The 144,179-nt window shown below is 44.1% G+C and overlaps 1 protein-coding gene and 2 long non-coding RNA genes across 6 annotated transcripts; 2 read left to right on the plus strand and 1 right to left on the minus strand.

The window, feature by feature from the left end:
* Positions 1-30,934: 30,934 nt before the first annotated feature.
* Positions 30,935-98,897, minus strand: SEMA3B (semaphorin 3B). Of its 3 annotated transcripts, none has more exons than XM_072989843.2 (18): positions 98,688-98,897; positions 80,180-80,326; positions 69,014-69,171; positions 61,935-61,997; positions 52,479-52,598; positions 52,224-52,317; positions 50,682-50,801; positions 49,329-49,474; positions 48,719-48,833; positions 47,861-47,930; positions 47,254-47,398; positions 46,505-46,724; positions 45,147-45,238; positions 44,540-44,581; positions 43,314-43,471; positions 42,528-42,583; positions 36,128-36,267; positions 30,935-35,755 (listed from the first exon to the last, which is right to left on the minus strand). In XM_072989843.2, exons 2-18 carry the CDS (start codon positions 80,265-80,267, stop codon positions 35,294-35,296), a joined length of 2,289 nt encoding a protein of 762 aa, XP_072845944.2. In that variant the 5' UTR covers positions 80,268-80,326; positions 98,688-98,897; the 3' UTR covers positions 30,935-35,293. The 3 variants fall into 3 exon arrangements, with proteins under 3 accessions (XP_072845944.2, XP_072845943.2, XP_072845945.2); XM_072989842.2 differs by lacking the exon at positions 98,688-98,897 and adding an exon at positions 97,090-97,427; XM_072989844.2 differs by lacking the exon at positions 98,688-98,897 and adding an exon at positions 97,090-97,201 and having other exon boundaries at positions 80,180-80,323.
* Positions 70,256-74,830, plus strand: LOC144586760 (uncharacterized). The gene is made up of 3 exons (XR_013541780.1): positions 70,256-70,393; positions 72,816-72,905; positions 74,718-74,830. It is a non-coding gene; the product is annotated as an uncharacterized LOC144586760 (long non-coding RNA).
* An 11,350-nt stretch (positions 98,898-110,247) lies between the features above and the next one.
* LOC140704423 (uncharacterized) lies at positions 110,248-119,262 on the plus strand. 2 transcript variants are annotated; one of them, XR_012083607.2, is made up of 2 exons: positions 110,248-115,018; positions 116,364-119,262. It is a non-coding gene; the product is annotated as an uncharacterized LOC140704423 (long non-coding RNA). The 2 variants fall into 2 exon arrangements; XR_012083608.2 differs by lacking the exon at positions 110,248-115,018 and adding an exon at positions 115,048-115,617.
* Positions 119,263-144,179: the final 24,917 nt, after the last annotated feature.

The raw sequence follows: 144,179 nt of genomic DNA on the forward strand, positions 1-144,179 counted from the left end.
AAGGGGAGATACTAGAAATTCTCTAAGCTGAAGAAATTGCTGTCAGCAACAAATGAATTCCTGCAGTTGAAGTTAATAAATATTCCAATTAAAAGGCTAGCAGCTCACTGGCTATACAGGAAAACATTAGCAATTGGCTTCTGTAATGGCAGTCAGCATATGTAGATGGCAAAAGATTCACAGTGCACTTCGTATGCCAGTTTTTCTGTCACGTTTGGGATCTCGGCTGTATAGCTGTTTCCTAAAGAGAAAATGTGCAAATATCTCTGACATGGCTCTTTCTCTGTGAAAACTAGTGGCATTTGCTATCCTCTTTCAATGAAGCAACATCACTAAAATACGTATATCCCACATTTCTTTTCTTGTTAATAGAGGTTTTGCCATCACAAAAGTATTCTACAAGCATTTAAAATAGAAAAAAAAGATATATTTTCTTATAGTAACCATTTGTGGTTACAGGCAGTAGAATAAATGGGGGGGGGATGGAGTCTCCACTATGTGGGAGAGCCTTCCATGCTTGTTGCTTGGTCAGAAGTCAGAGGAAGAGGAAGATAATCAGCATCAAAGACAATAGAAGCAAGCAAGCAAACAGGAAGATGGGGCAGAATCTTGTTTCAAAGGCCAGAGGCAGGAAAATTACCAATCAATTTAGCAGCAATCACAGTAGGCTGTAAAAGCTACCTCCCACTCATAACCAGCATTAGTGCATGCAAAATTTATCTTATCCCAACATTAAGAACACAGCAAGTTACAAATCAGACCACCAGTCCAGTGAGACCAAGACTATTTGGCCACAACTCTCCAGCAATGCAGATCAGTATCTTACCTAGATTCTGTTGGTATAACTTTATTCAGTAATGAACCATTCACAAAAAACTAGAATATCAACAGGCTATTATGAAAGTGGTATTGGAAACAGTGTGGCAATATGAATTTCAAGAGCACTATAATAAAATCCTTGATTGGTGCCTCCAACTATGTAAATTGTTTAACTGTATGTACAGCACTATTTGGTCATTAAATATCCATGTGCACTAGATGTGCAAGGAAAAAAATGAGCCTGCGCTCTCCCCTCCATCATTGCTTTGCTCATATAAAGTGACAGATTGGAAGAGGGAAGACTCATCAAGCCATAAATGCTCTGCAAGCGTACACACACCCACACACACACACAAAAGGAGAGAATCACAGGTCTGATTCGCAAGGGGAGCCTTCAGCGGTTGCAGTCTCCACTCTTCTGGCTGTACCCCTCTGCAGCGACAAAACAACAACAGAGGGAACAGGACTGATTCATTCTTCCTCATGCATTTATCTCACTGAATGGCTAAATAAGGCTATAGATACATAGTTATGTGTATGCATAAAGATTTTTTTAAAAGCAAACAGTGGAGGAATGGTTGTTGTGGATTTTTCGGGCTGTTTGGCTGTGTTTTGGAGGTTTTTCTTCCTAACATTTCTCCAGTCTAAGGCCGGCATCTTCAGAGGACAGGAGTTAAAACGCTGTCTGTGTTCTGGTGTGTGGGGGGATAGTTGAGTATTTGTAGTTGTGGGATCAACTCAGCCTTCGAGAACACAGTGGAGGAATGCTTTGGTCTCCCAGGAAAATTGACCTCTGACTTCAAAGCAGCCAATCCACTCTTCAAGGAAAGAACTTTCAAGACAGATTCAGAAGTGAAACAGCTGAACAAGAATTCTTCAAGAGGTTCGGCTCTATCTCCTGTGGCTTGAATAGAGATGAAAGCTTTTTATACCACTAGATGTTTTAATATGGTTATCCGTACAGAGATGTCTACATTACCACCCAGCTACCGCTCATTAATGGCTACTTTACTAAATCAGAGTACAGTATTTTAAAAATCCGAAGTCACTTTTGCACTCCAGCAGTGAATTCTGCTTGGGCACTGTATCTGCAGGAACTGCTCAAGCATGCCAAGAGCTGACACCCATCCTAGCTGGAATTGCTGGTCCCAGTCAAACTAGAAAGTATCAGGCTTAATGGACCAAAACTCTCATAATCATAATCACTTTATTTGTCCATTGCTTTTCTATATACTATAGGGTCAGAGAATTTCCAGTGGTCCCAGCATAAAACAGCTCCATATGATGAGCTGTAAACTAACTCTTGCTTGGCAATAAACTCGGTAAATTAGCAAACCATTTCACCCTCATTTCAGATATTGTTCCCTTGGATGTTCTCCAAGCATGTTAGACTATAACAGTGGTTCCCAACCTTGGGTGACCCAGGTGTTCTTGGACTGCAACTCCCAAAAGCCTTCACCACTAGATTGTGCTGGCCAGGGTTTCTGGGAGTTGCAGTGCAAGAACACCTGGGTTACACAAGGTTAGGAGCCACTAGATTATAACTTCTATCATTTCAAGCCAGCATGACCATTGGTATGCATCTGATGGTGACTGTTAATACACTGATAGATTTGTGATGCAATGTGTATACTTCTGATCTTTTGAAAAACAGAAATAATGCCCAGAAAAAGGTACATCAGAAATCTACCAACAATTCAATTAAAGTGTGAAACTTTAGAGTTAAGGCTGATGTACAACAACTTCAGTTGCAAGTGTGGGAGTAGAATAATCACTCTCCTAACAAAAGGAATGAAGCAGTTTAATTTGGACCACTTGTTCTTTAAGCTCCATTCATAATATTGCTTGTTTCAACTCCTCCTTCTGTCAAAAAACCCTTGTGACTGGCATCGATGTAATCATCCACATTTAACACTTAACATTGTTTTATCCTATTAAATCGTTGACGCACATTTGCTGGTCATTGCTTTGTTCCAGTCTAACAATTGACTGTTTCTACACAACCATGTGCCATGATAAAATTGCTCACTTACAAGGTGTCACAAGACACTCCTAGCTCTCTCCGCACAATGGGAATTATGTCAGCAAACGGCAGCAGATTGTCTCTGATTAAAAGGCTTCCTTTTGCAATTTCCACACAGTTTGTACATCATGCAGTGAAGTCATGTGTGCCCTGAAATTACAAAAAGAAGACTTCAACCATTGGCAATAATTCCTATTGCACAGGTGGATCCAACCCAACAGGAGTTTGGCCTCTGCATTATTCTCATGAGAAAATCCTGGTTCAAAGGGGGGGGGGGAAGGGGGGGGAAAAGGACAAGAAGGAAACAGGGAAAAAGCCAAGGTAGTTGGTTTGTAACAGAATTTGGAAGGAACTATTTAGAAACTATTTAGTAACAGCGTTCCGTGTCTAAGTTGCACTGGCCATGTGACCATGGAAGATTGTCTTCGGACAAAAACGCTGGCTCTATGGCTTGGAAACGGGGATGAGCACCGCCCCCTAGAGTCGAACTCGACTGGACAAGAAAATGTCAAGGGGAACCTTTACCTTTACCTATTTAGAAACAGTGATTCATTGGTAATCAGTTCCTTTTTCTAATACCTAAGTATAGCTACATTACTTTATTACCTTTCCCAGATATGAAGGTTACTGGTATAAGACAGTTCTTCTGAAACACCATAGGGTTGAGAGATAATGACTGACCAAGATCAAGCAGTAAGCTTTTTAGCTGAAAAAGGATTTAAATTCAGGCCTTCTTGAAGGAAACACCTATTTTGGTATTTAGGATCTAGCTAAATGCAACACAAAAGGAGAATTAATACCTTGTTCTGTTCCCCCCCCCCCATGTGGGTTTGTCCTCATCATCTGCAACCCAGGGTACTAGATCAGCTAGAGAGCCTCCGTGGTAATTGAAGCTCTCTTCTTCAGACCAACATGGGACGTGGTGACACTGTGAGTTAAACCGCAGAAGCCTCTGTGCTGCGAGGTCAGAAGACCAGCAGTCGTAAGATCGAATCCACACGATGGAGTGAGCTCCCGTCGTTTGTCCCAGCTGCTGCCAACCTAGCAGTTTTAAAGCATGTAAATGCGAGTAGATAAATAGGTACCACCACGGTGGGAAGGTAACGGCGTTCTGTGTCTAGTAACGCTGGCCACGTAACCACGGAAACAAATGCAGGCTCTATGGCTTGGAAACAGGGATGAGCACTGCACCCTAGAGTTGGACACAACTGGACTAAATGTCAAGGGGAACCTTTACCTCTTCAGACCAAACAAGGAAAAGCTATGTTTTGCTCATGGTCTCTGGAGTATTCCCTTCTCTGCTTCAGACTCTACACATGTGGAGAATGGTGACACAGGAATGTAAGGCTACACATTATGAAGGCCAAATAAGGTTCCCATCCAACATAGTATTCACTGAAATCCATTAGTAAGTGGCAACTGAAGTATCCACATTGAACCAGTGGAATGTGTGAAGTCATTGACTCACAAGATCCTCACCAAATCCTCCTCCAGTTGCACTTACTATAGAATTTCAGTCAATGTGACACATTGGTGACCCCAAGCAGAAGAGGATTTCCATGCAGTTTTTTTTCTCAGAGAAAGAGACATCCCCCAGGTCCAGATTATGCACCAAATTAGATTAGATCATTTTGGCACAGTTCCTAGTAGGGCTCAAAATGTACACAAGTCTTGTTTTTACAGTACCATCGCCACTAATCCACCTCCTGAAATATCTCATTCCCTCCTGTGACCAGATTTCCCCTCTCTGTTGCTTCATAGACTGATGAGTAAAGCAGATACTGCACATGTTTATAAAAAGGGCGGGGGGAATACTTCTTAAATTTTCAGTGAACTAATAAGTCTTCCATCACACGTTTTCATTCAAATGATTAAACTATGCAATTTTAAATGTTCAGTCTGCCTTGTGGCGTGGCGCCTGAGTGTAAGATTAATGTTAGTGTTCTTTTGCAAGTGGGAAGAAGGAAATGATTAGCAGCACTTGTCCATTTGGATTTGTTCATGACGAAAGTTAATTTTTCCTAATGATAAAAGCAAAGACCCCATCCATACTTTTAAAGCTTTTTGTGTGTGTGCTCAGGGAAAGCAAAGCAAGGCAGATTCTGATGCATTAATAGAAAGGACATTTATTTTAGCAGAGGCGTATCTCAAAACAAGATAGTGAATGTCTGTCTAGAGAATCTGAGTCACTGCTGTTTTCACAGAGTAAAAATAAATACTGCTGTTTCATATAAATTCTGCCTGACAACATCTAACTCCGCCCCACCCCCGCCACATATGCCATAAGTAAAACACTGAGCAAGAGGCCAACCTTTGAACCACAAACTGCTTTTGAGGTTATTTATGTGCTTTGCACATGTATGCATACACATATTTTGTTTGCGCTCTTAGATCTATATACTGCCCCATTAGTGCAATGCACTATTCTGGGTGGTTTATAACAATAATAAATAAAATAAAATGCATACTATTTGGCTAATAATTCATTCTAAGAATTGAAAACATTTGACAAATAAAAGAGGTGGCACAAAAGGCAGATTCTCAATGAAACAGCAGGCCTAGAGGTGTAAAATCAAGTAGGGTCATACCTCAAAAGCAGCGTTTTAAGTTGCCTTCTAAATATTAACATAGGCTTGCACAGAAGTTGGATGGTGGTGGTAAAGAGAGCAACAGGGAGAGAAAGCAAAAGAGAAAGAATGAGAGGCAGAGAGAGCCTCATGCTGGCATCCTGAAAAGTAAAAATTGCTAGGAAATGTGCAATGAGTTCCTCAATACCCCTCACCCGAAACCTGGACAATGTTTTCTGAGACCTTTGGTCTGTCTCTGAAACTTTGGTCTCCACCCCAAATCCTACTGCAGTAATTGCCAATTTTAGCAAGCATTAACAATAATAAGTAAGCTGCAAATAACAAGCAAGCATTAATATTTAGATACAGATGTGTGCAAGAGAGAGAGAGAGAGAGATCTTCCCTGCCTCTATGTCCCACTTTAAAGAGGACAGCCCTTTATTATCTACTGTACCTCTTGGAGTGCTTTCCCCCAAGAACACTGACCTGCACCACCAGATCCTCACAGACCATGCATGGATTGCCACACTGAGGGAAGCCCAAAAGACTTCCATCAGAAACCTGGCTTTCTCAGTTGTGGCATCATCTCTTTGGAACAGGCTTCCAGTCAAGCTGTGCCTGGCTCCTCTCCCTCTCCAGAGGCTTCTGAAGATGATGCTCTTTACCAAAGCTTTACAGGCCGTCTCTTCATGATGACTACCTAATTGTGTTCACCTGCTGTTGCCATTCAGAATAATTAAGAACTGATATAACTTTATCACTGCAGGCAAGAAATCTTGATAAATTTAAACCGTCAACCCCTTTGTGTGCAAACAAAGCTCTCTCACAGCCACCAAACACAAGCAAGCTAATTTGCCATTTCCAAAGCTGTGAAAGCCATTAGAGCAGAGGTGGGCAATCTCCAGAGGCCTAAGGATTGTGTATGCCCACCACGGGAACTGGAAGGCCACCTCCAGTCCCAGGTCACACCCACCACATATTATCTTTGTGAAAAGCCCTGTTTTTTATAGAAGAAAAACTCCCTCACACTCTCTATTGGCAAAACAAATACAAAAATAAAACAAAAACAAAATAACAATGGGGGAGGAAGAGTACTGTGGGGCCCAAAACATAGAAGAATGTGCCCCACATTTGAGCATATATATATATATAAATATTAATCTTTTAAAAACACATATTTCTTCCTAAAAATGCAACCTCTGGTCCCAAACCCACTTCAGCTTTCATCCATGTGTCCAGCAAAGAGGACATGGAAACAAAACAAATGACTGGAGCACGAACACAAACATGAGGAGGTACGCCCTGTGTGGCTTAAGAAGGGGGCGTGTGTAATGAGGACAGAGAGACTGTCTGGCTCGAGACAAGGAGTCCCCAAGCTGTAATTAAAGAACAAACCTGTTGTTTCTCTGCCATGTGAGTTCAATTGCCTCATTAACATCTCCACGGCACAGCAAGAAATCTAGCCTTTGATCAAGCACCTTATTATTTATTTATGATTTTTAAAGAATAATTACCATAATGTAAAAGAAGATACCAGGAGAGGAGAATGAAAGGTCCCTGAGCATCCGTGTTCTCTTTCAGAAATTAATGGGCATCCCTACATGGAGCAAAGTCTCAGCTCTTTGGGCTGGAAAAGCCCCACCGATGTGGAAACTTGATTGTCCTCACAACATATTTTAGGACTGAGGCAAGGGCATGAATTTGAAATACTGATGCCAATGCCTGTTTCTAGTGGAAACGTACTGAAAGCCAATTGGTTCCTCTTTTCTTATATGCTGTAAATGGGCATTAGCAATTTTGTCCGTGCCTACTCAGAAGTAAGCACCATAGACATCTTTGCTATTTATTTGTAGGTAAAAATGTATAGGATTGCATACTCGGTGTATAATTAGAAAGTGATTATATTCCCCCCCCCTTTCAAAATGTAAGTATGTAAAAGAAGAGCCCTCCAGGTTCATTCATAGCAATGGAGGCCACAATCAGATGATCCTGGACAACCCACAGACAGGATGTGAAGGCCATAGCACTACGTCTCCTAGGCTCCCCCCCCCACCTCCCGGCAACTGATACTGAGAGATATCACTGTCTCCAAGAATGGAGATAACAGGTAGCCCTAATGACTGGCAGCCTTATTCTTCATGAATAGTCCAATCTCTTTTTCAAGCCTCCTATATTGGTGAATGGCTACCAACTGTTAAATCTTGTAGAAGCAAACTCCATTGTGTAAATATATGTGTTTTGTGAAGAAATACTTTGTTTTATTTGTACTGAATCCCCCTTTGTTGAGTCATTCAGCATTCATATTCAATTCTTTTAAAAAAAACACACACCAGTTTATGAATGTGGGATATCGTGGTTCTGTACCCACAATTAAAAAAAAAACAGGAAATGTCCCAATATTGCTGCAAAATATCTTGCCAGTGCTGCCAGCTGGAAAAAGGATGCCAAGCTTTACATAGCAAAGAGCAGCCTGAACACTGACAACACTAATGGCAGGAGTCAAGATGGCCTATAGGACACCATCTTCTGCTCACTACCATTCACACTTGTTGAAAAACAGCCCGGACAATTGCTTTGTGTTTGGGTGAGAAGTAGTTAACCAATGAAAACATGGAGTCAGCTTCTGGGATATTTCCTTATGTGGTGTCGCTTTGTGAATGGGAGTGGCGCTGGGGGATTCCTGTTCAACACCTTGACTATTCGCCTGTGGAGTGTCCTGTGATTCCCCATACTATTTCACGTACACATGAAAAACCCGAAAGAGGCTGTCCAGAATTTTGTGGTCTAGTACCACCCATGTGTTGATGACACCCAACTTCATCTGCTTTTTAAGATCTTTTAGGAGGCTCTTCCTTCAGTCTCTCAGGTTTGAGGGTGATCCTGTGTAAAAATCAGACGTTATACAAAAAGGAGCAATTTCAGAAGTTTTAGGGGTTAAAAAGCAGCATTTAAAGGGTGGCCCGATTTCTGTGAATGAAAAAGAGAGAGAGGTTAAAACAGAGGTTTCCCATCCTCCAGCAACGTACTCTCTAATTTTTCAGCCCCACTGTCTGGGGCTCCGCCTCTTATCTCTCTCCCATCTCCATCCCTACGTGCATGCGCGACTCCGCCCTCCTCCTACACTGAGTTTCATCGTGACCAGAACCTAACGTGATCGCTGAGTGGAGAAGGAAGGGAACTGCACATGCACACGTGCGCCCAGCTTAGCAGGAACCTTGCCCCCCCCCCGTATGGAACTTTTGTCCTCTCTACATTTTTCAACTCTTTCCAATTAGCTATAGCTAAAAGTTGCTTGCTTGTGCACAGTGTAAAACTGTTACTTTTTAAAAAATCACAACTAAAAAAAACCTCTTTGCCCAAATGTCCCAAAATTTGGCACAGAGCAGATGCTGATCTGAGGTCTAGTTTTAGTTATAGTTTTTTTTCTTGTTTGGGGCCACCCTATCTTTTGATTTTGCTTCTAGAATCTTTTTTGCTATGCTTCTGCAAAATATATGGCACCACTAGCATTGTGACATAACCCTACATTTCTGCATCTCTTCTGGCTCTATAATTACAATCCTCTAGACACAGAAGTTGAACACAGGTTCTCAGGCTGTACACATAGTGACAGATGTGCTTTGCATTACCTGAGCTTGCAAGAGAGTACCCTCTAGTGGCCAACAAAATTCAAATCTTTTTCCCCCCTTTAGAGCGTAGGGAACCTCTAGAGTTCTGGGGCCCTCTCAAAACATGATAATATTTCCTCCGTGCCTAGATGGCACAAAGGGACTTTTTTGAACCTATTTATTTATTTATTTATTTATTTATTTATTTATTTATTTATTTGGAAGGGGTCAAAATATGATAGAGGGTAGCACCTGCTTCAGCTCATAGACTGCATTGCCTAGGCCTGGTGTATTTGACTGCAGCATCCTAAAATGTGCTCTTCTTTGCTCCAAGATAAAGCTAGCTTTCTGGATAAGAATTAGGCTAGATTTTCTGTTTGGAATAATAAAATTGTAATTGAGGATACCAGTGTATAACACAAACTGGGATCCAGAGAAATGTAGTGAGTGCTGGATGGGGACTTGGGAAATCCTGATTCTAGATTTGGGAAATGTACGTTCTAGTCCCCAAGGAACTGTTAAAATCAGTGGGTGGCCTTGAGCTAATGGGAAAAAAACCGCTTTATGATGATTGGCTCCCTGCTTTGGGAACCGATTTTTCACTTTACGACGATCAAAACAGCTGATCGTCGGGTTTCCAAAATGACCGCCTGTTGTGCAAAATGGCTCCCCGCTGTTTTTAGGATGGATTTTTCACTATACAGGGAGCAGAAAATGGCCACCCTATGGAGGATCTTTGCTGGACGAGTAGGTATTTTGCCCATTGGAACGCATTGAACGGTTTTCAATGGGCTTTTTTATTTCGGTTGATGACGATTTCGCTCTACAGCGATTTCGCTGGAACGGATTAATGTTGTCAAGCGAGGCACCGCTGTATGCCTCCCACTGCCCACCAATAAATGGTGCCAGCCTGATCCAAGTGGCTGTAAGAGGCCTCAAGGTCTGTGCTCAGAATCTTAGTTAGTTGGTCAAGTTAGTTATAATTCTAATTCCCTAGTTGCTTAATTCATTATCTGCAGTCAATAACTTTGAAGAAAAGAAAGTAAACTTGACTTTATGCTCATGTTTATGTCCAGCACTAGGCAACATCTTAGAAGAGCCGTCCTTCCTATGAGACAGTGAAGAGTAAATGCCTTCATCTGTCATTTTCGTTTTGGGCTTAGTCCTGATGTTGAAAAGAATTTTCTATTTCAAAGTGAGCTGGTGTATCAAAGAAGTGTTTTAGTTGATTTAAAGGATTTGCAGTAAATTAATCTAATAAAGCCCAACTACTTACCTTGAGCACAGGACTACAAATTACCTTTGGTGCCTCCAACTGGATTACAAAGAGAATAAACAGGCAAGATGAAAGATTGAAAGTTATTGCAGTAATAAACGGGTGTGTTTCTCCCTCCAACAGAAGCTGTTTTGCATTGCTGGGGCATATTCCTGACTTGATCTTTGGCAAGTCCCTAGTGTATATTGTCATTTGGCCTTGGCATCTCCAGTCCATAATACTCACTGAGCTGCTTGGTGGATTGTTGCTACTGTTGTGTGATCCTCTCTCTTTTTTTGGTGAACCGCTTATTAGAAAGCACAGAGAAGTTGGCGGATGTCTCATCAATTGCCTGCCACAGAGAATCTCTGTGTGAGCATTTACATTTAGGTGCCTATCAGTGGTTTAGCAGGCTGACAGGGAAAATCAGAAAGCAATGAGTTCACTTAAGGCCAGACCTGACAGCTTATTACGGATGCAGGTGGTCTCTTTGAGGATTGGGCATGAAAGGGCTAGCATAACCAATGCTCAGGGATTGTTGTAGCCAAAAATACATTGAGGACTTCAGTTCACTTACCTCATGTAGAATTCCCTGATATTTGTCCCTACTGATGCTGTATTTGAATATTTGCCTTAGAACAAAATATTACAAACATTACAAGAAGTTGTTATTGTTGTTAGTTCTTCTCAGCATAGCTGGTACGTGGGGTGGACCACTGGGTCAACCTAAACATTAAGAAGCTGTTGCTATTGTTGATACTGTTGTTAAAAATAAAATTTGAAAATACTGTGATGAGCTAGGGGCTTTAAGCAATAAAGCCTGTTCTGCTCAAAGTTTGAAAACATGCTTTCAGTATCACTCAGAGTCCTACATCCTCTTTTACAGAGGGCGGTTCTCTGTCTCAAGGGCTGTCCAGCCCATGTCTGGTTTAAAAACAAAGAACAGTAAGGAGGCAGGATCAGAGGCCATGAGGTTGGCCATCCATAGTTAGCAGCAGATGGGCAGCAGACTCAGCAGACATAAGTGGTTACTTAGTCACTGTCTTCTCCACTCAAATGAGATGTGCCTACAGAGTAGCATAAATAATTGTGTGGGAATTGGTGTCTTTTAAATTTACAGTTTGAAAAAAAAGGGGGGGGGTTTATACACAGGCCTTTGAAGATAGACACTATGTATGAAATACAGGCTATCTTTGATCGTAGCTTGCTGATTCCTGCCCAACCCATCTCCTTTACTCATCCTCCTTGGTAACCCAAAAAGTATGGCTAGAATTATGACCACTCCTGCACCCTATGCTTACAACTGTAGAGGACAAATAGGACACAAAACATGTAACAGACAAGGACAGGGAAGCAGGAGTGAAATAAATTGGGGGAGGGGACATGAAAGGTGACATATAACCTATGGTTAGCTTACTTACCAGTGAGAGGGAAGACTGGAAACAGGCACAGAGAGTGGCCAGGGGCAGCCTTAGTGGCTAAGTTCACTATGCTACAGAACTGGATGTTCCCTCCTACACCCTGTATTGAACAGTGGACAGAAGACCTCATGAGGTCTGGCCATGAAAGGAAAATTAACTTACAACTGGAACCAGGTGGGCAAAAGTATCAAACTGTATGAGTCACATTTCTAGTCATCCTGTGATTGACCTAGATAGATATAAAATTGCAAAAATTGCAAGACTTGAAATCCGTGCCCTCTTTTTCATTGTCATTATAATCTTTTTCCCATTCTTCTTATTTGGTGACAATAAAGAGGACACCAGCAGCACCAGGGAGGACATGATTGAATACTGGGGACTGTGAGATCATCTACCCTCCTCCTGCCACTTCCCTGGTCCCCTTGAGCTGCAGTCCTTACAGTACCTGGGAGAGAAGTGGATTTGCCCAGGAACAGTATATTGCTGCCAACTCTGCCTTTTATAACCACTGATATAGAGCAATCCAGCTGTCTGTCTCTTACAAGCTTTTCCTGGGGGAAGGGCTGGCTACGTGGACTGTCATTATGAGCATCTGCACTTCCAAATGTGCCACTGTTGATGACACATGTGCCCTTTTCAAACAGTGCAGTCGTGATCACTCTAACATCCCTGCATCACAATACCAGAATCAACCTTGCCTACTGAAGATCGGCTGCCATGGTGCAGTTCAAGGGTAGGAGCCCAGAACACATAGCAAGCCCCAGAAGTGACTGTCATGGGTAGTATGTATAGTATGCCTGGCTAATGACCTTCTGGAATTTCATGCTGTGCTGTAGAATGAGATGCCAAGTAGCTTCTCTGTGAAGAAACCTTGTCACAGAATGCCAAGCGCCTGCTTGTATAATTTCATCCAGATGTTGCATGTAAATGTTGACATCCATTATGTAAAAATATCCTGCAATAAAGACAGTTTAAAGGGCTGTCAGAAGCATCTCGTTGACAGCCTAGACCCTTATAGAAAGATTTTTTTTATTGAAAGAATATGCATTTAAGGATGCTTTGTCGGGCCCCACAAAAACTGATTACAAAATCAATGAATGTGATTGAATGGAAACTTGTATTTATTCAGGAATTCATTGAACCAAAAATGAAGTATAGAGGTCTCCTTCAAACACAACCATCCACCACTCATTCTTGCTTGCATGCATGAATGAGCTATCATCGGTCACTTACCATGCATAGAACACTTCTGTTATCCAGCATCTAACCAAACTCAGTGGGTACAACCCTGTCAAATATAAGCACTTCTCTGTCATGTTGCTCAAAACTGAAGATGTTTAGGCACATGCTGTGAAACCTTCCACTTGGAGTTATGAAGTGCAGGGACAGCAAGTGACCTATTACATTTTCATACTCCTATTCAGAGAAACTAGAGTGTGGAAAAATCACTACTTATACTGCAAGTCCCAGTAACCCACCAGCCAGCAGGGCCATACTGGTTAGGAAAACCTGGGACCTGTAGTACAGAAAAGCAACGTCTTCAAGCTCAGAGAAAGTAAATAGAGGAGCATAAAACCAGGATTTAAAATGTGTTATACGGTACATAACACAACACAAGAGGCAACTCTACACATGGAAATCACCAGATGGGCAATATCGTAATCAGATTGACTATATTCTCTGCAGCCAAAGATGGATTAGCTCTATACAGTCAGCAAAAACAAGACCTGGAGCTGATTGTGGCTCTGATCATCAGCTTCTCATAGCAAAATTCAAGCTTAAACTGAAGAAAGTAGGAAAAACCACTGGGCTAGTCAGGTATAATCTAAACCAAATCCCATATGAATACACAGTGGAAGTGAACAACAGATTTAAGGAACTAGATTTGGTGGACAGAGTGCCTGAAGAACTTTGGATAGAGGCTCGTAACATTGTACAGGAGGCAGCAACAAAAACCATCCCAAAGAAAAGGAAATGCAAGAAAGCAAAGTGGCTGTCCAACGAGGCCTTACAAATAGCAGAAAAGAGAAGGGAAACAAAATGCAGGGGAGATAGGGAAAGTTACAGAAAATTGAATGCAGACTTCCAAAGAATAGCAAGGAGAGACAAGAGTGCCTTCTTAAATGAACAATGTGAAGAAATAGAGGAAAAAAATAGAAAAGGAAAAACCAGAGGTCTGTTCAGGAAAATTGGAGATATTAAAGGGACATTTTGTGCAAAGATGAACATGATAAAGGACAAAAATGGTAGGGACCTCACAGAAGCAGAAGACGTCAAGAAGAGGTGGCAAGAATACACAGAGGAATTAAACCAGAAAGATTTGGATATTCTGGACAACCCAGAGTGTGGTTGCTGACCTAGAGCCAGATATCTTGGAGAGTGAAGTCAAGGGAGCCTTAGAAAGCTTGGCTAACAACAAGGCCAGTGGAGGTGATGACATCCCAGTGGAATTATTTAAAATCTTAAAAGATGATGCTGTTAAAGTGCTACATTCAATATGCCAGCAAGTCTGGAAAACTACAGTGGCCAGAGGGCTGGAAAAGATCAGTCTACATTTCAATCCCAAAGAAGGGCAGTGCCAAAGAATGTTCCAACTACTGTACAATTGCACTCATTTCACACGCTAACAAGGTTATGCTCAAAATCCTCCATGGTAGGCTTCAGCAGTATGTGGACTGAGAACTCCCAGAAGTACAAGCGGGATTTCGAAGAGGCAGAGGAACTAGGGACCAAATTGCTAATATGCGCTGGATTATGGAGAAAGCCAAAGAGTTCCAGAAAAACATCTACTTCTGCTTCATTGACTACACAAAAGCCTTTTACTGTGCGGACCACAGCAAACTATGGCAAGTCCTTAAATAAATGGGAGTGCTTGGTCACCTTATCTACCTCCTGAGAAACCTATATGTGGGACAGGAAGCAACAATTAGAACTGGATATGGAAACACTGATTGGTTCAAAATTGGGAAAGGAGTACCACAAGGCTGTATATTGTCCCCCTGCTTATTTAACTTATATGCAGAATACATCATGCGAAAGGCCGGACTGGAGGAATCCCAAAACGGAATTAAGATTGCTGGAAGAAATATCAACAACCTCCGATATGCAGATAATACCACTATGATGGCAGAAAGTGAAGAGGAATTAAGGAACCTTGTAATGAGGGTGAAAGAGGAGAGTACAAAAAACAGTCTGAAGCTCAACATCAAAAAAACTAATATCATGGCCACTGGTCCCATCACCTCCTGGGAAATAGAAGGGGAAGATATAGAGGCAGTGACAGATTTCACTTTCTTGAGCTCCATGATCACTGCAGATGGTGACAGCAGCCATGAAATTAAAATACACCTGCTTTTGGGGAGGAAAGCAATAACAAATCTCGATAGCATCTTAAGAAACAGAGACATCACCTTGCCAACAAAAGTCCGAATAGTCAAAGCTATGGTTTTCCCTGTAGTGATGTATGGAGGTGAGAGATGGACCATAAAGAAAGCTGACCGCCGAAGAATTGATGGTTTTGAATTGTGGTGTTGGAGGAGGCTCTTGAGAGTCCCCTGGACTGCAAAGAGAACAAACCTATCCATTTTGAAGGAAATCTACCCTGAATGCTCACTGGAAGGACAGATCCTGAAGCTGAAGCCCCAATACTTTGGCCATCTTATGAGAAGAGAAGATTCCCTGGAAAAGACGCTGATGTTGGGAAAGTGTGAAGGCAGGAGGAGAAGGGGATGACAGAGGATGAGATGGATGGACAGTGTCATTGAAGCGACCAACATGAATTTAACCCAACTCTGGGATGCAGTGGAAGACAGGAGGGGCTGGTGTGCTCTGGTCCATGGGGTCACGAAGAGTCGGACACGACTAGACGACTAAACAACAACAACAATACGGTACATATCTATGTGGTACTATTTTGGAGGAATCCCTCATTCACCTTTGTTTTTGGATTTGGCCTATATTAAGAATATTTGCGTAGGTTCCAGAATATTGCTGCATTTTCCCTTGTTTTGAAAAAATTACAACTAATTCAGACAGCCACAGATAACTCATACAGGGAATGATACAAAAGTCAATTCAAGTGCTCAGCTTTGCTGTAAATGAAGAGCTCTGCAAAGCTGCTGTTCATTATAATACAATGATGGAAAACAGGTGGTCATCAAGATGATGGAGAACTGCAACTTCCATCATCCTTTGCCAATGGCTATACTGGCTAAGGCTGATGAGAGCTGCAGTCCATGACCATCTGGTGCACCACAGGTTTCTCACCCATGCTTTCACAAATCTTGTTGCCTCCAACGCTTCCATTTTGAACTTAGAGGGAGAAATCTTTGCTTTGTGAAGGTGGACCACTGCCAGTGAAGCAGACTTTAAAATGGCATCATCTGCCCCTCCCTCCACCACAGGAAGCCAAGTTTAACAGGTCGGCAGACATTATCAAGGACCCTGCAAAAGGGGAATGCAAACTTAAAGATCACTGACAAGCAGAAAAGTACCACAATCTTGACAAAGTCAAGCATCACAAAATCCCAAAAAACTTACAATGGGAAAGAGTTTAGTGGATATAACAGGGACCGGCAATGGTGGCTATCTAGATATTTTTAGCTAAACTCCCAGCAATCCTAGTTGGCAAAGATGACAGGGAAAGATTGGGGGAGTCCAACCTGGATGGCCAGAGCTCTTTCTGCCCCTATGACGTAACTGTCCCTCTGAAAGCACTAGAGCTCACAACTGGAGCCGAACATTTCCTCAGAATTACAGGTGCCATTCAGAATCAAGGGTGGTATCTCAGATAGAGTGATGGACTCAGGTGACCTGGGCTCAAACCTATGCTCATCCATGGAAACTCTGTAGGGTGGCGATAGGAAAACCACTCCATAAATATCTCACATACCTTGATAAAGCTATCAGAATTGATGTAAGGAATTGCCTGGAATTGCAGCCTTAAAGGTGTTTAAAACTTGAATGCTTCATGCGCGCTGAACAAATTTTATGATATTTGATGGGTTTTTCAATCTTAACTGAGAAAATTACATGCATTAACCCGAACAAGATAAAGTAAATTGCTAAACCGATAAGAAGATCTCACATTTCTGAAAAGTCCCTTCTATTAAATGTTGAAATAACTTTCCTGGATCAGACAGCAATCATCCCATTTAACACATAGCATGGAACACCATATCTGTACTTTATTTTTCTGTAATAAAACTTTCAGCTTATTACCATGTGGTGTGCTTTACAATTCTGTAGAAAAATAATTTCCAGTTCAACGATCGTCCAAACGTGTTCTGCTAAGTGCTGTAATTTAAACGTAAGCACTCCTAATTAGCCATCTGCATTGCAAATTTTTCAGCGTGGGGAACTTGCTTATCTCCAACTTGCACTAATTATATCTAGAAAATCTCTTCATTTCTGCCCATGAAATGGCAAAGCCAATGAAAATGTACATGCAAGGGCTTCACAAAAACTGGTCCCTTCTTATTGCTATTTTCTATTTCTCCCTGTTCTTCACAGGATTCAGAGTAAAGCCACCACACTCCTATAAATGACTATAAATGGCAGCTAACAGCATGTCATAACAGAACTTGGAAAAGTTCCTTGTTTGAATGCCAGCTCCCAGAGTAACCCAGCTAGCACACCCAGTGGCCATGCAGCTTGCGGATTCCGCACAACGTAACCCCAAATAGTAACATTTCCGAGCACTATTCACATATCTGCACATATCCACAACTCAAAAGCCCTTCATCCTCTGGGCAGAATGTGCTTCCCTTTAGTTCTGTGTTCTAAGGGCAATTTGCAATCTTGCATGTTCTCATCGTGATCAGCATCTTAGAGCTGCAGAGCTGCAAGGGACCCCATGGATCATTAAGTCCAGCCCTGTCAAGGAGGCCCAGTGGGGAACTGAACTCCCAACTTCTGGCTCCACAGCCAGATGCCTAAACCACTGAGCTATCCAGCAGTTGTCTCTGACAAGCTGTCCTTTCTCTTCCCAAGGAATGGAGCCAGGTTTGTCTTCTCCTTGCCTGGATGTTCTTCAGGTGATATGAGCAACCAACGAATCACCCTTTGTCTCTCGGCCATTGGATGTGGGCTATTCTTCAGTTTTATAGTCCCTAGGCCAGTGGTCTCCAACCTTGGGCCTCCAGATGTTCTTGAACTACAACTCCCAGAAGCCTTCACCATCACTTCTGCTGGCCAGGATTTCTGGGGATTGAAGTCCAAGAACATCTGGAGGCCCAAGGTTGGGGACCACTGCCCTAGGCAACAGGCAGGTGGAAGCAAATGTCTTTCCTGGCAGGGACAGAGAAAGCAAGCTCCTTGCAGCTGTGTCTTCTTTTGACCATTGGATGGGTCCAGTCTGGCCTTTCATTCGTACCATCGATGGTAATTTGGAGAAACAGACAGCACAGCAGCCTCCCAGTGGCCCTTGGTTTTCTGGGCAATGGTGGAGGCCAGAATGTTTTTCCGTTTCATAAACTGTAGACTAGTGTGCCCATGAAGCACTAAATGGCAAATCGTTTTATATAGAATGTATCCAGTTTTTTAGCCTATTAATTGGGTGTGTCTCTTTATTGCTCAGTGGTATTAAAAGATGCCACACTTGCTGCTTTCTCTTGCAACTGACCCCAATTAAGAATGAAAGGAAAGTTGGTAGGGAGACCAGGAAAGAAGGCAAGGTGGAGAAAGAAATGTCTTAATGATCCTCCATCTGCAGAGGCAGTGTATCTCTAAATATAGGAAAGTGGAGATGCACACTAGGGAGAGTTATCCACTTCATGCTCTGCCTGTAAAGCCCATTGGAATGGTCCCTCTTTTGAACAGAATTACTGCACAAAGGGTAGGTTTTGATCTTCTTCAGTAAAACAATCCCTATACCCCTTTCCCTTTTCACAGCTGCAGCACCTTCCACTGCTATAAAACTGTTCAGAAGACACACTTATTTTCATCATTGCAACCTAGCAACCCAGTGCTCAGGAAGGAAATGGGGGAACATTTAATATATGTCTAGTATTTCAAATATTTGATATTTAATATACTATATTCTATCAAGACAAATGAATATTATAATTGAGTTTGCACAGAACAATTTTTCTGTAAAAGTTTCCTTTACTTCTGTAAATGTTTCATTTACAATTAAAACAGGGTTTCAAACATTCTTTTTTCTCTGACAAGGGGAAATTTAACCCTTCCCCAAAAGGGCCAAAAAAAAAAGTTTATGGTTACTTGTTGGAGTATTTTCTTATCTCATTAGAATTAGAATGTATTGTTTGGGTTAAATATACATGTCAGTTGAAACATGTAGCAAGCAACCCAGCATGTAACGTATGAAAACATAACTTGTTTGTTTATTTATTCTTAAGCAAACAATCAACAGCTCTCTTTCCTTCCCACCACTGGGGAGCTGAATTTTTTTCTTTCTGAGGCTGTTTGCTTCTCAGTTAGTACCAGTTTAACAGACATGTTAGTACCAGTTTAACAGGGATGTGGTGGCGCTGTGGGCTAAACCGCAGAAGCCTTTGTGTGCTGCAGGGTTAGAAGACCAGCAGTCGTAAGATCGAATCCACGCGACGGAGTGAGCGCCCATCACTTGTCCCAGCTCCCGCCAACCTAGCGCTTCGAAAGCATGCAAATGCAATTAGATAAATAGCGACCACCTCGGTGGGAAGCTAACAACGTTCCGTGTCTAGGTCGCACTGGCCATGTTGACCACGGAAGATAGTCTTTGGACAAAACGCTGGCTCTATGGCTTGGAAACGGGGATGAGCACCGCCCCCTAGAGTCAAACATGACTGGACAAAAATTTTTCCTAACAGACATTATGCAGAGCTCTCTCTTCAGTCATAGTTTTAATAAAAGAAATGATACTTCTTTTTAATACTAAAAATCCTCTGTCTTCGTGTCAAGTTTTTGAGCACATATTTTTGTAAGTAAATATTGTTTCTTCTTTTCACTACTTTTAATATCTTTTAATCTTCTTGTATTTTTTACATCTTTTGCTGGTCTACTGATACCAGGGGAATTCTTGGGGAGCTTGCTTGTAACTTCCCCATTTTTTTGCTGTGCAACTACACAAAACAACAATATTTTATTTCATTGACTCAACTGACAGTTCCAGTGTCACCCCAGGCCTTAATGGGGCCAACCTCCTAACAACCAGATTGTGTTAACATCTGCTCCTTGTTGTCACACCCCTGCCTCAAAGAAAGCCTTGGGAGTTTGTGTATATATATATGTTACTTTGTCCTGGACTGGATCTGTGCTTTCCTTTATTTCCAATTAAACATGGATTAACTTCCTCCTGTGTTGACAAGAACCAAAGGGTGGAAACTTGTCAAAGGAATTTCCTGATGGTGAGAACATTAAGCAGTGGAAAAGCTTGCCTGCCAATGTTGTGGGTGCCCCATCACTGGAGGTTTTCAAGAAAAGATTGGACAACCATCTGTCCAGGATGGTATGAGTTCTCCTGCCTTGGGCAGGGGGTTGGACTAGAAGACCTCCAAGGTCCCTTCCAACCCTACAACAATTCTATGATTCTGTGACAACTTGTCTCACATACATGGTTACCAATAGCAATTTTAAATTTTCTCTTTGTTTAGACTTCCACCGCACACCTAATTTACTTACAAGCATCAATTTGCATCAAGTGGCTGGAGTAAAGCATAAAAAGAGGATTGGAAGTTACATACCATGCCAGACTGGAGGCTTTGAAGAAGGAATGGAGTGGAGAAAAGGCAGGAAACAGGATGGGTCTGGGCACGTTGTCATTCTGTTAGCAGATAAAATGGCAGATGCAAAATTCAAATGGCAACACCTTCCAGACATCACACCTGCATTTTCCTTGAAATTTCCAAATTTGATCAGGATCACTAAATGTGGATTTAAAGGTGATATACTACAGGTTTAGGTTACAATCATGTGTATTCCCAGCAGATCACAGAGTTCCAATGAGAATTAATAAAGTATAATTAATTAAGATCTGGCCTACTCTGCATGGTTTAGAAAAGTCAAACACATACGCGTGACTTAAAACCCAAAAATTATACTCAACAGTGACAATAACAAAACTAGACACAGGCATAATATAACAAAACACACACCCGAGACAGAAACAGCTAAATCAAATCAAATAACACAAGATAGGTCAGGAAATCTTGCACATGAGGAGTTGGAAGTTCCTGGACAACTCTTTGAATAGTGCTATTTTAACCTGCTTACTAAAAGACAGAAGGGAGGGGGAGCTTGGCGTACATTAACAGGCAGTGAGTTCCACAATGTTGCAGACATCCAGGTATATGGCGCTAAGACAGGCAACTTTTTCTGCCATGCAGATGCAGTTCTGGGAAAGCTTTAACTTTGATGGGTTTCTGTTCCCAACACATCTGCCAAATCCCCTGCAAGAACAAAGGCTAGCAGTTCTCCCCCCCCCCCCTTTGCATCTCTCAGGGTACTTGGGAAAATGTATTTAATTTCAGCATGTTTCTAATATTTAACTTTCTGCTTTCGTATGATAATTATTTTAGATAATAGCATCGTTGATGCTATTTTAGGTTGTTTTGCATTAACATTTTAATTAAATTGTTCTATTCATTTCTCAGCAGTGCTGAGCAGGAAGGCTTTCTTTCTTGGACAAGGAAATAAGTTAGGTGCAGCAGTTGTTAGTTAATTAGGCGGCTCATGGTTCAAATTGGGGGACATGTCAGTCATCCATAGTTTTCCCAGATTTTCTGAGTCCTCTCCATTAATACAGGTGGGCATCTTGGGGACCAGTGCTTTGATATACAGCGGTGCCTCGCTTAACGAGCACACCGTTCAACGAAGAATCCACATAGCAACACATTTTTTGCAATCGCTAATGCGATCGCATTGCGACGTTTTGAATGGAAAAACATCGCATTGCAATTATCAGTAAGCGTTTCGCTTACCGATCTTTGCATTGCGATGTTCTAAAAACAGCTGATCGGTGGTTCCAAAATGGCCACCGGAAGAAAAAATGGCCGCCCGCTCTGTTTTTGCGCCCTGCCCTCACTTACCGGGCGGCGAAAATGGCGGCCAGATGAGGGAATCTTCGCATAGCAGTGAGTTTTCGCCCCATAGGAACGCATTAAATGGAGTTTAATGCGTTCCTATGGGTTCCCCCCCCGCATAGAGACGAATCCGATTAGCGACGTTAATCCTGGCACCACTGTATACAGTTTCCAAAGCACCTGCTGATTCTTTAAAGGGCTCAGCCCCCCCCCCCCGGAAGATTACCTTTCCCAAGGCCTTGGTGCCCTGGAACTGTCAAAGTGGCCAGGGAAATAAGCCTCTCTCGGTATTGCCTGTCCTTGTTGCGGTCACCAATACCAAACCAAGTAGGTGGAAAGGCAGGAGCAGTGTGACAAGGACGGTGGGAAGATATTGTCTCTAGTTAGATTACAAACCAAGTCAGAGAAGGCATTTAAATGACCTAATGCTCACCAGCTCTTGAAGATGAGAGTTGCAGATTACCACCTTCCAACTTGGGTTGGTATTATTACTCTGCATTATATTGATGACATGATTAATGCTAGCCTCTACAGGGCCAGGATAAGCTAATATAGTCAACCCTTGACTTACAAACTTAATCCGTTCTGGCAGGAAGTTTGTAAGTTGAACAGTTCGTAAGTCGAATCAGCATTTCCCATAGGAATGCACTGAAAACCAATTAATCCATTCCAGCTGTTTTTGATTCTTAGGTCGAGGGGCGGTTTGTAACTTGAATAATTAGTTCCCATAGGAACTAATGCAAAGCCGGTTAATCCATTCCTACCACTAGGGGCAGATTTTTTCTTTTTTTCCTTTTAACCTAAGATGACTTAGGTTAAAAAAAAGAGGAAAGAAAAGAGGGAGGGAAGGAGGGAAGAGACACCTTTTCAACAGAACACCTTGAAAAGCACCTTTTCAGCCAAGACAAGCACCTTCTGGGGAAAACCAAGCACTTTTCAGAGAACAGATCGCCTTGAAAAGCACCTTTTCAATCATGATAAGCCAATACAAGCACATTTTGGGGGAAGGGGGGCAGCAAAGGAGGGAGGGAACACCTTTTAAAAATCCCAAAATCAAAAATTTTAAAAAAGCCGAAAAAAATAAAAATACAGTCCAGGCAGTACAGTACCAGGGAGTCTGAAGACTGTCTCCAAATCCACTCTCAAAACGCTGGGAAGAGCGAGGAAGCAGACAGGCACCCTCTTCACTGGCCAACGGTTAACTGAAAGTTCACATTTCGCGCTTTCCCCACCTCCCGTGCGTTTTTTTGGTTCATAACTCGAATCTAAGTTTGCAAGTCGAGTCAATATTTTTCTATCAGAGCGGATTGTAAGTCGAAATGTTTGTAACTAGGGCCATTTGTAAGTCGAGGGTTGACTGTAATGGAGAAAGGGGCAGTCAAACAAAGCTCAATAATCCTTTGGAGGCCTCGCTGCTATAATCCAGCTGCTGTCATCAATAACATAGCAGACAAATAAGAGACTTGGAATAAAGAACTCCTGCAAGGAACTACAACAGTGAGTTCAAAACCATCTATATAGACTTTCCAGAATTTCCAGGTATAGCAGTACCAGCGGTATCTGGTTTGCAGCATTTTGACTTCTGTTCTGTGCAGATAAGCACATTAAGCAGCTTCTCTCTGAGTTCTGGTGCTGATTAGCAGCCAGAGGCAAAGACAAGCTAACACGGATGGTACCAATGAATGCAGCGAATGCCAGGCTTTCTAGTGGGCTTACAGACATTCAAAGGAAACATTTCAAAATGATTCATCTTGCCTGGAGCTACTACTCTGGCATCGGTCTGAGGTTGTGCTGTGACACACAGTTTGGAGGCAATGCAGTGTATGGGCTACCCCTGGCACATGCTGCTGAATAAAACTCCACCATATCTAGACCACAGAAGTAAGATCGCCAGTAAAATACATGGCTTGTGGTCGGAAGCAGAGGGGAAGTTCACTCAGATGTTAGAATAAGCCGCCCCATTTGCATTCAGACTACATGATACCTCACCATGTGTGCTCATGAACTTCTGTACCTTCGGCTTCTGTACCTTTTCCTTCTATCTTCTATGTAGCAACCCCATGTGCAGGACTGACCCAAAACACTTTTGGTGCCTGAAATTATGCACTTGAATCTTTCACATTTGGGGAAATCACAGGGGTCAGCACATCTGGAACACGATCGATGAGCCTCACCTCGGGGAAAACACCTTCATGACCATGGTGCCCACTCAGAAGTCCACTTAGAGCAACTGAATCTTTCTTTACCTGGTAATGTGAGAATGTCCTCTACCATAGGAGGTTTTGGGGAGGGGAACAGGACTGCTTATGTGGCGTAAGAGCACAACTCTGCCCTTCAGCAAACAGCTAGGAGTCTAGGAAGAACAATCAAGGGGCTGCTATCACTTTAACTTGTATTATCTTACTCTGCCCAGTAAGAGGGCTGGTTCTGCCTATGGGTGACTATATAGAGTCTTTGGGGGAAAGAGTAGGCTCAATCAGTCTGTTCCGGTTGGCAAAGGACATTACCATTCTAGTTGCTAATCATTCAGCAGTGTATTGATTTGCTGAGGTTAGTTTATGTGATGAGTATTTTCCCTCAGAATGTTTGAGGTCATGTTTACTTAGCTCCATATACATACAGGCCACCATGGAAGGACGCCTGGCTATTCTGAGCCCAGGGATTAAAGCTTAGCTGCTATTTTCTCACTAGAGCCCAAACTCTGCTATCGTTGCTACAAAGACTAGTTGGATTCACCCATTTTTGCTGCCTGCTTGGCCTTTAGGAGCAGGAGCCAGAAAGGGAAATTGCCGAAGAGCTTGAGCAGTCCTTTTCCTTTGTTTTGGCTGATTTGTCCCATTTCAGAGGCAGTGTGGCCGCTGGAGGTGTTGGACCGGGACTGAAGAGACAGGGGTTGTTGATGAAACCTACTCCCTTTCTCAACCTGACCGACTTAAAGGGTTTACCAAGAGAATAAGGTGAGTATAAATCATAAAGGAGCGGGGTGGTGGCTGATACACAAGGCAGGTGGGTGGTGGATGCCTTGCTAGGAAAAACAAGTAACCCAAGCTTTCTAAGTACCCATGGTCATCGCCATCTCAGGTCTGCCATTGCCAGTTCTATTGGCACTTCCCCTGCACAAGAAGGATGTATCAACAGGCTGAGAGGAACTCCAGGGTTCCCACAAGTACACAAATCAATGGTAAGAGATTTTGCCACCCCACTTTTAGGGGCTGAGATCACAACACTGGCACCATGTGGACGGGGGATGCTCTGTGGCCACAGAAGCCAACTGGATAATGGGAGGTGAAATGAAGTGGAGATGCTGGAATTCTGCACCGCTGGAATTCCAACCTTATTTCCTAAAATCAGAATTAATTTACATTTTTTTAATTCACACAATCTGCCATCTGGGCAGTTAGTAACACTTTTTATTTTCCTGTGTAAAGCGAGAGACTGCCCGGATTTTCAGGAAGACTGGCCATGCAATCCAAACTCAAAGATTTGCTGACTATAGTAGGTTTGGAATGGGCAGAAACCTTTTGTGTTGGCACAACTGCCCTTGCGTTAGCATAACCCGCTTGTGTTGGCAGATCTGCCAGCACAACTATTTTAGTGGGTGAGACCAACTGATATTAAAACGAAGGAAAAAAAGGGGAGGGGGAGACAAAGGGAGAAGCAGTCAGGAGCCGAGTTAAACATGTCTAAGCCACTCTCAGCCCAGACTTTACAGCCAGTTAGTCACCACACAGTTAGGCCAAGGTGAGGGGAAATAATAATATTTATGTGTTGTCAAGTTAATTCCAACTTATGGTGACCCTTTTCAGGATTTCCTAGGTACAGAGTACTCAGAAGTGGCTTATCATTCCCTTCTCCTGGGGGCATTTCTGGGACTCTTGCAGCTTACCCAAAGACTAGGTACACAGACTGGCTTGTATCGTGCAAGGCCCAGTGGGGAATGGAGTGCCCAGTTTCTGACAGGACAACCGTAAGCAATTTCTGCCATTCCCAGGTGAGGAGAAATGCTGGTTTCAGCACAACATCAGCTGCCTTACTATCAGTTCAGTCACCTTGGCTAGTTTAGAATGCATCCCAAAGCACGAAACCTGCTCCCATCTTCTAATGAAATTAATGCAGGGGAATAAAATGAAAATCAGTGGCGAGGATGTGGACTAAGCAATAAAACTAAAAACAGTTTGAATGATGAGAAAGTTTTCAAAAAAAAAAATCATTCATTACATTTATTGATATACTCTTGTTTCCTTAGCCAACTTCTTGAATAACATGGACTACCGTGTCTTGTCAAATTAGAAGTGCTTTCATTTACACATTGCGAGCACTTGTAATATGGCAGCTAGATCTTCAGACTATTATTAGACAATTTAAAAAATGAAATAGACGGGTTTATAACAGGACAACAGTACTCGTATGCCTCCCTGTGGTTATTGTATGCAGCTCAGATATTTCAATTTTTGTAAAAAAAAATGTGTGTGGTCCACATTTCTTTGTACCAATATTCAAGATTAATTTGTCATTTTCCAATTCTTTGAAAATAAAATCTTGTTACTGTGACCATTATAACAATTAGCTCTTTCTGTTCTTTTTAAAGATGATCATTCTTAATTAAATTTAGGAGGGCGATAGACATTTTTAAAGCATTTGTGCCTACACCTTGATACCTAGATGTATGTTGACATGACTGGAAAATATTGTTTGGTTTCATTCTAGAATTAACTCTTAATTGGAGTAAATGTTGATGCTTTAAGTGCTCAGGTAAGGTTCCCCTTAGGGAGTGATGGCCTCATGGCCCAGTAGTTAATCTGCTCATAACTTGAGTTCAATCCCAAACTCAGGATCCCTTGAGCCTGCTCAGGGAGCTGGCTCAAGATTGTCTCAGCCTTCTATCCTTCTGAGGTCAGTAAACTGAGTGCCAGGGTCACTGGGGGTACAATGGGTAGCCTGCATAATCAAATTGTAAACTGCCCAGAGAGTGTTTTTAAGCACTATGGGGCAGTATATAAGCAGCACACTTTCCTTTTGCTTTGCAAAGTCTCTTGCAGCTCTCTCCCTCTTTCTCCCTCTCTGTGTGCACTCAGCAATGGAGACAGTTGCAGCCACAGCTCCTGGCAGCCAGCTGTTGAGAAATCGGAGCAGTAAGTTTAGCACATGTTTTGTTTTGGGGATATATCTTTGTTTGGTTGTTGTTGTGATAGGTTGCCTGCTTTTGGAGCCAATTGCCTGCTTTTATTACCTGCTTGTGGAGTAGATTGATTCTCTGCCACCTTGCTTTTCCTTGGAATAGTTTTCGAGGGTGGTTTGGGGCTTAATAGCACCAGAAACAACAAAAAGGAGAAAAACAACAAGAAAGGACCCCACAGAGCCAGGCCCTTCCATGTTGAAGAAAAGCACCAATAAGCAAAAGGACCACTATAAGAAACACATGAAAATGAAAGAGGCACCCCTTAAATAACCTGAAACAAAAAGAAACATGAACATTTTTGCCATGCATCTCCCTAGCTGTCACGTCTTTTGTTCCAAGCTGCCAAATGCCTTGGTTCTATTCCCGAGCTTGGAAATGTTACTTTCCTTGGATGAAACCTCATGAATCCCTCAGCCAGCATGGCTGCTATCCAATGTAGCAACTTTTCCAGATTGTGCCCGATCCAGGAAGAGACCAGATGCTATTTGTTCTAACCTCCTGCTCAAAATGCCAAGACCATAATGATTTATATCAATATTATCCCTTGCATTTAAAGCATCTCACAATGCACAATTCTCTATATGGGAGGCCACTATAACTGTTCCTGTATTAAAGATGGATGCATTGAAATTGAGGGATTAATGAAGCAATCCTGACCACATTTTTATCAAAATAAAGGCTCACCGTGCTCCGTGGAGCTTACTGCCGAGCAAATGTGCATAGGATTGCAACCAAACATCTGTTTCCTCACAATGCTCCCAGCCACTCCAGGATAAAGCAAGAAGTGACTGTGGTTGCAAAGCAGATCAAACGGGCGAGTTAGGTCCCAGGAAGTAGACAGAAGAGGAATGTGTGGCCTTCCATATATTGCTGGACTGCAACTGCCATCAGCCCTAGCCAGTAGAGACAATTATGAAGGATGGTGGGATTTGTAGTCCCACATCTACTTATTTAGTGATATTCTGATACTTCTGATTAGAAGAATTGAAGAATTTGAAAGTCGAAAACGGTCCTAATATTGCTTTTTATAGAAATAGACAACGAACGCAGCAGCTCAACAGAGGAGAGACCTCATGTGGCGACGGCAAAAAGGAACTGAGGCAAGTGTGAGGGTGGGTGGACCTTGTGGGCAAGGGGGCGCGGTCCTTCATGAATGTAGCATAAAGCTAAGTTTAGAACATTCTGGAGACCTCTGCACAAGTGCAGATTAAACCCATTAGTATGCATTCACAGACCATGAAGAAGAACTAAAGTATATTCTTCCAACCGTTTTAACTTGTATTATTATATATCTGCCATTACACGCTTTTACTACAGTGGGGTCTTGACTTAAGAACAACTTGAGTTAAGAACATTTTGACTTAAGAACCGCTCTCATAGGAAAATATTGACTTGACTTAAGTACTTAGATTTGAGTTAAGAACTGAAAGAAAAACACGTGGGAGGCAGGGAAAGTGCAAAATTTGAACTTTCAGTTAACTGTTGGCCAGTGAAAAGGGTGCCTGTCTGCTTCCTCACTCCTCCCAGTGTTTAGAGAGTGGATTGGGAGACAGTCTTCAGACTGCCTGGTACTGTACTGCCTGGACTGTATTTTCCCTGCCTTCCCTGAACCTTTCTTGACCTAAGAAAAAAGAAACAAAATATCCCTCTCTAGTGGTTGAAGGCGGACTAGCAGCTTCCCATTAGTTTCTATGGACGGAAAAGAGCAGATACGGATCAAATGGTTTTCAATGCATTCCTATGGGAAATGCAGATTTGACTTGAGAACTTTTTGACTTGAGAACTGCCTTCCAATACGGATTAAGTTCTCAAGTCAAGACCCCACTGTACCTGTTTCACTTTAAATTCACAGTTTTTAAAAATGATAATTTCCACACCTCTAGATTTAGAGGTTCCAGTTTTATATATACCGTATGTCTATGTTGTTCATCTTTAATTCATTGACTCCATCTTCTGATTGATGTGTCTCTTGCAGAAAGACAATGTCCACCCTATTTTTCTTCAGTAGTGCTTCTATTCTTCTTCTTTTCTTTTCACTGTTGATCCCAGGCCTTTCACATTTAAAGCTGCAAGTCTTATTCTTTTATCCATGTGAGTTCAAAAGTTCTCCTTCTAATAGGTCCCGTGTGCAATCTCTCCTCCCACCAAACTAGCAGAAATAAACAAAAACTTAAAATTGACATAACATACAATACTTGACCACTACATATGTGTTTTCTCCCACTCCACCATATTCTCATGCCATAACCATTAGCGTAGGCAAAAGGTGTGTGTGTGGGGAACTCCACTGCTGTCCAGCGGAACTGCAACTAGGACATCACTTCCGTTCGGGAGGAATGATCAGCTAAGAGCTGAACCTCTGTATCGCCAACACTGTAAAAAGCTTTTAAATGCATTTTTCCACTTGAAGACTGGTTCTTTTTGCATAAATCTTTGAAGGGAAATGTGTATATTTAGTTAAACTCTCTAAGGACTGTGTTGTTTTAAAATTGAAAACTATTTTTGCTTTCAGATCTGATAATTTTCGTTAATGCCCTGCTTCCAATGAAAAGCTCATAACAACAACAATTATCCTTAATTAGACTTCTCTATGTCAAAGAGGAAAGATAAATCTGCTAAAACCCCTGTTTGGACAAGAGATAAAATCCTAGCACCCTCAGATCACAGTTTGGAATGATTGAGGAAGGCAGTTTCACCAGCTAAACAAGATAAACAGGAAGCAATGGACGAGCTCATGAAGATTGTGAAAGATATGTCTTGTAAAATATCTCAAGGCTTTGAACAAACAGCCCGACGAGCCAAATCCATTGAAACGAGCATTAATAAGCTCCAAGATCAAGTTTCAGGGATGACATGGGAGCTGAAAGATGTTAAATGAAAAGTTAAAGAGCTTCTTGCACCACCTCCTTTATCTTCTTGTGTGTGTTCTGTGCCCTCAAGTCCGAACCGACTTATGGAGACCCTAATAGGCCTTTCAGGGTAAGTGAGATATTTAACGAGTGGCTTTACCAGTTCCACTCCCTCAGTGAGTTTCCATGGCCAAGTGGGGAATTGAACCATGTTCTCCAGTCTTAATCTGTCTCACCTTTATCCACTACACCACACTGGGCATCTTTATGTTCTTACCTGCTAAATTTTTAGCCTCTTGAACACAAGCATTCACATCCACACATGCGCAGACATATGCAAAGAACAGTGGATTTCACAAAACATATAATTTGGGAAGCTATGCTGAAAATTATTCTGAACACCTGGGTATGCTTACATGTTATGCTTACATATCATGCTTACATTACTGGCCTGTGTTCACTGGGATGATCAGGAAGGGGGGGATAGTCTACTTGCAGCAAATTATAGTATTTCTGAAATGAGAACAGTACAGTGGTACCTTGACTTATGAACTTAATCCGTATTGGAACGACGTTCATACGTCAAAAAGTTTGTAAGTAAAGGCAAAATTTCCCATAGGAATGCATTGAAAACCTTTTAATCCGTTCTGGCTGTTTTTCATTCTTATGTTGAGGTGCCGTTCGCAAGTTCCCATAGGAACTAATTCAAAGCCGGTTAATCCGTCCTCTACCACCAGGGGGAGAATTTTTTTATTTTTTCTTCTTTTGACCCAAGATGAACTTAGGTCAAAAAAAGGGCAGAAAAGTGTTTTTTTCATTCGAAAGTCGAAGCTCAGCTTGCAAGTCGAAGCAAAATTTTGCGAACGGAGCTGTTCATAACTCAAAATGTTCATTAAGTCGAGGTACCGCTGTACGTCACATTTTGCCCGAAGCATCACTTGTCGTAGACTGTGCTCTTTTCTGTGAGCTTACTGCTTATGCCTGTGTTCTGTACCACCAAGTCAGCAACTCTGATAGGGCTTCCAAGGTAAGTGGGATATTTGAAGAGTGTTTTTACCAGTTACACACCTGGGGGTGGTGGTGGTTCCAAGTCGAACAGAGATTTGAACCAAGGTCTCAATAATCTGTCTCTCAATCCACTGTCCTCCACTGGGTATCCCTGCTACTTATGGGAAAGCCAAACACACAAACTTAAAATGACTGCTTTATTGTGTTAATACATTCCCACCACACTGGATCCAGCACACTCCGCGGCAGACGAGCCCGACTCAGTCACCAACGCTTTCCCCAAGGCCACCTCCATCCCAATCGACTCTTCACCTCTCATAACTCCTACCATACATTTCTCTTTTCCTTGTTAATTTTTTTCCTTTACAATTTGCCCCAAGCGTTCTTAAGATACATAAAGAAATGGAAGAATTGCTGGTTGAGGATCCCCACAGCTTGTTTCTTCTGCTGGTTTCTTCATTGTGAAACCTTCAATGTCCAAAATGCTAAGGATGATTTTCACGTACTAATATTTGGGTAAAATATGTATTATTTGGACAAATGGGAACAATAAACAAGTAGAGAGGAGCTTCTCAAAAGACGCTTCCTGTCACATTCATCTGTATGTTAAAGTAACTGTTGAAGGATACAAGGAGTTACCATGCCCACCCTGGGCTCAACATGGTTTCTTATCCTACCTTTTAATTTTTAATAGCTGTTTTCGCAAACCTGGTACCTTCCAGATGTGTTAGACTATGGTTATCATCATTCCCATTCAACACAGCAAAGAATGGCTGGGAATGATGGGAACTGTAGTCTAACATAGTGGTTCTTAACCTTTGTTACTTGGATGTTTTTGAACTGCAACTCCCAGAAATCCTGGCCAGCAGAGGTGGTAGTGAAGGCTTCTGGGAACTGTAGTCCAAGAACATCTGGAGGCCCAAGGTTGGGGATCACTGGTCTAACACATGGAGAAAGCTACTGTGTGGATACATGAGGGCATATGAAACAGTACAAAAACCTGTTTCACTCCCTCCTTTGAAGTACAGAGAGAAGGGTCCATTTCATCCCCATTTCCATTATTTCATTTAAACAGGCAAAAAGAGCAAGTTACTTGCACTCTCCACAACCGTCATACATGGCATGTTTAGTGTATTTAAAACTTTTGAATTTGCACAGAACTTAGGTGACAGAACTCAAATATGCTTCATCAAGATCACAAGACCAACATACCCTCTAATTTTCAGCCCCACTGGGCAGGGCTCTGCCTCTTGCATGTGTTACCTCCCCTCTGTCTGTCTGTCTGTCTGTCTGTGTCTCTGTGTCTTTTTTGAGTGCTAAACTTCATTTGCAGTCAGGACCAATGGTTACAATACACTTGACTATAACAAGTTCCAATGTTTGTCAACTTGACACATTAAAAACTGAAGTCTCGACACAGTGCTATCTCATTAAAGTTCCGTGGTGAAGTTCATGCTTTACGTACATAAGATCCCTGGTTCAGTCTTCAGTATCTCCAGGCAGGGCCAGGAAACTCTAATATCCAGCAGGAGGGAGTTTCCTATGTTCCCTGGTGTAGGAAATGCTAAGAGTCCTTTTTTCCAGCATCTAATGTTCTATAAATGTGGATTTATTGCTGTTGTTATGAAGGATGGCATCCAAGATAGCCTGAAATGTGTTGCAGCCTGAAGCAAAGGACAATATGGCACTGCTTCCTGTTCCATGTACAGAAGTGGACCAGACTGGCACATATACTGGTGATCAGGCAGCATCCTTTAACACCATCAAGACAGCAGGCTAGCTTTAGGGGCTACAGGGTGGGTCATAAGTTAAACTGGGAAAGCTACTTTTTTCATCCATAACTCCCACAGATGCTGGGAGCTGTAATCCAAAAAAGTACCCTTTCCAAGCTTTGCTCCTAGGTAAAATTAATCTCTGTCCTCCAGTACTGTATTGATGCTCCATACCTCAGCATCCTCAGCCTAAGGCAACCACCTCACTTTGCCTAATGGTAGAGTTACTCCTCACCATTCAGCTATGCAACTTCCCACCTGCGGTGCATAGGAAGTAAAGCAAAGTGTGCTGCTTATATATCACCCCACAGTGCTTAAAGTACTCTCTGAGCAGTTTATAATTTAATTATGCAGGTTACAGATTGCCCCCCCCGCCAAAGCTGGGTACTCAATTTACCGACCTCAGAGGGATGAAAGGCTGAGTCAACCTCAAGCCAGCTACCTCAGCCCATTGGATTTAACTCAAATTGTGAGCAGAGTCTTGGCTTGCATTACTGCAGTTTAACCACTGTGCTACAGGGCTCCTTCAAGGTACAGTCAAGGAGCTGTGGGGACCTGTTCCATTTTAAATCATCAGTTTGCCTCACAAGAAAATCAAAACTTGTAATCGAGCAGAAGCTATTTGTAATATATTTTGAGATTTGCTTCGAGCTCCATGTATCTGATGCCAAGGGACCTTTTTTTCTTTTCAAAATTCTCAAAGCCATGGCAGCTGACTCTACCCTAGAGGCAGAGGAAAATAAAGAGGCAAAATTTGAAGAAAAATTACATTGTGTCAGGATTCATTAAGGCTTCGGATGGCCTGATCAGCTGAGACTTTTCTCACTGACAGCGCAATTTAAGGGCAGCACACATCAAGGAAGGCCAAGTGCAGGACAGAGCGCTGGGAGGGAGGGAGGGAGCTGCTAAAGCTGCACCGGGTGGGGGGGGGAAATAGAATAACTAATCATCCCTGCTTCAGTGCTCTTCTGAAGACTGGTGGGTTCCAGATGAATGTTCCATCTCCCTCAACTGCTACTTCCAGATGGACTGGATCATGCCAATCCCACCCTCATCTGATGTGTTCGGTGATACAGAAATCCTTCATGAGGGAATGGCAGAAATGTACTTTCAGAACCTACATATTCCAGAAGTGCTACAACTCACAATTACGCTGTATAAGGCCAATACATGCAACTTCCTTGTGAGGCTTGGCTAAAACACATTTTGCTGCCCAAGGTGACAGCTAAGGTTCCTTGTACTTGAATCCTGGTGTGGGGAGGGGATAATGTTTTCTGGTGCACCTGAGGTAGGAGGACTGTTTGGGGAGGCAGGAAAGGACTAGTTGTGTGGCATACACACCTCTAACAGAAGGGGAATAGTCAGGGAGAGCATAAAGAATAGTTAGCCAGTTGACACCACAGCCACCCAGCATCTGCTGCTTGAGGCCACTGGCTTACTCTGCCTAATGATAGGGCCATCTCCACTCCCTTGGCACAGAAGCTTCCTCTTTTCTCCTACAAAATGAGAAACAAGGCACAGCAAGATGATGTTGACTCCGGCTGCCGTAATTTAGAGTGGTGCAAGAGTGAGAACCCTCTTGAAGAGCCATCTGCCCCCAGAACTTAGGCTGCTCCCAGCAGCAACTCCCAAGGCACTTGGAAACAGACAAGGGGGCAGGCTCAGCATGGAACCAATACCCCCCCCCATGGTGCCCTCAGAGCCAAACATTCCTCCCCTTTCTTCCATCACCCCCACACATGCCAGCCTCCCGTGGAACTAAGCTTAACTAACTGGCAGTGAAGCCTCGGGTGGCCAAATGGCTAGATACAGCTTTGAGGAGGACTCAGACTTTTGAATATTCCTCCAAGATCAAAACAGAACATACACAAACGAGTGAAGAGTTCCTCACCGCCCCTCCTCTACTTCCCGGCTTCTTCACCACCACCATCCCTTGCAACATCTTCTCCCTTTCTTCCCCTCACACGTTCATCCCCAAAACACCTTGGTCAGAAATGTCCCCATGGTCCTCTGGGCAATGGCAAGCCCTGCTCCTTCAGCCAGAGGTGAAATCCTGGTGGGCCATCCAGGGGTGGGTTTACATTCATCAGTAAACAATCTGTTAATAAATATATATCAGTGGTTCTGTTGTGTCTCTGGAGGTGGACAGCACAGTGCGACACTTCAGGGGGCAAGGCTGGGTTATGGGAGTGAGAGGGAAGGGGACAAATAACCCGCCTACTGAGAAAGAGTTTTGAGCAGGGTTTCCATCCATGTGAGACGCTGATGGCTGAGCACCAGTAGAAGCTCCAAGGCTGGAGGGCATCTTGGTGCTCAGGTAATACCTTGGTAGCTAGTAGAGCCATTCACAACAGGGCGAGAGGAACTACAGCCCCTGTGGCGCAGGGCCACCTGGTACACAGCTTTTCAGTTCACTTGGTCCTTGGAGACTGGTGCCCCGTCTTTGGTTGTGCATTATGGAAGAGGCCAGGGGTGTAGAAACCCCAACTAGTGTTGGGCCTTGTTGCTGTGCGCCAGGCTTGAAAAAGTGGCAGCTAGACTGCTAGGATAATGGTGACACATCCCCTACAAACTATGTATGAAGCAACACTCAGAGGAGTATGGGGCAGGGTGGAAGGAAGCTGCCGTCTCCAAACTACAGAAACCACCCACAGTCCTGCTCTCTTTTTCTCTCCTCCTCCTCCCTCCACTCCTTTCCCCATACTCCCCATATTCGGCTGCTCTAGTCCCTTCCCAGCCACAGAGTTTGTCCAGCCATCCACCTCGTAGGTCACCATACATCTATGCTCCGGGGTCCCCTTTCTGCACGGGGAACCTCGTGTGTTCTCCGGCTGCGGGCTTTCCTCTTCTCCTCCAGGTGCTTCCACTTGTGGTTCTTGGCCTTGACGCTAAGAGGAGGGGGCAGCGGTGGCTTCTTCTTCGGCTGGTGGCTCTTGCGGCTCCAGAGTTGCTCACACACCTGGTCCATGGTGCTGAGGTTGGGATGATCTACCAACTGTAAGAAGTCTTGGTACCAGAGCTTGCGATGGAAGGGCTGTGTGGGCTCCTCCTCCCGGGAGATGGACAGGGAGTCAGCTTGCTGGGCATGGATCACTTCGAACCGGAGGTGCAGCAGACTCTGGGTAAAGCCATGCTCTGTGGCATAGCAGTGGTAGAGGCCGGCATCTTTGCGCTGTACACTGCGCAACAGGACACCCCGTTCCATCCTGATGACCCGTTCATCAAACAACACCTGGGGGTTACCAAATACAAAGAGAGGGATCTGAGAAAAGAATGATGTAATGGAGGCCAAGACAGGTAGGGATTGAGATGGGACAAGGAAGAACAACAATTTGGGAATTAAAGGGAGGATGATTTCATCATCAGCGTGATCCATTCTACAAGGAGGGATTTGAATTCAAGGAGGACAGAGAATCTGATCAATGGGGGCCAGAGCTTCACGGCCTGGGTATCACATGGGAGGCAGGAAGGGTGCCTGGGGTGGAATTTCCCCCTAAGGAGAAGGTTCAGTCATCTCCAGGGTCTTGGCATCGCTTAATTCTGTCAGGCTTGATTCCAAATTGCTTACATTTGCTTGTTATGCACCCAGCAGCCAAGCTCATACCTCCTTCTGTGGGGCACTGCTGGTTTTCTGGTATGTCCACACGATCTGAGCCTGCAGTGACCTAGGGAGGCACTCCAGGAAGGCACTGCTACCTTCTACTCCGTACAGCTTCTTTTCCTGCACATTGTTTCGCTGGGAATCTGCACAGAAACAGCAAGGGATTATACATGGGAACAGAATAGGATTGTCAGCAATACAGGCAGGATCTTATACTAGAGCCCATCTCTAGAGGCCAAGCTGGCTAAAACGGTTCTAGTTCTTGGTGGGTAAGAGTATGGATTCAGGAACACATCCCAGCTATATGTGATAAATCTACTCACTCCAGATTAGGAGACTTGTGGATGGAAGAGAGAATTACTCCACAGGGATGGGAAGATATAGAATTTGATTGACCATGAAGTGAGCAGTTAAGCCTTGAGCTTATTCTGCTGCTTAAACATGGATTCCACTCAGCGGACTAGTACTTCTGGAATCATAGAACGGTAGAGTTGGAAGGGACCCCGAGTCATCAAGGCCAATCTCCTGCTACCATGGGAGATCCCAGCTGAAGCATCCCTTAGCCTAGTCACCCAACCTGTGTTGGAAAATCTCAAATGAAGAAGGTCCACCAGCTCCCAAAGCTATCTGTACTGCAGTGGAATAGCTCTTACCATCAGGAGGTTTCTCATAATGTCCATCTGAATTCACCTTTCTTGTAATCTCAGACCACTGGATCAAATCCTATCCTCTGGAGCAGCAGAAAAGAATCTGGCTCCATCTTCCACATGATGGCCCTCCACAGATTGGAAGACGGTCATCATACAGATGCTTAGCCTTCCCCAGAATGAACACACCCAACTCCCACAACTGTTTCCCAGCAGTATCATTCTCCCACCTTCGTATTTGATAACCTGGTGCGTGCAGATGAAAATGTTTCCAAACTTTTGGGGAGCTACATGTACAAGAAGAAGAAGTAGACAGAAGGCACAAGACCCCTGCTCATCCTTTACTTACTCCATGTCTGGGTAACAACAGGTTGCCCACCTGTAATTGTAGTTCTTCGAGCGAACCTCTGTGATTCACACCCTGGATAATCTGCGCCTGCGTGGACCCTTGCCGGAAGATTCTAGAGCTTCTATGGTAGCAAAAAACCCCCCACATTATTGTAGACTCCTCCCCCTCCGTATATATACCTTGGCGCCAAGGCTCTCCCTTCAGTTATGTCAACTGCCACATAATAGAGCTGCATGGCGTGAAAGTGGGGAGGCCGGGTTGGGATATGTGAATCACAGAGGTACACTTGCAGAACTACAATTACAGATGAGTAACCTGTTCTTCTTCATGGCCTATGTGAATCACACCGTGGGTGACTAACAAGCTGTCTTACCTGGAGGAGGGTGTCACGCCAAGGTAGAAGCTAGCACAGCACATCCAAAGGCCACATCAGATTTCTGATGAACATCCAACCTATAGTGTTTGATGAATGTGGACAGTTGTGACCATGTTGCAGAGGTGCCATGAAGAAATTCCGTGGAGTTTGCCATTGCCCTAGTGGAATGAGGGCAAATTATCTGAGGAGCTGGCCTTCAAGCAAGCTGGTATGCCAGGTGGATGGTAGAAACAACCCATTTGGAGATTCTTTGTGATGTCACCTGAAGACCCTTCACAGGAAGTTGGTATCTGACGAAAAGTTGAGCTGAATACTGGAAGGGTTGTGTATGGGCTAGGTAAAATGTTAGGGCTCGTCTAACATCCCGAGTATGAAAGATTCTTTCATGAGCAGTAGACGGAGATGGAAAAAAGGATGGGAGAACCAATGGTCGGGACATATGAAACTGGGAAACAACTTTGGGGAGAAAGGAGATATCTACAGACAACTTGACCTTATCTGCAAGTTCACTGGCACAACGAGCGAATGTGATAGCAACAAGGAATGCCATTTTAAAGGTAAGTAGTCTAAGATCAACCGAAGCTAAGGGCTCAAATGGGCCCTCGGTGAGCTGCTGCAAGACTATCATTAAAGACCATTGAGGTGAAGGTGGATGCACATCTGGATACATGTGCGATAAACCCTTTAGGAAATGCTTCAGAGTAAGGTGTCTGAAGAACTGAGCTGCTGCAGAGGTTGGTGGTTGATAGGAAAGAATTGCAGAGAGGAAAATCCTCAAGGAAGAAAGGGAGAAACGCTTGGTTTTTAGATGAAGCAGAAAACAAAGGATGGTGGAGAGAGAAGGGTTAATTGAAGGAAGTGCAGAGGTTTCAGTAAAGGACTGGAGTTTCTTCCACTTGTACAATAAGCTCTCGTGGTTGAGGGTTACTTTGCCTGACGGAGGACATTTATCAGGTAGGCAGAATCCTTCATGCTGCCAGATGAAGGGCAGGTAAGTCTGGGTGGAGAATTTGAGTTTTGTTCTGGGTGAGCAGTTGAGGCAGGTGATGGATGTCTGATGACAGGGTGTGTAGAACTGGGAATCAAGTTTGTTGCGGACACCATGGAGCTATCAAGATGGCACTGGATCTGTCCTGTTGGAGCCGGACTACCACTTTGTGGAGGAGCGGAAATGGTGGGAACAGGTAAGTAAGGGTCCTGGGCCAACAGCCTATGAATGTGTCTCCACGTGAGTGCTTGCCGACTCCTGCACAGGAGTAGTAGCATTTGCACTTCCAATTGTCTGGGAAGCAAAGAGGTCGATGGTGGGCATGCTCCAGCGTTTGCAAAGAAGGGGAAAAGACAGACTGGTTTAGTTCCCATTTGTGAGCTTGGGATTCCTTGTGACTGAGGAGATCTGCCAGATTGTTGTTTTAGCCAGCTATGTGTATTGCTGTGAGGCAGATATTATCTGCCAGACACTATTTGCAAAGGTTGACTGCAGGAGGCTTGGAGAGTGGGCATCTCCTTGCTTGATACAATACCTGTAGTGTTGTTGGTAGCGATTTGTCCCTGAAAGCCTTGCATGCTTTTATCACTGCTAACAGTGATAATTGATGTGGAGCAATTTCTCCCTTTTTGACCATTGGGCATGGATCCTTAGGGATTTGCAGTGAGCATCCCAGCCAGTGAGACTAGCATCAGTAGTGACTTGTATTTGAGGATGTGGTTGTTGGAAAGGTCATCCCATTGTAAGGTTGTGGGCAGAGTGCCACCAAGAAAGTTGGTTGGAGAGTTCTGGAGTGACCCTTAACAGGGTGTGAGGAGGATCCATTATTGGGTTGAAGAGGACAAGGAACCATGCCTGGAGCAATCTCATTTTGAGGTGTACGTGTTGTACTACAGATGTCATGGATGCCACAGTGACTAGGACATGCTGAAGCGCTAGCGCAGGTATGAGTGCATGTTGAATGAAGGCATGAAGCAAGAATATCAAGCTGTCTTGCTTGTCCATTGGGAAAAACGCTTGAGCATGAATAGAGTCTATGAGTGCCCCTATGTATTTAACTACTTTTGCAGGTTGTAACTTGGATTTTTGTATATTTACAAAGCCGAGATTGTGCAGAAGAGCTAGTGTGAACCTTTTGTCTTGTTGTGTCCTGAGACGGGAGCGAGCTACCAGGAGCCAGTCGTTGATGTACGGAAATATGTGGATATTGTGAAGTCTGAGGTAGGCCGCCACAGGCACCATACATTTGGTGAAGACTCAGAGCTGCTGTGAGTCCAAAGGGAGCCTTTTGAATTGATAGGCCTGAGATCCGAGCTGAATGCAGAGGTAAGGTCCGTGAGAAGGGTGAATGTATATATGGAAGTCAATGTCTGTTAAGTCTATGACTGTGAACCAGTTGTTTTTGTGGAGTAAGGGAAGAACAAACTCAAGGGTTACCATGAGAAATTTGGTGGTCATGATGTAGCAATTTAATTCTCAGGTCAAGGATGGGACTCAGACCTCCATCCCTTTTGGGGACAATGAAATAATGAGAGAAAAAAAACGCTGTCAGTTTGATATACAGTGGCACCCTGCATAGCGACATTAATCCATTCCGGATTAATCGTCGCTATGCAAAAACATCGCTAAGCAGATCGAAAAACCCCCATAGGAACGCATTAAACTTAGTTTAATGCGTTCCTATGGGGCCCAAACTCACAGTTCAGCAAAGTTCCTCCATAGCGCTTCCATTTTTGCGCCCTCGGTAAGCGAGGGCAGGGCGCGAAAACACTTGCGGCGGCCATTTTGGGCACTCGGCGGCCATTTTGGAACTGCCGATCAGCTGTTCTGTAAACATCGCAATGCGAAGATCGGTAAGCGAAACGCTTACCGATCATCGCAATGTGAGTTTTTGCCTATCTAAACGTCGCAATGTGATCGCTTTTGCGATTGCAAAAGCGACATCGCTATGCAGATTCATCGTTAAACGGTGCACTCGTTAAGCGAGGCACCACTGTACTGGCTCTATGGCGCATTTGAAAAGCAAGGCCTGTATTTTGTCTTGCAGGGTTTGCAATGGAGGTGTGACCGTGTGCACTGGTGGAGGGGGCTGATGGAAGTGAATGAGGTAACCACTTCGAATGATGGAGAGGACCCAAGTGTCTGTGGTGATGGCTTCCCATGCAGGTAAGTGTTTCCGAAGGGCAGGAGGAGAAATGTGGTGTGTTGTAATCTCGACTGGTTGAATGTCAAACATATGCTTAGCCTTGCGATCATTGCACCTAGTTGCGGTTTGTTGGCATGGTTTGGCCCGATAAGATTGCTGTTTGAAGTAGGGTGTATAAGGAAGTTTGCCTCTGAGGTTCCTGATGGAACTTCTGATAGGAGTTATAGGGGCACCACCATTGAGTACGTTGGGGGCGTTGCTGGTATGAGGGTCAGACTCCTGAAAGTGAGAGCTCTGATGTGGCACTGCCGTCGAATTGGGGAGAGGAACCGGTTGATAGTGCTTGGCAGGCTTATCGGTTGAGCACTGATGGGGGCAAATGGCTACCTGATGATAGTGCTGAGAGTGGGTCAATGCCGCATGCGAAGATATGTTGCCGGTGCCACATGGCTGGTGCCCTTGATGACACGTTGGAGGCCGAGGTGGTAGGCCTGCTGGGGTGGAGTAGGACACAGTCTCCGGTTGCATTTTGGCTCTTTGCATGTTGGGAGAAGCAACTGAGGAGGGCTCGCTCGGAAAGCCAGATTGCCAAGAGCTAGCTGGGGAGGATGTGAGTTGTTCCTTCCATTCTGGTGACTGTGATGGATATGGTTGATGAGATTGAAGTGCTTCTCCATCTGAGGGTGAACCCACGCATATGAATGCCCCAGATTCCGGGAGCTGTGGGGAAATAACCTTCGGGGATTTCACTGAAACAAGGTTCTCAACGTGGTGGTTGAAAGAAAGTGAAGGGAGAGCCTTGGCGCCAAGGTACATATATGGAGGGGGAGGCTTCTACACTGGTTTTTTTTTTGTTTTGTTTTGCTACCGTATAAGCTCTAGAATCTTCTAAAGAGGCTCTGCGCAGGCGCAGATTAGCCAGGGTGTGATTCACAGAGGCCACTAAGAACTTCTTCTTGGGGCACTTCTTAAATTCTGGCATCAGTTGCATGTGACAGAAGGAATGCGGTCTGGAGTGAGGAGCATGCTGGCATGTTGTGGTGGGTAGAAAAAAATTACTTATTTACTGTGAGGTCAAAGGTAAAGGTTCCCCTTGATAATTTGTCTAGTTGTGTCCGATTCTAGGGGGCAGGGCTGATCCCCGTTTCCAAGCCACAGAGCCAGTGTTTGTCTGAAGACAGTTTCCATGGTCACGTGGCCAGCATGACTAGACACGGAACACCGTTAGCTTCCCACTGAGGTGGTACCTATTTATCTACTTGCATTTTACATGCTTTTGAACTGCTACGTTGGCAAGGAGCTGGGACAAGCGACGGGCGCTCACTCCGTTGCGTGGATTCAAACTGTTGATCTTTTGACTTTGCAGCGCAGAGGCTTTTTGCAATTAACCCGCAGTGCCACCACGTCTGTACTGTATCTAGCACTAATTCAGTGAAGAGAACTACTGTACACTGATTGGAGCCTGCTAAGACGGTTGTATAGGGATGTGGTGTTGCTGCAGGTTAAACTGCAGAAGTCTCTGTGCTGCAAGGTCAGAAGACCAGCAGTCATAAGATTGAATCCACGTGACAGAGTGAGCTCCCTTCACTTGTCCCAGCTCCTGCCAACCTAGCACTACGAAAGCATGTAAAAATGCAAGTAGATAAATAGGTACCGCCTTGGTGGGAAGGTAACGGTGTTCCGTGTCTAGTCATGCTGGTTACATGACCACGGAAACTGTCTACAGAGAAACGCTGGCTCTATGGCTTGGAAACGGGAATGAGCACCGCGCCCTAGAGTCGGACACGACTGGACTAAATGTCAAGGGGAACTTTTACCTTTACCTAACATGGTTGTAAGTGTCAGCTGGGTGCAAATGATGCAGAATAGGGTGAGGAGGTGGATTAAGCACACTCACCTCCAGAGCACAAAGTATTTGGATCCCCGTTCCTCACGTCCTGCCGCCGGAACCGCCTGCCCGAAGGGAGGAAAAAAAAGAGTGGAAAGATTTGTCGGGATCCAAAGTGGGGAATTTTGCATGTCTGGGCTGGAGGCTCCTCCAAATTTTACATGCAGAGACATGAGACTTTTTTTTCATGGAGAGGGGGCAGACAGGAAGAGATAGGAAGTGTTGCGTGTCCTCCTGCCAAAGCCTCACAGCACTGGGACCTTACGCTTCACCACCACTTCTCCTGGATTGACAGATCCAGCTGAACGTGGTGGCTGAACATAGCTACATCCCCACAGGCAATGTGGTATGCCTCTGCCTCTTTGAGTGTCACCAATATACCTGTCCAACAGTTTCACAAGAGAAGACTCTTCAGCAGGTAAGACTGGACAATGATAATGTGAAGCCCAAGATTTCATGCTGGGACAACATCATGGATGTAGGTCCATATCTCTCTATCTTAGGGGATGGACAGGTATAGCTCTCCAGGTGTGTTGGGATATGCCTCCCATAATTCCTTTCCACTGCCACAAGCTGTCCACTTCAGCTCAAGGTTTTCCTTTGGATGCTGCTGCTGTTGACTCAAGCCCTGCTCTAAAGATACCAGCTGGAGATGGTAGAATATTCTGCTCAACTGGATCAGAGCCGGCTGGCAACCAATGACTAGGTGGCTCCAGGCATGACGAGGAGACTCCATTCTCCCCTCCCCCTCATCCCACCCCATCCACCAGAGGAAGGCAAGCCTGGGTCCCATACCGTTTGGTGTTGTGCATGTAGCGGGTGCAGGTGGTGCCATCCCAGGCACAGTAGGGATCCCTTGCCAGGCAGCATTCTGCACAGGCCTTGCCATAGATGCCACAGCGGTGCAAAGGCAGCTGAGAGATGGATGTCCGGGAACCCAGGTAGAGCTGTTGCTGTCAGGGAGACAAAGCCACACCACCCAGTTCAGCCACTCTGCTCAGAGTCTTCTGCTGACTCTTGTTTTGGAGTCGTGCATGATCCAGCTGACCGCTAGCTCCCTGCTGAGCCACTTGAGTCCAAGAGAGAGACTGCTCCCAGCCTTCCCCGAAGCAATGGAAACCAAGACGTCTCCATGGAATAGCCGGCTGGTAATTGAGCTATCCACACAGCACAGCACTGACCAATGGGGTAGAACAGGGCAGAAGCAATGGCAAAGTCTTCTTTCACTTTGCCTGCGAAGGTTTCTGCAGATGCAAAATCTTTCAAGAGAAGCTCCGTCTCCTGCTCCTGGAAGGGTGTTGCCCTGGGAACTGAGCATGCAAGCCTCCGTCAACTCTCTTAGGCATCACTGCAGTTACAGCAGGGCTGGGAAGTTGTGGGAATCCCTTTCCCAGCATGGCTAGTTGTAAGGAATGGTGAGAGTGTAATCCAACAACATCTGGCAGGTTAAGATCCCCCAGCCCTGAGTTAAACACTGAGAGAACCAAGACCAGCTAGTGGGTGAGGGAAATCTTTAAGACTTCCAGAAACTCTGCAGAGCAATTGCTATCCTTCTGCCTCTCGGGGAGGAGGGCAGAGTGGGGCTTGAACATAATGCTCAAGTATAAGAAACAGAGCTAGCCGTTACTTTCTAAATGAAGCAATTCTGTTGATTGTACCAATGCAGGGGGAAGGCTGCACCTTTTCTATTTAAACTAAGTAGAGACTGATTTCGTAGGATATTCTGAAGATGCTCTGGTGCTCCACCATCACCATAAGTCTAGAGTCTACATAAATGTTTTTGTTAAAAAAATTTACACATCCGTAGCCCACCTACTCTTCTGTCCAAATCTCTGTTCTGTTAAGTCTACCACTGCAAAATGCTTTGCCCCACAGCAATATTTAACATCTTGACTTGCTTAAGTTATTCCTAGGTTTGCTGTTTAGAGCAAAACAAACCTCCTCACTGCATTCAAATAGATATCCTCAGTCCCATTGCTATTGCATCTCCCTGCCAAAAGCCCTTGTGTTGTGCTACATACCCGCTTGGAAGAGATCTGCATGCTGGTAACTGGAGAAGGGTCCTGCCAATGAGAGGGGAAAAAAAGGAAAAATGATTCCTACTAAATTACTGAAAGGAAGTCAGTAACTGCAGGTACCCCCTTCAAGGATCATTCCTTGGCCATGAGGAATCCAGAAACTACATCAAGTCTTCCATCTTATTGCTCCTATTTTTCCAGGTGAAGTCCTGGAGGCAGCTGAGAAGCCTTGTGGAACAGTGTTTAAAAACTGCAGCACTGCAGTCAAGGCTCTGCTCACAACCTGAGTTTGATCCCGATGGGCTCAGGCAGCCAGCTGAAGGCTGAGTCAGCCTTCCATCTTTCCAAAATTAGTACATTGGGGTTGGAGGGAGCGGAAATGTGTAGCCCTGCATAATTAAATTGTAAACCACCCAGGGAATGCTTTAAGCCCTATGGGGTGGCGGCATATAAGCAGCACACAATGCTGAGAGCCCCCACAGCTTTGGTGAAGGTGGAGAACAGCTAGAATGGCAAAGCCCAAAGTGAGACCTAGAAGACTTCAGCCCTTTGCGACCATAGCCGGATTGGGTTCAGGCCCGGCCAACCTTCACCTTTTGTCTGTGCTCACCTTGAACACCTGCAGCTCCTCCAGCAGCAGCTCCTCCAAGTTTTGCCAAGTCTCCTTTGGCACAGAGACCACCTTCAGGACTGTCCCAATATCTGGCAGGGAGGTGAGACAAATCAGCACAAAGGCAGAGGTTGCAGGCAGATGGAGGCTTCCTGTCTGCTCAAGCAAACAGAGCAGGACTACGACTCTCATTTACACCCACCCAGTCTCCACAGAGGTCTTCTCTCTCAGACCAGACCAGAGTCTGAAGCCGGGCCATTCAGACCACACTGAAAGGGGGCGAGGTCATCAAAAAAGAACTATGTTCCAGATATAGATTCTGGTCCCCACCCTGCCCAAACACAGAGGTGCTGGGCTGACTAAGCTCTGAGGGCAAGCTGGTGGATCTCCAGATGTGTGGCTGGCCATGATGGATATTGTAGTCCAACATAACTAGAAGGTAGGGGAAACTGACCTACTTTGTAGAGCAACGGGCTTAATTTATTCAGATCCAATTATAGACTGTGTCAGGGTAAACTTGATAAACCACAAGGAATCCACAAGCAGGATTCAATCTTATGGTTTGTAATTTAGTAGAAGACCCAGGGCAGGGATTGAGACTGAGATGACAGCATTGGAAGAGAAGGTTAATCCTTTTCCCTTTTCATTTTCTTAGTCAAACTGTCTGCCAGAAACAGCTCCTGACCTTGCACAGAAATAAAGGTGCAGGTATGGATTTGAGTCGCTTACATTTTCCCCCATGGAAAAAGGGGGGAGACCCTTTTCCCTGGAGAAAATCCATGGTGGGAGGAAGGGCTTTCTGCATCTAGGATGCATGAGTGCACATATGTGTGGCATCATGAAGAAACACAGTGGCCAGGTTTGAACTGCAATGGTCAATGGAAAAGGCAGACAAATTGTAGGATGAAGCCAAAATTAGGGGAACAGAAGAGTAAAAGGCCAGTTGTGACCATCAAGAGAAGCTTGGCAGGCCCGGCAAAGCCTTCTATTAAATCAGAAATTAAGCTACTCCTTATAGAAACTGACCAATCTCTTATTAAAGAATTTAACAGAATATTTCTTATTAAATATGGAAATGTAAGTCCCAGCAGCTGTAAGACGCTGCCTTCTCTTACCTGTCACATTAATACTTCTTTTACCCTCAAGGCTCAACATAAACTGAGCTGCATAAAGGAACTCAGAGCTATGGATCAACTTTTGACAGGCATGACCAAAGGGTCTCAACAGCGCACATGCTTCTGATCCTTTGAATTAGGAACATCCTTCTGCCTCCAGCTTCAGGGATGAGCTGGTGAGAACCTGGCTGGCTGGCTGGCTCTTTGGGCAGCATTCTCCTGTCAGGGGTGCAGCAGGCATACCTGTCCCAATGAAGAGGACATCATAGTGGCCATCAGCAGCTGCCACACGGTCCACAGCTATGTGGGTGAAGCTGTAGCCCACATTGGTTTGCATGAAGACAGGTCGCTGGCCGTGTGGCAGGACAGGGTTGTACATCAACGGGTGGTTGCGGGCAAACTGGATCACGTCATCTGGGAAGTCCTTGGTGGAACTGAAAGTGCCAAAGGTTTTGCTGGGACACTGTGAGGGTAAGAAGGAAGGGAAGTGAAAATGGGACAGAATGCCTAAGCATATCAAAACCAGAATCCTAGAAAGGTGACTTTTCTGAACTACAGATCTTACTGTTGCCAGAATTCTGGGAGTTGTAGTTTGAAAAAGGTAATATTTCAAAGATATAGTCAAAACCATTTGCTCTTACAAATTCCTCATCATGGCCCTCCATGCATCCTGCCTAGAACATCCAACCACATCCCATCATTAACTCCCCTGTTCTCCGTGCAGCTCTCCTGATGCTCCTCCTGTTCGACCCATATACTTTTATTTACTAAAGTCCTGAATACCAGCAGAATCCCATAATCCAGATGCAGAAACCACCCTTTTTCTCCCAGCCTTCTTCAAACTCTTTACTGGCTCCTTATCTTAGAATGCTGTTCTCGTTCTACCCATTGTTTCTCCAGAGACATGGTTCCACGGATGGTCACGTATCTACAGGCTTCATAGGGGGAAAATACCTGGCTTCATTTCATGCTCCAGAGTCTGTGGCACGTACCATTCCTGGGCGGGGGTAAGGGACACGGCCTTGGTAAGACACCCACTGATAATTGGGCCCTTCCTTGTGAGCAAACGGCCCCAAGAAGGCCCTTCGGATGTCATTCATGTGGTACACACAGACCGCAGAGCCTTTGAAAACAGTGCTGCAGGAGGAGAGCAAAAAAGAAGTGTCAACAGAAGGGCCAGGAAAGAAGCTGGAAGGCAGCAGTCACCAAACGGTGTCACCCCAACCTCCACGCTGCAATTCCCAGAGGGATTCCGGTCTAAAAACCAGACAGAACTTCTGCACCTGGGCCAGAAAAGGCACCCTGGAGAAATAAGTTAAATAAGATGGTTTGAAAGGAGGACTGGGATCCAGAGGTAGTTCTCTGAGTGTTCCAAGGGAGATCAGCCAGGATTTCTAACTCGCAGTGGTAAAACCAGGCCAAGCAGACATGATGAGGAAACCAATTCCTAGGCTTAGAATGTGTGTAGAGGCAACCCTGTTCTTTCATTCTGACTATATGTCATTGCCTCTAGTGTTTCCAGTTAAACAAACAGACAAAAAAGCAACTCAAGCTTGTCCGCTTTTGCCTCAAGGATGGCATAAAGACTGTTCTTCTTACCTGGAGGTGGTGAAGACAGCGTACAGTAATGGGTTGCGCTTGTCCTTGGTAGGCAGCAGGAAGACATCACCTGAGGAGTGCAAGCAGAAGAGAGGGAGGAAGAATCTGCCTGCAGTCTTCCCTCTTGAGTATGACAGCCACCCCTCATCCAAAGGAAAGAGCAATCTTGCTACACCCACCTACACAAACTCTTACTGCAGGGAGACACAATCTCTGCCTCTGCCCTGCTTTAAAACAAATAGGAAGTACTCAATTCCTTCTTAAAAATCACATTCCCAAAATCTGTAAGAGCAGAAGGCCATCAGATATTCAGATTTTGTTACTTAGACTACAATATTTGGCTGTAATGAAAGGCAAGAGATCCCAGTGATAAGCATTAAGAAAAGGTGTGCTTTAAGAAACAACAAATGTTCCAAAAAACAATCATTAACTACATGTGGAAGTGAACGCTGAAATTGTGGAAACGGCTTCAGTGCAGAACTATCTGCTTAAGGCTGGAATCACCAGTCTTTATCATCAACATCAGTTGTCATCAGTTCCACCCCAAGGTTCCACCGTCATAAAATTCTTTTTAACAACCTCCAGAAAAATGTCTTCATGTGCACATCTCTATTTTTAAATCTAGAAAAGTAAGAGAAGTGAATGCAGCCTCCCAGTTCCCCTGCAAGATAGCAGGAAAAAGCCATGCCTACAACCCAGGGAATTGTATGTTGTTCCCTTCCTCCAAGGACAGACTCGCTACCCTTCCCATTTGCCCTTTGCAACATCCCTTCTTCCTGCTGAGCCACACAGACTCTGGTGGGAGCCCCAGAAAGATCTGCTTTCCAGCCCAGCCTTCGCTCAGCCACAGTTACTTACGGAGCTGGTCAAAGTGGGTGTCACTCCCATCACTGCCCAGTACAGCGCACACCAGCCGGGCCTTCAGAAAGGTTGTCCATTTGTTCACCAGGCTCCTCTGTCCACCCATGTCATTCTGGAAGAGAGAGGAAGAGGTTGACCAAAGCATAAGGGGCATCTGCCTTCTGATGCTTCTGCAAGTCCCAGCCTGACATTTAAATCTCTTCCTCTAGTAAGGGTCCCAACCAAACTCACTATGCACTTCTGCCACAGGGAAGATTCGCAGTAGAATCCATGACTCACCAAAGGAGATCAATGAGGTGTAATGTAGAAAGGGCTACAAAGGGGATGAACTTCAAAGCTTTATCACCCAAGGTGAAACAAAGTCCCCCCTGGTCCCTGACAGCACAGCAATTACCACATCCACTAACAGACTGGGATTAATACTGGCATTGGTATTGTGGACCACTGAAGGCATCTGCCCTGATTCAGGGTCCCTTCTCAGCCAAAGCACAGGTTGAATTTTCCCTCTTCCCTGTAAGCCATCACCTGCTTAATAGGTAGCAATCTGTCCAGACCTTGCCTGACCCCAAGCCTAGGGCTCTTTCCTCAACAGACATAGAACTCTCACCCGGCAAATCTGGCCAATGCGGGCAAAGGTCTGCTTTCCCAGTCCCTGGGACCCCTCCACAGCGGTTTCCCGGAAGAAAAAGAAGATCTTGTCATCGTCGGGGTTCTCACTCTCTGGGATCCAGAAGACGTCAATGAACTTGGGCTCTTGGATGACATAGACAGGAAATAAAGTCAGTGCAGGGCAAGGAGAGGGCTATGCTTTTCTGAACTGGGGTTTTAAGATGGCAGATCGGGAAAATGAGGGCAGTGGAAGATGGATGATATATATACTCTTCACTGTCAATCTGCTTTATTCTCTTAATGTCTGAAATCCTGTTGCTCAGTGTAGTAAGTTGCACTAGACTAAGTCCATTGAATCAATGGAAATGTCATGAGCCAATTCCTCCATAAATTGCACTGATTCAAACGTGCCCGCTGTAGTTCTCATTCCAACGAGCGTGTTCTCTTTAGCAGCAGAGACACTCCAGACGAAAACCTTTCTCTTCCTCTGCCCCACCAGGAAGGGAGAATGTCAGACCCCCTGTATGTTACCGGATTACAAGTTCCACTAATCCTCAACAGTACAGTTAATGGGAAGGGTCATTAAGGGATCCTGAAGTCCAATGATATAATAGTATAGTCAAACTTTTCCCATTCCTCTTTTAATTGCGGGTTTGTAGGATTGAATCTGGGATCATCTGCATGCAAAACATGGACCTGAGCACTGAACCATGGTCCTCCTCTATATACTGTACATGGCAGCATGAACTCACCTAGGAGTTCAGCACTGGAAGAAAGGGTTTAATTCTCCTCCCTCCACCACTCTCTGATTAAAGCCACCTCTGAGAACCTCCGCAAAGGAAAAGAAACACAGACAAAGTGTGCCCATTTCCCTCCCTACCCAGAGCAGGCCAAACAGTTCAAGACTGGGTTTAGAGTAGAAAGGCCATAGAGAGAGAGGAAAGGTCATCTCCTAAAAGTGCCATGTCTGTGATTTTCACAGTGGCAAGACAGGTCTGCCTTGTTTAATAAAATGAAGCAAAATAAACAGCTATGCAGACTTTCCTGATTGTACACCATTGTGCCTTGGTCAGCGTGATGGTCAGGGAGTAGAGGGAGCAACCACACAGGTTACTGGCCACTAGGTGGCAGCCATTCCTCATAAGATGCAGTGACTTGAAGGAGACTGCTTAAGAGCCATAAGCATTCCCTGCTATCTTTGGCCAGAACTAACAATCCCGTGATCTTCCAGGGCAAGAAAAGCTCAGCAGGACACGTAAACCATCATCCCTCACAGCTCCCAGTTCAATTCTGGCCAATTCTCTGTACTTCTGGAGCGTTTATCCCACCCCCTCACCACCCCATCACTGACCGTTCAACCACCGGGAGTCGTGCTGCTCGGTACGAATCGAGGGCCGGGAGCCCAGGCTGCGGAAGATGGTGAAATCACGTCCCATCAGGTCAGTGGCCACACCGGAATACAACTCTTCGCCTGGCCATGAAAGCAGGGCATTTATTCAGGATTTCCCCACCACCACCACCACCACCACCAGAACCTCACAGGCCCAAAACAGTATTAAGTTTCCGCAGACTTTTATTCATGCAACAATCTGGGGAACAGATCAGGCAGAGAAAGGGAGACTGACCCCATACAGTCATCCAGTGAGCATCCCACGGACAGAAGGCAGCACTTCTCCAAGTCTCAGCCCGACACTAATCACTGCACCATGCAAGATGATCCTCTATTTATTCCAAAGATTTCCGTGTAGCTTTTTAAAATAAACATTTCCAAGAAGCATTCAAATGTATTTATTTATAGAATTTATTATTTGCTTTGTAATTATAAACTAATCCCAAAGCCAGGCATCCAACACCAATACAACACAATAAAATTTAAAAGTTAAAAAAAAAGGCACAACCTTAGATAATTATAAGTATCATCACACAACACATCCAGTTTAATGACATACCAAGGCGAACAAACAAGTCTTTAGGATCTTACTGAAAGCCTACAGTGATGGTGGGGGAATCAGACTTTCTAAGTTAGAAGGCTTCTTGGCTTCCACAGGCCATGGCCAATCTCGGCTTCAACCAGCTGTGATCCATGCATTGGAGTGTTTTCCAGAGGCACCTTCTTTGATTTCCAAAGAAGGGATCACCTTCCTGCAAAGGTCCTACTGCTTTCTAAAACACAAAAAGCTCCTGCGCAGACTACCGGCCAGAGTGGGGCAGGTGCCATGTCTGGAGTCTTGCCAAGCAGATGCTGGAATCCAGAAGGGCAGGCACGGCCACTGCACCAGTAGGCGCCGTGGTGTCCTCAGCGCATGGTAACACAAGGTCAGAGGGAAAGCAGTCTTCCCTCACCATAGACACAAAAAGTCTCTGAGAGAAAAGCTGGGAAAGATCTGCTGAAATTTGGGTCCTGTAGTCTTTAGCCTGCTCGGATCAGGGTGGTGCCAAAGTGGTGAGGGAAAAAACATATTCCTTTCTCAAGTGCGAAGCATTGTAAGGAATGTCTATGGGTCATTGAGGCAGAAAGACTGTGTATATCGTGGGGACATCCCACAACATCAGAGCTGGCACAGCCTTTAGACAATGAGGCAAACTGCCTCAGGCCGTAGATACCAGGTAGATGGAAATGTAATTCCCGGACCATTCCTAATCCTGAGTTCCTTGGCCAAGGCTGTGTGTTACATGGCCTGTGTTGCATCCCTTTAACATGTCTGCTGCTCTTAGAGGTCATGCAGGACGTTGTTCCACAAACAATGCTGAAGTAAGGCTCAACGGCCAGCCCAGTTTGTTTCTCTTTCAGGCCTGGAGGGCCACTTTGACTTTTGCCCCAGGAAGCAAAATATCTTTCAGCCAGACCTATCTGTAACATGGTTAGTGACAGTCTGGGGATCTGGTCCCTTACCTGCAAACACGGAGGCAGCCATGTGACGTGGGTCATAGGGGCTCTTCCCTTTGCCATCCTCCAGGCTCTTGAGGTCCAGTTTGAACACAGAGTCCTGGAGGAGAGAAGTAAACAAATGTGTTGGCAAAAGGAACCTGCGCTCGGGGCTTTCATGATTCTCCGGCCCAGCTTTAGCATCGGCCTCAACTCACGGCTCACCCCCCTTTCCCTGCAGCCACCTCTGGCCCTGAGGAACTGTTGAGCAGCAGAACTTACCTCTGCACGCTGGCCAACTTCTACGAAGCCACAAATGGGGTGGAAGGCTCCAGTGCCACAGGCATATAGGTGGGTGCGGTTGTGGAGGTGCAGAATCTTGACAAAGTTCATGCACTCGGCCTGCAAAACAAAACAGTGCTTGTCGTAGAACAAGTGCCAAGAGGTCCCCTTCTGACTCAGTGAAATTCTGAAACAAGATGGATAGATAACGGTCAACAAAATACAGAGGTCCAGCCTCATGAGGAAAGCCTTATAAGGCTGTGCCTTAACCAAGCCCTCTGAGGAAAGGCTGAAAGAATTGGGCATGTTTAGCCCTGAGAAAAGAAGACTGAGGGGAGATATCAGAGCATTTTTCAAATATTTGAAAAACTGTCATGGGGGGCAGGATCTGTTCTCGATCATCCCAGACTACAGGGCATGCAACAATGGGCTCAAGTTACAGGAAGCCTGATTTCTGTTGAGTAAAACTTCCTAACTGTTAGAGTAGTGCCACAATGGAGCCAATTACCTTAAGGGGTGATGAACGCTCCAATGCTTGGAGGCATTCAAGAGAAACTTAGACAACCATCAGTCAGATCTGCTTTGATTTGCATTCCTGCATTGGGCAGGAGGGTTGGACTCTATGGCCCTTCCAGGCCCCTTCCAACTTAATGGTTCTAGTGAGACATAAGGGAATGACCAGAAATAGAGCCAAGGGTTCAGAGGGCTGTCAGTAATAAGGGAGCTGAGAGTGAAGATGATTTCCCCATCACAAACTATGGCATTCCACGGCACGGCCCCCATGTTCTTTGTGTCCAAATTCTTATTTCAGATGTGCCTCTCTGCCTGCCAGAAAGAACGTCCTGTGAGGCAGGCAAAACGGAGGACAGAGGAAGAGAGGCCGTAGCCAGGTGCAAAGCAAAGCACGCACACTTGATGCCTCCCTAAGCACTGGCATTTGCTGGATCTGTGCTTTCCTTGCTCCCGGACATCCTCCCCTTACATTGCTGAAATGCCAGAACTTGTGGGAGCCTCTGTTTGCATTCAGGACTAGGCTGCTCTTTTCCTCTCTAGGTGGGAAGGAATGGGGATGCCTTGGCAGCCATGGCTGGGGGGAGCTATTGTCCAATTTATCTCCAGCATCTCCCAGCAGAGGGCGCCGCAGGAAGCAACAGTCCTACCAAACTGGAGCTGTGTAACGACTAAGGGGTGTGTTGTGTGTGTGTGTGTGTCAAAGAGAGATGGGGCCAGAGATGTCGTGCCTTTCACCAAAAGGTACAAAGATCCTGGTTCAGCTGCCCCACAGGATTCTTGTTCCTGCAAAATATGATTTGTAGGCAGCCCTCCCCCTGTCCCAACACCCAGAACCTCTCATAAGATGAACATCTGTTTGGATGTTGAATGCAATTAGGCACCAGCAGATCAATCCTGCCTGGGCAGCTCGTTAAAAAGTAGCTGATTATTTAAATGTCTGGAATAACTCAGGCAGAAGTGAAGCTTCCTCCTTGATGAATGGGCAGTATAGTGTACATGAGGAGGGAGGGAGAAGCTCCGAGATACTGCGGCTGGGGAAGAAGAAAGTCTGGGCTTTGTCCAGCACCAGCGGGCAGGCATCAGGCAAAGGCAGGAGTGGTCACAGAGCACTTTCCCCACTTGGCCTCTTTTGCTGAGACCAAGCAAGCGGCCAAGGCAAATAGGGGCTGAAGGGGGATGAATGGAAGGCTCCCCAAGGACCAGCTTCACACGCGGCCCTGATTGACAAAGGCAAACAAGCCTGGGTGACATAGAAGGTTGACAGCAGGCAAACAGATGGGCGGGAGAAGAGGCCAGAGCCAGAGGGAGTGGAAGTCTGCAGGACACGTGGAGGGTTGCCAGACGATCCAGAAAGCCAGCACTCCAGCTACCTATTGGTGGGATTCACCATTCAGCTTTGGACACAGACTTTTGATTCAGTCAAAACCAGCAATCCTTGTGTCACATTCCCTTTTCTCACCCTTCAAGATAACCTCTTCTTGGCTTCAATCTGACATCATGCTCACAAATGTGCCCTAGTGCAAGAGGACTTTCTTCCCCTCTTCCTTGCAGCCCTCCTCACCACCTGGCATAGGTTTTGAGGATGCACCATGTGTTTGTTTGTGTGTATATATATACACAGAACAGCGGAAGGGGTTCACCTTGTTCTGTTTCTGCTGATGGGAGCAGTTCCCTCCGTAGGATGACAGCACTGGATCTCACAATTGTTTCCCCATCTCTCTGTCTATACAAGCTATCTCTCTCTCACACACACACATACACAGAGACATACAAATAATTATCTAGATATGTCGGCTTCATTTCCCCCGCCCCACCCTTGGGCTGCTATTATAATCATAAATAGCAACAGCAATAATTATGAAGATCTTGAATTACCTCCATATGCCCATGATTAACTTGACAAACACTGCCTCCTCAAATACATATGTATGTATTTTGGGGGAAGAGACTGGAATGGGGCTGTAAGGATGGTTAATTATCCCGTCTACCCCACAGCCCATTCCTCCATCAACTTACATGAAAGGGTTCAAGTTTTCTATATCCAGAGTCAATAACATGAAGGCAAGGATAATTGGGAACACCCTCTAAAATCAGCTTTACTACTTCTCCCCTCTTCTGGCAGCCTGCAACCACAAGCGCAGAACTCAACATCCAATTGTGACCTCACCCTTGTTTCTGCTCTGTGGTCCACAACCCCCATATAGAGAAACCATCCACATCTTAGCCTTTTCTCTGAAGTCACTAACTGTGACACCTGATAGCCAGCATTCTTGTTTAGGTGGGGAACCAACCCAAAAGCAGGGGCCATGCTCAGTACAAAGGCCTTGGCTTCCCTTACGTAGCTGCAGAACTAATGGGAAAAGGGAAATGAGCCTGATGTAAGCGCTGATGGGTCACTGTCTCATGCGCAGGCTAGAGGTTCCAGTCCTGCTATCTCAACAGCTAGTTATGCGCCACTGAGGTTCTGATGTATTCCTCCAGCCATCTATCACAGAGACGATATATCCTGGGGAAAGATAATGTGGCAAAGGGTACATAGTGCAGGAACGTACTGCGCGTGTCTGTTATCTACCTTCAAATTGGAACTGATTTTGAGCAACCCTAGTAGGTCTTTAAAAGTATGCAAGGAGTTGTTTTACCACGCCCACTCCCATCCTGTAGGGGGTCTTCTTAGTCTGTCCCTCTATTAAGTACATCACAAAGGGTATCACATAGGCATGCTGGTACCATCCACTTTGACTTGAACTTTTTGTCTTCAAATATAGAAACCGATTCTTTTGATTCAAACTTTGAACTAACTTTAACAAGCTGATTTGTAGTCCTTCCACTTTGATTTGCATCTGAATATTTGCAGTTTTTGTAGGTTTCTGTATGGGTCTAAACAGTGAAAAAACATGAACATGAGGGAAATAATCTGACTTGAGATGGGGCTGCACACGATTCAGTGCCATCAACTACTGCTTCATTTCCTCTGTGCAAGCAAACCTATCACCAGTTTCCTGCATCCCTTCCCCACCAGGAACTATCTATTTTATTCAACAAAAACGTTTATTGAAGGGTGAAGGTATATACCCCTTTAGCATCTTCACTGTCCCAGTGAGCAGAATACAGTAGTTGATTGCTGCATTGTGCTTTAGGTTTGCCCCAATCCTCTCTGGAACACAGGCATACACAGCAAACAAAATAAAAATAAAAAAACACAAAGTGCTACAAAATAAAAGATAGTAGGAGGCTTTTAAAAAGTGAAGTAGAAAATGGAGAGAGGGGAAGGGTACTTTAGGTGCTATATCTAGTGCTAATGCCATCTAGTCCACTTAAAACCTGCATGAGTCTCAAGATCACTAAACAATTCACACACTGAGGGACTCTATTGATTAGATTTTAAAATGTAATGCAAAATGCAATTTGCAGCTACCCTAGAAGAACAGAAGAAAAAAGAGTATTCAATGCATCCCAATGCCACTGAAAATGAAAGCGATACAAATACCAATCTTTAGTAGACTGACATTCACTTTCACCCTGACAAAACACAAAATGGCCACTAACATGTATCTGTGTCTCCTACGGAGCTCCACGATCGGGGTTAGCAGGAGAGCTCAGGCTTTTCAATGGTACTTAAGTTGTTGCTCTCCTGGTTCTGTTAAATCATTACTTTCTTTTCCTGAGTAAGACTTGCTAGTGGCAAGAGGTTTTTTTAATGTGTTTGCTTTTAAACCAAAGCATCCAAGCAATATTCAGCATTCTAGAGAGACTTGATTCAATCTGAGCACCACTGTGGGCTTCCGCCTTTCACTTCATATCAGTTCAGAAACGAACGAATACCCCCAGTTTGCTTCAGATTCTGAATAATTGCTGAAGCTGAAGCATACCTTTAAGAAAGAGGTAATCAGGAAGCAACTTTGGGCTCCATGTGCTATGAACGGGGTTAGGCCCCTTCAATGACAGAATGTGTGTTCCATAAGCCAAACAGCCCTGGGTTCAGTCCCTGGTGTCTCTAGAGAAGACTGGGAAAGATCCCTGCTTGAAACTTTGCAAAGACACTGCCAGCCAGTGTAGAATGCAGAGGGCAAACATGTCCTTCTCCAGACTTTGTTAAGACTGGAGGTCCCATCATACTTCACCGCTGGCTCTCCTGCCTAAGGCTGATGGATGCTGCAGTCCAGAAACATCTGGAGGGCCAAACACCACTTGTGTTAGCACTCCTGAGCAGTATGGACCAGATGTCTGGCTTGACAGAAAGTGAGCTCCTGAGCAAAACCAATGATAAAGTAGGTCTTCAGATTTCCATAGAAAAGACCAAATCTGTTAAACCTACTGGGGTAGAAGGAGGTGCAGCAGATTTAATTAACTTTCAAGTCAAAGGCAGTAGCAGAACAAGATGAAGGGTGAGCTGCCTTCCCTCCCCCTTGTGCGCAATGCACTCCGGTCCACCGTGTCTACCAACCTATAATCTGCCCCGTTCCATCCACCCCAGCTCCCACTGTTCGCTTTAATCCACACCTCGAGCTCCTCTAGAGTGGCAAGCCTCTTAGCGCCAACTTCTCTTTTTGCCTTTTAATTTAAATCAAAGGTGTGTGATCTCCTAGGTTATGCTCCCTTAATGCTTAATCCAGGCTGCAGTGGGCAGTCTGTAGAGCTGAATTTAAATAAACTGCAGCTATAGAGAAAGCTGAGCTCCAAAGCGGTTGACCCAGTCCCCAGTCCCATGAGGGCCAGCTTGCCTCTTTGCTACAGGCAGCAGGGCTACCGGCGCCGAAATGAGCACACCAGGGTGGTGGCACAGACTCATGTTCCACACAGCTCAAGACAACCTGGGATTTTTGCCCTAATCTGGTGATAATTACTCTGGCTCTGGCTCATCTGCATAACAAAAGGGGTTGTCTCTGTTATTCATTCCCTTTCTTTGCAGGGAAGATTTGCCCTCAGCCTGGCACTCTGTAGCTGCAGTTGCTTTAAAGCACAAGGGAAACACAGTTTGGGAGAATCTTCCCACACTTGCAGCCTGATTTGCTTAATGCAGAGCCAATATCCTCTTATGGAAAGGGCAGAAGAGAGTGGTGCCCACCTTGTCATCAACTGCACCACGATCAGCTAGGGCCAGCCCTGCTAATAGGCAGAGTGAGGCAGCCATCTCAGGCAGCAGACAAGGGATATCAAACAGTCAGCATGTACATTTGTAATTACTCTTATTTTTAAAGAATAATTGTACAATACAGGAATTGTACAACTGGGGATAGATGTTTATGAAATGGTCAGCCTTGTGTGCAAACCATTTGGATGGCATCAACTAAAGGTGCCTTAACTTAGGGTTAGGGTGGGAGCTACTCTGCTTCAGGCCGCAAAAGGTCCTTGGTTTAGTCCCTACTCTGGATTTTAACACTTCTAGGCTCTCTCTCTCTCTCTCACATGTGTGTGTGTGTGTGTGTGTGTGTGTGTGTGGGTGGGTGGGTGGGTGGGTGGGTGTGAACAGCTTCATTTCTGAGTCTCTCTCTCTCACACTCACTCACTCACACACACACACACTCACAAAGAGAGAGAGAGAGAGCCCTCCTCTGGAGCAGTTGCTGGGGTCTGATCCCCTTGCAGAGCATATCCTCTCTGGCAGTTTTCAAGTAAACAAGGCAGGGGACCTGTCACATCCCTCTCATCGCTCTTGAGCCCAGGAAGACAAACAATCTTGGGGTCCTTTGTTTTCCTGCCCTTTTGCCCTGATGAACAAAGCAGGCTGAATATGGAGAGCTGTTGACAGGGGGGAGAAATACGAGATGAGCATCCCTGGCAGAAAGAAATGCCTCGGCACAGCCTCCTCTCAGCCAGTCTCAGCTTCCAGGGCACTTCCTTTATAATGGACTTTTGCTCACTGGAGCATAGAGGGTGCTCTTTTTCTCTCCGGGCCTCCCCACCAGGGCAATAGTTCTTATGTCTGAAAAAAGCTGGCTGTGGGGGTGAGAGGGGTGGTTTCACAGTATGGCAGTAAATCCAGGGTTCAGCTCTTGGTCCTCCAGTGGATCAGCCAGGATGTCTCTGAGTTGGCAGACTATCCTGCAAAAGGAATGAAGCCCCCCCCCACACCCACACACCCAGCACAGCTGATTGTGGGCAAGTAACCAATGCAAAAGCCCTTGAAAGTGCTTGGGCTGGATTCCTGGATAGGTAGGTGAACTAGACGGCACCTAGACCACACCCCAGAGGTATCTTTTTCTTTGTTTTTTAATCTTCATCATCATTATCCTTCACGTCCCAATTTTCTTTCAAGTGGCTCAAGGAGGGGTACACAGCCCACCTTCACATTTTAATCCTCACAACACAGCCCTGTAAATTAAGATAGGTTACATCAGGCTGAGAGGCTGGCTCAAGGACCAGGAGGCTTCAAACCCATCCCTGCCCAGCCTTTTAACCACTTTGTATATCAAGTTGGCTTCAGCTAATCAGTGTCTTGTCTCATGTCTGTTTTTTTGACACAGAATTGTAGTCTTTCTTCTTCTTGGTTCTTTTTAGTTATTCAATTGTACTGTTGCTATTGTTGTTTTGAACAGAGCACATCTGATGGGGATAGAGGGAAAGGAGAAATGAGCATTTCCTCTCTATGTATACTGTCAAGAAACTGCTCCATAAAACATTGGTAAAAGAAGGCACACTGTGTGCCACAGGGCAATGTGTGTGCTGACACTGCTTCTGGCTGCCCCCATGACCAGCTAAAAACCCTTAGATCCTAGTGATCTTGGACTAATCATTCACCACTCTAGCCCTGATCTAGCCCTCGACACAGAAGAAGGCCTGCAGACCAGTGGAACAGAGCTCACGAATTCAATCCCCACTATCTTCAAGTAACAACAGGAGGAACACTCTCAGAAACCATGGACAGTCAGTGGCAGTGAAGACCAGGTGCCTTCTTAGTGCCACCCACCCGATGCACTGCCATAGAACTCCTGTTAAGAACATAAAAACAAGAAGAGCCCTGGTGGATGAGGCCATGGATGGGCCCACCTGGTCCAGCTTCTGGTATCTCACAGTGGCTCCACCAGATGCCTCTGGGAGCACACGAGACAACTTAGAGGCCTGTCTCCTGACACCCTTCCCCTGCATCTGGCATTTGGAGAGACCTTCCTTTTAAGCCTGGAGATTTTATACATCCCCATCATGGCTCGTAACATGCAATTGACTTTTCCTCCAGAAATCTGTCCAATCCACTTTTATAGGCATCTAGGCCAGATGCTATCACCATATCCTGTGGCAAGGAGTTCCTCAGACTAACAACATGCTGTTGTCCCCAACCAGCCAAGTCCATGGTGATGATGAGTGGATCTGAGCATTGCCATTTAACCCATCTGGATGCTACCAGGTAGGGGGAACGATGGTGTTAGACATTACAAAAGAAAATGGACTGATGGTCCCTAACTTAGGCAGGTTCTTATCAAAGCTTTGGAGGCCACTACGATCATAATGATATTCCTAACTCTTGTTCACAGTGAAAATGCTGCTTACTTATTGCCTGTGTGCTGCACATCCACCCTTCTGGCGGCTCTCCGATCTTGGCTACTGCCCATCATACAAATCATTAACCATGGCAGTGAAGTTATCATGACCACATCAGACTCTTCCACAGGCTTCAATAACAGGTCAAAGTGCCAACACCTATTGACAACAGCACACACCACACTAGAGTCCTTGTATGGACAGCAGCCCTCCCAACCCACAGCACGTCACTGGAAGGGGAGGAAGCCAGCTGGGGTAACGAAGTCTCACCTCTCTTTAAGCCTTGAAAGGGGCCAGCCATGTGACCCATACTAGCCACACCACTTTCACACCAAGTATGAAGGTGGCATTGGGTGGCACATTTTGGAATAGAGTATAGAAATCAGGGGTACTGAAAGAGCACAGTTAGTCCTCCAAATTACAGCCATGGCCTATGCTCTAAAGCCCTTAAGCCTTGTCGGCCACTTCACCCTAGCTGGAACATGGCTGTCCTTGCGTATACCCTTCCATCAAATGTTGTTGGACTACAGCTCCCATTAGCTCTAGCCTGCATAGCCAGTGGTGAAGTATGGCAGAGCTGAAGTCTGGCAACTGCTAGTGGCCCACAGGTAGCAAGCCCTTAACTCAGAGAGTGGGCATATAAAGCTATTCTAGGGCTTGAAATAGCAATACAGCAGAGATTACCAAGTTTCCAAGAAGGGTGTGGGGTGTGTGTGTGTGTGTGCGTGTGTGTGTGTGTGTGTAGGATACTGATTCTGGAGAGACAGCGTGTGTCCTGTGCATCCTGATGCTACTCAGTCTGTGCTGTTCCAAAAAATCTCAAGTAGAAGGATGGTGGTGATTTTCTTGGTGGGCTTGTTATTTTCAGGCTTGACCCAGAGCTGCTCCCTTTCTGGACAACCTGTATGAATTATAGCCAAGGTGCCCGAGACCTTTCCTGCTGCTCGCCCACAGCTATCAAGGAACAAAATCTAAATGTGTCCTGGTTCATCTCTGCTCCTGCCAAAATGGTGGGAACCTTTGCCTTATCTCCTAAAAGGTCAAGACGGGTCACAACTCAGCTGGAATCTCTAAGTACACCAACCCCTTCTTCCACAGTGACATGACTCCCACCAACCTTCACAGGGCCTCACCGGGCTGGGACCTGATGGTTGGTTTGCAAGGCAGACAGAGGGCAGAGAAAACCTGTGTTTGGAGTAAGAGGACTCTTGCCTGCGAGATGCTCAACAGATCCTTAAATGCAGCAGAAGACTTGGCTCGTTGGTGAAAGGTCTCAAGCTAGTCTCTCTCGGAACACCATAGGACAACAACAGAACTATCTGGCTGTTGGTCTGTTTCCTCTGGAAGTAACTGGCTTGCCTCACATTCCCCAGTAACTCCTACTGTCCCTTAACTTTGCACCCAGGTTCCTATCATAAGCTGAGAAAGGCATGGTCGTCCTCTTTCCTGTCCAAATAGGTCACTTACATTGATGTCTTTGCCAGCCCAGTTGCATTCCTCCCTCCACTCCACGGGTGCTGGCCAGTAAATCTGTAAAAGAAAAAAATGAGGCAGATCATTAGCATGTGCATCCAGGCACAAACATCCACATCCACACAGAGCAAATCTACTAGGGCAGCCATCCATCACAGTTTAAGTTAGCCCAATGCTATCAAAGCACCGGTGGAAAAGAACTTCAGCTGTAAGATAATGCTGCTGCTTTCCTTTTGTCACGGCTCACTGTTTCCCTGCTATTTAAGCCCTGAGTGTCTTCCAGCATGGAATGTGAAACAAAGGCTGAGCCGGGCATCATGTCTGCTGATGATGATCTGCAAGGTCAGAAATCCAAGAATGGGACTAAGCCGAAAATGCCTTGCATATCATAGGCACCATTTAACTGATTTGCTCAGATGAGTGACTGATTGACTCATTGAAATATTTATGGACCACCTTTTGCTCACAGAGCACGGCAAAATGGCGTACAAAACACATAGGTAAATATCTGAAAATGTACAACATTTAAAAATAAAAATTCCACAGCAGTACATTAAATTATGCTTTAGGTCATTACTAAAAACCAGCAAAATGATGAATAGAATATCAATGAACTCAGCATATACTGAGCAATGCCAGGGCTTATCTCCCTAGCAAGGTAATTCTGTGATCAGGTTGCTTCTGCAAAAAAGGTCCTGTCTAGAGATGATTGTTTAATTTGGTCTGATTGCAAATGTCTACATCAATCTGACAGAAAGAAATTGATTTAAGAAAAAAATGTGGGAACAAGTGAATCTGACAGCTTTACTCATCCAGGCAGAGAGTTTTGAGTGTTTAGTTGTTAAGAGTTTAGCTTTGAATTTCTATATACAGTGGTGCCTCGCTTAGCGATTGCTCCGTTGAGCGATGAAATCGCTTTGCGATGGACTTTTGGCCATCGCTGGAGTGATTGCTTAGCGATGGCCCCTATGGCTAAAATTCGCTTTGCGATGATTGCAGGGAAGCGATCATGGCAAAGCGAACTTTGTTAAACAGCTGATCGGTGGTTTCAAAATGGCCACCGCAAAAAAAATGGGCGCTGCTGTTTTGCCTCGCTTTAGAGGCACCCAAAATGGCCGCCACTATGGAGGAATTTCGCTTTAAGGTAAGTTTTTAGCTCATAGGAACGTATTAAATGCGTTTTAATATGTTCCTATGGGCTTTTAAATATCGCTTGGTGATTAAATCACTTAGCAATGTTTTTTCCGGAACAGATTAACATCGCTAAGTGAGGCACCACTGTACTCAATCAGTCCCGTTGTGAAAGTGTACATTATCATCATGACAGTGCCCCTAGCTACATACATCCAATAAGGAGGCTCTAAATGAGTAGACAGATGAATAGGTGTTTATTCCCTTCCATCTCTGCAGTTATAAATTATAACACTCTGAAGAACAGGTCTTTTATAAAGTTAATAACTCTTCATTGCACATTCAAGACCAAACCGTGCAATGTTACAACAGATCGCCTGCAACAATATATTGTTCCTGGAAAACTGCATTTCTCTCCCTTCTACTCTGAGATATGCAGCCAGGTTGAGAGGGAACAGGACAGCCTGGAATGGGTGTGGCAAACTCCCTGTCATACTCCCAGCTGCTCAGAAAGGCCAAAGGATTTGTCCCTAAGAGTGTTGGCTCCTCCTCTACAACCCTGCTTCTTGGACTACAGCTCCAGAATCCCACACTGTCGTTTAAAAACCATGCATTTCACATGTCTGCCACTAATCCAAACTCTTTCAGTCACAAGCCATACAACAGGGCATCTGACGAAGAAACTAGGCTACGTGGATTACTAACCTATTCCACAGTTCTGTGGACTTTTAGTGAAGTCACTGGTCGTCTTAAGAGTGAACCACGCCCTGTGTGTCGACCCATGAAGCTGGGGGTAGCAATGGCCCCATTCTACCAGTATACTAGCAGCCATTGGCACTTGCTCTACCAGTATCCCATCCCAGCTCTCAAGCCTTTGTCATGCCAGATGATTATAGGCCTACAGTTGGAAACAACAGCACACCCTTACCAGCACTTGGAAGGATGATCATGATAATGATTAAAAAACATTAGGCACAGTCAAAATTATAAAAACATTGACTGGTATTATATAACAGATACGAATTTTAAACAAAACCCTAAGTATCTTTATTATTATTATTATTATTATTATTATTATTATTATTATTATTATTATTATTATTATTATTATTATTATTATTATTATTATTATTATTATACAAGCTGTACAAGCTGTACAAGCTTGTACAAGCTGTACAAGCTGTACAAGAAGTACAAGCTGGATTCCGAAGAGGCAGAGGAACTCGAGACCAAATTGCTAACTTGCGCTGGATTATGGAGAAAGCCAGAGAGTTCCAGAAAAATATCTACTTCCGCTTCATTGACTATGCGAAAGCCTTTGACTGTGTGGACCACAGCAAACTATGGCAAGTTCTTAAAGAAATGGGAGTGCCTGACCACTTTATCTGTCTCCTGAGAAACCTATATGTGGGACAGGAAGCAACAGTTAGAACTGGACATGGAACAACTGAGTGGTTCAAAATTGGGAAAGGAGTACGGCAAGGCTGTATATTGTCCCCCAGCTTATTTAACTTATATGCAGAATACATCATGCGGAAGGCTGGACTGGAAGAAACCCAAGCCGGAATTAAGATTGCCGGAAGAAATATCAACAACCTCCGATATGCAGATGATACCACTCTGATGGCAGAAAGTGAGGAGGAATTAAAGAACCTTGTAATGAGAGTGAAAGAGGAGAGTGCAAAAAACGGTCTGAAACTCAACATCAAAAAAACTAAGATCATGGCCACTGGTCCCATCACCTCCTGGGAAATAGAAGGGGAAGATATGGAGGCAGTGTCAAATTTTATCTTCCTGGGCTCCATGATCACTGCAGATGGAGACAGCAGCCCTGAAATTAAAAGGCGCCTTCTTCTTGGGAGGAAAGCGATGACAAATCTTGACAGCATCTTGAAAAGCAGAGACATCACCTTGCCAACAAAAGTCCGAATAGTCAAAGCTATGGTTTTTCCTGTCGTGATGTATGGAAGTGAGAGCTGGACCATAAAGAAAGCAGACCGCCGAAGAATTGATGCCTTTGAATTGTGGTGCTGGAGGAGGCTCTTGAGAATCCCCTGGACTGCAAGGAGAACAAACCTATCAGTTCTAAAGGAAATCAACCCTGAATGCTCACTTGAAGGACAGATCCTGAAGCTGAGGCTCCAGTACTTTGGCCATCTCATGAGAAGAAAAGAGTCCTTGGAAAAAACCTTGATGTTAGGAAGGTGTGATGGCAAGAGGAGAAGGGGACGACCAAGGATGAGATGGCTGGACAGTGTCTGCGAAGCAACCAACATGAACCTGACACAACTCCAGGAGGCAGTAGAAGACAGGAGGGCCTGGCGTGCTCTGGTCCATGGGGTCACGAAGAGTCGGACACGACTAAACGACTAAACACACATTATTATTATTATTATTATTATTATTATTATTATTATTATTATTATTATTATTATTATTATTATTATTATTATTATTATTATTATTATTATTATTATTATTATTATTATTATTGGACTACAAACTCTCAGAAGTGGTCACGCTGGGTACTGTAGTCCCAAATTCAACCTTCCGAGCTCTGGGCCATCCATGCTTGTGCCTCTGTAGTAAGGAAGCAGGCAGTCTGCATGCCATTTACCATGAAAGGGACCAAAACTTTGCTGATGTTGCAGAAACTGAGCCTGACTCAGATGATTAGTTTTGCTTTGTGGCAGAGAAACCGAAAGCCCAGCGGTGGGTCATGCTCTGCTGCCCTCCAGCTACACAAACCAAGGAAGGCAAGTGCTCTGGGAGGTGGGGCAGGGGGTCGGAGGTGGCTCATTGTGTCTCCAAAGGATTTCTCCTGCTGGGCTGGGAATGCCATTTCCATCCGCAGCCCAGCAGTCAGGGCACCAGCAGACTCAAGCCACCCTGTGTCCTGTTTCATTGGACAGAGAGGTTTCATTATACAAGATTTCACGGAGGAGTCTGGAATGCTGTCATGTTGTCATGACAAGCAAATGCCCCGTTCCTGCAGCGAAAAGAACCACTGAGAGCTCCAGAGCAGGCAGGCAAGATGAAGAGAGAACAGAGTAGCCCAATATTGTTGTTCCTTTATTTCTCTATTTATTTTTTAAAAATCTGAAATTCCCTTCAGTACAGTATTTCCAACACGGTTTTTATAGCAAAGCCTTTGAATTTGAAAAGAAACAGGGGCATCTAGAAGCACAGCCTCTTTTTCCGCCAAGCTCAGTGAAAAACACCCCCTTGGTACCTTTGGCTGCTCCAACTACCGTACAATTGCACTCATTTCACACACCAGCAAGGTTATGCTCAAAATCCTGCAAGGTAGGCTTCAGCAGTATGTGGACCGAGAACTCCCAGAAGTACAAGCTGGATTTCGAAGGGGGAAAGGAATTAGAGACCAAATTGCAAACATGCGCTGGATTATAGAGAAAGCCAGAGAGTTCCAGAAAAACATCTACTTCTGCTTCATTGACTACGCAAAAGCCTTTGACTGTGTGGACCACAGCAAACTATGGCAAGTTCTTAAAGAAATGGGAGTGCCTGACCACTTTATCTGTCTCCTGAGAAATCTATATGTGGGACAGGAAGCAACAGTTAGAACTGGACATGGAACAACTGATTGGTTCAAAATTGGGAAAGGAGTACGACAAGGCTGTATATTGTCACCCTGCTTATTTAACTTATATGCAGAATACATCATGCGGAAGGCTGGACTGGAGGAATCCCAAGCCGGAATTAAGACTGCCGGAAGAAATATCAACAACCTCCGATATGCAGATGATACCACTCTGATGGCAGAAAGTGAGGAGGAATTAAAGAACCTTGTAATGAGAATGAAAGAGGAGAGTGCAAAAAACGGTCTGAAACTCAACATCAAAAAAACTAAGATCATGGCCACTGGTCCCATCACCTCCTGGGAAATAGAAGGGGAAGACATGGAGGCAGTGACAGATTTTATTTTCCTGGGCTCCATGATCACTGCAGATGGAGACAGCAGCCCCGAAATTAAAAGACGCCTTCGTCTTGGGAGGAAAGCGATGACAAATCTTGATAGCATCTTAAAAAGCAGAGACATCACATTGCCAACAAAAGTCCGAATAGTCAGAGCTATGGTTTTTCCTGTAGTGATGTATGGAAGTGAGAGCTGGACCATAAAGAAAGCAGACCGGCGAAGAATTGATGCCTTTGAATTGTGGTGCTGGAGGAGGCTCTTGAGAATCCCCTGGACTGCAAGGAGAACAAACCTATCAGTTCTAAAGGAAATCAACCCTGAGTGCTCACTGGAAGGACAGATCCTGAAGCTGAGGCTCCAGTACTTTGGCCATCTCATGAGAAGAGAAGACTCCCTGGAAAAGACCCTGATGTTGGGAAAGTGTGAAGGCAAGAGGAGAAGGGGACGACTGAGGATGAGATGGCTGGTCAGTGTCTGCGAAGCAACCAACATGAATTTGACACAACTCCGGGAGGCAGTGGAAGATAGGCGGGCCTGGCATGCTCTGGTCCATGGGGTCATGAAGAGTCGGACACGACTAAACGACTAAACGACGATGACCTTTGACTGCAACATTCAGCCCTTGCATGTACAGCGGTGCCTCGACTTACGAACGCTCCGACTTACAATCATTTCTAGTTATGACTAGCTCCGTCTGCAAAATTTTGCTTCCATTTGCAACTGGAGCTTCCACTTACGAACAGAAAAAGGCAGGGGGAAAAAGCAGGAAATTCAAATTTCTAACTGTAGGTGGTGACAAGGCTGCTTCTTTGTAGCTCTTTTGCTCCAGAGATCGTGGGACGCTTCGGGGGCTTGGGACTGCCTCCTTCTGCTTCTGAGAGCCTGTGTGTATGTGTTTGCAAGGAGGCGTCTGGCTGCCCTGTAAGGAAAGGTGCTGTTTTCTGCATTTTAAAAACTGTTCTGCGTGTTTTTGCAGTGTGGTTTTGAGCTGGAGGGTTATATTTCTGTGCTGTGATGGGTCTTGGGGGGGTTTGTTTGGTTTTTGGTCCCCCTATTTCTGATGGGTCTTGGGCGGTTTGGTTGCTTTTTAATTCCCCCCCATTTCCAATGGATCTTGGAGGGTTTCCTTGCTTTTTGGATTCCCCCCCCATTTCTGATGGGTCTTGGGGGGTTTGTTTGCTTTTTAGTTTCCCCCCATTTCCAATCTTGCATCATCTGCTTGATTGCTTTTTGCTTTCTTTTGTTTGCATTTGCAATGGGTCCTGCACGGTTGATTGGTTTTTGTTTTGTTCTCCTTGCATTAGGTCTTCCACACTTGATTGCTTTTTGCTTTCTCTTGTTTGCATTTGCAATGGGTCTTGCACGGTTGACTGCTTTTCTTCCCGCTCCCCCTTCGGCTGGAAGGGATTAATCGCAGTTCCAACTGGTTTTTTAGTGATTTTTTTGGTGATTTTTTTCCTTCGGCCGGAACAAATTAATTGCATTTCAATGCATTCCAGTGGGAAATGGTGCTTTGACTTGCGACCATTTCGACTTACACCCATCTTCCTGAACCAATTAAGTTCATAAATCGAGGCACCTCTATATGTGTAGGAGGCAGATGTTCTGTGATTTTTCAGGCAGGCAGGACACCTTTTAAGAACATTTGTCTCGATAGGGACAGCCAATTCCCACACTCAACCTTGAGGGAAAGGCCCTGCATCACAACAGTGTGTTGCTCCTAGGTGCCCCTGGGGACCATTGGTCTTAGGAAAACAGCTGGGAGGGGGACTTTTTCATCCCATTCCACCAAATTAGAGAGAAGCTCTGGGCTGAAAACTCTGCTCGTAGCCTCTGTGTTTGCCCACAGCTTGCTTTATTTGACCCATTGCCCTTCCCTGGGAAACTGAGCTGATTCATGCAGATGCAGCTCCTCAATGCATCCACTCAATAAGGGGCGTGTAGTATGAGAGAGAGGGTGTTCCTATGAAGAAAGGTTGTGTGGGATACACTTCCCCAAAATTACCTTTTTGTCCTGTTTGCTGATGTTGTCTAGGCTCAAGGACGCCAGGTAGTTCTTCCCCCCTACAAAAAGCCGCCCCCTCTCTTCATCAAGTAGCAGCGTGTCATAACAGCAGGAACGCTCCAACTCATAGGTGCGCAGTCCATGGCGCATCCGGAGATCTGGAGAGAAAAGGGGGTCTGAATGACAATCTAAACCACAGAGAAGCCTGTGTGATGCACAACTCTGTTAGCACTATCAGAAAATCAACGTCAGGGAGAATCAATTGGGACCAACTAACCATGGCACACACCAACGGAATGACATGAAGACAATAAATAATTGGTTTAAACTTTTGTAACTTTTTTTTACGAATCACATTAAATATAGGAACAGAGAGGACGGTTATAAATGTTAAAATAGACTAAAGTGTAAGCTGTTAAACATACTTATATTACTCATAGGTGAATTCCTAGCAGAATTTTACTTTTTTGGACTAAAATTCCCAGATTCCTTCAGCTGATGCAGACATATTGGCTGGAAGATTGTGTAATCCAAAATTTAATTTTTCCAAGCTCTGGTTCCAAAACACATGTAGATTTGTAAAATAAAGTGAACATCCTCTTTCAAATTTCTCTCTTAATGTTCTTTGTACTCTGACTGATGTACCCATGGTTTTTGTGTTGGGCTAGGAACTGGGAGACTTGAATCCCCACTTGGCCATGGAGATTTGCTGGGTGATCTTGGGCTGGTCATAATCTGAACCTAATCTATCTCACAGGTTTATTGTGAGAATAAATATGGGGAGAAAGAAAGCCATGGATGGCACCATGAACTCCCTGGAGAAAATGCAGGATGTGAATGTAAGCAAATCCGATCTGAATCAAATCAAACCAAATCAACTGATTGACCACCAACTCTACAGAGAGGACTGCCAGGTCTGCAGCAGCATCCAATTCTTTGAAATTTCAGGGTTAAACTTTGGAACCCATGGATGTGCCCCTTGGCGACATCACAAAGGGTGTGCCCTAGTGCTGTCAAAAGGGGCTAACTCTCCAGCAACAATTGCAAAACAGTGTGTGTCTGATATAGACAGACACCGTGGTGAATTTAAAGGCTAATAAAGTAGTTCAGCTAAGAACCTGCCTACCTCCCAGAGTCCCACACAGTGGGAAGCAAGTGTATATTCAGAAGCCAAAGGGAACACTGTTTTCTAAACCAAAGGTGGGGCAAGAGTAAATCTGGACCGGGGGTGTTCTGCAGTATGCCAGGAAGAACTTCAGCCAAATCAAGAGTTGCCACTAGGCCGAGAACATTCCATTCCTTGAAATTTCAGGGACAAAACATGAGAACGAGAGAATAAACACCAAGGGCCCATGACTTGAGACCTTAGTAGGGAAAGACGTAAGAGATGGTTACCATTCCCAAAAATATAAGCACTTTTTTTCACCTTAAACGCTAACTGCAATATTTTTATTATTATTACATACTTTATTTAGTTTAAAACAGTAGCGATAGTACATATTAAAAAGGAAGGAAAAAGAGAAAGCATAAAACAAAAACAAAAAAAGAGATTAAGGTACAGAGTTAACCAGACACTATATTTGCTATTATCATATTCCTTTTTTTCTTTATCAATCTGTTTATCATTGGTGTGTGTATATATATAAAAATAAAATTACCTGTACATGGATCGCAACTTTCTTTACCTCTTTTACAAGTCATTTCACATATTCTACATTTATGTGTTTGCCTGGAGCCACACATAAAATAACTCCCATTTCTCGTTTTGTGTCTGTTCTGTGTTTTGTTCTAATATATCTGAGAGTTTATCTATTTCTGCTATGCTCATTATTTTTTCCATCAATTCTTCCTTTGTTGGCTTTTGGAATCTCAAAGTTTTTCCAATATTTGAGAATTCTGTAGAGAATTCTATAGAGAATTCTGGCTGCTGTTAGTATCATAATAACTAAGTAACCATTTATCTTATTTATAACATCTAGTGTAATATTAAGTAAGAATAGGTCTGGTTTAAGTAGAATTTCATATCTCATTATTTCTTTAATAGCACCTTTACCATTTTCCAGCATACTTGTGCTTTTTTACACATCCACCATATATGATGAAATGAGCCTTCATTGTTCATTTTTGCTAATTTAGTTGGAGTTACATACCATCTATAGAACATTTTATAAACATTTTCTTTAAAGTTTAAGTATTTAATTGTTTGGTTTAACTGGGATCTATCTTGTAATATTCTCTGGTACATGAACAAGAGAAACGTTAAAAACCATGACATTGGTACCTCTCATAAATCCTTGTTTCAATCAAGTCGAATTTATGCAGGTGACCTTTATGTGACCTTGGCTGTGTCAAGGCCCCTCTGAGCTCTTCACACCCTTCTGTTTATTTGGACTACAAGTTTCTCAGAGTAGCCATTAACTCCTTATTAAGTCTGTATCCCCAGTTTTACTGCACTCAGTAGAGCAGGCTTTTCAGGGCAGTGTGACCATAATAATTTGTAGTTTTTAATAATAATAATAATAATAATAATAATAATAATAATAATAATAATAATAATAATAATAATAATAATAATAATAATAATAATAATAATAAAGCATTTAACAAGCCTCCTTCAATTTATAGCAGTGCAATTCAATCACTTTGAAGTTCTGCAACCGAAAATTGAATGACAATAGGCTGCACGTTTCTGATAATAAAAGATCATCAAAAGGGCAACGAACCTAGTAATGATCAACCAATTACATGCCTTCCAACAAGACTCAAACTCCTCACAGGAGTACATGCAAAATCAATATATAATTATTTAATTGAAAACTCCATATCCAACTGAACAAAAAGGGAACTTTAAAAAGTCAAGAGGCATGAAAGATCAGCTCCTTATTGATAAAACGATGCAAAAAGACAGAAAAGAAATCTTAACATGGCCTGGAAAGACTATAAAAAGACATTAGACTCATTGCCACACAGCTGGATTAACACCTGTCTAAACATTTTTGAGATTAGTAAAAATAGTCAGAAGTTCCTCAAAAAAACAAGGAAAAATGGAAAACTGGGTCGATGGTAAAGAAATTGGGGAAGTTAGCATCAAAGGAGGAATATTCCAAGAAGTTTCTTTGTCATCACTGCTGTTTAACGTTTCACTAATCCTTATGTCAATAATTTTAAATAAAACAGGACTGGGCTACCATATTTCAGAACAAGCAGAAAAAAATCCCAATTATCTGTTACACAAAGATTACCTATTAGACATGGGGTATTCATATTTGTCTCCCATTTTATGAAAGCTAAGATTGAAGGAATTAGTGTTAACAGCAAATGTCGCCTCTGCCAAGAAAAAGATGAAAGATGTGTATGTCACACCTCATCTGTGAATGTCCAAAGTTTGCACAAACAGATTACAAAATTAGACATGATAGAGTGGGAAAGTTAGTGCATTGGTCATAATGCAAATATATATATATATATGCATTATGACCAATGCACTAACTTTCCCACTTGTGGATGAAACATACCTCAGTGATCCCCATCATCACTGGGGCTTCGGGAACAAAAGCAAGAAATTTCACACAGTATTATAAGCAGTTGCAGATTCCAGAAATAGCATCAACAGAGCTTCAAAACACGGCAATATTAGGAACAGCATATATACTACGTCAATATTTAACAGATAGTTAGTTTTTTTAAAATCAAAACTTGTATCTGTTATGTAATACCAGTAAATGTTTTTATAATTTTGATTGACTGCCTGGCATTTTTGGGGAAAAAATAACTAAATAGTAATAATTTGGCCACCACACAGGCAGAAAAACCCAACTCTCTCAGACTGTTAAGACCATTAAACTGCAAGATGGTGTTCAGAAGATGGCTTTTAAGGACATCCAGATTTCAGGTAAATGTCAACCTGCTCCATGGTACTGTTTTACTTCTATCCATGCTGATTTTAATTATTTTTAATGCATCTATTCAATTTTAATGGCTTCCCAGGGGGGTTAGTTACATGATTTTAAGTTAAATATGGTTTATCCATTTTTTTATTCTTTTAAGAACATTGTAAGCTGCCTTGAGCCTTGTGGGCTTGGGCAAGCGGCACAGTCCCAGGATGCTCCCAGAAGAAGGGAATAGTAAATCACTTCTGAGTATTCACTACTTGGAAAACCCTGAAAAAGAACAGCCGTAAGTCGGAATTGGCTTGAGGGCACATGCAAAAAAATGTAATAAATAATAATAAACCAGAGAACCTATTTTCATTTATTTACATACAAAGCACACTTATAAAATAACAATTTCTGAACTTTTCCCAATATAGCTTTAAAATTGAAGTCATCTTTCCCACCGCCCACTGCACAGCATGGTGCCTAATTAGAGTATCAATCTTCACTTGTTTTTGTAGATCTTCACTTGCAGATGAGAACAAATGCTTTGTCCCCATTAGGGCATTTTTCACATTTTAGAATTTTTGTGTGTGTAAAATTCACAGAAGTGGTTTCTGTACAAAACCTTTTTTAAAAAAAAAAAAACCTTGTATTTAGCACAAAATATAGGGATTTTACACAAAATATAAGCTTTCTTAAAAGCAAACATCACACCATGCTGCTGTTGAAAAAAAAGTCTTGTTTTTTTTGCTGTTGTGCAAAAGTAAAACATCTTACAAAGCTGGACATTTTTTTTCATTGAAGCTGTGAAAATATCTAAATATTCCATATCTTTTCAGAGCACAACACTTATCCTCTACTTTGGATGCTAAAAGGACAATGTGGAAAATACAGTGGCAACCCACACTTCACCCCAAAAGAGGCCACTAAGTTGCATAAAAACTCCAAATGCTCCTTTGAAGTTATGGTGTAAAGTTAGAAGTTATTCTTATTCTCCTTAAAGGAGAATTATAATATGTCTCATCCAAGTGAGGAAGACTAATTGTGTACCCACTGAGTCTGCTGCCCATTTGCTTCTGGTGGACAAGTAGTAATTTCAAAGATCCTGATCTCCCCTTTTCTCCTTCTTTAAAGACATCTTCAAAAACAGAGGTTTTGGAAGCAGACCTTCAAACAGAGGACTCTCCTCTATAAAAAAGGCTGTTGTTAGGAAACTCTCTGTGTTGTGGGAGGGGGCATCTGCCATTTAGACCTACAGGCAGGGGTGGCCATGATCCTGAGATGCCAGAGTGACTGAGGTTTCTTACGAACCTGCACCAATTGTGTGTAATTCAAAAGTTCCTGGTGGTTTTGTCTTCCCACTCTACCTCCAACTCAAATCCAATCACTGGTTTGCACCAGACCCTCCCCCCTGCATATGCCCATCTTCTAAGACCCCTTCCTGATCCACCCCCCCCCCCAGTTATAACAGGTTACCAGCCTCCTCAGCAGTGTGACATTAATCTCCGAGCACAACAGGCATCTGCACAGAGAAAGGGTCCTTTCTCTTCCCACAGAGCCTAATCTGCTTTCGGCAGTGGGAACAAATAAGCTATTGTGGGGAAGTGAAAGAAAATGGCTGGCAGGGGAGCAATCCACCCACTAATTAGCTGTTGCTCAGGTCGGGGGGGGCATGGGGTGCGCAGGATCCAGAGGGAAGGAAGGCATGGTCTGATCTGTCCCACTAGCTTGAGAGCACTGGGTATTGACTGTCACCACAACAATGTTGAACCAGCAGCAGGAGCATGATGATTTTGAAGAAATGCTTTCTCTCTCTTTCCTTTCTGTAGTGTGATGACTTTGCGGCTGGCCCAAGACGTTTTGCTGCCTGAGGTGAATGACAAGATGGTACACCATGTACAGCCCACGTACAGAGCCTGACTTCCAGTGGTGGGCACTTAAGAGCAATGCTCTTCAGCGATGCTCCATTCCTCCCAACAACACTCCCTCCAGGATCTGTGACCGACAGCATCTTGCTCACGTTACCTAATGGAAGAACCTGCCTCAGGGCATGATCAACACACAGGCATGAAGTCTGCCTTTTGGACTGCTTGTGGGGCAAGCTATTTCCTGGTGATCACACAAGGTATGGGGAAGAACAGCATTCCAGCCAAACCCCAATCCATGCCCAAGCTGGACCTTTAGATTCAATAGCAGAGCTATTACTTTCGGGGGGGCGGGGCGGTTGGTTGAAGCGATTCTCTGAATGGGCAGAAAGGGTCACTCTAAGAGAGGTCACTCCTGGCAAAGTAACCAACCACACTCAGGGCAATCAGACATGGCCCTTTCTCTCCATCTGATGACACTCTTTTAAGTTCTCTACTTTTAGCTGGACCATAGATGTCTGAGCTTCTCTAACTTCCAGCTGCCAGTTCCTGAAGCTTTTTACCGCTCTGCAAAATCTTCTCCTTGCCTGGTAAGACATTAGTGATCTACATTTCAGTGTTTTGGCCACAGGGAAGCAGACTAGTAGTTTTTTTTATGAAGATAACAACAGCAGCAACAATGCCCTCCACCAAAGGGACTAACATTAGAAGTCTGGAATCTTCCAAACCACTACAGCATTTCTGTGCCAGCCTCAGAGAAAAAGGCTTTCCATTCTTTGGGGCCATTAGGACAACCCAGATGGATCATTCTGTTTTTCATCCATGACTCCACGCACTGACTCAGTGACTTGCTCTAAATTCCTGATTGCCTACAGCTAACAGTTACGAATCAGGCTGCCTTTCCTGCCTATTTGTTTTAAAGAAATAAAATAGTTTAAGGTGAGGCAACCTCAAGGAAGCAAGGCATGATACAGTGACTACCCCTGTGGGGTAGATCAAATTGAGAAGGAATGACTGGTCCAGATTTGTCACCAAGTGAGGCTGAAGCCTCCCTGCTGAGTGAGGTCCCATCTTGATACCTTGTCCTTTGCTCTAGTTGCTATGACCTGGCTAGCTTCCAGTATTCCACACCCTTGCCTGGTATTTTCCTGCTGCCACTGCTGATTGGAAAGGAGGCTTCTTTCTCCCTCCCTTCCATCTGTCAATGAAAACTTATCAGACAGAGTGGCAAGCCCTAATGCAAAATAGGAATTGGATAAGCTCACTGACTCTGACCTTTAGGAGTGACATATTTCTGTTTTGCTTACAACCTTGCAGGAGGCTCTGCACCTGGCTGGCCCACGCCATCCCCAGGCACCTGTGTCTTCAACCTGCCTCTTGATGTTCTGCCTTCAGGCCAAGCTCATCCTTGCTCTCTATGGGCAAATGGAAAGGCTGTTCCTTCTGTACCTTTCCTGCTTTTTGCCAGTCAAGGTTCTATCAGTTGTTATCAATGGAGTCTATCTGAAGAAAACAGTTAAGAGTGAAGCTATGTGACCAATCAGTCACTAATGAAACTAATTAGCCAATTAAGCTCACCAATGTAACAAATTAACATTTTTACACAATATGGTGTTTGTTTTTATCTATGAAGAACTGTAAGTAAACAGAAACATTTTATTCTTTATCATTACCAGAGTCTCTGAGTGAATGTACTGAGACAGTAAGTGGCAGATGAGGTAAACTAACAAAGCAATCCGCTCTGTAAGTTCCTGCCCAAACCATTTTATCTGCTGTGTAACTACAGCAAGTTATTAAAAGTCAGTTATTAAAGGCCCACTCAAATTTCCTCACAAGTTCTGCCACCAAGATCCCCTAGCCAGAATAGTCCGTGGCCATGCTGGCTGGTCAGGTGGGTTGGTCTGGATGTAGGAGCTTTTCCCGGCATTAATCTTAAACGAGCATAGCTAATGATCCTGTTGACCAACCATCCTGAGTTATAGCCGAGCACATCCAGAGGATACCCAGTTAGGGGAGCCTGGTCTAGAAGTAAGAGGAAAACGCTTCCTCAAGTGTGTCACTAATCTTTCTTTCTATGGTATGAACAGAACAGAATTGGTAAGGTAAATAAGAATGGGACTCTTTTTTTAACCATTTGCCACAAAAGCCAAAATAACATTTCCTTCTGCTCTGTTCTCAGGCTGCTTTTGATTTCCTGATGCTGGTGAATCAAAAAACCAAGCCATACCAAATGAAACAACCTAACAACATCTTTTTAAACATAACTATGGTGTCTTGGGTTTATTTTGGAAACAACCTTCCTACCATAAAACCTTGTTTACGAACAGAGTGGCAAGGGAGAAATTAGCCTGTTTCAAGGGAAACTGAAGCATAGCTACATATACTCATTTTTTTCCTCAGCCAGAATAATTAATCTTCTCTGGGCCTCTAACCTGCTTGAATAATAAAGAAGTGATCAGTGAGAGCAATTGCTACTTAGTGGGGGCCTCAGGTACTAAGGTGGCATTTGGTGAACCCAGCCTGGCATGTAATACTGTAATTAGAAACAGGTATCTGGATTAGAAAGATACAGACAAATGCTCTCCAAATAGTCCCAGTTGAGAGAGGGAGAAACCCTTCCAAGATGCTTCAGGAGGCATTCCTCTGTGCGGAGGGAGCACATCAGCTCTAAGAAGCCTTCTCAATGCTGCTGCTTCAAACAGACAAGGCTCTTCTCCTTCCGTCTACACATTTCCTCTTTCCCATAGCTTCTCCTTTACTTTGGGAAGTCACCCCAAATAGGAGATAAGATGCAATTGCCCAAAGAACAGAAAGCATTTTGGGAACAGAATCCAGAAGGAAAAAATCACACCAGCCAACCATGTGAGTTCCTTTGCACTAAAAGCAGCCCCACTACCATCCCTGCAAACAGTAGCAAGAAGCTCTGACACAGTGATCTAGACTGGGTTTGATGTTATAAGGTGGGGGGGCTGCCAAAGGAGCTCAGCAAAAATGAGGCCATTTGTAGCAGAAAAGACTGCAGAACACGATGTCTGATCTTGATGTACCTCAATCCATGGACTCTAGTGCAGAATTTTCTAAACCCTATGAATTTAACAAAAGGGACATGGTGGCGCTGTGGGCTAAACCGCAGTAGCCTGTGCTGGAGGGTCAGAAAACCAAGCAGTCGTAAGATCGAATCCAGGCGACAGAGTGAGCGCCCGTCGCTTGTCCCAGCTCCCGCAAACCTAGCGGTTCGAAAGCATGCAAGTGCGAGTAGATTAATAGGGACCACCTCGGTGGGAAGGTAACAGCGTTCCGTGTCTAAGTCGCACTGGCCATGTGCCCACGGAAGATTGTCTTCGGACAAAAACGCTGGCTCTACGGCTTGGAAATGGGGATGAGCACCGCCCCCTAGAGTCGAACACAACTGGACAAAAATTGTCAAGGGGAACCTTTACCTTTATGAATTTAACATTTAATTTAAAGAAATAAAGAGATGTATGAAAACATTTCAAAATTTGGTGATATGTATCTCAGGAGCTGCTAGAGACTTCTAACGGAATGATAACTGAAAGACTCCATTACTGGATGTTTTACACAAAAATCTGAACTTAGAAACATCCTGGTTAGGGGCAACTTTGATCAGGGATGGAAACATGTGGCCCTGCAACTCTCATCAGTCTTGGCCAGCATAAGCATTGGTGAAGGATGATAGGAGCTACAATCAAAAAACATCACTATAGAGAGGCACACACTTCCCATGCCTCATTTAGATGCCCCTGGGGTTCTCTTTAAACTGAAGCCAATGAACTAGATCATTTTCTGTGGATCATCCCAGCGTGATTTTTTATGAGACTGTCTCTATGAGTGCATGACCGAATATGTTTCTTTGTTTTATCTTTCTCTTAAAGCCAGATGCTTTTATATCTTATTTCACATATGAACACCCATTACAGTTCTAATCTGCAACACTGATCAATGATATAATTTATAAAACACTTTCAGACGCTTAAGGGCAGCCTTCCCAAACAAAAACATCTGGTGTTCTCCAGATGTTTTGGACTGCAGTTTCCATTATCCCTGACTGTTGTGAGAAAGGCTGATAAGACAGCCTCCACCTGGTAGAAGGCAGACTGTGGACTACCAGTAGACTATGAGTGACATTTCAGTGGGCCATTTACCCCTTGCTGAGAATCTTGCACACACTACTTCAACAGGCAAGGGGGGGATCTTAATTTGGGAATTGCCAAGAAGACCAACCTATTATTGAGCAACAGTGTGTGCACTACTGGATCAGTTGGCCATTATGAGTTATGCCATTACCACTGAGAAAGTGTGAGCATGCAGTTTTCCTTTCTAAATTTAAAAACATTTACAGACCAAAGGGATTCTAAATATTTTTTTCTTTAAAATATAAATAGATTGTGCAAAAATAACGTATCCTGCACTTCTCCACAAGCTATATACTCCAAGCATTTTGGTTAACAGCCATATTCATCTACCTGTGGTCCATTAATCTGTCAAGTCTTCTTTAAAGTGCAGCTACTGTATATTGCTGCCCATTATCAAATCTTTATTAGACTCTCCCTGTTTGTTTTAAATCTGGGGGGGGGTTTAATATTACCTCTTAACCCATAGCGTGTTGCGCAGATATGAACCATTGTTTATTTTTTGTCCTTTTCCCCAAAGTGTTTGTAACTGTACAGAACTCAAACACATATCATGCACAGAATGGAAAGAAGTGCACCCATAACATGCGAGAATCAGATCCAGACCTCTGAAACAAAGAGACACAAAACTGAGACTGCCAAGCTAATGTGAAGAAACTTGGTCTCCAAAATTATGTAAAGGTGAATAGAAACACAGTCTACTTCACTGTTACCACAATAGAATTATTCCAGATTTAACCGATAGACTTCTTTCCAGATGTTTCAGCCATCTTTGCCCCAAGCACAAATTGGAAACTGACTGTTATCAGCTACACTTTAGAGCATCTGAGTTCCCTCCAGCTCACACATTTCTCTGCAACAGCCATTTGTTGTGTCACAGAGTAAAGAGAGTAGGAAATGAACAATGACAGGAGACAAACACACCCAGAATATTGCTCACCATCCTATTTCACCCACCTTCCACAGTCACATTCAAAAATGTTACTTCCTGGAGACAGCAATGTCAAAAGGTAACTTCTCCAAGCTCCACCCCACCTCTAATTCTGCTTACTGTTGTATAGCCTGTCTCTCCAAGATCTGTTCCATGAAAATACATTGCCCACACTATCCCTCTGATGTTCCTGGGGATGGCTGCCCAAAGCATCAGAAATGAGAAAGTTTGTACCTCTCTCCCCATCTCCAGAAGAGGCCATCTCTCTTCCATGTAAGAATTCTTCCCACCTGTCCACCTCCTTGAGTTTGTATTCACACCACCAACAGCACCACACTGCTTACCATGAAAGGAAAGCTTCAGGCGGGGACTGGTGCTGGTAGCCGTGGCTCCATTCGCAGCCAGCAACAGCAGCAACAACGTCTGGATCATAGCAGTTGCTGCCTCTCCAACTCCTCCTCTGCAAGTGCTGGACTCTGAACCCCAGGCTGCTGAAAGAGGGAGACGCAAGAGTGAGACTGTCAGCCAGATCAGGTTACGGCAGCTCTTCCCAGGATGAATGGGAACGGAAGGAGACAATGACGGGGGGGGGGGAATCCTCACTCCACCTTGCACAGGGACTGTCCCATCCATATAGGACGTTTGCGGGTATCCTCCCAGACCCGCCTGTTGATCATCTGCTTGTCAAATCACATCCAGAAGCAAGCCAAAGAACGTAGAGCAAAATTCTCTACTGTGTTTCAGGAACGGTAGAGGGCGACCCAAAAGGGATCACATCCAAAATTTCCATTACAGGCAGTGAAGTACAGAATATCAAACTTAAATGAAGGAGAGTCAAGTTCAAATTCCCCAGTAAATCATGAACTTAATATCTATTACTAGTGGTTAACTAAGCTAAGGATTGTTGTGAAGATAAAGTCTATGTATACAATCTTTTACTGGTGAAGATCTGTGTACATACCATGCTAAGCTTCTTGGAAGAAGCATAAGAGCAAACTGTAATGGTTGGAATCTTATCAGTGCTCCTCTAAGGTCTGCATACCTGGCACAAGTAATTACAGGTAATTGGTGAGGTGTTGAGGTGCATCTCAGTTGTGTGCCTGGCTACATGTCTGATTGTGCAGTTGAGAGGAAACCCAGCACCTCATCAATTAGCCACAGCAAATTAGGCAGAGAGCAGTAAGATTCCAGCCAATTACAGCAATCCAGTGGTAAATCACAAATAGAGCAGGCCAACTGAATCAACGGAGATTTGGCAAGTCAAAACCTATGTAAGTTCTATTGATTCAGTGGCTGAAAACTAGTAGTATGTCAGAACTAGAGTAGGCCCATTGGATCAATGGAACTTAAGAGATGAGTTGAATCACCATATTCCCACTGATTCTCTTTGCAACTTACTACTGGATTTCAGCCAATTGATCAAGGAGAGTGCTTTATTTTTTACAAGGGCTTCCTTACAACTTCCACAGCTACAGCCACATCTTATTTGTCTACATTTATATTTCTACTACATATCTGCACAAATTTCAGTACAAAATGTCCAGTGGTCCCTCTCCTAGTGGTTGATTTTTTGAAATTGACTCACTGCTTTGTACCACTGAACACTGACAGATGTTGAGAACCAGGACATATTCTGATGATGATCCCATTCTTCTGGAAAGAAGCTGCAATAACCACAAAAATAGGCAAGGCTCTTCCCTTATTTGGAAGCCTTCGGCTGTTTTACTAACACTGGCTCTTGAGGCAAAACATCTTCACAAGAGGTCAGATAAGGTGACCTGCTTTTCCTGTTGGGCACCAATGAAGGCCACCAAGAGTGATTTTGCCCAATACAAGGGCATGAATGGTACAGCATTGTTCCCCAACAACTGCTACACCAAGGCATAACATCTGACACTGGAGATGAAAAACAAAAAAAGTCACCAGGGTGTCTAAAAGCAATTAAAGGATTTACCTTCCATGATTTTTTTTCCTAATCCCCAATGAAAGCTAGCCTTTGCTACATTTTGTGGGAACATATTTCTCAGTTTTACTAATTCACATTGTGAAGAAATGTTTCCTTTTCTCTGTCCATAATCTCCCACCAGATAGCATCAGTGAATGCTCTGGGTTCTAATACGATGAGACCAGGACACAAATGTCTCCCTAGTCACTTCTTACATACTATTTTATGCATCACTGTTCTGTCTCCCTCAAGACTACACTTCCCCAAATCGTGAGTGGTGACGTGCACAACCACAAAGTCATCCCAGCATTAGCTGCCTGACTACCTACAGCACTGCTTCCAAACTTTGGCTCCCCAGAAATTCTTGGACTAAAACTCCCAGAAGCCTTCATCCTCTGCTGGCCAGGATTTCTGGGAGGTGTAGTCCAAGAACATCTGGAGACCCTAGGTTGGGAAGCACTGATAAATAAGATGCCAGATTTCTGCCTGCAAATGTCACACCCAGCGAGCAATTTAACGGGGACCTTACCCACTTGTCACAGATCTGGTCATTTATAACTCTGTCCAGGCATTCTCTCTGAGGTATGTAAACATGTGGGTGTGGAAGCATCCTGACCTTACTCCTCCCATTGTTGCTGTGCCCATGCAAAAAAGCAATGAATCTGAAGCAGGGATCCTCTGTGCAAGCTAGAACCCTACAAACTCAGAACATGTATTTTATTTATTTATTTATTTATTTATTTATTTATTTATTTATTGGATTTCTATCCAGCCCATCTAGACGAAAGGTGTACTCTGAGTAGAGGTGCTGCCTCTAATGACTGAGAACAGGACTCAACTGGACCCACTGCTCTTTTTCACTGAAGATATGCAGGGAGGTTGATGGAGCTTAAAGGTACAGGAAACAGAGGCTCCAATCCATTTGGTTTCTTAAGCTAGTTCCCATCAGAATTAGTGGCGATCGCAGTCCCTCATGTAGCTCTCTGCACATTTAAAGAAAATCTGCTCTAAATGGTTTCCCAGTCCTCCAGTGCTCTGAGGGTGTAATGGGGGGCTCAGTAGTGAGGGAGCGGTGCCACTGATTCTGGTGGAAGCCAGATTGAGATCCAGCTGAAATACTAAATTGGATTCTGACCTGAGTCTCCCACAACTGCGCAAGATGTCACTTAATTCAAAAACAAGAAACAATTTTGTGTAACTCATAAAATGTTGCAAGAAATACACTAACCTCTCTCTTTTTTTGTTAAAAGGTCATAAGTAATATAACAAGTGGGCATAAAACCACTTGATTGCTCCAATACATTCCAGTTATTTTGAAAAGTTACTTTTAAAGGGCATTCTAGAAGCATATTGACACAAATGTTTCATGTTTAATGCCATTGTCAAACCTCAGCTGTCCTTTTAAAGCAACAAAAGTAACAACAAATGTAACAAACTATTTATTATAAAATATTTTCACAACCACAAGGAAGGAAAGAAGGAAGGAAGGAGCTGTCCTGCAGTCAGAATGTTTGAATCAGCATAAGCTCTCAACATTCAAAGAATGAAAACACATCTTAGCTACAGTAGAGGGATACACCTGAACTGTAATACTCTGGAATTATCCTGAAGCATCAATATGTCATGCTCATTTGTCCCAGCTGGTTGATGTGCAAAGTACTGGACGCTCAAGATAGGTAACTGGGAGACATGTTTCAAATTGGGATATGTATAATAAAGCATTGCTTTCTGTAATCTGACAGAAACAGGAATGAGAGCCTAATGGGCTGGTGCCAGGCGCTGTAGGTGAGATGTAGGCAATAGGGGAGGCAGAAATAGCAGGAGACCTTGAGGAACTCCATGTTTTACTGCAGACCCCATTGACTCAGGGTGATGTGAGAGGGAAGGAAGAACTGGGCATCTGGTGCAGAGTTAGCCTTAAATGTAAATATAATATACATGCCACTACATATACACACACGCTACATATACACACGCTGCACAGACATATATATGCCACTATGTGCATATACATGCCACACACACGCTACTAGAGAGCGCAAGGATCATTGGAGTCTGTGGGTATGGAAGGGGGTGTGGTTGTGGGTCTCATAGGTGATGTTTGTGCACAGCCTCTAAGCCTCTGGACGCTGCTCATCCCAATAGAGATAGTAATTGATGCTTTGCTGGCTGACTATACCCATCCACTGGCATGCCAATAGGGGACATTTATGGGCACCAAAGCAGAAGTCTATGGATCCTGCAAATAATTTAGAAATCAACTACAAGGAAAATAAGGCTGGTTTTAAGCAAAAACATGGCAGATTCGCAAAACCACAACTATGAGATTATTTCCATGTGTGGTTTGTCTGGGTTATAGCAGAAGCCACTCTTTACTTTAAAAAACAAAAACAGTCACTATGCTCTCAGTTCCAATAAGCTATAATAAAATCTGGCCTTCTAGGAAATGATCTGCATTTATTGAGTCTCACTGCTCATCTTATCAAATGGCTAAATCTTCAGTCCTAAACAAAATGACCTGAGATTACCGTAAGTGTCATTAAATCCAACAAGATTTACTTCTGATCAGATTTGCACAGGATATCGCTCAAAGCTCCATTTCCTTAACCACAGGGATACCTCAAAGTAGGTATAATTTAATTAATAAGGTGGAGAGGGGGACTGGTTGCTCTTCAGTTGTTCAACGCCCATAAGTCCTAGTCAACACAGCAAATGTTCTGTGATTATGGGTTTCGTAGTCCACTACCATTAGAGGGCTGCAGGTACTCAATTTCTGATTTGCTTGACCTTGAGCTCAAGGGCCCATTCACAACGGGCCACAGTGAGCTTTTATAGCAGACAGGCACACATGATCTGTATCTCTCATTTCTGTGAATGGCAGTGCTATGATTTCACTTCCGCACTATTGTTGAGAAACAGATGGGCAACATGCACTAATTGTAAACACATTCATATGTAAGCATCTTTTTGTGGAAACACCTTGCACCTGGGAAAATGTATAGCGTTCTGTGCATAGTTATCACTCTGGAGTGAGTGCAGTATTAAGTACAAATAGAGGGGTGTCTTGGGAGTGTTATTCTTGACATTGTTCACAGCTCTGTTACCTGCCCCATTTGTATCATTCCTGCTACAAACTAACTGTGCCATCAAAGGCAAATATTATTTAACCTCAACTCCGCTCCCAATAAACAAAAGTACAAACCAGATCAGATTTTGGATGATTTAAATAAAAAAATTATAAACATTTAAATCATGATTTAAATCAATCTGATTTATAAAAATCATTACTTTTTTAATCCATCCTGTTGCAAACATCACACCCTCTTAAAATAATTTAAAAATACTTTAACAATACTTTTAAAATGTATCCATACCATAGATTCTGATAAGCCTCAAAGATTCCACAAATTAAAAATTGATGCTTTTATTGAGCAAAATGAAGCTCTTCATAGATATTCAGACATGTTCTGCTGCCATTTTATAGTTGTTGTACTTATATAACACATGGGGGAATGACAGAAGAGGGGAATTGATTGTGTAGAGATAATACAGTATATTGTGTATATAACAATTCAATCTCTCAAAAAAAATTAAATATCACTGCTACAAGTGGCTGGAGTTTTCTGCACCCGTGCCATGTTCTCATGTGCATTGGTAGACAAAACAGAAAAGCATTCAGAGAGGGGAAGCAAGGAGGGGGGGGGAAACCTTGAAGAGGCCATTAAAGAAGAAAACAAGTGGCGAACTGGAGGGGAAAGAATTCTAGTTGTATGGAAATGTGAAGGTCAGTGAAGAAAACCAAAAACAAAAAGGGGCGAGAAAAAGAAAGACAAAGAAAGTGGGACAAGAGGAAACTGGCAAATGAAGTGGGTTGTCCTGACCTCTTTCAAATGCTCTTATCAAATAGTAGAAGTAAAAAGTAGCTGTGTGATCTATCCATAGAAACAAAATTCTTGACTGGGTAACACTTTTATTGGGTTAGTAAAAAGGCATTAAAAAGGGAAAGTTTTCAATTTCTCCAGAACTCTTCATCAGGTAAAGATGGTATAAAATTTGGGATTAAGGCAAATAGTGCAAAAATTGGAGTAGATATAATGGTTATTATTCTTGAATGCAGAATACTGGAGAAAACAAGGGCAGACTCCCCATGAGAGAGGTGCCAGTGGTGTCTATTTGCCATCTCTCCTCTTTCTACAAGTAAAAGCCTCATCTGAGCCCTGGTAGATCTGTCTTTTGTCTTGGGTCGTTCATCTAGGCTGGGACAAAAAATGTGAAACCACGGATTTCCCTATCATTTACATAAGGAAAATAAGGATTCAGTTTAGGTATCACATTATATTTAAAAAAATCAGTGGCAGCCAAATAAATGAAATGAACTGAAATGGACAGATCAAATAGGTTAGAACCAGCACCTCAGCCAGAATGGCTGCCTGTCAAACTGCTGAAACAAGACACTGTGGTCTCCACCTATAGTCTGTTTAGAAAACAAACTAATTAAAGGTTAACAAGATAATAAGCTACCCAAACAGCTGGGTCATCTAACTTAGCACTGTCCACATTGATTGCCAGTGGTACCACGATCACTCGATTTTTAGGCAGTGGTGTAGGAGGCAACAGCCCAATGGTAACCTGTGCAAGCCGCAGACTATCACAGAGAGGAGAGCAGTGTAGCAGAAAGTACGTAGAAACAGAAGCCCTGTGTTAGCAGCCAAGCCAAGGTTATAGCCTGACACCATTTTAATACAAGTCATTCCCCCACTCTGAAATCAGCTTTGCGAACTCACCCAATTAGATGCCACCTTTGGGGTTTTGTGGTCAGTAAGGACAATGAGGACACCTCATTGGCCACAAACACTATGTGGTAGGGCAAGAGGTAGAAAAAAAGGGCTCCTACCCTTGTCTCTCCTCCTGACACACCCTCCACCGTCAGTTCCAACAACTGGAGATGAGAAGGCCTAGGAAGGGAAGCAGGGGGAAATGGATGAAAATGCCCCAGACCCATTATTTTCCAGGCCTTTATATCACATAAATAAACAGGACTGATCTTGTTCTAGGCCAGCTGGATTGCTGAACTAGAACACGCCAATAAAATGAACAGTACTTTTTAGTGGTTTAATGTGAAGGCCTAGAAAAAAATGGGAGGGGGGTTCTCAACATTTTTCAGAGCAATTTGCTATGGATGCTTCCCTTCCACTTTGTAAACTCTGACTCCTGATAGGACTTCAGTCTTGGCAGGGATATTCCCCGATCATTAAAAAAAGTCACATGCACTGGAGATTTTACTGGAAACCTCATAAATACATTGTTCGATATATCCCTAAGCTACAGGGTCAATATGAGACCCACAGGCCATAGGCTAAACAGTAAATCTTTCCCAGTGGCTAGGGAGAGGGAACGTATGAGCTTCTAGAACACAGTTCGAAAAAGTGATTTCTGGAGGGGAGGGCTGAAGCTCCCAGAATCCACGCATGGCAATACTTACTTGGGGAATTCTGGGCTTCCCATGTTCTGATCCAGATGTTGTTAGATGGGAACTCCTGCAGCTGATGGTCAATGTTAGTTTCAGATGATGGGAATTATAGTCCAACAATATCTGGAAGGACGCATGTTCCCCATCTTTAGCTCTTGGTATAAAAGCCAAAATGGGCTTCCATTTGAGGAGAAAAGGAACGCTGCCAGCCAAGCTCCTGGCAAAAAGAATGGATTAACTCTTTCGCTTTTCTTTCTCATGTCTTGATTTACTTCATACCTTCTTTGTTTTCTTTCTTTCTTTCTTTCTCTCTCTCTCTCTCTTTCTTTCTTTCTCTCTCTCTCTCTTCTCTCTCTCTCTCTCTCTCTCTCTCTCTCTCTCTTTCTTTCTCTCTCTCTCTCTCTCTCTCTCTCTCTTTCTCTCTCTCTCTCTTTCTCTCTCTCTCTCTCTCTTTCTTTCTTTCTTTCTTTCTTTCTTTCTTTCTTTCTTTCTTTCTTTCTTTCTTTCTTTCTTTCTTTCTTTCTTTCTTTCTTTCTTTCTTGTTCTTGTTCTTTTTTCTTTTTGCATTTCCCCTGAATGGATCTTCCCCAGCCTGCTCCTTTCACAGACAGATGACCACCTCTGAGCCCATTTGTCTGCTGCAATTATTTTTTGCATCCTTAGCAATTAAGGGATGCCAGCTTCCTGAAGCAATTATAGAGATGCCATGTAAGCCCAGCTGTGATGCAGGAGGATTTCCTAGCAAGAGCTCTATGGCTGGAGTGTCAACTAATGAACCTCCCCAGGCACCAGGCAAGCACAGGGCCCCTTTCCCAGGGAGTCCATTAAGTTGTAGAATGTGACAAAAAAAGGGAAGACTGCACCCTCCCTTACAGAAAGATTTAATTAACTTTGGGTAATCTTAACTAAGGTCTGGAGTAAAAAAGATGCACCTGGAATAGGCTCTGGATGCAGCTTCTATATATTAGAAGACAAAAAACTTTAATATGAAATATGTGAAGACAAAAAGCTTTAATATGTAATCAGAAGAAGATTTCTGATTAGGTAAAACAGGTAGGATCTGCAAGAAATTTTGAAGTATGAAAAGCTTCTGCCTAGGATTTTGTCTTGGGCTCAAGAAATCCCAGCAGTCTCAGCTAAAACCAAACAGGGCATACTCCCAGCCTTAGCAGGAAAAGGCTTTGTGCTATATTTACTGCACAGCCTCACCTTCCCACTCAGCAGATGCCTAATTAGAATGCATTTTAAGTTATTCAACCAGTGCAAAGTTATTGCATTGCAGTAATGGAGTAAAAAGAGACAGAGCAAGACGGTTGTGTTTCATTTGCTGTTATTACCACCCCAATAGGCAAGGGGCACTCCTATTGCTCAAAATTAGAACTCCTATACTTTGAACTGCAAAAGGCAGCTGCACTTGAATGGAAAGGCATGTGCAGCTCCTTGCAGGAGACAGCCAAATACAAGAGGATCTTGGTTCTTAACCTCTGGTCTGCAGTCCCCCGGTGAGCCGCAATATTCTCACAGGGGGTCTGCAAAGACTTGAAGAAATGTTATGATCTTTTGCAGTTAAAATAGAATAACTGAATGAATAAATGAATGCAAGAAAGAAAAGGAAACGTAGAACAAAATCTTAATTTCCCCTGATTGTTTGTGTAAAACGTGGCTTTTCTAAACTACCACCTCGTACATTAAAAACAAAGAAATGTAAAAATCAGTTATGGAAATAAGTGCTTGATAGCAAATAACTGTTCGATATTTCTGCACAAGGTGACAGCATGCAATAGAATGATGCTGAGTGGCTGAGAGACAGAATGTGACATTTCTTGCTACTGCAGTCAGAAGCTGCAGAAAGAGAGTCAGAGTCAGTCAGTATCAGTGTGATAATATTAATATTACTATTATTTAAAATCTGTATGGACTCATTCCAATAAAAATATTATAATGGGAATGTGTGCATTAACAGATTAACATATTTCTCCCTTCTCTACAAATCTGAAGACCCTTCATGAAAAAAATTAAATAAATACTTGATGCAATTTAGGGTTTTAAATCTTGAACTAGGTCTTGATGGTCCGTGGCAAGAAAAACATTTAAAACGGGTCTGTGGTTAAGAACCGTTGCAATAGGCTTCCACCCCCATCTCTATCAAAGGCAGTCCCAGAGGCTCCCTATGGGAGGCAGAAGAGTCACTGGCCCATCTTTCAGTGTCTGTTGGCATGGGTTCTTCCAAAGAAGGCTAGGCAAACTTTCCAAGATTGATACATTAAATGCAAAAGAATCCAGGGGCATCACAAGGGAACAATGGAAAATTGGAGCGGAACTGGTTATGCCTTAAACATTACGTGTCCTTGGGTTTGCTGCCTTTTACTGTAAGTGTAAAACACATGCAACTTAGTAAAAGGAAAATTAAGTAGATCCTGCAAGACAAGTGATCTAACCTCATAGCACAAGGACTAGCAAATCAGGATACCTATGTGTATTGAGATCTTGGAATAGCTACTTTTTGGGACTACTGTTTCCAGAATTGCCACCTCAAATGTGATCAGATTTTGGGAGTTGTAGCCCCCCAAGTTTTTGTAGCACTAGATCCCACAATTTTGCAGCTCCGAGGCCCCTCTTCACCCCTTCCACAAGAACAATTGGTCTTCATTCAGTTCCATAATCCTGCCCATACTTAGTGCCATACTAGTCAGTTTCTCCATAACTCTCTCATTTATGTTTCGCTTGCATCTCATATTTCTTCCAGTGATCTTGTGGTACAGTGGCTAAACTACAGTATTACTGTTAAAACTCTGCTCATGGTCAATGCTTGATCTCAGTAGATTCTGGCAGTCAGGTCGCAGTTCACTCTGCCTCCCATCTGTCCGAGGTCAGTAAAATGAGTACCCAGCTTGCAGGGGGCAGGGATGGGTAGCCTGTATAATTAAATTGTAAACTGCCCAGAATATGTTTTAAGCACTATGGGATGGGATATAAGCAACATAACTTTAAAAAAAAGAAGAAGAAATCTCATAGAAGTGGTTCCTAACCTTGGGTCCCCAGATGTTTGGACTACAACTCCTGGAAATCCTGGCCAGCACAGCTAGTGGTGAAGGCTTTTGGGATTTTTACTCCAACAATATATGAGTATATAGTTTACTTGAACAATATATAGTTTAGTGTCACTGTAATATATAGCATACATGTTTTTTCTCCTTTCCACTTGCAACCTTTTGAAGTAGGGTGAGAAAATATATCTCAGTTGTTTAGGTATCTGGCTGTGGAACCAGAGATTCTCAACTGTGCCTCCCTGACAGGAACTGGACTTGATAGATCTACGGCCCACCCGCTTTGCCCTGTTTATCTGGCCTGGGCATAGGAAGAGGAGGGTAGGGGGACCCAGCGATCCCCCACCCCCACTGGGATCACTTGGGTTCCCCTTTCCCTCCTCTTCCTAGGCTCAGGAGGAGATAGGAAGAGGAGCAAAGCCTGACAGGAGTGATCCCGCATCCCTGCTATCTTTGCAAATGCACACATGTAAAAATTAGTCAGGTCAGCAATCCACAAGTGTCATCAACAAATGTTGCCCCCACCCCAAAATATTTATGTAGGCACTCTTATGGAATATACTTCTAAACACTTGAGCATGGAATAGCATGGCTTTTACTTCTCAAGGGAAGCTGCTGTCCAGCCCCTTCCCATGGATCAAGAGAAAGGGATGGAGGAGAAAAGGATGGAGGTGCCAACTGTTGCCAGCATCCAGATCTCTGCTTATACTAGTTGACGCTGACCTTTCTTGGGAAGGAAAATAACTACATACAAAACATCTGGCTGATGTATTTGATGTGAAACACCCTGGCCTCTTTTACAGATATGCTTCTTCCATAGGGTTCCGTTGTTGCTGATTTGGATGTAGTTTTAATAGTTATAGTGAGTTCTTTCTTCAGCTTGGCAGGATGGATCCACAATAACTGTGGGCCAAATTTGTAGCTGTTTTAGTCATGCTTCAAACAGCCATCACTGCCTTCTAGAGGAATGATACCAATCATGATACTAAGGGCAGTGGATTTGAAAACATATATTTATAGGTCGCCTTTCTGCCAATAAGGGGACCCTTTTCAAACTTGTCCGTGATTATCCATCCACCACCTCTGACCTAGAGGATTTAGCTGTAACTCATTCTGCTGACAGTATGGAGGGCAACTAATTAACTGCCCCCAAATATCAAGGTCCCAACATAAATATTTCCTTACATTCACAAAATTTTAGTTGAGAAATGCTGCTGAAAAGAGTCCTTTTAATGACAGCTGGCATATTTTGCCTTTCTGATTCCTCAAGTCTGAAATACCCATAAACTTCACCTTTCTTCCTGCTGAAAACAATGCCCAAAATAAGATACCCTTGTGTTTAGTGAATTCCATGACTGGCTCTTCTGCAAGAGAAAAATTCAAGCCAAGTTCCTTTATGATTTGCCTTTCCTTGGAGATGACCTGTGCTGGATAGCTCAGTGGTTTAGGCATTTGTGGAGCAAGAAGTTGGGAGTTCAGTTTCCCGCTGGGCCTCCTTGAGAGGGGCTGGACTTGATGATCTATAGGGTCCCTTCCAACTCTGCAGTTCTAAGATAATTTCTGAGAAAAGCCAGAAAAGGTCTCAGAAAAGACAGGCCAATGGGATCCTTTTATGTCAGGGTCTTGAGAAAGCTAACTTTTGTAACTGACTGATTTTATGCTGATAACAAAATTAATGACCATTCCAAAGCTATGAATAGGCATTGCCCTGCTTCTTCTCTTCTTGCTTGCTGGAAGAGTAAACCAGTTCAGATGTCAGCATGTCCACTTCCTGACAACAAGATGCTCTTCTTCAGATTCCCCATTAACAATATAGAACCTGGTCATTTTTCTCTTTAGTCTCATTCAAAATGTACACACTGTTCCTTTTAGTGAAAAAAAAATTTAAACTACCACACTGCCAAGGAAGAAAGCAATGCCAGAAAAAACTGCTTGAAGCCTGTAAAAGTTTATTACTGTACATGGACTGGGTGACAAGCAAAACAGAAGGCAGCTGGTAAGGCAATACTCTCCACTGCCCAGCCCTATCTTTGCTCCACAAAGGGGAAGGGAAACAGAGCAGATTAGAAGGAGAAGGAGGAGGAGGAGAAGGAGGAGAAGGAGGAGGAGAACAACAACAACAACAACAACAACAACAACAACAACAACAACAACAACAACAACAACAACAACAACAACAACAACAACCACCAAAACTAGCCACCTCCAGATAGTCTTGGGTCAGAATAAAATATGCAGTGCTGGCTTACTAGTTTCAATTCAGCAATGTCTGCATTACAAATTAAGTTATATTGCTTCCAATGAACTTGTCGATATTAGGCAGGTTTAACTGGAGGATGCTCATGCAAGAGGACACCCCCCTCCTGCAGATACGCTAAATCCATGTCCAGACTTCTTACGCTACCTGGAAGTAACTAGAGATTACGTTACCTATCCAAATCCGTCCCTGCTGGCTGAGAATGATGGGAGTAGGACTCCTTTGGAAGGGAAGAGGTCTGAATCATACTGATAATGATGTAAAATGTGTTCTTAAAAATGCCACAACCAAACTAAACCATTGTTTCAAGAAACTGACCAGCTTGGACTATAACACATGACACAGGTTTTATCATTCATTTTGTGGGGTCAGAGAGAGAAACATGAGAGAATAATATCTCAGAAAACAAATGGACAAAAGATAATCTCAATAGAACAGAAAACTGGATGGAATCTAGCCAAATAAAACTCATCCATGGAAAATGCATAGTTCTGTTTTCATCTGGGCAAAATGTCTGTTTATTGTTGTTGTTGTTTAAGTCACATTCATATGTATAGGACGGAGGACACCAGTCTAAAAGTAGTCCTGTAGTCAGAACTGTAGTCAATCATAAGCCGAACATGAGCCAGCAGTGCAAAGCAACTATGGAAAAAAGCTAACACACTTTGAGGCTGAAGTAACAGAACTATACTTTCCACACAACTGTTTTACAACATTCAAAACTAGCCACTCCCCATTTTCAGTATTGTGTCTTGTTGTGGGTGCTGCACTTTCAAGAAGCAAACAAACAAACAATGCAATTCCCCAAAACTAACTCTTCAATACTGTATGTATCCTAGGGGGAAAGGTTGAAAAACTGGATATGTTTGAGCCAAGGTAAGAGAAGACTAAATGGGGATACAGCAGCATTCTTCAAATAGCTAGCAGGCCGTTACACAGCAGCGGGCAAGACTTAATCTTAGCTGTCTAGAGGGCAGGATTAGCTCAGAATGGGGGCAGAGCTCAGTTGAACACTGAGAAGCATATCTTGCTGGTAAGAGTACTGGCCAATGGAGTAAATTACCTACAGCGATGGAGAGCTGCCCCACACACTAGTGCTCTCTAGCCAGAAACAGCACAGACATCGATGGGGGATGCTCTTCTCTGGATTTCCTCCTCTGTGGAGGTAGGACCTTATGGTCTCCAAGCCACATTTCCCTAATTCTTCTATACACCAATGAGTGCAGCTTGGAAATACTACTATTTTGGACTACAACTCCCAGAATCCCTTCAGTCAGCATGTGAGTCACAGTCCAAGAAAAAAAAACAGCAAAGGGGGAATAATGCTTGCCAGCTTTGGCAAAGGATATAAAACAGAATAGCAGTGATAATAATGAGCTTTCACCCAGTGAAGCTGGAAATTTAAAATCCCCATTCTCCTCTATGTCATGATACTGAAAATTACAGGCAGTGCCTGTGGAAGGAGAGGAAAGAAGCAGCTTCAATAATTCCTCAAATTCCCACCCCCATCCCTAAATAATATGCCCCTGGCTCCACACAGGCCTGGCCTTCTTCCACTCTGGCTGCTGGCTCCTGTGGCTTTAGAGGGAGAAATGCTGACTTGAGGAATATACAGCCATTCTCCTAAAAATGTCTTCTAAGGAATGAGCACATATTGAGCCTTGAAGCCTGAATGCAGGGAACAGAGCACCGCTGTGCGGTTCCCACCTCTTCCTCCAAGCGAGGGCAGCCAATAGCTACCAGTGAGTCACCTGCACGAGAAGGCAGGGTTTCTCTTCTGGTCCACCCCATCACCTGGGTGACAACTGGAAGCACACCCACTTCTTTTGTTAGCTACAGACCAGTGGGTGGAAGTGCTCTCTTCTCAAACTGGATCAACCTACACAACAACCCTGTGTTCCTCTCCTCCCTTCATGAGCAGTCTTGTTCTTTCAGATGCACAAGGAGGATGTTTCTAGGAGGGCTAACCAAAGAGATTTTGGTTCCTGAAGCAAAGCAAGAAATGGCAGCTCACCCATCCATCCAAGCCAATATGCGTAGCATCTTCAGCCACCTGTCAGCTGGGCCCATGGAGCAGAAGGCCCCACCATTCCCCCTCTTCATTTCAGGCAATACAAATATAACAGTATGAGTAGTGGTTAGAGTTGGGGAACGAAGACTTAGGAGATGAGGACTGAAATCCCCATAGCACCACAAATCCCTCTTTTTCAGCCTATCATTCCCTTTCTCATCCTGACCCACGTCACAAGATTGTTGTGAGGATAAAGAAGAGAGGCAGGCAGCCACACACAATGGCCAAAATCCTGCTCCTTAGTACAGTAAATCACACTAGAGTTAGGCCTATTGAATTAATAGGGATTTGGTGAATCAACAACTTCATAAGTTCCATGAATTTAAATGGGTGTTCTCTAACTGAGGGTTACTTTAGCATAGTAATTCAATTAGAATACGCTGATTTAAATCAATGAAACTTATGGAGAAATTGACTCACCAAATCCCCACTGATTTAATGGGCCTACTGTAGTGCAATTTACTGTACTAAGTAACAGGATGTTAGACTCTGCCTTGAGGTCACTAGAGGAAAGGCAGATTATAAATGTAATAAATAAATAAGAAATAAGAACAAAGTGAATTTGATAGCTGCTTCTGGTCATTTAAAAGGTAAATAAGGGGATAGGAATCCAGCCTGCACTGGATAGGGTTACACTCCCCCCCCCCAAAAAAAAATAATTCAAGTTCACAGCTTGGGTGTGCTCCTGGATTCAACTCTGAACTTAAATGCACAGGTCTCAACGGTGAGCAGGAGTGCATTTGCACAGTTAAAGCTGGTGTGCCAGCTGTGCCCATTTCTCAAGATGCCTGATCTGGCCATGGTGCAATATGCCTTAGTTATTTCTTGTCTAGAATATTACAACGTGCTTTATGTCATCTGCCTTTGTAGTGTTTGGAAAATTCAGATGATTCAAAATATTGCAGACAGACTGCTTGCTGACTGGCACTGGTTACAGAGAACATATAACTCCCCTATATTTCAACAGCATCTCTTGCTGCCAGTCTGTTTCCGGGACCAATTCAAAGTGCTGTTTATTACTTATAAAGCCCTATACAGCTTGGCTCCAGGCTGTTTGAAGGACCATATCACTCCATATGAGTCTCCTCAGCTTTTAAGATTTCCCAGGGAGGCCCTTCCCAAGATAGTTTGATGAGGACAGGAGAGAGGAAGGGCCTCCTCAGTGGCTACTTCCAGGCTTTGGAAGGCACTGGCCTGAGAAGCCAGGTTGCCCTCCCCTCTCTTCTCCCTTCATTATCAGACAAAGACTTTCTCTTTCCGACAGGCTTTAAGCAATACACTATGTAGAAGTCTAGGGAATGCTGTATTTATCAAGTGTGTCAACTTCTAAATGTTTTTAAATGTGTTTTTAATCTTAGTTTTAAAACTGACTAATGTTTAGATTTTTTTAAAATATAGTTTTGTATAGTATTTTAAACCTGTTAATATTGTGTAGCAAACACCAAGTTTCATGATGTTTAAAATGTGCTACGTGTGTCACTCTGCCTAAGTGAAACTCTGATTTATCCTCAAAAGTGCAAGAAAAGTTTGCTTCCCTTTCAAGACCATCAAGAGAAAGTTAGAAGAGGACCTCCTCTCACTAGTGCGCTTTTCCTGCAGGTGACTGACTCCTGGAGCTGCTGATTTCCATCTCACCTCCTTCACACCTTACTTGTCACGCTAAAATATTTTGTGTTTGGGTATGAAGGTGATGGCTGGGAAGGGGGGAAAGGAGCAAATGACCTTCAAGTTCCTTCACGTTTATAATTCTCCGAATCTGTAACAGAGTAGACATCCACGATTCTATGTAAATCCTCATCTCCTTGTATCCCTCAAGAAATCGCTTGGAGCGCATGCTCAACATGAAGTCAGTCGTCAGTATCTTACCTGTAGGTAGTCCCAATTTGCGCAGACCCATAAACTGTACGGGGCAGACCCATTTGGCAGTAGATTGAATGGGTCTACCCTCTAACTTGAAAGTAAGAAGAGGAACCCGGCCAGTGCTCTCGGGCAGCCCAGTTCTGCCACCCTTTCCCCGTTTCATCCCAGGTGCTCAGAGAGTGAGGGTTGCCCGCATCACATGGAGGGCCTGAGGCGAGATTCTGAAGGGAACGACCGATTCCCGCCAAGATGAGGAATCACAGTCCCAAGAAATTAAGGAGCGCGTTAATTAGCGTTGCGAATGCGGGGAGGGGGATGCGCTCTCGGCAAGCCACACGCGGTCGCCTCGCTCCCTCCGGGCCCTCCCTTCACCGCGACCGGGGCGCTCCGAGAATCTCCCACAAAGGTCTTTTCCCTAAAACGCGTGGGAGCCGCGGCCCGAAGGAGGGCTTGAACCCGACCTCCGGCTCCGGGGAGATTTCCACCCCCCCCCCCCGCGCGCTCTTTCTTAGGTAGCGGCGAACTCTCCTCGGGGAACATCCTCGCCAGCGCCAGGGGATGCAAGACGAAAGGGCGCGAGGAAGAGCCAAGCCACCTACCGTACCTGCCTGCCTCCTGGGCTCGGGAGGTCGCCTGGCCGCCGCCGCCGCCGAAGGGGGGCGCTCCTGGCTGGGCGCGCGCGCGCCTCGTCCCCTTGCAAATAAGAGTCCACGGACTCCTGGGCGGGCGTCGAGTGCCGCGCGGGCCCCTGCCGGGTGCGGAGTCTCCGGCCGGCGTCTCCCTCTCCGCTGCGCCGGGCCGCCTGGCGGGGTCGCTGAAGAGTGAGGGGCGGTTCGGACGGCGCGGCCACCTTCGCGGGCTCTCGCTCGCTCTCTCTCCAACCCGCAGGGCCGGCGAGGGGCTAAATCCGAAAGGGGGCGGAGCTGGCCCGAGCGGCGGATCCAGAGCGGCTCCCGGCGGCGTCAGGCGCTGGAGAGTCCCTGGGTGGGGCTGCCGGTCCGCGCCTGGAGCCGGCAGAGGGGCAAGGCAGGAGAGGAGCGCGGGGCCGGGCGGTGAGCGCCGGGAGCGGCCGTCTCCTCGGCGGCCACCCGGACCGAAGAGCTAGCAAGAGAGAAGGGCCACAGGCAGGCTGCGCCCGCGTTGGCACCCTCCTCCGGCCCTTCACTGGCACCACCCGGGCGCTTCTCTCCCCTCGCCCTTCCCTCTTTGGCGCTCTCGGTCGCCGCTCTCCAGCTCAAGCGAGAACGTTGCCTCCGGTTTTGGCCATGTGTATGGAAATAGCGATACTGTAGAAAAAAAGCCACTCCTGACACTGAGTCAGGAGCCCTGCCTTGTTGACTCGTACGGGGAAGGGTTCGCGACGGGCGGAACAGTTTCCCGGGCTCTCCCTTACTTTGAGATTCCCTCAAGTGACGCGGGGAGATGCGGGGATCCTCTTGGGCACCGCCGGCGGATGTATGGACGAGGGGAGGTAATTCGTGCTAACTGACCCGGCGCAAGAGCCTCGGTGGGTCAAGCCTTCCGAACCATTCCGCCTTCGGTTGCCAGAGCGGCCAATCGGGTGCCTATGGAAAGCCCGCCGCCCCTACCCACCCCCCGACAGGAGAGCCCCCTAACCCTCCTGCTTGTGTTCTGCAGCAGCTGGTGTTGAGCTACCGACGGCCTCTCATCCTGGGGATTGCGTCCATAATGTTAAATTGTGCAGCGCTCAGATCTTAATTCAATCTATTTATTTAAAATATTTTTGCCCTACCTTTCTCCTTTAAAGGAGCCGAGGCAGTTTACAGTAATTAAAAGACAACATTTAAAAGCTAAAAACAGTAAATATACAAATATTTAAAAAGAATTAAACAAGTATTATATTAAAAATGGTCACTAAAATCAATAATAAAACACATTTAAAAAGAACAGTCCATTTTTCAAAAACCCCTCAGGACACCAGATACCAATAGCGATCCTGGAGAATCAATTCCCCCCCCCCCCATGCACACATGAAAAAGTGAAATTCTTCACAATATGGGGGCCCACATAGAACCTCATCAACACAGAAGCTTTGAAGACAGATAAAGCATAGTCATGGTTATGGAGGTTAAATATTTTGGGTCGCAATGTGTCCGGATGTGAAGGAAAGTGACGGCTCACACTTCACTGCTTGCACCTGGAAAAATGGCATCAAACCAGTCAGTCATAGCTCTACAATACCTGAGAAAGGCTTAGCTCTTCCACTTTCTCCCACTGGGACAGTTCCAGTAGTTTAAACACGCGCCTATAGCACCTGCTGTAATTGCAGTCCGAACCTCCTTTCTCACTCACACACATGGCACAACTGTCCAGGGGAGTGGAAGTGGAGTTGGGGGAGATGAGGCACGCACACCCCTCCCTGCATGAGTGCTCCCAGAAGGGTGGGCCTCCTTTTGCTGAATCTCTATGACCCCAGTATTTGCAGTTTCCATTGTCCATTCTTGGGCCTCCTTTGCTCGAGCAGTGGGGGTGGAACAGGCGCCGGGGCCCTTTCTGACCTTGCATTCTGCTAACAGAGGCTCAGTCTTTGGCATGGGGTTCTGGGAAAGTTCATGGCTGCTGGTACAGCCAGCTCCTACTGTAAGGCATTCTCTCTGCCTCCCACTCTTGGACAGGGCCCTTCTTCTCCTTCTCCCCTTCACATACACACACCCCACCCACTCCACAGGACTATCCTGTAGAACAGGTTACTGGTGTCGGTCATCCCCTAAGGACTTGTAGCCTTTTCTCAGCTCAGCTTTTGAAGGACAGTTGTGTCTAACATCTTATACTTTAACCACTAGAGGCTGGATCAAAAGGGCTGCGTGTGCTGCTGTTTTTATTGATTATAAGAGGAATTGCCCTGTATTGTTGTCTCCTTACTGCATCTCTTTCTTTCTGAATTTACAAATAATTCATACCTGTCTGCCTGTATCTTTCTACATCCACAAGACAGATTCATAGACCTGTCGACGAGTGGCAGTTCCTTCCCCCCCAAATCCACTGTGGGGCATCATATTTATTATGGTGAACCCAAATGCCACTTAAAATGTATGTACTTTTGAATTATTTTGTATAGTTTTCCCAGGTGGAGACAGATTATGTATTTATTTAAAATATTTTACACCATCTTTCTCCTTAAAAAGGACCCAAGATGGCTTACATCATTAAAAGGCAATATGTAAAGCTAAAAACAATTATACAAACACTTAAAAAATCAAATAAATGCCACTCTGAAAAATGTTAAACAAAAACAACATTAAAAATACATTCAAAGCAGTAAGATACAACAATCCATTTAAAAACCCCTACTCAGGCAGCCAGTCATTAAGGAAATGCCTGCTTGAAAAAAAAAAGTCTTTGCTTGCTTGTGGAAGGACAGCAAAGATGGGGCCAATGTGGCCTCCTGTGGGAGGGAGTTCCAAAGTCTGGGACCAGAAATAGAAAATACCCTCTTCTGTGCTCCCACCAAACACACCTGTGAGGGTGGCGGGACTGAGAGAAAAGTCTCCCCCAATGATGTTAACACCTGAGCAGGCTCACAGTAAGAGACATGGTCAGTGAGACAGCATGGATGCAAGCAATTTAGGGCTTTATAGGTTAGGACCAGCATGTTGAATTTTTCCAAGTAACAGATTAGCAGCCAGTGGAGTTGCTGTAATGGGGGGGGGGGCGTTATGTGATTTCCGTAACAAGCTCCGTAAAGCAATCTGGCTGCTGCTGCTGCAGTTTGGACCTGCTGAAGTTTCCTGACACTTTCCAAAGGCAGCCCCATGTGGAGTACACTACAGTAATTCAGCTGGGATGTATCGAAGGCATGTGTCACTGTGGTTACATCAGACCTCTCCAGGAACAGGTACAGCTGGGGCACTTGTTTTAATTGTGCAAAGGCACTCCTGGCCACCATCGAAACCTGGGCCTCTGGGCTCAGAGATGAATCTACGGGCACCCACAAGCTATACACTTACATTTTCAGAGGGAGTGTAACCCCATCCGACACAGTCTTTCCATTGACCAGGAGCACTTCTGTCTTGTCTGGATTAAGTTTTAGTTTATTCACCTTTATCCAGTCAATTACTGATGCCAGACATTGATCTAGAGTTGAAACAGCTTCATCAGACGTAGATGGCAAGGAGAGGTAGACCTGGGTGTTATCTGCACTGTGGTGACACCAAACCCCAAAACTATGGGCAGCCTCTCTCAGCAGTTTCATGTAGATGTTAAATAACGTAGGAGACAAAACAGAACCCTGAGGCCTCCCTGCAGGCCAGTGTCGAAGCACAGGTCCCCTGTCTCACTCAAGGGCTAGAATTGGTTTGAGGTATCATCTCACGCATACCTCTGATATACAGTTTCTGAATTTTTTTCCGAGTTATTGCATAAGCCTGGAAAACCTGTCTGAGTAGAGGGGATGGTGGAATGTAAGTAATCTGTACTGTATGTGTATTTTGTGGGAGGAAATGGCATCTTCAAATCATTTTCTACTCTTCCAAACAATCATCTCATGTCATAAAATTATGGCCCAATAAGTTGTTTTTCTGACCAGCTTAAAGGTAAATCACCAGGGAGAACAACACCTTACCTCTCCTGCCTCAAAAGATGTGTTTGTGTGCATTTTGAAAGATGCTGAAGGAAAACTGGATTTAAGGAAGGGGACCTGGTGAATCTGGAAACTCTCTTGCCCCCTTTGGAGAGAAGGAGGTTATTTCCCACTCTGTGCTTTCTCTTCCACTGCTTTTGGCGCAGGGAAGAAGCATAAAGAGCCACTGTCTTAGAGCTCCTCCTTCAACTTTCTGGCTGGTCCGTGTAGATTGTACACACTGACATGGCTGTAAGTTGCTCTCCAGAAGGGAATCTTTCTTAGTGCTATCTAGAGCTGGCCTTTATCAAACCTGGGGCTCTTTTAACAGCAAAATATGTCCTTCATCCCTTAACTGCTCCTCTTTATAGGTATGCCCTTTCCCTTGCTCCTTTGCATACTCATTCATAGGCTATTACTACTTGGGAGGGGGTCTCTTTCAAATGCAAGGAAACAGGCAAGGGCACTTGCTGGCACCGGCCATGATACCTTTCTGGGGGCTTCAGCAAGGTGGGATTGCTCTGCCGCTGTTCCAGTATCCTCACCACCCAAACACACACTTTATTTAGAAATGGCCAGGGATTTTTGCTCCATGGAAGTGTTTCCTGCAAAGGACACCTGTTCACACTGGAAGGGCTGCTAAAGCTGTGCCACACCCCACAGGTGCAAGTGCACTCTTCTGATTCTGCACTCCAAGCTCGTAGAAGTCAAAGCTTGGAGGTTAAGAGACTAGCAGTTTTTAGAGTATATATTTTAATTGTATTTTAATTGTTTTATCTTTTTTACTGTATTTTAATTGTTGTAAGCCGCCCAGAGACCTTTGGTTAGTGTGGATGGCATATAAGTCAAATAAATAAATAAATATTCATTATATAGTTGTAACTTCTATTAATCGTAGACTTAGATTATATATACTGTATTGCCAGAAATGAAGCCAAAATAGGCAACTGAGAAACAAGACATATGGGATGTGCTGGAAATCCAAAAGGTTTGCAGAAGTACATTTTTTTAAAAAAATAACAGGATATAACACCTTCCTTCCATGGTAACTGTTCCAAACTGTGCTGTAGTGTAGTGAGAGTAAGCTGCTTTCATGGAATTTGGTAGCAGACATCTCATGGAATTTCAGAACAACTCGGCTGAAAATATGCATTCTTCTACTGCCTCTAAACTCCCAAGATTTAGTGCCTGATCTAATGCATGTGTATTCAGCAGCAAGCATCACTGAATAATTTTGCAGTGAACCGTAGATGTCTGTGTAGTATGAATTTAGTTCCAAAACTTTCACAGATACCACTAATGGACACAATCCAACCAACACAAAGTTAAGTGTATTTGAGGCCACTGGACTCAATGGCCTACTTTCAATATTAGACTGAAGTAACAAAGACCCATTGAAACAATGAAATCTACATAACTGCTCACTTACCATTTTCCTATTGATTCAAGGGGTCTATTTTACTTGAAGCCAGACATTGACCCATGAGCTTAAGCATGCTCAAGTATGTATTGAACTGTGGCCAGTATTTCCAGGCTGATAGGTTTTAGTTCATTTTATTTTAAGGGTGCAAGATTGACAGCTGGTTTCATACCAAACAAAATAGATATAGTTGGATGCTTCACTGTGGTATGTAAATTCAATTGGTATAAAAAAAGACTACACCTTGTAATGTGTAAAATGATTAAAGTTAGCAAACAGACACTTTCTAAGTTTATGAAATCTTGGTGCACACAATTCTTCACTGAGGAAGTGGGATTCGAAAACTATTTTCGTAAATCTACCAAATTAATGCAAATGTTGCATTAAAACCCAAGTAAGTGACAAAAGCTGCGAATACAGTGGTGCCATAAGCAGATTTGTTGTATAACAGGCACATATTCTTTGTTTATTGTAATAAATGCTCTAGAGGCCTTAACATTTATTTTTATTTTATTTTTATGCTGCCTTTATCTGCATCGGGAGTCATAATGGTGGCTTGCAGTCAAAGCAGTGTAATGCACAATTAAAGCACTATAAAATACAACATAAAAAATTAAATTAGACATATAATTGTTAAAAACACACAACTGAAAACACTTTAAACATGTTCAGAAAAACACACATTTTAACTCCACAAACCAGTACAGTACTGTATTCTTAAAACCTCACTTGCCCAGATCATTTAAAAGTCTGCCTGAAAAGAGAGGTCTTTGACTGAAAATGGAAGGACAGGAATGAGGGCCAACTTGACCTCTTGGTGGTGAGAGATGCATTCTACAACCTAGGGCCCCCTCTCATATTTTCTCCAAACAAGCCTGTGAGATCAGTGGGACTGAGATAAGCACCTTCCCAGAAGAGCTTGAGATGCAACATGACCAACACTGTCACAACATACATAAAGGAAAAGCTATCAGATGTGAAAGCTCTTTTCATACTGCCTCTCTTTCCTGCCTGACTATAGGAAACAGAGCAGCTGCATCCATGTGGTGGTGGTTTAGATGCTGAAGAACAACAACTACCCTCAGCCCCTAATACTGGCTTGGCTGGAAGGTCCAGCTCTCACTTCCATACATCGCTACAGGAAAAACCACAGCTTTGACTATGCAGACCTTTGTCGGCAAGGTGATTTCTCTGCTTTTTAAGATGCTGTCTAGGTTTGTCATCAGTTTCCTCCCAAGAAGCAGGCGCCTTTTAATTTCGTGGCTGCTGTCACCATCTGCAGTGATCATGGAGCCCAAGACAGTAAAACCTCTCACTGCCTCCATATCTTCCCCTTATGTTTGCCAGGAGGTGATGTGACCAGTGGCTATGATCTTAGTTTTTTTGATGTTGAGCTTCAGACCGTTTTTTGCACTCTCCTCTTTCACCCTCATTAAGATGTTCTTTAATTCCTCCTCACTTTCTGCCATCAGAATGGTATCATCTGCATATATGAGTCTGTTGATATTTCTTCTGGCAATCTTAATTCCAGCTTGGGATTCCTCCAGTTCTGCCTTTCGCATGATGTATTCTGCATATAAGTTAAATAAGCCAGGGGACAATATATAGCCTTGTTGTACTCCTTTCCCAATTTTGAACCAATCAGTTGTTCCATATCCAGTTCTAACTGTTGCTTCCTGTCTCACATATAGATTTCTCAGGAGATAGATAAGGTGGTCAGGCACTCCCATTTCTTTAAGAACTTGCCATAGTTTGCTGTGGTCCGCACAGTAAAAGGCTTTTGTGTAGCCAATGAAGCAGAAGTACAGTAGAAGATTTTCTGGAACTCTCTCGCTTTCTCCATAATCCAGCGCATGTTAGCAATTTGGTCTCTAGTCCCTCTGCCCCTTTGAAATCCAGCTTGTACTTCTGGGAGTTCTCGGTCCACATACTGCTGAAGCCTACCTTGTAGGATTTTGAGCATAACCTTGCTAGAGTGTGAAATGAGTGCAATTGTATGGTAGTTGGAGTATTCCTATTGCCCATTGGGGTAATAGAATGCTCTTTACCTAATACCTTCCACTTTTCCTAACCACTGATTTTCTTCCAGTGCATCTTGTCCAAAGTACGGTTTAATCCGTTTACTCTTCTAGTAAGAGTTTACTCTTCATTTGAGATGGAACCATTTATTTATCTTTTTGGCATTCTGAGGTAACTCTCCCAAAAACACATTCCAAAATAATAATTCCCCCCAGTCAATTTGCTTCTTTATCCAGTCAGAATACTGTACAGTACTTTGAATTATTTTGACCTTGATCTCCAGCAATTTGCATTTACACTGCACTATACTGACAACAAAGATGGGGTCAAGAGTATAGCTCCCCCCCCACACCCCAATGGGATATAGGAATGCAGGAAATAAGCAACCGTTTCCTTCAGGATAGTTGTTTCATTCCCTATAATTCACACTTCCTGGTCCAAAGAGCTAGTGTGGCCCAGCAGCTAGCAGCTGGTTTTTAGATTGAGGTGGCCTCTGTTCAAATCCTTGCTTTATCATAAAACTCACTGGGTGACCATATGCCAGCGACTCTCTCAGTCTCACTTCCCTCAGAGGATTGTTGTGTGGAAAAATATGCATGCATGCATGCATGCATGCATGCATCCGTCCGTCCATCTGTCCATACATACATACATACTGTCCCAAGATAATAATAATAATAATAATAGTTTGAATGGTTGTCACAGTTGAGGAAGTGAGGTTAAGCCCTAAGAGAACTTGAAGCTAATTTTCATGGATAGGTGGATAGTGAGCCACACAGGTTTCCCTCCAGTTATACTGTTCCTCTTCAGCTGTATCCCAGATGCCTGGCTGCCTCCCAAATGAATGAAAACAAAATTCTTTTGAAGGTTCCAATTTTCCAGCCACCGTTGCCAAGAATAGCAAGTGCTGCCCAGCTTCAGGCAACCAGTGCCTTTTGCGTTCCACCTTTCTGCCTGTTATCAGCAGAGCCACAGCCTGGAGGGCGACCTTTGCCATGGCCTTGGTGGAGCCATCATTTGCACTGTGGCAATACAGGGCCTTTTATATTGCCAGCTAAGCTGATAATTAAATAACCAAAAGGGTGTTCTCTCTTCTCTCTCAGCTTAGGACCTTGGCTTGTTGTTGTTTAGTCATTAAGTCATGTCTGACTCTTCGTGACCCCATGGACCAGAGCACGCTAGGCCCTCCTCTCTTCCACTGCCTCCCGGAGTTGTGTTAAGTTCATTCTGGTAGCTTCAATGACACTGTCCAACCATCTCGTCCTCTGTCGTCCCCTTCTCCTCTTGCCTTCACACTTTCCTAACATCAGGGTCTTTTCCAGGGAGTCTTCTCTTCTCATGGGATGGCCAAAGTTTTGGAGCCTCAGCTTCAGGATCTGTCCTTCTAGTGAGCACTTAAGGTTGATTTCCTTTAGAACTGATAGGTTTGTTCTCCTTGCAGTCCAGGGGACTCTCAAGAGTCTCTTCCAACACCACAGTTCAAAAGCATCAATTCTTTGGCGGTCAGCCTTCTTTATGGTCCAGCTCTCACTTCCATACATCGCTACTGGAAAAACCATAGCTTTGACTATGTGGACCTTTGTTGGCAAGGTGATGTCTCTGCTTTTTAAGATGCCATCTAGGTCTGTCATCACTTTCCTCCAAGAAGCAGGCGTCTTTTAATTTCGTGGCTGCTGTCACCATCTGCAGTGATCATGGAGCCCAATAAAGTAAAATCCGTCACTACCTCTATATCTTCCCCTTCTATTTCCCAGGAAGTGATGGGACCAGTGGCCATGATCTTAGTTTCTTTTTATGTTGAGCTTCAGACCGTTTTTTGCACTCTCCTCTTTCACCCTCATTAAGAGGTTCTTTAATTCCTCCTCACTTTCTTCCATCAGAGTGGTAACATCTGCATACCTGAGGTTGTTGATATTTCTTCTGGCATTCTTAACTCTGGCTTGGGATTCCTCCAGTCCAGTCTTTCGCAATGATGTATTCTGCATATAAGTTATATCAGCCCCTTCGAAATCCAGCTTGTAATTAGCAATTCCGGATAAAATGTGAGTGACAGGGGTGTGTGTGATACAGTATTCTCTTGGAAAGTCTCCCACACCTAAAATAATGAATTAAATGGAACCTTGTTAATGGGGAGCCACAATATATAATACTGGTATGGTAGCTATATACAGGTGTGCTATCCTTTGTCATTTCTGGTGACCTTGAAGGTGAAGTGATAGAGATGGGAGGAGGAAGAGAAGAGATGCCAGTCCTTCTATAAATAATCACAGACACAATTAACTTTGTTTCCCACTGGCAGGCTTTGCAAAATAGTAGTAGTAGTAGTAGTAGTAGTAGTAGTAGTAGTAGTAGTAGTAGTAGTAGTAGTAGTAACAACAACAACAACAACAACAACAACAACAACAACAACAACAACAACAACAACAATAATAATAATAATAATAATAATAATAATAATAATAATAATAATAATAATAATAATAATAATAATAATAATAATAATAATAATAATAATAATAATAATAATAATAATAATAATAATAAACAACCCCCCAACAAACTGAACAAAATTGGTCTTATTTGACCAATCTGCTTCAGGGCATGAGGGTAATGATAGCTCGTAGGAATTTATATGTGCTCAGAGGAGAAAGAGGCAAGCCCAATGCGTAGCCTTCCTCCACTAGCTGTATGTTGACATCTGTCTTCCTCTTGTAGAAGGAGTGGTGGGAGTGGTAATCATGGCCTGTTTTACAGTAAAGTTGCAACCATCAGATAAGAAAATGCTATTACTGATCATAAGTCTTAGAAATAGTGAGGGTTAGATGTATCTTTTTGTTACTGTCAACAGCATATATATATATTCAACCAAATGCCCAAGGCAGCTTATATTTTAAAATTGGGTATTTAAAATATAAATTTTAAAACAACATCACTGTTTTAAGACTATGTTCATGAATAAAATAAACTACCCTATTTTATTTTAACGCATAAGACTGGGCGACCATCTAACAGAGGCAGGGGATTTTCTGCCTCTCTGGGGAGCTAGACTAGATTATCTTTGAGGTTCCTACAAACTCTGTGGTTTGATGGGAACAAATAAGCCTATTGGTCACCTTGGTCATGTTTTTGTAAAGGAGGTTACCCTTCTTGGCAAGCTTTGCCATTACTCCAGCCAAGGTGTCTAGGTGCTTGGGAGAGTGGTGAAAGTATCCTAGGAACCTGCCATGCTTGAGGAGAGTTTTTTGGGGGAAGAAAAAGCACTCTCGGTCGAGGCAAACAGGCATTCAAAAGAAGCATGACACTCCAGTGTTCCTGTGCCCATCTTCAAGAATCACTCCTGTGTCTCACCTACCAGCTTAACGTCTGAGGAAAAGATGATCAACTAAAGCAGAAGCTCTTTTATCTCCCTTATTTCGAATAGCTGGCGAGGTCATATTCTGCGGAACGAGGAGAGGAAAACACTTCCCAGCACTTCACTCTCTTGCTGTCTGGGCTCCAGTGTGTTGCTTAGGCTGTGGGCAGCCTGTTCCTGTGTGAAGGTCTCCTTTCTTTTCCATCATACGTAAGGAACTGCCAAGGTCAGTGCCAGCTGAAGAAAGAGAACTGTTTGGCCAGAGCACTGAGTTTACCTCTGCAAAGAACAGAGTGGCCCAATACCCCAGGGCTCCAAATGGAGCATAACAGCCTACCCATTTTAGCTGATGGGCTCTTTGGCTAGTGATTTTCATGGCATCTCCAGGTTGGCACTTAGTCATGCACTCCACCATGTGTACCTCAGCAAATGACAGACAGATAGCAAAATGAAAAAAAAATCACTTGCAAGATTGCCCTTACACGCATCATACTTCACAACAGGATTTTGGCATGTATATTTTAAAATGCAAGAATTAAAATGCATTGGGAGAAGCCAGTACCCTAGGAGATCAGAGAAGGAAGGAAGAAGTGGGCATGATCCCAGATCTTTAACCTGTTTTGAAGGTATGATTAAGAACTTGGATCTGAAATCTGGAAAATCTCTTGCTTAGCCTCTTTTTGGACCATGCCAAGAGGGTATGGTCAATAACACCCTCTTGTTTAGTACCAGAAACTCCTCATTCTTCTTAAGTCTTATATCCAAAATCATACTCTTAAATCTCCATTAGGTAACACAGAGAAGCTATGCTCTTCTTTCCATCTTCATTATTGCTAAGATTATTAGACTTGCCTGATGTCTCATTGCCTATGAAAATAGGAATGCATAATCACATACATTCACACACATAGACATGCATCCCAGATTGAAATGTTCACCTATGTTTTTGTAAACATTGCTTTTTTTTAAATGTCATATTTGTATCCACTTTTTCTCTTACAGAGAAAACAAGCAGCTTTTAAAATTGCGCACCAAGGAAAGGCTAGATTGTATCTTTACTTTTGCTAGAATACAAAATTGCAAAACAGGTTCTGTAGATTCCCTCCCCTTCCCATTAAGAGAGAAATCCTCCATATTAGATTGTTTGCCAGCAGGATTCCCAAAAAAGGTCTGAAGCACAGTATCGGTGGATCTTTCTCTTCTTGCTAAGAAGTGGGCATGCACTGGATTTCATGCAGGCTTAAATACCATTTGCACCATTGCAAAGTGGTCATTAGCAACGCTGAACCAAGAGAATTTGTTACATCAGCTATAATAAGTATGGAAAAGCATGTATATGATTAGCCTACCCTCATTTGAAAAAGCTAATCTTTGGGCTGATGCATTCAACGTAGTGATTTCTTTTACACAAGGCCCCATTTCAAGCAGTTTTGTTAGTTCGCTCCTTGGAGAGGGGAAGGTAAGTCTGGTTGATCTCTTGCCCTGACATAAACCATGTCTAATTTCAAAGTATCCCAAAGCTCAATATGAAACTTCTTAAAAGTCATCAGTGATGGTTTCCTCTATTTAGGCAGTGCCTTCAAATCTTGACATGTGGACCACAGTGGTGTGTGTCGCTGTCTCCTCTCAACCTGCATTCTTGGCTCATGTTTATCAGCATCTCTTTGGTGACGGAGCAACAGAAGCAAGGCACACATAACATCCTCCTCCTCTTTTTCTCAGAAGAGTTGGAAGGAACCAGTCGGCGCAAATCAGCATATAAAGCTTCCACCTGGACATTTTGCTGTGGAAGCCACAATGCACAGGATCATTTAGGCACAATAAATGCAGAGACAACACAGGCAGAACCATACGGAAGTTTCATGGACAACTGATATAAATCCTTTGAAAGCAATATTTGAGAAACTTATCCAAACTGTTCTAAAAATGCCGCTCTGTGCCAATTTTATCAACAGTGATTAGGTGTGTCTATATCCCTGTTCATCGAATGGAACATGAGAAAATGTCTGAGCCTACTGCTACTGCTTAGTCCAACAGGGCAGTCTTGGAGGGTCTAAAAGACACTTTTTCACACTAGCCCCCCCCAATGAAGACTATTTATTTTTACAGAGGTTGTTGGAACTGCTCCTTCACTTTTGTTTTTATGAATTTGGGGTTGTTGGGGTTGTAGGTCCCTGCACCTTGTTTTACTGCAAGATCACTTCAGCAGGAAACTTCCAAGACCAGAAATATATATATGACTGACATATTATTAAAAAATAGGAGCTATATACTGCCAGATGAAACTCCAGTCACTACCTAGAAGTTTCAGTCAGGGGCAAAAAAGCTGCTTTGGGAGCAAAAGGGACTTGACCAATTTCTCATATATATATACATATATATATATATGAGAAATTGGTCAAGTCCCTTTTGCTCCCAAAGCAGCTTTTTTGCCCCTGACTGAAACTTCTAGGTAGTGACTGGAGTTTCATCTGGCAGTATATAGCTCCTATTTTTTAATAATATGTCAGTCATGGGGTGTCCAGCTCCTTGCAAGTCCGGAGGTGATTGTACACATAGTGGCACAACACTAAATAAAGGTTGCTGTGTGGTACATGCAAAGATTATCACACAGGCTACTGTATAGTACTTGAGAATGTTAGTTTTTTCAACTCCAACTCCCAGAATCCCTCAGCCAACATAGTTACCTCTGACAACTCTTCTGTGAGTTGTTTCAAAAAATGGCAAAATCTTACATCACTCATGCCCTTGAATGGACACTTCATCTTTCTCTGTGTTCCAACCCTCTGGAGCCCATGAGCTAAACATTAATTTTCCAATATTTTCCTGCCCCCAAGAATCTAACATGATGACATGAATGAATAATATTGTGTACAGAGCAGCTTAGCTGAATAATAACAATGAACAGACGTTTATGGTTACACACATCAACTGCTGCTGTAGGTATGAGGGAAAATAACTCTTTCATTTCTGCACAGTATTATCTGGAAGGAACCCTACATAGGGGAGACCTGTCCTTTTAAAGTCCAAGCAATGGGAACAGGAGTTCTCCTTCAAACACAAAAAGTTGATTTTACCACTTTTGCCTGGTACCAACCTCAATGGTTTCATTCATTGGCCTTGTGCATCATCTATGCTTATCGTATGGGAAGCGTGGCTGAAATCCTTTTGCTCAGTGTAGTAAGACACAGCTCGAGCAGGCCCCTTTGAATCAATGGAACTTATGGAGGAGCTGATTCATTGAATCCCCCACTGATTCAGTGGGCCTACTCTAGTGCAACTTACGTAATTTTAGCTTCTGGGCAACTAGCTTTAGAATAATAATAATAGGCCCATCACATCCTGTTTGTTTGAATGTGCTATACACCGATTTTCCTAACGCTTTGCACTGGACAGGTGCATTTATCAGCAATCCAGGATTGGTCACGGCCACTGGCCAGCTTTTGTATGAAGTATGCACTTTGTAGCAACCCTGCTTTTGCGGCTTAATGTTACGTAAAGTCTTCTTTGCACAGATGGAGAAAGTAAAGGATGAGGAATTGGAAAGACTTAGTGATCAAGCATGGCCCTTGCTGTAACCTCAGAAAAGCCTGAGAATGGATTTGGAAAATCGTTGTAGGCTCCCAGATCCTGCTGTCTCCAAATCACCTGACTTTCCTTGCAGAGATTCAACATGTACTGTTTAAAAGAAACTTTATTATATTTCTAGCACTAAGGTCTAAAAAGTAACTTCACCTCTTTAGAAGAGGTAGCCAATTTAGTCTGTGCTAGCATGTCAGGCAAAAACCAACACCAAGAAGAAAAAGCGTTGTGGCACTTTAGATTAACCACTATATTTTAATGTGAGTTTTTATGGACAAATCCACTTCCTCAAACAGATTTTTTTTCTTTATTTTTATCTGGTTTTTGCTTGATATCCAGCTCTTTACTTTCCAATTTCTCCAAATAAAACATTTACTAACTTTTAGTTATTGAAGTGTGTGTGTATGTGTATGCTTTCAAATAAAGGGGCAGGGGGAATAAAGAGAAACAGGAAGGGTTGCCATTTATTTTCCTAGTTACAGCTCTGGCAGTGTGTATATGTAATCCACAGAAGCTCATGCTAATCATTAAGCTGTCACAAGTCTCTAGTTTTGCTGCAAGAAATTAGCATGGCTACCCCGCCTCAAGACTGTAATGTACATCCAATTCTGGAAGAAATGTCATGCATCTGTGATGAAATGGATGATTGTCCATGAAAGTTAACAGTACTTTTAGTTGCTTTTACTCCATAACAAACATTTCTATTGCTTCATAGCGCACCAGCTTTTTCCAAAATGAAAAGGTGCTCAGGTTTTTTAGCACTTATGAAGAGCATTCTATACTGTAGTTAGCAATTGTTGTTTTTCATCTTTATTACTATTCCCCTTTTCAAAACACAAAGTTGCCACAGAGCCAAGGTGTGTACAAAGAAGCTAAGATTATCCTACAGCTGTTTCCAGCTATAATCCTATAATTCAACCCAGCATAGCCAATGGTAAAAGATAGACATGTAAAATTCAAAACATTTGGATGGCAGCCAACTGCCTACCGGATCCTGCCCAGTTAACCTGTGAAGTGGTCTGCCACAGGATGTAGTGATTGCCACTGGCATGGATGGCTTTAACAAAGGGTTGGACAAATTCACAGAGGAGAGGTTTAGTCATGATGACTGCATACTGGCTCCAGTGACAAAGGTAGCATACCCTCTTCTCATACTGGTTGTTGGTGAACATGAAGAAGCAGTGCTACTGGATTGTTGTTTGTGAGCTTCCTAAAGGAACTTATAATGTTCACAGTGTGAACAGAATGCAGGACAAGGCGCCTTCCAGCCTGAATTGGGGGCTGCCCTTACATTATGTCTTGTTCTGCCGGGACAAGAGAAAGGAGGCGGGCACTGTTTTGTTCTGTTTTTCTGGCATAGCTTTTGAGTCACAACTGTGTAAGGGAAGGAAAACAAGAGAGAGAAATCTGCATCTGTTGAATTTCTGCCTGTTATAGAATGCTGTAGCTGTTTTAAAAAGAAGTGAGAACTCCTAGTGTAGAAGAGGGGATGCCTGTGACTTCAATCAGGGCTCAGTCTCAATACTCGTATAATAGAAGGGTATGGAGTTTTCCTTTTCCAGGTAATTAGTGCTCAAAATCAGGATCCACATATATGGAAAAGGAGAGACAGAATCTCCACACCAGAAGCTAAGAATTCTGCACAGACCTCCGTCTGAGAACCTTGCATTTTTATAAATTAAGCACTGAAAGTAGCTTGCTTAATAAGGTCAAGCATGTGACCAGCCAGGAAGATTCCAGAAGAAGCCAGTGTTAATGTATAAACCAGGATTTCTCAGCAGCAGTAGAAGTAGGCGAGCGTAAAGGGTGTGTGTGCGCGGGGTGAGGGGAGAGTATCCTGCATTCCTAGGCAGCAAAGGAGAAGCTAGATCAACAGAGACCTGGGTTTACTGGCTTGGACCCACCCACCTGTGCCTTTGTCCCTTCTCATTCTTTTTTGGCTGGGTAGTTCTAACTATTTGTGCTCTGTTTACTTTAAAATCCTTTTTTATGTAGGTCATCTCTGATAATCCATTTGAACAGCCACGGAACAAATAACAAAAAACCAAACCGAACCAACCCCCCCCCCAACCAACCATGAGTTAGGAACTGTGTCAGGCAGCTTGCAAACCACTCCAGCCCCCCCCCCCCATTGCTGCAATATCAGTAAAGGAATATGAATGAGGAGAGAGGGAAAGAAAGCAGGGTGGCTTTAAGGTCCATGAGCTCAGTTAATCTCATTTGCTTTGCTGGGACACGGCACATGTGTAGAACATTTTATGGGCATATGTCATCAATGAACTATTCTCTGCACATATGTGTATGCCATGAATGCGGCAAGTGCCCAGAGGCACCTTCCTGCTTGGAAGTGACAGACTTGAAGAAGCCAAATGGGAAAAAAGAGAAATAAAATCCAGTGCTGAAAGCTTGGGGAGCTAAGGACGTGTTTTCATGGATGGCAGTAAAAGGGCATTTGAGTCTCGCCCACCAATTTTGCCTTTGTCCATACATTGCTAAAAATGGAGACACAGGGAAACCGATCCATTTTGAAACAAGCCACATGTTCTCCAGCTCATGCAAGGATTGACGAGCCTGGATGTTGGATTTTAGTCTGAGCTGCCAGATGGAAATATAGTCTAATGGTTAGAATGGGACAACTTGGGAGATAAGTAAGGGGTTTTAGGTGAAGTTCCACAGAGCATATAGACAGAACTAGAAAGTTACCTCGTTACAACTGATTTTAGACAGCCAATTCATTTTTTTCCAGTAAGAAAGGTTTGACATTGAGGGACAGTTTTACTTTTTTTGCAATGTAACTATTTAGATTTTTGTTTATATGTTTGTTATGAATATGTGACTGTGGTAGAGGCAGCTTGTGAAACTGCCTCATCCTGCCATTTGATACTTCGTTATGGGTGCTGAGGTTGGGGATTTGCCCCAGGGCACCAAAATTTAGAGAGCGGTGAGGTCAAGAGGTGACTGTACTGATGAATGCGTAGAAAATAAATGGACACACCCCCTGTTCCTATTTACTCCCCTTTCCCCTTTGCTTGAAAGAAAGCACAACCTTTTCCTTGGAAGGGGGCACTACATGCTCCTCCTCTTTCTTGGGAAGGCATGCACCTGTTTGTCAGGTTGGTGTGGGTGAGAGGTGGTGCGGCTGATTGCCCGGTGGCACCAAATTGGCTCGTCATAGCCCTGTACAATGCGCGTCGTGGGTGTGAGGTGTCATTATAGATAGTGAACGAGAGGAACATTAATTACAAAAAGTACTACATTAACAATGCACTGGAATTAGCAGTTTTGGATTTGACCGGCAGCCAACAAAGCAAAAATAGCCCAACACCAGGAGCCAAGGGAAAAAATTGAAATATTTCACGGCATAGCCCACCCTGTTTCGTCTGCTAGTGTGTCTTCCACGCACAGAAAGTTTCTGGTCACGGAGGTACAGGTACTGTGGCCGGCTGGTAAGAAGGAGGAACCGCTGCAGCTCCAGCAGCCACACCAAGGGGAGAGCGAGCCAACCCATGAAAAGGGCGGAGATCTGTTCTAGATTCCCCTTTCCGCTGCTTTGCTCGATCTGAAAGTTCCCCGTCTTTCTGGTGAGTCGGGTCAAGTGAGGGACGGGTCGCCCCTTTTGCGCATGCGGAGCGCCCCTCTTCCGCAAACACCTGGCCTAGTCGCCCTCGGATTCCCGGGAAGGGGAGGGGAGGGGAGGTAGATTGCCACATCCGCGGCTCCGCGGCCAGTTCTCTTGCGTGTCTGCCGGGCGCGCTGGCCCGGGCCAGCTGGCCGGAGAAAGGGAAGGCTGAGCCACGCCGCGCGAGAGAGTCAGGAGAGACGCGCGCATTCGCTGCCCTGACGGGAGAAAGGACGCTCGCTGCGTGTCCGCCTCCTGGCGAGGTGTTGGGGGCCGGGGTGGGTGGGGGGGGGGGGAGAGGCTTCGCGCCAAAGGCATGAAAGGGAGCGCAGAGCCAAGTCTCCCTGTGCGTTTCCTTTTAGAGATTTCCCGTTTTCAGTGCATGGCAGGGAGCGGGAACGACGCTACGAGGGGATTGAGGGCCGACTCGCCGGGAGGTCTGCCGAAACCGCAGGAAAGGCTGCAGCCCCAGATTCTCTCTCCCTGCCTGCCTCCCTCTCCTACCTGGGAGTAAGCTCCAGTAGGCACAGCGGAGCGAACGTCTGAGTAGGTTTGCGGCAGGTGTGAGGCTCTAAGCAACTGTTGGGGGGGGGGGGAAAGCCTTGGAGAAAAGAGTCGGTAATCAGGATTCTGACAATCATTAGGCCCCAATATTTGAGACTGGCAAAGGAAGGCATGGCCTTTGCCATACCCTTCTTCTGCCACCCTCTCTTTGAATGCTGCTGTGGTATCCACTCGCCACGAACAGCCTATTCTTCCTGTACTCTGTTCTTGCTGTTATCCTGACGCACAACCTTTCAAAAGGCGGGGACACCAGAGAGAATGAATTAACTTTTAGAAAACCCATCCCTTTATAAATAGAGCCCTGTGGCACAATAGTTAAACTGCAGTATTGCAGTCAAAACTCTACTCATGACCTAAATTTGATCCCAAGGGGTTCAGGTAACTGGCTCAAAGTTGACCCACCTTTCCATCCCTCTGAACTTGGTAAAATGAATACCCAGCTTGCTGAGGGGCAAGTTGTTCCATACATAATTATGTTGTAAACTGCCTGGAGAGTGCTGTATTGCACTGCCCTTTATTGCCATTATTTCCAAGGGACCGGGGCCTCTTTCCCCTTTGTGTGTGGATCCAGGGTTGTCACTAGGGTGGAACCCCGGGGGGGGGGGCAGCAGGGATTGAAGGAGGCAGGTTATTTACACTTGCAGTTCTATGAGCTAAACTAGCCAAGTTCTCTTCGGCAGGATCAGCCACTTGCTTGTTGTCCCTGTTGTTTGAGATAATCGAATTTTCAAAATGTCTTACAGTACATTCCTATTCACATTTCTACAAAAAGAAACCCTGCTGGATTCCGAAAGACTTTCTTCTAAGTTTGTGTGCGGAGGTAGACAATAGCCCTAACATTCATCTATGGATTCACAGCAGCTTTTTAAGAGTCTGCCCAAGGTGCAGAAATTTGTCCTCTTTGCCTGGGTCAGAGAACCATGGGGCGACCATAGCATCGGGAAAGAAACAATGGGAGGAAGGAGTCAACCCCACTGAAGGAAAATGAAAAGAACAAGGATGTATGGATAACAACAAACATAGTTGCTGGCGATTTACCAGATTTTAGAACTGATTCCTGAGGTGTGTTTTTTTTTAAAAGCCTGGAATGCTATTGGGGTTCGAATAAGCTGTGCTGCAGCTAATCAACAAGGTGCTGGACACATCTTGGTTGCTCAGTCAGGTATGTGACCAATCATGTAACCAAGACCCACTCTGGATTATGTACAAAGACTACATGTCTTCTTTGTTATTGTTGTTAATTCTTGGTGGTATGTTACTGGGACATACCTTGAGTTTACGAACAGTTAATTAAATCGCTAAGCCTTTCCCACTTGTTTTCCCATCTCTAGGAAATGCACCTGGAATGAATTGTTTGAGCCAGAGGCTGTTTGAATGCATTGTATTCTAAACCACCAAGTTTCCTCCCTGACACAAATGATGTACTGTGCAAAGTAAACAGGAATACTGCCTATCTCCAGAACATATCTACATATTAGGACAAATGTAGGCATCCTTCACTCGTGAGAGACTATGGTAACGTGCTGTGTATGGCGGTCTTGGAACAGCATTTAGTGTGGCTGAGAAGACCAATTCAAGAGTGACCATCCCTTCCACACTGAAGACAAATACAATCTGTCCCCTGTCCAGCTCCCTGGTTTTGCTGGTTTCGGGACTGCCTCTTTGCCTCAGCCTGCTGGACAAGTATCTCTTCAAAATGGGAGAGGCCATGATGCAGTGCCTGCCTCCAGGCTGAATGCTCAGACGTCAAGGTTTCCCATCTGTTGAGGTCCATTCCTAAGACCTTCAAATCCTGCTTGCAGATATCCTTGTATCACGGCTGTGGTCTCCCTCTGGGGTGATTTCCCTGCACTAATTCTCCATACAGGAGATCTTTTGGAATCCAACCATCAGCCATTCTCACGACATGTCCAAGCCAACGTAGACGGCGCTGTTTCAGTAATGTGTACATGCTAAAAATTCCAGCTTCTTCTAGGACTACTCTATTTGGAACTTTGTCCTGCCAGATGATACCAAAAATGCGTTGGAGGCAATGCATATGGAAGGTGTTCAGCTTCCTCTCCTGCCGTGCACAAAGGGTCCAGGACTCGCTGCAGTACCACAGGCTCTATAGACCTGGATTTTGGTATATGCCATCAGCTTCTTATTAAGCCATATTCTCTTTATGAGTCTAGAGAACATGGTAGCTGCTTTCCCAATGCGTTTATCCAGCTCGACATCTAGGGAGAGAGTGTCAGAGATCATTGAGCCAAGGTACACAAAGTCATGAACAACCTCCAATTCTTGCATGGAGATACTAAGGATAAGCCATTTGTTTTAGACATGCTCATTTCTGATCAGATATATTAAGAGTATAAAATATCTGGAGCTGGCCTAGACTGAAGTACAGTGGTGCCTCGGTTAGCGACCTAAATCCGGCCATTTTGTTTACCCGGCGGCCATTTTGGAACCGCCGATCAGCTGGCCGAAAACGGGGGCTTCCGCAAGATCATCGCAAAGTGAAATTCCCCCATAGGAAACATCGGAAAGCGATCACTTTTCTGATTGCAAAAACAGTGTCGCAAAGCGATTTCGTCGCTCAACGGAGCGATTGGTAAGCGAGGCACCACTGTATTTGTAGTGTTTATATACTGTGCTGGTCTTAAGTGGACTGGCGGCAACATACTACATGTTATAAGATGCTGACATAACCTCTCTGTTTCTCTTTCATCTCCACAAGGGGCTGTGCAGGAAATTTGCTCTTTAAAATACATGTACCCATTTCTGCAGCTCCTGGATTGACTGTGGAGGTGGAACCTACTTATGTCAGAAATGCATACATTTCCAGATTTGCAGTGTTTTCTGTGAAATAAAAAGTGTTGGGTAACATAGGCACATTTGAAAAATGCACAAAAATAATGCAAAAAAATTTAAAACTGCACAAGCATGCTTTTGTTAATGGAATGGTGCATCTGTTAATGCTGTCATCTGAACATGAACACACAAAAAGTTCTACTTTTTCCCCTGGAGGAAAAAAAAGCCCACACAGAACTAGAACAGAATCATCTTGAGGGAGGGAAGTGGAAGAAGTCCACGGAAATAGACATGATAGATCTGCATATCGCTACTTCTGGCTCTTACTTTAGCAGTTGTGAGTGAAGGATGCCTACATTTATCCTAATATGTAGATATGTTCTGGAGATAGGCAGTATTCCTGTTTACTTTGCACAGAATCAGAGTTCAAATGAAGGATGAGTCTGGGAGTTTGGTTATATGCTATAATGATTCTAGGTTTGTATTGGGTTTGGCACATTTGAAATCTGTTTAAAAATCTCTGTTCACATGACTTACAGCTGACTGCACAAACTTGAGGGTTTTTTTAATTTGGAAAGTGAAGTGTATTTCAAACAGCCTCAAGGGGGTTGTTTATTTTAATTCCATTGTGGATGCACTTTATTTTGAATTGTTTTGGCATGTGTGCCTGTCTGTTGGAATAAATTGTGTCTGTGAGGTTTGGCAAGTAATGGATGCCAGGATGACAGGTTTCAGTCTGCAGGAAACATTGCATTCCGATCTGTCATATTATTTTTCTGTGTGTAATACTGAACTAGTGTTATCCCAGTTGGAAAAAAATAAAAAAATAAAAACAAATATTAAATATAACACCAGTGGTGACAATGGTCGTGAGAGGCAGCCAGCGTAAGGGCAGGTGGGCACACAACAAAGCCTCAAATGCAATGCATTTTCTCCTTCAACCCCATAGTCAGTTTGGACCACCTTATTTAAATATAAGCACCCACTAGAGCACTTCTCAGCTAATATGCAGCTCTTGCTAGAGGGAGAAAACTATCTGCATGTGAAGAATTAAAGCCGGCTGGCTTTCTTTATGTCTCCCAGCACTGCCTTCAGGACTGTCAGGGATATTCAACCACTGGCAGAAGGCTCAGAGAAGGGGAGGAGATACAGTATGTGTTCCCAAGCAGGCAGGTGTTCCTATCTAGGACCTGGCAGAAAGTGTGCTGTTTATTTGATGTGACCCTTATCGTGCCATTAAGAGAGTAAATGGTCCCAGCTGAGTTTAGCCAAGGGGAAATCATTTGCAGGCCTGCTTGTGTTTGTTATTTTTATGCGCGCAGGCAATAGATTTCCAAATGGAAAGGGAGGGCAACAGAGCGAGGGATGAGTGCTGTTTTGAAGAAGGGTGGAGTATTGAATTAAGGGTCAAAGAACAGACTATGGGTTCATCCAAAATGGACTGCTGATCCCTTGGCTACATTAGATATGTTTGTCCTTCTAAAAGGAAACTCCAAACTGAACTGACTTCTCACTGGAACAGCTCCCTCAATTTCTAGTGGTGAGGGATAGTCTCTTTCATACGATCGTATCCATGGTGTAATCAACTAGGTTGAAGTGAGATGTTAGGTACCTAATTCAAATCACTGATCAGCGATAAAATTGACTAGATGACTCTGGACCACTCACTCGCAGCCTGACCAGTGTCACAGGATTGTTGTGACTGTAAAGAAATGGTATGCTGTATGTCCTCGAAAGAGTAAAATGGGGGGGGGGGGGGAGGACAAACAGAACTATTGAGTGGAAGGCAGGCTGTGGCCAGAGATTTAGCTTTGGGTTCGCAAAGAAGGGTTCCAAATAGACAAAGAGGGTCAGTAGAGTGTATACTTTGGGAGAAAGCCAAGCAGTAAAGAAAACTCCAAGACCAAAGCATGTGTTTGACCCCTTTTCAACTTATCTGTGACTTCTGCAGTTGCTTGCTACATGCCAAGAAAAAGATTTAACAGTTTTTTCCTTACAAGAACATAAAAAGATGGAAATACTATATCTGCTACATTTTTGCTCATTGAGCCGCCGCAAAAATTACTAAGGCCTTGTTGTTGTTATGGCCCATCCACTTGCTGCTTGCATTATGGTGACCCTATGAATAAATGAATTTCAAATGGTCTTCTGATGCCTTGCTCAGGTCTTGCAAACTTTTATTGAGTCAATCCATCAGATGTTCAGTCTTCCTCTTTCCCCCATGCCTTCTACTTCTCCTAGCATGATTGTCTTTTTCTATGAGTCCTGTTTCCAGGACTCAGATAATTTATTTATTTATTTATTTATTTGATTTATACCCCGCCTATCTGGTCCAAACGGACCACTCTAGGCGGCTGGACCACTTCTAATGGGAGTTCAGGAAGTAACAAGTGGGGCACCCTAAGGCGCAGTCCTGGGCCCAGTGCTCTTCAACATTTTTTAATAATGACTTGGATGAGGGAGTGCAGGGAATGCTTGTCAGATTTGCAGATGACACGAAATTCAGTGGAATAGCTAGTACAGTGGTGCCTCGCTTAGCGATGTTAATCCGTTCCAGAAAAACGTTGCTAAGCGAAAACATTGCTAAATGAAATTAAAAAGCCCATAGAAATGCATTAAAACGCAATTAATGCGTTCCTATGGGCTTAAAACCTCAACTTTAAGCAAAAATCCTCCATAGCGCCACCATTTTCGCTGCCTCTTAAGCGAGGAAAAACAGAGGGCAGCCATTTTGTTTTCCCATTTTGAAACCGCTGATCAGCTGTTAAAAAAGTATCGCTTTGCCATGATCACTTCCCCGCGATCATCGCAAAGCGAAAAAACCCCACAGGGACCATTGCAAAGCAATTGCAAAAACTCTGTCGCTAAGCAATTTCATCGCTCAACGGAACAATCATTATGTGAGGCACCACTGTACCCTGGCACAATGATTCCCAACTTTGGGTCCCCACATGCTCCTGGACTGCAATTCCCAGAGTCCGCCGGCCAGAGATTACTGGGCATTGTAGTCGAGCGCGAGCTACTCCAGACACAAAACACCCTCCCTCAGCCCTGAGCTCCCCCTGAGGAACCCCCCATTGGTGGGAGGGGCTTTATCACCTCCCCCTCCCGCCAGACTACAACTCCCAGAGTCCACTGGCCAGAGACTACTGGGCATTGTAGTCAAGCACGGGCTACTCCAGACACAAACACACCCCCTCAGCCCTTCTTACTGAAGCTGCTTCTGTTTACACGTTCTTGAGTATATTATTGTGCACCTGACATTATTTTGGTTCTCAACAGGTACTGCTTTCCTTGTTACAAGCTGCTTTGTAGATGAAAAAAATACCACCTGGTGTTTTTTTTTAAATAGCTGGGAATGTAATTCACTAACCTTTTAAAAGTGGTGTCTACAAAAGGACTAATAGGTAGAACACATAAACACTATGGGGATTCTGAGTTATTGTGAGAGAACTGTGAATACCATATTTCAAAGAGAGGGGGGTGACAATATTGTGGACTTAAAGGGATTGTACAATATTGGGGACTTAAAAGGATCTGCTTGGCACCACCCAGCTTTGCCAACGAGTTATTCATGTAATTGATTTGTCTGAAAAATAGGGCCCAGGGCAGCTCACAGCAAAATTTCAGAAAGACTCCAGCAAAAATGTAAGTTATAATGTTAAAATGCCATCAGACAAACGATTGTAGAAAAACACAAGCCACTGAAAAGCAATTTTTAAGACTTTTATCAAAAGACTCTACCTTGACATCCAGTAAGTTGCCAAAGCAACTCTGAACGGAAAGATTTTTCCCTGTTGAGGGGAAGACAGCAGGGAGGTGTCCAGCTTCTGTCCGAGTCCTGTAGCTCGGGAGCAGCCCCGGAAAAGACACTCTCACATCCCTACCAAAGAGGCCTCTAAGATGACCTATAGAAGGGCGTCCCCTGAAGATTTCAAAGCCTGGAGGCCCTCTTGCTCTTAAACTCCAAGCCCTTTTCAATTCTACAGGTCAGCAACAACATTTTACATGCACCTGGCATGACTGGACTCCTCCTGCCACCCCCCCCCCAAAAAAAACAGGATGGATCTTGGGTTATCAATATCAAGTACAGCCTCTAGACTTCTGGAAGTTGGCCACTAGAAATTTACACAGCAATGCCGTTCCATCTCGGTGCCATAAATCGCATGGAAGGTTTTAAAATTCCAGAAGGTTACAGTGACTGGGCTGAAAACATCCAACCCAACCCAACCCCCCCAAAACTCCATCACAATAGATTAGTTAGGGCAGTTGGCTGAGATTAGTTGGTCAGGTAACCATTCACAGAATGTTCCTATCACAAACCTCCTTCTGGGTAGATTCTGCTACACAATGTGACCAGGAAATGACTAAAATGTCACACATCTCAATTAGAGAGGACTAAGTGTAGAGAGGATAAGATGGTTGGACAGTGTCATCGAAGCGACCAACATGAATTGGACCCAACTCCGGGAGGCAGTGGAAGACAGGAGGGCCTGGTGTGCTCTGGTCCATGGGGTCATGAAGAGTCGGACATGACTAAATGACTAAACAACAACCATCACCATCTAGGACGTTTTGCATTTCTGTATTGGGGTTTTTTTAACCATTAATCCATCCAGCCCAGCTCCTGAAAATCAAAACAGAGAAAGGCAGTGGTGGGGGTTGCTCCCCACATGCTAAAGTCCCCTCCCCCATGCCCATTGTGGTTGCTGTTAAGAGCTTAAGGGGTGATTTTTCGTGGGAATGTTTACAGTCTTGCATGCAGATGAGCACAAGGTCACATAATGGGGGGGAAAGCTCTCAGCTAACAGGCTGGAGAGGTTCCAGTTCCCTTTAGGACAAATAAGGTGACCCTTTCCCTTGGCTGGCAAAGGATGTTCCCTCCCCCACATCAGCAGGTTTACTGGTCTGGGTCTTAGAAGCTTGGGCACCCTCTCTTCCAACTGGGACACCCAAGGCCACAGAAGGTTTTAAGTATCTCTGCAACATGGCAGTCATTTTCCCCTCAGGCGCGTGGGCTGAGAGGATCTGATTTTACATTTTTTTCTTCTTCTGATTTCCTTCTTTTTCCTTTAAAGTAGTGTCTGAGTGGTTCTTTGTGCTAATCAATGGGTGAGGGACTGTGTCCAGGGGGAGTCTGGCCTGGACTCCCCTGGCCTTGCAGGACTGGGCTCTTGCTGCTGCTTCTGGCTGCCCCACCCCACCCTTAACATCAGCCAGCCGGCTCAGAGGGGAGAAAAGGCTTTATAAGCCAGAAGCCCGTCCCAGGGCCCTGCCGGACCAGTGTTCCTGCCTTGGGGGAGTCTTCTCTGTCATCTGCCCTCCCTCAGGCACTGGGTGAGGGACAGTGTCCTGAGGGAGTTTCCTTTCTCGAGGAAGAGACAGTCGAGCGAACGCACCATCGATAGTCCTGGAGAGTGGGAAGAGTAAATAAGGACGATGCTTAAGATCAACTGCAAAAAAGAAAAAGGATGTTCCCCCGGCCATCCTCCAACCAAAAAGTGGCTGAAGGGGGACAAGGCCAGGCCAGGCCGAAGGTGGGCTGCATCCTCCGGGCCAGCCTCTGCCCCTGCCTGCCGTGGGTCAAGGAAACGATGAAACTCTACAAGAACAAGCTGACTGCACACCTGTGACCCCCACACCGGGCGGACCCGCCCGTCCCCCTGGACCCAGAGCCGGAGGTGGCAGCCGGAGTGTCCCTCGCCCAAGGGACTGGGCTGGCCTGCTCTTCATCTACGTCTCCATGGCAGTGGATGAAGCCCAAAGACCTCTCCTTAGCCTTCAGGGCTGGAGAAGCCCTTCATCGGATTGATGAGATCCCAGCGCCACCGATGGAGGCTGGCCGGGCCAAAGGAGGGCTCCATCCCCTGGGCCAGCCTCTGCCCCTGCCTGGCGTGGGTCAAGGAGAAGGTCAAACTGTGCATGAACAGGCTGCCGGCCCTTCTGCTATGTCCGCATGCCGGTGGACGAAGCCAGGACCCGAGTCGAGTGGGCACACATCGAACCCATGGCCACCGCGGACAGGAGAGGTGCAGAGAGCCAACGAGGGAGGAAGAGGCAGGGCCTCCAGGAGGCTCCCGCTGCCCGGCCCTCCTCCGTCAGCAGTGAGAAAAGGCCTTTGTTCTTAAGCAAGAGGGGCAGTGGGTCCATATCATGCTCGGTTTCCAGAAGCTCTGGGTTCGACTCCAGCTCGGCTCAACACGCTCCAAATGCTGCGCGCTGGCTTCCAGGACTGGCAGGGTGGTCCCATTACAGTCAGAGTCAGACCAGCCTGGGTTGCTGCTCTGGAGCTTTGGTATGCAAACCTCATGCCCTCTCCTTTCACAGATGAGAGCCAGGGAAGAGGGGCAGCCGGATTAAACACACAAAGCAGAGCCTGTGGTGGTGGTCTTGTTTCCAGCTGTGAACCCCTTTCCTGATCAAGCTCATCTCTCAGAATGCGTGAAATGCCCCTTCCTTCTCCTCTTCCCTCCCTCCCGCCCTTATTCCTTATCTCGCACAAAACAGACAGCTCTCCTAAGGCCTAGAGCGGTGGTGGCGAACCTTTTTGGGCTTGCATCCCCAAATTGGGCAGTGGGGCCATAAAATATAAGGTTTATTCCCAGGACAGGGCAGAGGGAGTGGCCCGCACCAGCATGGTCCTCCCTCCCTCCTGGATGGGAGCGGATATGGTTGGAGAATCGGTGGAGCAATAAATGGGAAAGGTTTACAGCTCCTAGGAAGAGGCGGACAGAGGAGAAAGGATAATGGCCGGAGATAAAAGAGAACGGAGGCAAAAGAGCCAGGACTGAAAGGGAAAAGAGACAGATGGAGGAACCTACATGGGGTCATAAAAGGTGTAGGTCTACCCCCAGCCCCTGGGAACCTTGACCACAAATACCCAGGAGAGAGAACCCCTGCCCCTGTTGCTGGCATCATTGATGGGCAATGGTAACAAACCGCCAAAAATGGGTTGGGAACCTAAGACTCTCTGGTAATGCAGCTCCCAGCTGATACAAAACCATCATAACCCTTGGCATCCTCACTGCAGCACTGAAGACACGTGTGTGGGCAAAGGAGGCTCCAGAAGAAGCCGCACCTTTAAGGCTGGTCGCTCCCTATCACATGACTTTACCAGCCGTCCCCCCTAAAAGGACCACATCCCGGATGGGGACTCCTACTTCCCACTGGACCTGGATTTTTGAGGACACCAGTGAAGTCAACTGGGGACCCAGTCAGATGGACTATTCCCAAGGGGGTTAAGGTGCTAGAACGTCAACCCCCTGAGAATGCCAGGAAAGGGGCTGGTGGGGCTAACTCCACGCCTTTTAATAAAAGCTTCCATGAGTACTATATGTCATTTTTCTCAATTGAGTTCAATGAATTTTCAAAAACAACAAACACAAAGCAGTTTGTGATTTGTTCAATTCAGGAGTTCGTGGAGCCAGAAAATGGCCCCTGAGAGATTTAACATATGCCAAACTCTTGAGTGACTCTTCTCTCCATCCCCTCTGGAGCAGCGACCTGGTGGTGGGGTCTTCCCCATCCTGCAGGAGGAGCCTGGTGCAGGACCTGCGTCCCCAAACTGGGGGGGAGAAAAAACAAAACAGTGGGCGGTGGAGCCGTAAAGTATAAGGTTTATTCCCAGGAAAGCAGGAAGGAGACAGCCACATTAAGCACACACAAATAAGATGGGAATAAACATTTGCAGAGCTGGACCCCCCCCCCGAGTGCCTTTGAAAACTGTTCGATTCTGTGGAATCGGGGGACACCAGTGTAACAGCCACCTTATACCTCACAAAGGGGCCACACTCAATCCCTCTTCATTACCACTGCCACCAACCATTCCCTCAAATGAAGCTTCAGGCCAAAGTATGATTTCAAAATAAAAACTTAGGTTTATTGTGTACAAACAAAAGGAATGGTATATCACTAGGATATAAATAATACTTTAATCACTATAATAACACATTCACACACACACTCTCACAGACCCTCACTATGTAGCACAGTTCTTATCTCTCAGTATCTCCAAACCCTAACCGTCCCTATCTCAAAGCCCTAACTGGCCCTATCTGACTCTCTAACACCATTCACTCCCCTTATATACAACAGCTCCTCCCCTTATGTCCCACCCTCCGTCACGCCATTGGTAGATGACACACAGCTTCAGCAGTGACGGACAGGTGATGTCATAGCTGTCTGTAACAACCAGCACCTCCTTCTCTTCCTCCCCAGATCACAGGGACTTGTATCACCTGCACCACGGTCACCCAGGATGGGGACCAACTCCAGAGGTTCCTGGGTGTGCACATTTACCAGATGTGCGTGGTCAGCCAATTCAGCTGCGCAATCCTGATGTTTGCAGGACTTATTCAGGGGAGCGTGAACCAGGTGGCCTGTCAGACACCCCCCCCCCGCACCCCAGTGACCTGGCTTTCAACAGGTGGGAGGAGGCAGCCTGCAAGGGAGGGAGGCGAGCTTTCCCCAGCTGTGCTGCCTCCGCTGCATTGTAAAGGTAGATTCCTGGCCAGAACTTCTGAGTTATGAGAGGCGCCTCCAGAGATTTCTTGGAGAAATGGCAGCACATTTCAGGGACACAGAACGGGTTGCAAAACCTGCTTACTCGTGTGATATTCCACAAAATAGATGGCACTCCTGACACCTAGAGCAGTGGTGGCAAAACCTGCTTACTTTGGGCTTGCATCCCCAAACCCGGGGGGGGGAGAGAAACAGTGGGCGGTGCTGCCATAAAGTACAAGGTTTATTCCCAGGACAGGGCAGAGGGAGAGGCCGGCACCAGCATGGCTTTGCTTTCTTCCAGGGCCACAAAGATGGTGGGCCACCTTTGGAGGGGCTCTGAGGTCCCCAACCTATGGGCTCCTCTCAGCCTCTGTCCCGTCTTCCACAGAGAAGGTGGGACTGGATCCAAAGTTGGTGGAGGCTGTCCTGTGGCCTCCGCCCGAGGCAGCCTCGCACATCCTCCTGGACTTGGACCTGGAGTTGGAGCCAGTGGCCGGAGTGAGACCCAGCCCAGGGAGCCTGCTCCAGCGGGGTCCCCTCGCAGTCGCTCAACAAGGAGGGAGGAGAAGCAGCAGGGGCAGAAGGAGAAGGGGGCGGCTCAAAGGCGAGTCTTTAAGATGAGTTCCAAAGTGTAGTTTCATCTTTTCTCTGTATCATGATCAGCCTTAGGCGACAAAGGACGAATCATCGGTCGACTGAGGGACTTCAGTGGGAGTATCAGATAAGTGGAGTACGTTGGAGGCCTCTTGATACCTGGTATTTTTATAGTGATGAATTATAATAAAAATTACATGCATGGTGTTTTAAATCCAGATATGGTATTCAGCCTCTTCTTATGAAAAGTTTCTGGGTGTCTCCTCTCTACCGGATCAGAATAATATCCCAAGCTTGGTAACATCTGTTCTTACATTACTTGATCTCATTCATTTGTCAGGAACCCAGACCGCAAGACTTGACCCTTGTCTTTGTAACAATTTGCTCCAGAGGATACCATGGGTCAGACCTATTCAGTAAGCATAAGGGTTATTCTCAGAAGCAAGCACCCTCTCAATAGATGTTCTGGGGAGGAGCCCAGGGTTGAGGATTTAAGTCCCTCCCACCCCTGTGCCTGCCACGAGAAGAGCCAGCCTGCCTAGCCTTGGGCAAGATGCAGAGTCCCAGGGCATCCCCAGAAGAAGGGAACGGGAACATGCCTCTTGATCCTTCCTCACCCTTATCAGGAATTGCTGTAAGCCAGAATCCATCTTACAGCACATCATTAAAGCACATGGTCACAGAAAGCCGGTTCTAGAAGAAGTGATCCCTCAAATGGCAAAAAAGATCTAATTGTGAAAGCATATTTCAAAAAAGGAGCATATGCATCATCAGGATTGGTTTCCTTTTCACATCGAATTCCAGAGTCACAGCCAACAAAACAGATTGCAAAGTTGCTGGGGGAAAGGGAATGTTGTAAGAGCAAGACCGATCACTTCTCCAGATGGGAATATTCACTCTTAGTTTTATTTCACACCCCTTTAACTGGGAAGAATCTGGGTGGATAGCTCAATAAAATTAGGTATCCGGCTGCAGAGTCCGAAATGGGGGGTTAATTTAATTTAATTTAACTCGAAGACCAAAGTTTTAGTGTTCGCTTAGAGGCCCAGGATCTATAAGTGGTTAATAGATGAGCATGAGATAGAACAAATTAGTAGCCCCAAACCTTACCGAAGTGTAAGACTGGGTGATACCTTTTATTGGACCACTAAAGAATTAAGTGGCTGTCCAGCCCAGACCACTAAAAAAAATTAATCCCTTACACTCGGACTCGGGGGCCGTCTCAGCCAGTTACCGCAGGTACGGCCCGGTGGCAGCCCAGAATATTTCTGCACACCCCCTGACCCTGAGGAGGCTGAGCCCGAATGCTTCCGAGTAGTGCCACGCGGGGCTCTGCGGTGGAGCTCCGGGACTTCATTGACAGGGGCTCCGAAGGCCGCCGAGACCCCAGCAGCGGCTCCGGCCGAGACAAAGTCCCGCTTCTCAGTGTCCCTCTGGAAGTATTCAAAGGTCTGGAAGCGATAGCACATGAAAGACTGACTCTGTTATATTTTCTTGAAGACTGCATAATCACTGGTTGTCAGGAGAGACTTATTTGCACATGGGCAAGGCCTGGTAAAGTGAAGTTCTCCGTTGGATAGAAGGGTCACACACTCCAAGCTTGTGGAAAGAATGGTCCAGAAGACTCAACTAGTTGGGTGCAGCCTGAAATCTTCCTGCTACGGAGCCATCCTTCATTTCTCTTTTCCCCGCATGTCTTTGCCAGACTGGTGCGGTCAGGATAGCAAATGGTGTGTTTCCACAACATGGGGTTAGAATGGACATTCACATATTCCTTAGAATACGCAGCTTTGGTCTGGCTGGAAAAATCTAAATGTAGTTTCAGAATCTGGAGCGCAGGAGGATAACACTGCCAATTTGGAATAAAGGGACATGCACTACAAATGTTAAGACTTCCTGCTTAGCATACCCATCATGTCTTTGAGCTTCCCCATGTTTTTCTCACTCAAAATACAACTTGAAACATGTGAAAATGTAAAAGCACAGTGTTCAGTAGAAAATGTGGGACAAGCCCATGTTGCTTATTACAGCAGCATTTTAGATCTGCACTAATTTGTACGGCACCTGCCTAATCAAAACTTCCCACTAATGACTTTGTAAAAAAGTGTGTAGTGCATTACTGGGAAAAATTAAACTGTTTATAAATCATGCCACTTTTCTTCCCTGTGGTAGAGTGGTAGAAAGAGCAGGAAGGCTCTTAAATCTCTTTTGCAAAAACAGTCATGCCAAGATATCTGTCAGAGGTCTGGCTTTCATGGACAGGCTCCAACTGGCCATGTGTATAGTCATTTGTGAAGTCAAGGAAACTTGCAGCTACTTGTTCAGAAAACTCATGGGTAAGAGGACAGTTAGTCCTGAACACACTCAGAGCAGTCATCTGAATAGACACCAAAGAACTCAGACAGGGGAGAAACCATATCTCGCACAAAATAGACAGCTCTCCTAAGGCCTAGAACAGTGGTGGCGAACCTTGGACTATTCCCAAGGGGGTTAAGGTGCTAGAACGTCAACCCCCTGAGAATGCCGGGAAAGGGGCTGGTGGGGCTAACTCCACGCCTTTTAATAAAAGCTTCCACGAGTTTGTCATTTTTCTCAATTGAGTTCAATGAATTTTCAAAAACAACAAACACAAAGCAGTTTGTGGTTTGTTCAATTCAGGAGTTCATGGAGCCAGAAAATGGCCCTGAGAGATTTAAGATATGCCAAACTCTTGAGTGACTCTCCTCTCCACCACCTCCAAGTTTGGATTTGGGACATCTGAGTTATAGCCCCCCACACCAAAGAAAGTGCTGTTTAGCAGCTGGGTTTGGGGAAAATTCAATGAGTGGGTTCCTGCCACAGAACTTACAGGGTGTTGCCCCTTGTAGGCTGGTCTGGGGAGGGACAACACCCATTCTCCAAACTTCACAGACCATTCCCAGTAGATAGACTGCCCTGGCATGGGAAATGCTGCTGGAGGTCCCCATGAGGAGATAGGTTGCTCTGTGGTTGAGTGAGAGAGGGGAGAAGGTAGACAGGCTGCCTAGCATGGAATGGGATGGCCTGCTGGAGATCTAAGTGAAGCAGTCAAGATTGCCCTGAGGTAGGTAGGATAGCTTTGAGGTAGGTGTTACTCTGTGTACAGCAGGAAAGAACGAGATCTACAAGCTGCTCTAAGTTCCTTACTTGGGAAGGTCCAGAGAAGGAAAAACCTGCTCAGCTCTGGCCACACAGGGAGGAGATCCATGGCCACTGCTAACAACTCTGGCCAGATGCCACTTTTATTCACCCAGTACTGGACGGATATGATTCGGGGGGGAGGCTACGTGGGCTCCACCAGGTCAACTCGCACCAGGACCTCCAGAGAGTCCTCTTTCATGGCCCATGCAATCTCCCCAGGGCTGGCAAGGCAACTGACAAGCTCACCCCAGAGTTCTAGTGCTGTGGGTTGCATCCCCGGCCAAGAGACATTCATTACCATTGTAACGCACTCTACGTGGGGCTACCTTTGAGGCTGATGCGGAAACTTCAAATGGTCCAGAATGCAGCAGCCAGGCTTCTTAGTGGGGTGAGAAAACACCAGCATATCTCCCCCACTCTGGCTGCTCTGCACTGGTTGCCCATCCGTTTCCGCGTTGACTTTAAAGTGTTAATGATTACATATAAAGCCCTAAATGGTTTGGGACCTCAATATCTGGCAGATTGTCTTATCCCACCCAGATCTACCCGAATCACCCGACATAGCTAGCAGGGACAGCTGAGGGGTCTGACGCCGAGGGAGGCCCGGAAGGAAAAAACAAGAAACCGGGCCTTCTTGGCGGTGGCCCCTCGGCTGTGGAACACCCTCCCTACTGAGATTCAGCTGGCACCCTCGCTGGGCGTCTTCAAAAGCCAACTGAAAACTTGGCTATTCAAGCAGGCCTTCCCTCCAGTCAATTAAGTGATGCTTACTTCTTATTTCTTTCCTTTTAACTCATGCCATCTTGGGAGTCTTTGCTTTGCTTTAAATTGATTGTTAAAAATTGTAAGTTCTTTGATTATATATTTTTTTGTTTTTATCTATGTAAATTGTATATATATTTTAAATTGTTTGCTATTTGTATGTTGTGAACCACCCAGAGTAGACCATGTCTAGATGGGCGGCATATAAATGCAATAAATAAAAAATAAATAAATGAATCTGTGAATGGAAGGGACCTGTTTCCTAAGAATAGTTCTGTTTGTATTCTGTTAAAATAGAATCTCCCACCCACCAAGAAATAGCTTGTCTGTTCCACCAAAGCTTTAGGATCCTGGCAACTGGCCTCTCACAACCCAGCCCTAACCCACAGACTTCCTAACTGCTCCACTATGCAACACAAAATGGCTTCTTGCCCCGGCTCCTTCTATTTATAGCAATCCTTCTCTCCTTCACCCAGCCCTTCGTGTAACGGCAGCCAGTCTCTTGACCATTGAGAAAGGGAGGGGGGAGGAAGGGAAAAAGGTGGGAGTCTCTCTCTGAACAGCCTGGTGGTGCTGTGTGGAACGTTTGCCTCAGACTACGATTCCTACAATTCCTCATGGCTGCTCTTCTGTGGTTATGGTGGTTGAGGGCAGTCTGGGAGTTGTAGTCCAAGAATGTTATCTCCAGCCCTTAAATCCAAGTAAAACAGGGTGGTTCAATTAAAAAAAAAAGCTGAGGGAAGTGTTAAAAAATGTTAACTGCAGCATGCAAGCTGACATATACATGACTGTGTCCAGAATTAATTTCTACAGATTTTATTTTTAAAGGATGCCATTTTCTCCCTTCCACTACTGTATTAATATGGATATATTTAAGGAACAAGGTGGCTGGCAAATAATAAATAAATAAATAAACTAATTAATTAATTAATTAATTAATTAATAAGGCAAGTGTCAATTAGGAGGCAATAGAATGGGGGGGGGAAGTCCACTCTTTTAAGTTATACATTACATTTTTCTCTTTAAATATATTTATTACATTTTAGCCTGTGCTTTTCCATTAAAAAAAGGAAGCAGAAGCAGTATTTAAGGCAGCTCATAAACATCACTAACACAAACTATAAAATTATACTGGGCAGAAGCCTGTTGGGGAATCCTGTTAGTGTTGATTGCATTCATTGCAAATGGGTTGATTGCATTCATTGCAAATTGCTGCTAATTAACACATTCCTGCTCGCATCCCTGGCGCTAAGAAAGGGAGGGAAGTTATCCATTTAAGAGGTTATCATGTTTATGCCATTAGGGTGATGTTTTCTGCTGCTCTTGGGTCAATAAACTTCGAAACAGGGTTAAAAGGCCAGAGTGAAGCTGTGGCCTCCCATCCCTTCTCCAAGGAAGGGAATAAATTATGTCCCTTTCCACAAAATAGCTTTTAAAGCCTGAGGAGCAGCGTGAGGAAGACAGCCCCACAAAATGGTGCCTGAGGGGAACCAGAGAGGCAGCCCCTTCCCCTCCCCCAAATCTCCCTGAGGCAAAGCATGGCCAGCTTTATTTATTCATTTTAAAAAAATCTCAAAATGGGACTTAGATGAATGATAGGAAGGAAAGGAACAGTAAATAAATGAAATAAATAAATACCAAACATGAAACCTATTGCTTGGAGTGTGCTTTTTGGTGTAGCTTGGTTTGCTCTCTCTCTCTCTCTCTCTCTCTCTCTCTCTCTCTCTCTCTCTCTCTCTCTCTGTGTGTGTGTGTGTGTGTGTGTGTGTGTGTGTGTGTGTGTGTTTTCTTGGTTAGATCTTATAAATATTTGTAAACTTACTGCTTTCAGCTTTCAAGGATTGTCTTTTAATTATATAAGCCACTTTTGAAGGGGGAAGGTGAGGTAAACATATTTTAAGTCTATAAACCGCGACGCCTCAGGACTGGGCAGGAAAAGCTGTGTGGGCCTTTTGCTGTAAGAACATTTTTTTCTTTTTTCAAAAAGGCAAATGTATAGCCTTTTGGTCAAAAAGCAGTATATAAATATACACAAAGGGTTCATTAAATAAACTTTACACAGAATAAGTCAATAAATAAACTTTGCACAGGATAAACCCTTCATAAATCACTGAATGATTCCCCCCAAAATGTGAAAAAGAAAACTTTTTCATGGGGGGGGAGGGAGAGACAGAAAGTGAACTTGATTTCAAACAGGGTTGTTGCATTACACAGTGGGTCACCCCAGGAGTAAGTGACCTCGAAAAAGCGGCATCCTCAACAGTCCTGCTCAGCTCAAACCTGCGGCTTCCTTGACAGAGCCCATCCTTTTCATCTTGGGTCTCCCTCTTTTCCTGTTGCTTTTCCTAGCCACCTTATGGCACTGTGCAGAGAAATCAATTAATAAGAAGTACTGTAGTTTGGAAATTTCACTGCACATAATCTGACAGGACTTACATCTTTGTTTCTGTCAGTTTAGAGAGAGGAAAGGATGCCTCAGCTACCATAACCTTTTGAAATGGTGCTCCCAAAGCTGAAAGTAGACTAGAATGCAAATTTCAGTGGGTAGGACTGCCGTTTGAAGATGTCATTTTAAATGCCATTTAGGTTTTAATAATAATCATAAGCATTTGAACCACACTTTCATATGTTCAAAACACATCACGTGGCATTCTGTTTACATCCAAATGGTTCTCCAGTGACTTAAGGCTCTTCAAGCAATGGGTTTGTTCTTCTGTACTTATCCTCACAACATCCCTTTGAGGTAGATTGGAGATAAAGAGACAAGCCCAAGGTGACCCAGTGAGTTTCATGCTTCAGTGAGGACGAATGGCCTTATTCCTTCCAACTATTATTCTGTGATTCTACAACTAGGATCAGCTCTCTCATGTCCCAAAACCCTGACCACTTAAATCTGTGTTATTAATCATGATGTGTGGGAACTGCAATGGTGTGGTGTAAGGAATTAAAGGTGACATTTCCTTACCATGGAAGTGGGTGCTTATGTTTACTAAATAGCCCTCTTCCCCCCTTAATCTGCTGGCTGAGTGGTTTAGGTCTCTGGCTGCAGAGCCAGAGGTTGGGGGTTTGTTTCCACTGGGTCTCTTTGACAGGGACTGGAGTCAGTGATCCATAAGCTCAGACTGTTGTGAAGTGAAAGAGTGTACTTGAGACCCTGCTGACAGCACCTTCTTTGAAGTAAAGACAGATGTCCCAAAACATGAACACTTACCGGTAAATCTGTTATTAATCATCACATGCGGAAACTGCAGCTTGGCTTAAGTCCACATAAGGAATGGGAAGTGTTGAGAATTCATCCAGAGCACTTCTTGATTTCTCTTACTCGGTATGCTGTGTGAACTCTGTAAAGATTTACTGAAATGGTGTGTGCGGCGTTTCCCCTTGTGGCCCCTGCTTATTTTGCCCTTAAACATAAATTCACCCTCAGGATGCATTTTCACTTTACATGCTGCCACTAGGTATTATTCCCCTAATACCAATTATGTATTTCAGACACGTGTGCTGCCAAGTACAACAGGTTTATTGAACTTTTGAGTTTGAGAATCAGAGGTTTAAATTACAGATGTTCTTTTATTGTTATGTAAATCACAAAGGATAAATCACAGATGCTTGGTATCCTTAAAAAGGATTTGTTTATGCATTGGTTTGATGGTACTTTTATTCAGAACAATATACTTTTACTAATTATCTATTCTCTATTACCTATAACTCCTTCTCTATTCGCGTTATCATTCCAACTGTTCAATCTATGTGTTAACCTTCTCCATTCCTAACTCTTCCTCTCCAAATCCCTACCTACAGTATCTTCTGCTTCTCTCTAACTCCTAACTGTCATTTTCCTTCTCTCTCTAACTCTTAACTGTCATTTTTTTCACTCAACTGTCGCTCTTGACCCTGCCCCTCCTGCCCTGTCATTGGCTTCTCCCTTTGGAGCTTTCATGATGGACACACAGGAGTGACTGTCATATGTTGGCATTTCGCCACAGTGTGGGAAGACAGAAACAAAATGATCTTGATAGAGTGGAGCACTGGGCTGAAAACAACAGAATGAAATTCAACAGGGATAAGTGCAAAGTACTGCACCTCAGAAATTGAAACCAAATGCACAGTTACAAGATGGGGGATACCTGGCTCAGCAATACTACAAGTGAGAAGGATCTTGGAATAGTCATGGATCACAAGTTGAATATGAGCCAACAGTGTGATATGGCTACAAAAAAGGCAAATGCTATTTTAGACTGCATTAACAGAAGTATAGTTTCCAAATCCCACAAGGTGCTAGTTCCCCTCTATTCAGCACTGGTTAAGCCTGACATTGAGTATTGTGTCCAGTTTTGGACACCACATTTCAAAAAGGATGCTGACAAATTGGAACAAGTTCAGAGGAGGGCAACAAGAATGATCAGGGGGCTGGAAACCAAGTCATGTGAGGAAAGACTGAAAGAACTGGGCATGTTTAGCCTTGAGAAAAGAAGATAGAAGGGTGATATAATAACACTTTTCAAATATCTGAAAAGTGGTCATACAGAGGAGAAGGCAGGATTTGTTTTCAATCATTCCAGAGTGCAGGACACGCAACAATGGGCTCAAATTATAGGAAGCCAGATTTCAATGGAATATCAGGAAAAACATCCTAACTGTTAGGGTAGTTAAGACAGTGGAACTAATTACCTCAAGAGGTGGTGAGTGCTTCAACACTGGAGGCATTCAAGAGAAACTTGGAGAACCACCTGGCAGATACCTTTTGGTTTGTGTTCCTGCATTGAGCAGGGGGGTTGGACTTGATGGTCTTATAGGCCCCTTCCAACTTCACTATTCTATGATAATACCCCTGGATATGTGTATGTGTGCGCGTGGTTTTTTGGTTTTGTTTTGTTTCTTGAATTCTTGGTGACTGGTGCCAGCTGTAGTGAACACCCTGTAAAAATTTACCAAGGAAATATGAGGCATGTATTGAAGGTGCATGAGCTCTCTGCCTGAAAACAGAGCACAGCATACATCTGTTAAATCTGTATCCCAAAATCTTTAGCATAAATGCTCTTGGGATGACTAACAAATAATAAAAATGGGTTGATAATATGTCAGTAAATTGAACAGAATTACAGAGATTGCGCAAACTGCTGGGACATTTTTATTGCTGTTTGCATTTTGTGTCAATGATTTTGTGAGCCACCCTGAGAATGTTGAAAGTGAAGAGTGTTACTGGGTTATGAAAAGACCACATTGAACATAAATAAGTATATATGTTTTCCATAATGAGATTTTATTTAGAAGGCACATTTGACTCTGGCCTTGATTGTCTCTGTCATCTCAGGAAGGTGGCCGCTTTGCCAATTTTTCCTTTCCAACCCTGGAGGCATGCTCACTACAGTATTTTAAATTTATTTAATTCTCTTTCTAACAGATGCAACCATTCTGTCAATTTTAAACTTGTGAAATATATGAAGTAGCTTGCAGCTAAATCTTGTCCTGGAGCCTGCAAAATGTATTGAATTAAATCAGAACTGACTGGAAATACTCCACATAATTATTGGCTCTGATGGCATTTATATGAATAGAAAAGAACACTGATTCAAATGTCAAGAGATCTGCTCTTTCACTTGAAACTGGATGGTTTAAATACTTACTCTGAAGTTGGTGTGCTTAGTGTTGCAGTTTTACTCACGCTGTACTTAGAAATTAATCTGAAGAGAACTTTAATGTGAATGGCACTAAACAGCCAATAAATCAGAAGCCATCCAGTAGAGTTTTCTAAGGTCTGTACTAATTTGTCTGCACTGCCCTTCCCCTGTTAAAGTTGGTTGCACATTCATAATGTGAAGTTCCAGATTAGATCTCTGGGCAGATGCTTTGGCTCTTGAAGATATAACCTGAGATTTGTCTACAAGGACTTCAGGAAAGTAGTGCCTTGCAAATACAGATTTCAGTCTCTGTGCATATTTCAGCATCTTACTCTGGCTGCAGAAATAATCAGTGGCAAGAACTGCCATATTTCTATTTGAAAATAACACATCCGGCGAACCTTGCTGCCAGAATCTGGCAGGTAGTTCTGCAGAGAATAACTGCTTTTAGCATTTTCTCTTCTTGTCCTTATTGTATACTTCATGCTTTTTTGCACAAGAGTGGTGGCATTTGCTTGCTAGCTCAAGAACATCATAATGGCTTTTGCCTGCATTTGCGATCAGCACTTGTTTATCACCTTGTGGCAAAGGGTCTCTTTCCGTAACAGATGTTTAAAGGGAGAAAAAAAAGTACTAAAGATGCCAATAAATGTTCTTTCTTCTTCCATTAAATTTGATACATTTTTGCCTGCCATCTTTTTTCCTTCCACGTGGGCTTTCTAATTTGTTGCATTTCATGGAGGTAGTCATGTGCTTCTACCTGTTCAGCCTAGGATTTTGTTGCTGTTGCTGCTCAGAATTTTCACATTCTTAGATTCTTAAATGTTTCTAGATATATTACAGTTCAACTACAGGTAGGAGAAAGTATGTGAAGTAAAACATGTCTGTTTTGCCATTAATGATGCAGAAGTTGTACAACTGAAATAAATGTCACATTTCACACATGATGACAAGAAAGCAATAAAACTAATTCATTGGATAGATTCTGTTGAAGAAAAACACGGCATTAATTGTGTTCAGAGAGGAACGCCATCTAAGAGCTTGATGTATGCCAGTTCTCCATCTTTCATCGGCCTTGATTGACTTCCAAGATCAATTATCTGTTGATTGAAGAATACTCTTCGTGGATTCTAAGGCTGGCCAGTACTAAACAGGCTTGAGGTAAGATTAGTGTTGATAACCAGAGGAAGTGTACAGACAGCCACAGGTCAGTTGTGGAACAGATCGTCAACCTCCTTTTTGGCATAGGGATTGTAGTAGATGGAACACAAGGCTCCAAAGCTGACTGGCAAAAGCACCACTTGTCCTCTAAGTAGTTTTACTATGATGGAATTTTCATGACATTACAGTAAGATACTTGCACAACAATCTCTAGCACGCCCAGCAAGGAAGCTAGGGTAGAACCTTTTCTGGTGACACCAAGTTCATTTAATGGAGGGCCATTCCACAGCCTGTGGCAACAGTTTGGGCCTTCTCCATTGGCTGCAGGGAGAAGCCCTTTGGTGACAGCAAGGCTGTAGCAACAGCTCCAAAGAGGAGCATACTTAGCTTTGGAATGCAAGAGTGGAAAGGAGAGATCGAGGAATGCTATGCCTTATGACTGTGATTAAATTGAACCCTACGTCAGTTTGGGGGCAAAATTCTACCTCCCTGTTTTCGTTTAAATGACAGCCATTAATAGGAAATGGGGAAATGTTTCCACTGGCATAACATAAACCATTTGTTTATATTTATATATGTATATATACAGGCCAGCTAGCTACCAAGGCCACTCTGAGTGGTTTACAACAGAAAAATTAAGACAATAATCAACAAGAACAGTTTAAAATAAAATCATGACTGAAGCAGGATTTTAAATACAGTATAGTATAACAAACAACCCTCTGATAACAAAAAGTGGGTGATTAGAGAGGATTTAACAGTTTTTCTGCCTTTAACTGTTCTGTTGCTGCCAAGAGGATTGGCAAGGAAGGGTCAAAGAAGGGAACTTACAAAAAGGGGCCTCGGGTTTTCCATGGCTCTGCACTGCAGAAAACGACGTGATTTGGAAACTCAAGCCTGAAAAAGGAGGTCCAGGATTAGGAAGCGTTTTAGTAAGTGGCATTTTTCAGATTTGGATCGGATGCAAGATGGTAATTGCTAGAAGAGTGGTGTGGAGAGGCACCAGTAAAATATTATATGAGAATAATCAAGAGCTAGAAAGGTTAGGGCCTGTGGTCTAGGACTAAAATGTAATGATAGAACTTTAAGGAGTAATGCAATGAAGGGGCTATTAAGAACATAAATAGATTCCCTTACAAAGAGGTGTGGGCTTTCTCTGTTGCCAACATGACTGTTTCCAGCCAGTTTTCCCTCCCCCAAACAGGAAAATATATCAGAGAAGCCCACACCAAAGAGCTGCACCCCTCTCTGGGTGCACACATACGGCTCAGAGTCTCAGCTAGGCGGCTAGGATTGGTGGTATGACTGCCTGGTACCACAGTGTGTGTAAGAATTATTTCTGGCTTGCTTCCAGCCCTGCTTAAGGAGAATTTCTCTGATAAATAGTGTGGAGGCTAACTCCTTTACAGGGCTTGCACTTAACTCGTCACACGTGCTCATTAATCACATCTGGCTCCTTTCAGAAGCTGGGCCACCACAACCTGCCACATCCTTCCCCTTCTCTTTTTACATGCTAAAGTTAAAACCATTGTTCTCAGCTGCTCACTTTTTGTTTTGATCTATGTGTTAGCATTCTGGCTTTTGAGGCAAGTAATTTTAAAAGCATCTGCTCTCCATGGACTGCTATGCCAAAGAGCCTGGCATTGGGTCTGAAGCCGAAAAGTCTCACTAGGTCACTCTAGGCAGGCCACTAGCTCTCTGCCATAATATATCTCAATGGCTACAAGCCCATAATGTGTTATATTGGTGGCAATGAGAATTGTAGAACAAGAGGGGAACCAAAGTAATATAAGCAGTACATAGTCCTGTGGTGCCTCGCTTTACGATCACTCCATTTAACGACAAAACCGCATTACGGTGAACTTTTTGCGATCGCTTTTGCGATCGCTTTACAATGTTTCCTATGGAGGAATTTCGCTTTGCGATGATCAGTTCCCTGCTTCGGGAACTGATTCTTCGCAAAACAATGATTTTCGGACAGCTGATCAGCAGTTTCAAAATGGCCACCGGGCTCTCTGCATATCTGTTCTATAGGTTAATAAAGCATTTTCGCACTATAAGTTTCAAAATATATTGCTTTGCAAATGTTTCAATGAATAAAAAAGTTCTACCCTTAATAAAGAAAATTTCTGAGGTATTTCTATTCATTATAATCTCTTTCTTATGTTTTTTTTTCTTCTTTGTCCAAATAAGCAGACATTTCAGGCCTGGTTCATATGCATGCTAGCCCTGTCCCCGAAGTTCATGCCATGTCTTTGGTCCTCTCCTAGCAGGAGATAGGAAAGGATTGTTAATTATTTGTAACCTTGCTTTTCAAATGAGGAGCTTTGTTCATTAACAGCATTGAGCTACTGCAAGGTCAGAATGCAAAGAAGAAAGGGTCTTTTGTCTTAGTTCAGCGACAGGCTGGGAGGTCATAAGGAAAATAACCAAAACCGCCACAGACATTCTTCGAAGAAGACATTATATTGGTGGGAGCAAAGAGAAGTGCTAAGAAAACTCTTTCTAGAGGAAGATAAAAGGGTGTTTTGTTTTCATATGTTCCTCCTAACATAGAGGGCATCCCTTCCCCCCACTTGGGTCAGATTTGCTGGTGACCTTCTTTTCTGCTTTTTCTTATATGGTGTAACTTGAACCATACAGTCTGTTTAATTAAGCATAGTATTTATCTTTCAGCATGTCTGGAATAGTGTGCCCCTTGTTTTTCTTGCCACTTTTTGTGGCTGGGGTGGGCAATGGTGCCCTGTCAGAGGTGTGGGACTGCAGCTCCCCACCAGCCCTGTCTAGTGGGGTCTACAGTGAGGGATCATGGGAGAAGAAACCTCACAAAGCCTCATGATTTATAGACATGACCCTTGGGACCCATATGTAGGAGTGCTTCCAGTCACTGCTCAATCATCATTCCATGTCTGTTGAATGCATTCAGTCCTCATTATGTTGATGGAGGAGGAGGGAATCTCTATCTTAAAAATGTTCTTTTCCAGAGGATACTTCCCTGATCCCTCCCTATGCATGGATAGTGCCATTTGGTTATAAGCACTTGCTTCTGAACTTTGGGAATGATTAATATTCCAGAACTTGAATTGACACGTTTAACATTCATAAATAATCTAGAGACAGGAATTAACCATTCAGGCTGCCAGATTTCTAGATGACATGGAAGCATGCTAAATATTTTAATCAAAAGCAGAGTGTGAAAAGTCCTAAAGTGATCTGAGCAGACTTGGTGACTGAGCAGCAGCACAATGACAGAAAAAGTTTAACATCAAGTCAGCGCAAAGCAAGAGACATCAAGAGACTATGAACTGCATCTAACTAACTGGGAAGAGGATAATTGTGGTAACAGCTTGTGCCTGCTAGAATAGTTATCTATCTCTGATTGTTTAATCATTCAAGTTTTTTTTAAAAAAAAAAGCCAGATGAGTCTGTCATGAATCCAGTGACTGATTTCATTGATGCAGCATGCAAAGTCCTGGGACAACTCTGAGCATACAATAATTGAAATCTGAAGTCAACTGAATGTAATTCACACACTCCTTTGGCTACATATATATCCCTGGAGGGACATAGGCTTCCACCCCATCTTACATTCCAATGGTGGGTAAAGTACAGAACACGTGCAGCCCCAGACCCCTCCTTTAGAGCCTCCCCACTGCCCCAATAAAACATAAACATAGGTGCCTACATACTCCTACACCCCATGTTGAAAATTCATGGTATGGCCACCCAAGTTTGGTGCTAAAATGCTAAATGCTCCGTAAAATTGAAGATTTCCATTACCCTTTCTCTTTGTGCTCTTTTTGTATGTTTATTTGACTTTTACATTATACTGTACAGTTTTTAAATGAAGTGTACCTGCAGTGTGTATTCTTCCATCTTCCACCAGTCTTTCTTCTTTTTTTCTCAGGAACTTTCTACCCTGCCTTTCCCCCAACTGGGTGGTATTTTTAAAACTTGCAGACTAAAGATTGCTGTTGTTGCTCTTGCTATTTCTGTTGCCCAGCACTGACTCTGATTCTCTGGTTTACCATTGCAATTCAGTCTGAATGTGTTTTGGTTCATTAATGATGTAAGTTTAACTCATTCTTTTAAGAATTTACCGTAATTCCCGTATCCAAAATAGCAAAGAGTGTGATCACATGAGCATATAACTTGCATTTTTGACCACTTGTGGTGTAATCTGGTGTGAGGTGTTTCCTGGCAATCACACAATGTATAGGGAATTGCAGTACAGCCTCATCCCAAGCCATACCCAAGCTGGACCTTTTTTGTCCATCAGTAGGGCTATTGCTTTTAGGGGCCAGGCTGGAGTGGTTCCCTTATGGATGGGAAAGAGAGTCAGGAAAGGAGACAGCTCCCAGCAAAGCAACTCTTTCCAGTGCAATTATACATGCACTTTCTCATCGCCTGATCATACCCTTCATCTTTTAAAATAGGAATTAGTGGCTTGTGACCAAATTGTTTTCCCTAATATTCATAATTTTATTGTAAAATTTATTCTAAGGAAATTAAAATATTAAATGAAGTGCAATGTAGTATCAAATAAAATGTAGTGAAATAGAATAAAATGTATAATCTGTTTTCCCATCTGTTAGGTCTTGTCCCTTTGTGTTTACAGCCCCTGAGCAAAACTGAAAATTGACCCTAGCCCTGTGAAAGTTGCCAACCTCTGTGATAATGTTGAATGTGGCTCTCAAGTCAGAACCTTCTCATAGTGTTCCTAATAGGTCTTTCAGGGTAATTGAGTATTTAAGGTGTAGTTTTATCAGTTCCATGGTACGTGGCGGCGCTGCAGGCTAAACCGCAGAAGCCTTTGTGTGCTGCAAGATCAGAAGACCAAGCAGTCGTAAGATCAAATCCATGCGATGGAGTGAGCCCCTGTCGCTTGTCCCAGCTCCTGCCAACCTAGCAGTTCAAAAGCATGTAAATGCGAGTAGATAAATAGGTACCACCTCTGTGGGAAGGTAACAGCGCTCCGTGTCTAGTCATGTTGGCCACATGACCACGGGAACTGTCTATGGACAAACGCTGGCTCTACAGCTTGGAGATGGGGATGAGCACCGTACTCTAGAGTTGGACACAACTGGACTAAATGTCACGGGGAACCTTTACCTTTACCTTAATCAGTTCTGCAGCTCACTGAGTTTCCATGGCCAAGCAGGGATTTGAACTCAATTTTTCTGAGTTGTAGTCCATCAGGTTATCCACTACACCATACTGGATGTCATAAGTAGATACCATTGTTGCTTGATAACAGCACAAAGGGGCTACTTCAGACAACGCTTTAAATTTCAACTCCTGTGCATGAAACTGACCACAGAACCACGGTCAGTGTAAACAAGATTTTGTGTGCATGGCTCTGTTTTGACAGGCTGTCCTCGTTTGCCTGGTGGCTGTGGAGACAGGGAGAGTGAGTCAGATCAATGTTTCCAGGCACTTTATAGTTGTAGCTAAACAATTCATTCTGGTTGGAGATATCACTAAATAAGAGACTAAGCTTGTATTTAGAAGCTGATAACCTGGCTGTTCCACAACATGATTTCCTCAGAAATCTGAGTCTGGGCAATCAAACATATCAGTGTTTACCTTTCAGAAGGGAGTGACAAAACAAACCTTGCTAAAATGGAAGATAGGAAGCTGACTGAAAGCATGTATTCTGACAAACAAATATCTTCCAGTATTTAAGGAAGTTTGCTTCTAATAACATGTTAACTATATAGTCTAACCTAGCACTCAGTTAAACAACTCTGGAATAGCTCCAGAGACTGGAACAAAAGAAAGGATGCAGTGTTTGTCAGCGAGGAAATATATGTCATTTGCTTTGAATGATCAAGCTGCACAATCCGTAACAGGGACTCCCAGTAATTTATTTTCTTAAATAAATGAAAGAATTTTTTAAATAAATGAAGTTTCATTGGCTCAGTGATGAAAGAAAGAAAGAAAGAAAGAAAGAAAGAAAGAAAGAAA

This window comes from Pogona vitticeps, chromosome 2 (genome assembly GCF_051106095.1).
Source record: "Pogona vitticeps strain Pit_001003342236 chromosome 2, PviZW2.1, whole genome shotgun sequence".
NCBI lineage: Eukaryota > Metazoa > Chordata > Lepidosauria > Squamata > Agamidae > Pogona > Pogona vitticeps.

What these genes read in the sequence shown, in the direction of transcription:
- SEMA3B (XM_072989843.2), bottom strand. Translation starts at nt 80,267, where the DNA reads ATGATCCAGACGTTGTTGCTGCTGTTGCTGGCTGCGAATGGAGCCACG. An exon ending in TGTCCTCTTCATTGGGACAG is followed by an intron (nt 45,239 to 46,504) that starts GTATGCCTGCTG and finishes CCTCCCTGCCAG; the next exon opens with ATATTGGGACAGTCCTGAAG. An exon ending in GCAGTGCCCCACAGAAGGAG is followed by an intron (nt 35,756 to 36,127) that starts GTATGAGCTTGG and finishes GGTAACCCCCAG; the next exon opens with GTGTTGTTTGATGAACGGGT.